We start from the raw sequence: 119,194 nt of genomic DNA on the forward strand, positions 1-119,194 counted from the left end.
GGTTGCGCTCGGCCTCTCTTGTCTCCATGCGACCCTCCGGCTCTCCCGGCTCCGGTCACCTATTGCCCTCCGCTCTCTTGTCGCGCTATGCATGCTCTAGCGGGAGGAAGTCAAGGGAGGTGCGCAAATGAAACGCGGGTCGAGATATTGCGCAGGACTGCGAGAAGAAAGAGAGGGGATATGCAAATGACCCTCGTCGTTTCGTACGATCTCCTAACCCTCATTCTGCGGTCACGAGGTAGAGTAAGCGAAGGGAGCCGGTCATTTGCGCCTCGGCTCGCAAATGAGCCTCTGCGGATATAGGAGGAGGGTGGCGGTCTCCTTCGTAGAGACCGCAAATCGCCAGACGTGCGGGGGAGCGTCTCTCGCGCCGGGGGGCTGTGCCGCTCTATACAAATCTCGCAGCGTCGAGACCAGAGGGCGCGCGTCGGGCCGGGCTGGAGGGACGAGACTCGAATAGGTAAGACATCTCGCGATCGGGCAGTGCAGTAATGAACTGCACGTCGGAGAGAGGCGCGGAGAATCGATCTGATCTCAGTACGCACCGGCCTGACGAGGTCATACCGTCTATTAGGCGAGACCTCGCGAGGCTGCTGGTATCTCTCTGCGCAGGACCGAGCTAACGTGGGCTCGTGTCATGTTGCACGCAACGTCACGATCATCGATTGTCATGAGAGAAGTCAGATGTCCCGCATCTCACGAGAGCATACAGGGTTGGAGGCGTGAATAGTGACGGGATGACGCCACGTACGCTATGTGACGCGGTCCCAAGCGGTCCCCCACTCGTGCTCGGCCTGCTCTCGTTCCGCGGACGTCTACTCTCAAGCCCCGTCTCCCGCACTGTGCTCGTTACGCCTCCTCTCTCTATTTCTACTTTTCTTCTGTCTCTTACTGTATCTCCTCTCTTCCCTCTCTATCCTTTCTTCCTCTCCCCTCTGCTCTCTGTCCTCTCTCTGAATTCTATATCTCTCATCTCTTACCCTTCTCCTTCTCTCACCTTCCCTATCCCATCTCGTTTTCCTCCTCCTCTTCCTCTCTCTCTCTCTCTCTATCTATCTATCTTAATCCTATCCTGTCTCTTTTCTCTCTTTCTCCTCCCTGCCTCCTGGTTCCTCTTTGTATATTTATATGAAGAGCAGAGAGAGAAGAGATGGAGAGGAGAGAGTGGGACAGAGAGGAAGGAGAGAGGAAAGAAAGTGAGATGTGAGGGGGAAGAAGAGAGAAGGGGGGCCAGTGAGAACGGAAAAAGAGTGGAAGAAATGAGAGAGTGAGAGAGGAGAAAGATACTGTGGGGAGAGGGGGAGAGAGGAGAAATGGGTGGGGGAGAAAGAGGGAGGAGATGAGCAAAAGAGAATGACTGATGGAAGAGAGAATCGGAGAAGGGAGAGGGAAGAGTTAGAGGAGAAGGACAGAGGGAGGGAGGGGAGAAGGGCGGAGGGGAAGAGCAGGAAGAGAGGGAGGGCTCTGAGAGAAAGGAGAGATGACTGAGAAAGGGGAGAGGCTGAGAAGAGAAGACACTGGGAGAAAGAGGGGAGAGAAATGGAATGTGGGAAAGAGTGAGAGGCACTGTGAGGAGAGAGGGGAGGGATGGGAGAGACATGGGAGGCAAACAGAAGAGGGGAAGGAAGAAAGGGAAAAAGAAAAGGGAGATGAGGAAGAAATGTAGAGAGAAGAGACAGAGAAAGGAGAGAGGGTACAGAGGGGAGACTGGAGAAAGAGGAGAGACCAGGGAGTGAGAGGTTGAGGACAGTGACGAGAGTGGATGGGGTGAGGGAAAGACAATGGAGAGAGTGAAGGAGGGGAGGGAGAGGAGAGCGGGATAGAGAGAGGAGGGAAAGGAGAGGAGAGGAGGGAGAGGAGAGCGGGATAGAGAGAGGAGAGGAGGGAGAGGAGAGGAGAGCGGGATAGAGAGAGGGAGAGGAGGGAGAGGAGAGGAGAGGAGAGCGGGATAGAGAGAGGAGGGAGAGGAGAGAGGAGAGCGGATAGAGAGAGGAGAGGAGAGGAGAGCGGGATAGAGAGAGGAGGGAGAGGAGAGGAGAGCGGGATAGAGAGAGGAGAGGAGGGAGAGGAGAGGAGAGCGGGATAGAGAGAGGAGGGAGAGGAGAGGAGAGGAGAGCGGGATAGAGAGAGGAGGAGAGGAGAGGAGAGGAGAGCGGGATAGAGAGAGGAGGGAGAGGGAGAGGAGAGCGGGATAGAGAGAGGAGGGAGAGGAGAGGAGAGCGGGATAGAGAGAGGAGAGGAGGGAGAGGAGAGGAGAGCGGGATAGAGAGAGGAGGGAGAGGAGGGAGAGGCACAAAGTTGCAGAGTGGTGCGAGAACATTGAAGAGGAAGAGCACAGAGAGGAGAGATTGCTAGAAGAGTTGAGAGAGGGAAGAAAGAATGGAGACGGGAAAGAGAAAAAGGGAGAGTAGAGAGATGATGCAGAGGAACAAATGTGAGGAGAAGAAGGAAGAAACGACAGAGCAGTGAGAGGGAGAGAAAGAGGAGTGAGGAGAGAAAGGGGAGAGGAGAGGGGCAGAGATGGGGAGAGGAAGGGAGAGCAAGGAGAGAGACAGGGGGAGGAGAGAAAGCAGAAGAAGAAGGAAGGAGGGGGAAGGGAGGATGAGAGGAGGGAGGGACGTGGAGAGAAAAGAGACAGTGGGGAAGGGCAAGGGGAGAAGACGGGAAGCTGCAAAGCTGTGAGAGGAAAGGGTGAGAGGGGAGAGCAAAGAGCCAGAGGAAGAAGGACAGGCCAGAGAGGAGAGAGAGAGGAGAGGGTGTGAGACCAAGAAGAGAAAGACAATGGGGTGAAGCAACAGTGAGAGAAAGCGGAGGCAGGGGGATATCTAAAGATAGGGGAGAAGAGACAGAAATGCAGAAGAGAGACAAAGCTGAGGAGGAGAGGAGAGTGGTGCAGGAGACAGACACCAGAGGGAGAGGAGACGGGAAGGACGAGAGACGGAGAGGAGAGAGAGAAGAAGTAGAGAGAAGCAGAGGTAAAGAGAGGAGAGGGGGAAGTAAGAGAGAGGAGGACGACAGGAAGGCGTTACACTCAGAGAAAGGGAGAGACATATACGCGCGGTGTACACAGTAGGCCTCTTACGAGAAGTTAGTACGCGCAGATTGAGGGAGAGAAGTGAGGAAATAGAGTTAAGAGAGAAAGGAAGATGGAGTACGTAGAGGAAGGTTACGGATATCAGCAGAGTATCAAGGTTGTGGACCGAGACACGGACGAGCAGAAAAGAAGAGACTAAACGAGAGGAGGACTAAACAGAACACGACCAGTCAGGGAGGAGGGAGGCTGGAGAACAGTTACATGGGAGTACTGGAAGAACAGCAGCTAAATGGGCCAGATTTGAGGAGAGAGATGTGAAGTAGAGTTTATTGTGAGCGCGGCGACATGAGGGCAAACGAGAAGTGAATGGAAATGAACATTCCACAAGAAGAGAAAAACACGTATGTGGGAACTTGACGGAGAGAATGGAGGCCACTCGCACCAGGGCACGGAGGGAGGATTGCGCGACGTCAAGGGCAGTATGTAGGAAGCCTACCGGAGTCGGGGGTGGATGTCACGACGGGACACGAACACTCAGTGTCGACTTCCACCCTCGCGACGCACACATCGATGACATGTTAGACAAAGGCGGACCAGCGTCAGCAGGAGAGGGAATTGGGTGAGACAGCATGTAGCATAGACGCGACACGAGACGCGAGGAAAGGCGTGAGATGAGATGCGGTGTAGAGGTTCTGTAGAAGTCGAGCGGTTAAGGGCAGTTAGGATGGCTAGTGCACACGGGCAATACGTGAGGCGAGGCTCGAGAGTAGGAAGGGGTAAAGAGCAGGACGCGAGGAGCAGGTAGAGGCAGAGAGGGATCAGATGCATGAGTTGGCATCAGAGGAGGGGCAAGGTTGGACACAACATGAGAAAGAGGAAGACTACGAGAGGAACCCAAACGTGAGGACGGCGAGGACCGAGGGACGTCGTGTCGTTTCACAACTTTCTCCATCAGCTCTTCGGGCCCACATGTTCTATAGATCCGATTCGTCCAGTGCACCCCCATGGCTACGCTGGCCACAGCCTCCTAGGCCATTTGTATGATGATCTCATATGCTGTGTCATTGGCTCCTACCGAAGGGCCCTCTGACTTCCGGGCGTCTCTTCGCACCACTCACTTTGGCTCCTAATCACACCTTCTTACTGACCACTACATGGTCTGCTAGAGCTCACGTCAGCCTAGAGTCTGGCTCAGACGGGATACCTTGTGGCATACCGTTATCTATCCCTTCATTCTAGGGCTGAATATAATCCCACGAAGCGCGTCTCATTCTAATCACTCATGCTTGCATAGTTCGCTACATGAGCTGCCGGTTGCGTTTGGATTTGTTTTCACATCATCTCGCTTGCTAGAGGAGGTAGAGGCTCAGCTGCGTTGAAAGAATGTGGTGTACCTGCGATAGGAGGCACTATAATAACATAATGAGTACTCAGATGAGCAAATACAGGTCCAGCAGATTATTGTCATTTAGACTTGAATTGTTGATTCTTGCCGTATCTCACATTACCGGCAGTAGGCAGTGGTTTTGGTGCGCATTCACCCCATATGATCTCTTGGTCTACATCTCACATCGCAGGTTCTAATGGCGACCCAAGAAGCGTTGGGCATAGGGGCATCTACTACCAGGATGGACACATCATACACACTTAACGCACTACGTACTCGTTATCGGTAATACTACCAACAAACTGCGCCACTGCTGCACCAGTGTCCTGCAAGGCGCCATTGTAGATGGAAGAGTTTGTAGCTTGACAGTAGACTCACAGACGGAGAGCGCACAGGAGCAAGCTAGAGGCGGCGTGGCCGCGCCCAGGTAATGGCGGAACGCGAGCCGGGAGGGAGGGGAGGAGTCGAGGGGGCGGGACTGCATGGCCAGTCCCGGTGCTCGTCCCCGGGGAAGGACAGAGCTGTACACAGCTTTTGCAGCCCTGCTTCCAGCTCTCTACCGAGCTGGGCAGAGCTGTGGAGTCGGCGGCAGGGCCCCCGTTGCTCGGTGCGAGGAAGGGCTAGAAACCCCGAGGGGTGGGCAGTCCCGGGCATGGGGGCGTGGCGGACGCGGGCCTCAGTCGGGAAGTCCGCGGGTGGGAGGACGGCCTAGGGAGTTTGGCTGCTAGAGCAGTTTAAAGTGACTCTCCACATCCGGGCCCTGCGCCCGCCGCTTTCAGACCCCTGCCGGGGCGGGGCCTCCCGGATCCCCGCCCTTCTTGCCGGGGGATCGCCTAGCTTTCCCTTCTATTGGCCCAGCCGAGGGGTTCGGGCTGCTCCCCGCCCCCTGCCAGACTGGCGCCTCATTGGCTGGCGGCCGGCGGGAGGGTGGGGCGGGCCCAGAACGCGCAGGCAGCTGCGGATTGGTGCCGGGCCCAGTGACGCGCCCGGTGTCCGGCCAATGGGCGGGCGGGGCAGGCAGGGGTAGGTTGGGTGGTAAGAAGACTGGGAGCGGAGCGGCGGCTGGCCGTGGGGGTGAGTGTGGCGGGCGGGCTGAACTGAGGCGGGCCGGGGACGCGTTCCGAATCGCGTTCCCTCTGTGCTTGCGGAGCCCCTCGAGCCCTTCGTGGAGGCCACAGATAAAAAGGCACACTGCTTATCTTGACGAGAGGGCTCCGTAGCACATTTTCACGGGGAGGCAGAACCTCGACACTCGGAGTGTCTGGAAGCGTGTGTCCTAGGATCTCGGAGGAGGAATGGGGTTAACTGGGGTAGAGGGGAGATCGGCGAAGCCTGACGCGGAAGGAAAAAGTGGAAGACGATTTTAGAGACTGTGGAAAAGGTCTCTAATCCTACCCGTGTCTCGCTTTGTGGGGTGGGGGTTGTCCGTGATGAGGAAGAAAGGGAATCCTTAAATGGAGGCCTTTACGGAAAAGCGTTTGAGGATTCCGCAAACATCGGGGCTTAATGTAAGATTTCCGATCCTTTCTTGGGGCTGGGCATTATGACATACTAATTACGGTTCTGATTGTCTTGGTGTGAGGCTTGAGTCTTTAAAAGAGCCATGCTATTTCCCATAAAATTTTACACAGATAGCCTATGGTTATGGTAATAACTAGCATTTGGCGGGTATATAACATTCAGTATCTTTTTTTTTTTTTTTTTTTTTTTTTTACTACAGCGATCCATTAGTGGTTTTGGAAGGTTATAGTATCCTCCAACACTTGTATAAAGACTGTCATTATTAATTTAGCCTTAGTACATAAAGAGTCTTCAATTAGATGTCTGCACTATTGATCATAACTCACTGTTAGAAAAATGAAGCTGCATTTGTGTTTCTGAGAGATGTTGTGATTACTAAAGATGTTTTGATCTCTCAATGTTGGTTCTAATTTCGGGATCCCGTAGTAATGGAATGACTTGTTTTGCAGGTGGAAATGAGTTCTCAGCAGTTCCCTCGGTTGGGAACCCCTTCCCCTGGGCTCAGCCAGGCACCTTCACAGATTGCAAACAGTGGTTCCACAGGCTTGATAAACCAAGTTGCCACAGGTGAGATGTGTTACATTTCTTTCATATTGCTTAGTTTCAAGAATGTTATTAACTTCAAATTAGCAAATTCCTTCTCATAACTACTAGTCTACTGACTTTGAGGAAAGGATATATTGATACACTTTTAAATAAGGCTAATTACCTTACTAGTCTACTGACTTTGAGGAAAGGATATATTGATACACTTTTAAAATAAGGCATATTTCCTTTTTTTAGTCATTTGTATATTCTGTGGTAAGTATACAACTTTAGTAAATCATGCTTATAAGAATCATTTTTAATTGTATTAATATGTTACCATTTTAATTAACTCTCGGGGTATAGATATGGTGATAGTGCCACTAGAGAAACCAACAGTGAGTGGGACAGAAGTCTTACTTCTTAGGACCTTAAGGTCTAGGAAAAGAGAAGTAGATAGCATGTGTCTGGGTCTGTCTTCATGCATGTGTGTTTGAAGGCCAGAGGTCAACCTCACATATGCTTCCCCAGGAACTATTCACCTTGTTTTTTGATACAGGGTCCCTCGCTGAGTCTGGGGCTCTGAGCAGGCTAGGCTAACAAGTACTTCTTTGACTGAGCTATTTCCCCAACCCTGGAAAAGATGGTTGAAAAGTATATATTCACATGTTTGCACTTGGATTTTTATTTGTAATATATCCTTTTGGTGCTGTAGATTAGTTGATTCTCATTGGTGAACGATATTGCCTATAACAATATTTGGCTATGTGTAGAGACATTTGTGGTTGTCACAGCTGAGAGGTACTGAACATCTTCTTTACGGCAAACACTACTGTTCATTCATCGCTCAAGCCAAAGGCTGAGGCATCTTTGGTTGTGATTGATTGTGTTCTAGCTACTCTTTCCTCTTCCTCTCCCAGTCCTAGCATTGACTCATAATGTAGCCCAGGCTGGCCTCAAACTCTTAATTCTCCTACTTCAGGAGAGTTCTGGAATCACAAGTTAGTTTCACCAGGCCTGGCTGATTTTATCTGCCAGTGAGCTGTGGCCCTACTATTTTAAGCTTGTTTCTATTGCTTTGACTACTTCCTGTTGACTCTGTTTTTTGCTGTTGTTGTTGTTTTTATTTGTTTGTTTATTTATTTATTTTAGTTTTCCCAGACAGGGTTTCTCTGTAGCTTTGGAGCCTGTCCTGGAACTCACTTTGTAGACCAGGCTGGCCTCGAACTCACAGAGATCCGCCTGCCTCTGCATCCTGAGTGCTGGGGGGATTACAGGCGTGTGCCACCACCACCCGGCTTTTTTTTTTTTTTTTTTTTTTGACTTTGTTTTTAATTACAGATTTGTTTTCGTTACTTTAAACTGCTCTATGCCTGCCATTAGACAGTATGTACTCATTTTTCTGCATATAACATGTCCAGTTTCCATGGCGCGGGGCTTTCTTCCTTTCTAGGTTCAGTATTAGTTGATTGTTCTTCCTTGAGGATTCATCTTAGATGCCATTTTCTGGATGTCTTTGCTGACTTTATTTTCTACTACATTTCAGATCCTGTGTTCCATGAGCCTTTGTATGCACATACTTGCTATAATGGATAGCACAAGCTGTAGTCAACAACTTATCATAGAACCATCTAACGTGCTTTATTTCTTGTTAGGCATAGTGATGCACATCTGAGTCCAAGCACTTGAGTAGTTGAAGAAAGCTCATCAGTTTAAAGCAATGTAGCTGAAGTTTGGCTGCAAAGCAAGTCCAAGACCATGGGCTCCGTGAGACAACCCCTACCCCCAAAAAAGTTCTAACAACATGTTGCCTTTGGCATAAGTTCATTACAGTGATTTAAAGAGCTGAAGATAAAAACATTTGTTTATGAAGGGAAAGAAATGAGAGCTGTACTTATGGAAAAAAGAAAGGCAGATTGTCTCTGGAGCTTTGCAATGTGATCCCTGATGCTAATCATACCTAATACTTCCTTCCTACACTGTCCTCGTGGTTCACCCTCACGCTCCTGTACTCTCCACACATTTCAAGACCCAGGTCAAAACTTAATAGTTGTTTTTAATTTTTCATAAACAGTCTACCTGTATGTAACTTCTTTTCATTTTCCAAATCAATATTTTTTGTCTTATTTTTCCTTTTAAGTAAATCAAATTTATTTTCCAAAAAAACATTAAATCCGGGATTAACCCGTCCAACATGATGTGATAGCTTCATGATCATCATCCAGTTTCCTTCGTCAGAAGCTGTCAATGTAGCGCTCTTGACAGAGTGCTTGTTAGCAGATGGAAGCTCTGGGCTCCATCCCTAGTCCCACATAAATGGGATATAGTGGTCTGTGCTTATAGTCCCAACTCTTAGAAGGCAGAGAGGAAAGAGGATCAGGAGTTCAAGACCAACCCTGGCTGCATAGTGTATCCAAAGCTATCATGGACTACATGAGACCCTAGTCACAACAGAAAAGGAGGATGGAGGGAAAGGAAATTTTCACCTAAGTAGTTACATATTTCTCTGTTTCGTGAGAGATGATGTGGTGTCCTAAGCGTGCCAGGAATTAAAGTATATGTTCAAAGTTAAGAAGTACAAATAGCTAATGCTTCAAGATTCTGTTGAAGATGAATAGAAACATGGTTGAGGATATAACTCAGTGGCACAGTGCTTATCTTGAATGTTTCAGATCTCTTGAGTTTGATCCTCAACAACCCGACCCCTCCCCCAAAATAAATAAGTCCAAATGTGTGGAGGAACCAGATAAATGAATTCCCAAAGAGCCTAGTGGGAAATGATCAATATATTCTAATTTAATAAAGTTGTTAAAACAAATCAGTCTGCCTGAACCAAATAGGCTTTGGGAAAGCTTAGGAAATGGTCCATTTTAATTTTTTTTTTTTTTAACTAGGGAAAAAATTGGTTTTCATAACCAGGAAAGTAAATAATCATAAACATTATGGTCATATATATAGAAAATCTTAATCTTTTTTTTAAAACTGTCAGAATAAGTGGCATTAGTAAAATAATAGGCTACAAGATCAATGTGTGCAAGTTCATTATATGTCTGAATACTGGCAATAGACAATTTTTTCATGTGTCTGTAGTTTATGTATGTGTCTGTGTGGATGTGTGTGCCAAAAAATCATGTCAGGTGTCTTTGGTCACTCTCCATCTTTAGTGTTTAAGGCAGGGTCCTTTACATGGAACATGGAATGCATGGATTTAGCTAGGTTGGCCAGCCACTGACCTTCAGGGATCTGCCTTTGCAACCCCCACCAAGTGCTGGGTGACAGATGTATGCCACCATGCTCAGCTCTTCTGTGGGCACTGGGCATCCACACTCAGGTCCTGTGCTTGCATGGCAAGTACATAGTGACTGACCCATCTCCCTAGCTTAGACATGAGGTGGGTGTTTGTTGTTAATGTTCGTTTACAATAGCTCCAAAAAAATGATAGTAGAAGGTAAATTGAAGAAAATACATGTAAGACTGGGTAAGGTGACACACACTTTTGATCCCAGTACTCCAGAGGCCGAGACAGACAGATCTCAGTGAGTTCGAGGCCAGCCTAATCTACATAGCAAGTTCCAGGCCAGCCATGACTACATGGTGAGACCCTGTCTCCACATAAATATATTTAAGACCTGAAGTCGAGCACATTGAGACAGTGGCATGAGACATTGCTGAGCAATATTAAAGAACTAGATAAATGAAAAACTTGGTCACAATTGAAGTACTTAACATTTAACATTTTCAACACCATTGTTTCTTCCCTAAGTGCATATGTGTGTGTGTGTGTGTGTGTGTGTGTGTATGTGTGTGTATGTATGTATAAAGATATCATAATAATACCCTTGTGTACTTTTTGTTTTGTTTTTCAAGACAAGGTTTCTCTGTGTAATTTTAATGCCTGTCCTGGATCTTGCTTTGTAGACCAGGCTGGCCTCGAAGTCACAGAGATCCACCTGACTCTGCCTCCCAAAAGCTGGGTCCTTGTGTACTTTTTTGTAGAATCTTCACATCCTGGCTCTAAGATTTATGTGGAAATCCAAAGGGTTTAAGGGTTTCTAAAGCAATTATGACTACAGAGAAAGGAAAATCATTATTGCCTTACTTCACAACTTATTACAAAACTTCATTATCCAAGATGGTATAGTATTGGCATAATATAGGTGAATAAATTACACTATCCAGAAAGTCATTTATAGATAGATAGGAAGTCATTCATAGGTAGGTAGGTAGACAAACAGCCAGTTTGTTTTGTTTTTTAACAGAAGTGTGTAATAAACAGGGAAATGAACTTGAATAAATATACCAGTGTTGGGGAAGAAAACAACTTTGTAGGGTATGTTTTCTTCTTCTACCCTGGAAGCTGGAGATCAAACTCAGGGCATCAGACTTACATGGCAAGTGCTTTTACCCTCGGAGTTCATCTCACTTGCCCCAAAATACCAGAATGTAGGGGAGAATAGACCTTGACCATTACTTTCCTCTTACATAAAAATTAATTTACTTTAGACCATTGATCTAAATGTAAACTTTTTAATTTCTAAAAGAACATAGGAGAAACAGTTTGCAACTTTTCAGTAAGCAAAAATTTCTTAGGTCACAAAATAATACAAAGTGTGACAAACAGTTGATGTAAGTTAAAAATAACTTCATTTCAAAAGACATCACTAACGATATCAAGTGGGATGCCCTCAAACAAACAGTATAAGGGTATTTTTTAATAATGTATCTGTAATGACTCATATCCTGAATGTAGAAAGAATTCCTATAACCGAATAATAAAAAGATAAAGAGCTTAACTTTTTTAAGTGTAAGAAAAAAATTTTATTGTCTACTTAATAGATACCCAACAATAATGATGAGTGCCAAAGAAGTACATGAAAAGATGCATGTCATTTCTCATCCTCGGAACAGTAAAAGTGAAAACCGCAGTAAGCTAGCATATATCTGCTTGAATATCAGTTGAAGTGACTGAATGCTGTGAATTGGTATGACTGAGGCAGTAGAACTCAGTGTTGGCATGGCCCCTGGTCGGGGGGGGGGGGGGGGGCTACCAAATGGTCAGGCAACTTAACAGTTTGGCAGAATCTTAAAAAAAATTAAACATATACTAACTTACAACTGACCAGTCCTATTCCTTCAGTATTTAACCAAGTTAAGTGAAAGTGTATGCTTATTCAAAGATTTATACTTAGGTGTTTATAGCATTTTTGCTCCTAATGGCCAAAACCTGGTAAAATTCAAAGGTTTATCAAATGGTGACTAGATAAGCAAATTGTGCTATATCTTCTTGATGGACTGCTCTCTCCCAGTACCAAAGCCCAGCATCAGTACACATGCACACAAGAGCGTGGATGAATTTCCCTGCAGTGTGGTATGCTTAGGAAAAGCAGCCAGACTCACGGAACCACACGTTGTATGGTTGTGTCTGTGGAATCGGACGTGACAGCTGTAATGACAGCAAGTCAGTAATGTCTAGGGAGTAGGAGAGCAGGAGAGCAGGACTTGATAGCAGAGGGGCAGGAGTGAACTAGTTAACAGTGATGGTCAGGGTTCTGTGTAGTGATTGAGTTATGGTTACAGCATTACAGACTTCGGTGAAAGTTTTACACAAAGAATTGGTGGATGTTTTTAATTTTATATATTAGTGGATTTTTATCTGTAGATTATATATCAGTAAAGGTGACTAATTACGAAATGCACATATACTTCACTAAAGAAGACAAATGGTCATTAAAAAACAAAACTGTTCAGCATTGCTGGTCATGGTGGCGATCCTAGTTCAAGCCCTAACTCTCCACTAGAATGGCTGTAAGTGTATCAAGGATTTGTGAGGATGGCGAGTGCCTGGAACCCCAGAGCTGCTGGTGGAAACATAGAATGGTACAGCTGCTTTGGAAACTGCCTTGACAGTCCTTTAGAGAGTAAAACGTTAACAATTTACATCGCCATTCTGCTCGCAAGAGCGCTGATGAAATTTCTATAATTCATTGTGGACATTAGAGCAGCGGCTCTCCACCTTCCCAACGCTGCGACCCTCTAACACAGCTCCTCACGGTGTGGGGACCCCACCATAACATGATTTTTGTTGCTATTTCATAACTGTAATTTTGCTACTGTTACAAATCCTAATGTATATGTCTGTTTTCCATAGGGGTCACAGCCCACATGTTGAGAACCAGTGCACTATTGTGTGTAAGTTGTAATTCAGTGAAGTGATTATACAAATCCCAAATGTAAAATTTTTGAGTGCCCTGGAGAATCAAGTCAGTTATGTGTAAAGTAGAAATTACAACTGGAGAGATGACCCGGCTGTTAAGGATATTTCCTACTTTAGTAGTGGACCTAGTTGAGTTCCTAGCACCTACATCAGGCGACGTACAGTCACCTGTAACTAACTCCGCTCCAGGGAATCTGGTACCCTCTTCAGGACTCTGAGGGCACCTGCACTCAACATGAATGAATATATACACAGACACACATGTATACATAATTTTAAAATAATTTTTAAAACCCTCAAAAAAGAAAATAAACAAAAATCATTTCATCCAGGTCTTGTGCTTTCAGAACCAGTTTCCTGAAGAATTTATTAGGGCTTTTGGAAAAGCCTAAAATAATCCTAAGTAATACAATAATTGTAAAACCTGCAGTAGAATCTCACCTAACATTTTACAAATGATGTAGTAAGTTGGGACTTGGTGTAAAGTGTTTGGTGTGCAAGCATGACCTGAGTTTAGACTCTCCACACTCATGTCAAACAATGGGTTTGTGGACACACATTTCTGTAACTCCAGTTGGGTGTGGGGGGGCACCGAGACAGGCAGATCCCAGGGGCTATACCAAAACATAAGGAGGAGGGAAGAAGAAGAAGACACCCACTGTCAACCTTTGGCCTCCAGAGGGCATGAAACAGATGAGTGCATATACCATGCACCCCCCCCCCCAAGCTGCTCTATGTTCTCATTATTCATTACATGGCATATAATAGGTTTATAGCCAGTTGAGTATTCACATTAGCATTTATAATAGCAAAGCTTGAAGACTGTCCTAAATGTCTCTCAGCAGTAAGATAGATAGATACCTGGTAACTTATCCGAATAGTGGCTGTCACACTGAGACACGCTGAGAATGACAATGTTCTGGCTATGTGCAGTAATATGCATCGGTCATATCTGTAAGAGAAAGAAGCAAGAAAGTAGGTTTGGCAGGTATGTTTTCCCACTGAGCTATCACTCAGTTTGGCACTAACCTCAGGTTAGAAAGTAGAAAGGTAGATATCTTGGGCAGGATGATGACTTCAGTAGAGCTGAATGGAGGGTGTCTAGGACCAGTGGTGTTTTGGCTTTTACTGGGTGTTGGTATGTTGGGTTGAGTTCAGTTTGTAACATTGTTCATGAGGAAACATGGATAAACATCTACTCACCACACCTAGGGAATCGTTGGAAGGCCAAAGTAAGAATATCACCAAGGTCCACTTGTATCAATGAGGTTTTATTTTGTTTTTGTTGTTTTAGTTTTGGTTTTTTGGTTGGTTGGTTGGTGGGTCGGTTGGTTGGCTTTTTTGTTTTGGGGTGGGGTTTTTTTGTTTGTTTGTTTTTGTTTTGTTTTGTTTTTTGTTTTTTCAAGGCATGGTTTTTCTGTGTAGCCTTGGCTGTCCTGGAACTTGCTAGGCTGGCTTCGAACTCATAGATCCTCCTGCCCCTCCCTGAGTGCTGGGATTAAAGGTGTGTGCTGCCACTGACCAGCGAACCAATGAGTTTTATTGGGTTTAGTTATAGAAACATAGGTGAGAAGTTACTTAGAGGAGCAGAAATGACTCAAAGACAGCTGTATCACCAAAGCCCACCTCAGCATGGATGACAGCTCACAAAAGCTGGAAAGTGGACAGTTCAGCAGGCTGGAGAGTGTCCTTTATAAAGGCAGCCTGGCCGCTCTGCCTGTTTCAGGCTGCTCAGCTACTGAGTGCCTCTCAGCGGTCCTTGCAGTTCATATGTGCTTGAGGAGGAGGGACTTCTGAAGCATTTGGGTTGTGTGCTTCCTGGGGGTGATAAGATGCAGGTGGAATGTTTCACCTCCCCTTAGAGCATCCCGTGTCTTAAGAGCTTTTTTTTAAGATGGAAAGGTTTGTTTAGAGGAAATTACTACACAGCCCTGACTTAAGCATTTTTTTTAACAAATCTAGTTTATCATTGACATATAATATTGAATTTATCAATCCTGTTAACAGAATAAATTTATATTTAATAGAGATTTTTTAAAAACAGATTTAACAGGCTTTTGTAGAAAAATATTCATGTTTGTCAATGCCAGTATTCTTCAGAGTTCACAGGTTGTTTTTCCCCTTTTATTGAAAATACGTATTTTTCATACACAATTCTGATTACTGTTTCCTCCCCCTACTCCTCCCACTTCCTCCCCACCTCCCCTTCCATCCAGATCCACACCCCTCTGTCTCTCCTCAGAAAACAGAGAGACATCTGAGGAATAATGATAAAGTAAGATCACTCAAAACCAATCGGAAGATGGCAGAACAACCAAAAACAGGGAAAGAGCCAAAGAAAAGCACGAGAAATGCACGTAGATGCAGAGACAAATCCCATAAAAATCAGAACCTGAAGACGGAATGTGTATATGCATGCACAAAGGACCTGTGAAGTAGTAAGGGGCGGGGAGCCCTGGCTTAATTTTATAAGACAAAGAGCCTCCAAAGAGGCCATTGAATTCATTTTGTGTTGGCCATCTGCTGCTGGCCATGGTTTGTTTCCCCAGTGAAGAAAGTTAATTTTTTATCTGCAAGTGGCAATCAGTTGGAAATAGCTTCTAGATTAGGGATGGGGGCGTGTGTCCACTTCTCTCAGCGGTAGGACCCCATCTGGTGCAGACCCATGTGGGCCTGTGCATGCTGCCTCACTATGTGAGTTCACATGTGCACCACCCCTGCTGTGTCTAGAAGGCCTTGATTCCTTGGTGTCCTCCATCCCTTCTGGCTCTTAACTCTTTCTGCCTCTTCTGCAGGGTTCCCTCAGCCTTGAGGGGAGGGATTTGATGGATTCATCCATTTAGGACTGAGTGTTCCATGGTCTCTCACTCTGCATATTATTTGACTGTGGGTCTCTCTATTTGTTCCCATCTCCTGCAGGAGGAAACTTCTGTGATGGTGCCTGAGAAGGCACTGATCTATGAGTACAGCAGATGTCATTAGGAGTCATTTTATTGCTGTGTTCCTTTAGCAGAACAGTAGTATTTGGTTTTCCCCTGGGACCGTGGTCTATCTAGTCTCAGGTTCTTGGCCACCCAAGCAGTATTGGGCATGACTTCCATCTCATGAAATGGGCTTTAACTCAAATCAGATAGTGACTAGCTACTCCCCCGAGCTTTGTGCCACTGCTGCACCAGCGTATCTTGAAGGCAGGGCACTCTTGTAGATTGAAGATTAAACATATCCTTTTAACGCCCAGTTTTTAAAATTTTTGCCAGACATGGTAGTGCATGCTTGTGATCTCAACACTTGGACTGACACAGAAGGATCACAAGGTAGAGGCCCACCTGGGCTGCAAAATGAGACATCCTCTCTGAACAAGCAAGTCATTTTAAATGAGGTTGTACTATATCCTGTAGTATACTTTCAAGTACTTGAAGGGTTTTTGTTTTAATTTTGTTTGTGTGTCTGTGCATGCATGTGTGCAAGTCAGGTATTGCCTCTCTCCTTCCACTCTGTAGGTTCTAGAGATCAAACTCAGGAGGTCGTGCTTGGCAGGGGGTTTGTTTTCTCACTGAGCTCTCTCCAGCTACTATCTGAGCTTGTTTTCAGTGACTGTCCGGACCCTGTGTTCACATTCAGAGGAACTCTTACATCCCAGAGGTCTGACTCTTGGTGCCACTGTCCTTCAGAACAGGCTTCTAAGGGGCTGGAGAGATGGCTCGGCTGTTGAGTGTACTTGCTGCTTCAGCAAGTTCCTGGGTTTGATTCCCAGCACCATGTGATGGCTCACAACCATCTTTAACTCCAGTGCAATAATATCTGATGTCCTTTTCTGGCTTCCACAAGCATACATGTAGACAAACACTTATTAAAAAAAAGAAAGGAAGGAAGGAAGGAAGAGAGCAAGCCTTACATGTCTTAGACATGGGACACACTCATAATCCCAGAAGTTGGAAGGCAGAGGCAAAAGGATTGCTGAAAGTATGGGGTTAGCTGGCTGTACATAATGAGTTCCAGGTCAGCCAGGACTATATAACAAAGCTCTCTAAAAAGCCCCAAAGGTAGAAAATCAAGAGAATTGGTAATGGCATATATATATTTATATATTTATATTTATATATAACCCCAGCACTCTATAGGCAGACAAGAGAGTCACAAATTAGAGGCCTGTTGGACTGTAATAGTAAGGCCTCTTCTCCATAAAGAAAAGAAGCATCACAAAAAATTGGTCACTCTTTCAGTCCTCAGCAGCAAGGGCTGCTCTGTGTTACCTTGATTAACCTTAGGAAATTGTAATGATTCCCTTTCCACCTTAACATCTTCACTAGTGAACGATGAATCTGGCCGAGAGTCTGATGTTGGCACCAGGGAGCACGTGGGTGCTAGCAGCTCCCTGCCACCCCGGGAAGAGAAGCAGGAGCCAGTCGTGGTAAGGCCTTACCCGCAGGTACAGATGCTCCCTGCACACCATGCCGCCGTCGCCGCTTCAGCCGCTCCTGTCGCCGTGACAGCCCCGCCGGCACACCTGACACCAGCAGTGCCCCTCTTTTCTTCAGAAGGACTCATGAAGGTAACCGTCTCCAGGTCCCTCTGCACCACAGCTGAAGGCAGCAGGCACTGTAGTAACGCTAACAGAATCGTAGGGGGTGGCCTGGGGTGCGCCTTCAGCTTTTCTTTTTTGGCTGTCCATTCATCTTCCCTGTCATTGGTCCTCTAGTTTGCTGTGCTGCCCTGATTAGACTGTGCTGGGCAGTTGGAATCACAGGACCTTTTCTTACCCGTGGTTGTTTTATGGGGTCGATTTTTTTTTGGTTTTTCGAGACAGGGTTTCTCTGTAACATTGGAGCCTGTCCTGGATGAGCTCTGTAGACCAGGCTGGCCTTGAACTCACAGAGACCCACCTGCCTCTGCCTCTGCCTCTGCCTCCCGAATGCTGGGAATTACAGGCATGTGTCACCACCACCCGGCTGGGGGTTGATTGTTTTAAAACACAGTATTATACTATAGCCCAGGCTAACTCCCTTTGTAGACCAAGCTAGCCTAAAACTTCTGACAGTCATCTTGATTCTGCCTCCCAGTTGCTGGGATTGCAGGTTTCTTCCACCATATCTTAACTGTTACATAATTTGATGTTGATACTTTTTCACCATATAGACCTGCTGAGTTTCATCTTGGTGCTCTTTTCCATGATTTGCTTTAGTAGCTGATTAATTTGGAGGTATCTGAGCATGTTGCTCTGTGCGTTACTTAAGTTAATGTTTTAGTTCTGAGAGTGAGTTCTGTTTGCTTCTGCCCAAACGTGAGAGGCAGGATTGTACAGAAGACAAGTCACAGAGTGTGAGCAATACAGATCTGGGCTTCAGTTCCAGTTCTACCTTGTACTTGATGTGTGGCTCTGAGTAAGGCGTTTGGTCTTGTTTGTGCATTTCTTCCTCTGAACTTTGAAAATGCCATTAGTTCTGCAGAAAAGCTAGGATGCTGACAGGTCTCATCTCGTGTGCCACTGTCCAAATTGGATTTATGTGCGTAAAATGCGTCACAAGAGCAAAGCTATTGACATGTCTCATGGTTTTCTGTTTGCAGCCACCCCCGAAGCCCACCATGCCTAGCCGCCCCATTGCTCCTGCTCCCCCTTCTACCATGCCGCTTCCGCCGAAAGTTCCAGGACAGGTTACTGTCACCATGGAAAACAGCATCCCTCAAGCTTCAGCCATTCCCGTGGCAACAATCAGTGGACAACAGGTTATTCCTCTTCCTAATTTGTTATTTTCTAACTGCAGTTCCAAGCAGTTGATCATGACATGATGTGTGTAACTGCAGGGATACAGTAGGCACTGTCCTAAATAATTAAAGGGTTTCTGATACCCACGGAGAAACCCAGGCTGCGCTGCTTAGTAGGTAGGCTCTATCTGCTGAGCGTATACTGTGCTGGGCACTACCTTCATTGTAAATCACAAGTCAGTCTTGAGCAGTCCATGCCCGAGAGGCGGTATGGTCCCCATGTGCTTGATTAGAAGGGAACAGTACTGAGCAGTGAGAACACCTCCCAGCGGTGTTGTCGGGAGTGTCCGAGGTTTTCTTGGAGGATAGTAGATGTGCATCTGGGGCTGGCAGGTTCCCTCAGGTAGCCTTCTAATTGTGAACATTTATGTTAAAGACTCCTGTTTTAACTTGAAGTTTTAATGGCATTCCATTATGTATAGTTGGCTTATTAAATTGAATTATAACACTTATCTGTGAAGAAACTAAATCTCAAAATTCTTTTCTTTGTGTTTTCAAGAAGATTAATATTACAAAAAGATGCCCTGTATTGTTTTCAGTTTAACGTCTTACTAAGTAATCTCAGAGATCTAGGAATGACACCTGAGTTGTGTTCGTATCTGTGTGGTGGAATGCTTAAGGGGTAAGCTGGAAACTTAAAGGCAGTATCTGCTGGATACTAACTGACATGTATTTAGAAATCTTCAATAACATAAAGAATAATGGATGTAAAGACCTATATAAATAAATAAATAAAAATAGAAAGATGGGCATAGTGGTGCACGCCTTTAATCTAGCATTCAGGAGACAGAGATGTGGATCTCTGTGAGTTCAAGGCCAGCTTGGTCTGCAGAGCGAGTTCCAGGACAGCCAGAACTACTAGTGAGGACCGCCCCCCCCCCCCAAAAAAAAAATAGAGTAGAAGGTGAATCAGCCTGTGACCAGGAAAAAGAAAACAAGTATGAAGGAATGCTGTTGCAGAGATGAGTAGCTCCAGGTAGACAGTCAGATAGCTGATCTAGTCCTGGGGTCTAGTAACTAGTTGGGCCGCTGTTGGCAGGGTAATTCTTATAATGAAGTAGGTGAAAAGGTCGTAGTAGCTAAGTGCTCTCAGAGCCCGTTTCCCATGGGGTACATACTTCTGATAGTTGAATTGGGTCTGCTCAGAGTGGAATAGCTGGAGACGATACTCGCTATCCAAAAGGAATGACCTGCTTCAAGAGGTAGTTCAGTATACATCCCTTGACTCATATATGCTTTTACCCTTGAAATCCCCAAAACAGCAAAGTGGGGGGATTTTAGAGAAACCCTGACCCATCTTGAAGGACACTGATTTCTGTAGATAATGGCTAAGACCACTCTTGTGAAAACTGCATTCTATTCTGTTTCTTCCAGGGGCATCCCAGTAACCTGCATCACATTATGACTACAAATGTTCAGATGTCCATTATCCGAAGCAATGCTCCTGGGCCCCCTCTTCACATTGGAGCTTCCCACTTACCTCGAGGTAAGAAACACACATTTTGTTCAAATTCTGGAAATACTGTAGCAGATGCACATTTGATAAAAGACAGGTGACAGAGTGTGTACACAGTCAACCTAAAGTTACAGAGCAATAGAGAGAAACCTAAAACGGTACAGATCTGAACATGGTCTGTTGTGCGTTTCTTAGAACAAGTCTGTGTGTGGAAATCTAAAGGAAAAGAAATTTTGTTGTCATTTTGAGACAGTCTTCCTAAGTAACCCTGGTTGGTCTCAGACTTGTGGTCCTTCTAAGGCTTCCTCCTAAATGCTGATTACAGGCACACACCACCACTCCTGGCTGTTTGTGTTGTGTTTGTGACAGGGTCTTGCTGTGTAGCCCTGTTGGGCTTGGAACTTAGATAGCATGCTGGTCTCGAACTCACAGTAATTGTCCTACCTCTACCCTCCGATTACTGTGATTACAGGTTTGAACCCACACCTGGCTTCTAATGTTTTTTTAAGTTTACTGAAAATATTAAATTTTTTGATATTCATTGCAACAAGATTGATTTATTCTTACAAGTATGTTAGAATAAGTTGTAATAAATTTAAGGTATTTTAACCTTCTATTAGAAAGTAAAACAGTTGGAGATTGTTGAGGAAAACCAAGCTAACAAAACCAGGTTTACTCGATCCTAGCATAACCCAGCAATTTCCAGCATGTTGTTCACTGATCCTTGAGGTCTGTGGTATCAAAGCTACTTTAATGGAAATGCCTTTTGACAATGTTGATGTCTGCGCTAAGGGAACAAAGGCAGCATGAGGAGGTGATGTGTTACTAGTGACTAAAGCGTTGAAGACTTAATCAAAATCTAGACAGTGGCACCATACCTAACGGCACCAAACAAGATTGTCAATTGTGTCCTTCCGAATTGCAAATACACAATAAACAGTTCTTTTTTTTAAAAGCTCAACTTTTGAATATATATTTTCCTTGTGATAAATAAGAAGTGTACATAGGCCAGGCAGTGGCCTTTAATCCCAGCACTTGGGAGACAGAGACAGGTGGATCTCTGTGAGTTCCAGGCCAGCCTGGTCTACACAGCGAGTTCCAGGACAGGCTCCAAAGCTACAGAGAAACCCTGTCTCGAAAAAACCAAACAAACAAAAAAAGAAGTGTACATAGTATACTGGAGCTGAAAATCCATATGCTGTCTAGGTTTTAGCAATTATGCCTTCCTATAGAATATACTTGGCTTTATTAAGTAATGTCTGTAGGCTATACTGATAATTTTTTTTTCTTTTCAGGTGCAGCTGCTGCTGCTGTGATGTCCAGCTCTAAAGTAACCACAGTCTTGAGGCCAACTTCACAGTTGCCAAATGCTGCTACGGCCCAGCCAGCAGTACAGCACCTCATACACCAGCCAATCCAGGCATGTTGGGGTCAGGGGTACTTGGCCAGCATAGCCACAGTGCCTTACCATAGCTGTGCACTCTGCCAGACACTGAGGGAGTCCATAGCCTCATAGCTGAGTTACTGCTCTCAGTGGAGTTTCCAAGGCTTGAAGAGTTTGGAGGATGATGCCCTTTGAGCAGTGCAAGCATAGAGCAGGGATGATTAGAATTGGTAGGAAGTAGCAAGCGAGGCAGCTGGTGCTAGAAAAGGGAAGAGGGACATGCACAGTAGCAAAGACAATGGTGGTGGGCTGTAAGTTAGTGTTTAGTGAGGGCTAGCCAAAATGGAGGAGGATTGTCATTTGGAAAGAGCTCTGTGAAAGCCTAAAATGTATATGTACCTTTTTTTTTTAAGCCTAGGATCGAACCCAGGGTCTTGCGCTTGCTAGGCAAACGCTCTACCACTGAGCTAAATCCCCAACCCAGTTTATGTACCTTTTATCCATATAAAGAAATACTTGCCTTTTCAGCCAGTTCCACTACTCAATGCATCTCTGGTAGTACACCCCCTCCCCGCTTTTCATATTGAGAATCAAACCCAAGGCCTCCTGCATGCCAGGCAAGCACTAGTAGCTAAGCTACACTTGAGCCTCTTTAATTCCCACTTTTATTCAAGGAATTCTGTAGTGTCGGTACTAATAGAATAACTCTGTATCAGAAGGGGATGCAGGTGCAGAAAAGACAGCTCAGCAGTTAGGAGCACTCGCTGCTCTTCCAGAGGACCCAGGTCCATTCTCAGTACCCCCATGGTGGCCAACATCCATCTGGAACTCGAGTTCCAGGGGATCCAATGCCTTCTTCTGACCTCTACATGCCCTGTGTGCATGTAGTGCACAGAGATTCATGCAGGAAGACACCCACACACATCAAATAAAAGTTGGTCTCAACACATTGGTGGTAAGGCAGACACCCCAGTCACAGAGCTCACCCCTGGGGGAGAGAAGCAGCAGTAGCTAGTGTGAGGAGGGCAGCTGTCCACAGTGGGGGCCACGGATAAGGGCAGACGGTAAAGTAGGGTAAAATGGGCAGGGAGCTGGCTCAGCCAGTAAAAGCACTTGCTGCCAACCTGACGACCTGAGTTTACTTTGGACCTACGTGCTGAAGAGAGCATAAGTTACCTCCTCACACCACACTCAGGTGTGCAGTGGCACATGCATGAGGTGTCCATACACACACACACACACACACACACACACACACACACACACAAATAACTAGAAAGTGTAAAAAATACTTTTTTTAAAGGATGGTCAGGATTTGGTGATTTAATTGCATCTATGAAAGTCAGGTAAAGGGTGAATCAGGACTTGGGTGATAAGAGTCAGGACAGCAGACAAATGATGGATGCCATGATTGATGGCTTCCTTTTCAGACTTTACACCAGAAAGAGTAGTAAGGGTGAGGACCAGACGTTTGTATGGAAATGTAGAAGGCGTCAGAACACCGAGACTCCCTGCTTGGAGCACCTTGACTCTTTCACACATAGCCTGTCATCCTGTTTGCCCTTTGCATCCTAATTTGACCTGAGAGCCAACAGCTCCAGCCAGTGGCCTCATGGGCCCTCTGTAGAAAGCACTTGGATGTGTGACATTTTAAATGTCCACTTAGCATCATAGTAAACTAGAGGAATGCTGTGCCAAACAGTTAAATCCCAGTTTATACTTTTACTATAGTTTTATTAAAAAGTTCATGGGCTCCAGGTGGTGGTGGTGGCACACCAAGTGAGTTCCAGGAAAGGCGCAAAGCTACACAGAGAAACTCTGTCTCGGAAAAAAAAAAAAATGTCATGGGCTACAAACAAGATGGGAGTGTTTGTTTGTATTGTCTCACTGTGTGTTCCTGGCTGGCCTGAGACTCACAAAGATCCACCTGCCTATGCTTTGGGAGTACTAAGAATAGTGACTTGTACAAGCGCACCCAGTGTAAAATAGGAAATTTCCCTGCCTTCTTAGCAGTGCTGGGAATTGAACCCAGAACTTTGTATTTGCTGGTCTTCCACTCTGCTGCATGTGTCCTGCTCTGACATGTGCTGTTATTTCCCCACCCCCACCCCCACCCCTTTGTTTCTTGGGGTTTTTTTGTGATAGTTTAGGTAGCCCAGGCTTAGCTCAAACTCACAGCCTCCTGTCTCAGCCTGCTAGGATTACAGGCAGGCACCAGAGTTTCTGCAAATTTGTTTTTGTAATTCTGACCCTTGTCTTGGAATAACACACCTAGAACAGATGTTATGGTGGTGAGGACTTAGTTCCATCTGGGCACATACTCATCTGGAGGCCTAAGTTTCAAAACTGAGTTTCAGTGTTTGGTTTGCTGTTTTTATTTTGTTTTTTGCTCTAAGTGAAATATTTTTTTTCTCCTCTCTAGTCTCGTCCACCTGTGACCACCTCCAGTACGATCCCTCCTGCTGTGGTAGCCACGGTCTCAGCCACCAGAGCTCAGTCTCCAGTCATCACTACGACAGCAGCACACGCTGCTGACTCAGCACTAAGGTACAGGGCCGTCCTGTCACTTCATTTAACTCCCTAATTAAAACACTTCTTTTCTAAAGTGTACTCTAGATCTGGGCTTCTTAAACGCTTTTCACCCAAGAAATTTTCACATGACCCTGGATATATAGGTATATAAAATAAGTACAGAAACCAAACATTGACTGATAATAAATCCTAACAAAATGTATTTTAAGGTGCTGGAGAGGTAGTTCAGCAGTTAGAGTTCTTGTTGCAAATGAATGAATGCTTGCTGCTCTTCAGAAGACCTGTTTAGTTCCCAGTACCCACGTTGGACAGTTCACAACCACCTGTAACTCCATCTCTCCAGAACATAATGCCTTCTTCTGGCCTTCAAGGGCACACATGCTAAAAATAAATCTTTTGTTTTCTTTTTTGGTTTTTCAAGACAGGGTTTCTCTGGCTGTCCTGACACTCACTCTAGACCAAACTCAGAGATCTGCCTGCCTCTCCCTCCCTGAGTGCTGGGATTAAAGGTGTGCACCACTACCGCCTGGCAATAAAAATAAATCTTAAAAAAGTAAAATTTATTTTGAAACATTTCTTTAGTATATACATAATTTCACCATTTATTGATGAATGTAAGCTTCGATACTCAGGAAGTGGATGTGCTTATTTATTTTTACATAAGGAATTAAATCTTGGCTCAGTACTTTTTTAGCTGTCAGAGCATCTTCAACATTTTACAGAGTTGGTGGATACTTTGATTTTATAATTGTCAATGGTGAGAGTACCATAGAAATATATAGAATGACAAGTATATTTGGGGCCATTTGCAAGATTGTTGGAAATTCTATTCTAATCCCATAATTTATAGCCATAATTCATTTTGGTTTTGTTTTTTTTGTTTCATGAGTATGAATGTTTTGCCTACATGTATGTATGTGTACCACATGTATGCCTGGTGCATGTGGTGGTCAGAAGAGGGTATTGGGTCCCCTGGAACCGGAGTTATGGACAGTTGTGAGCCACCATGTGAGTGCTGGGAACCGAACCTTGGTCTTTTACAAGAGCAGGCAGTGCTGTCAACGGCTGAGCCATATTGCCAGCACCTTTATTTGTTTCTTGCTTGTTTTTGTTTTTGTTTTTTGTTTGTTTGTTTTGTTTTTTTGAGCTGAGGATCGAACCCAGGGCCTTGCACTTGCTAGGCAAGCGCTCTACCACTGAGCTAAATCCCCAACCCCCTTTATTTGTTTCTTAATGTACAGGGTAATAGCTTTCCTTACGGCTGTACACTCACCAATGCATGTGTACATGTGCACATGTGCATTTGTGAATGAACGGTGAGCATGCTTGCACCACCGCGTATGTGGAGATAGAGTCTGTTCTGACTTTCTGCCTTGCTTGGAACTAGGTCTCTTACTTTTTTCTCAGCATATACCAGACTAGCTGGCCCATGATCTTCCAGCAATTCTCCTGCCTCTGTCTCCCATCTCTCCGTAGGAGCACTGAGTTACAGACGGTCAAGCTACATCTGATTTTTTGTGAGTTGTGGAGATTCAAACTCGGCTTCTCATGCTTGCACAGTATGTGCTTTTCCACAGAATTCTTCCCTGGCCCCTGGATTTGGTTTTGATGATCTTCCTCATTCTTCTCCCTGCCCCCCTCCCCCACCACATCTTGTACTCTTCCATCCCTATAGTTTCCTTCCCACATTCAGTCCCGTGTATGCTTGTCCTTTCTCACTCTAGCTTCGAGACCTGTGCTCCTACACCCACATATGTACACACCTCAAAATTAAAAACTAATTGAGAAAGTACCTGCTGTCGTTTGAATCTGGGTTGCCTCACTTAATAATTTCTAGATGCATCCAGTGTCTTACAAATTTCATTCTTCATTACCAAATAAAACTCCATGTGTATTGTATACTGCCTTTTTGTTATCTATTTATCTGTTGATGGCAACTAAGCTGACTCTAATTCCTTACAATTGTGAATAGAGCAGTAATAAACATGATTATACACATATCGGTGGTAGAATAGGGGTCTTGGGAGCATGCCCAGGAGGGTTTAGCTGGGTCTCATGGTGGTTATATTTTTTAGTTTTGAGAACCCTCTACCCTCTATTATTTCAGTTTACACATCCATCAGCAGTAAGTCTCCCCTCCCCCACATCCCCATCGGCATTTCTTACTTGTTTCTCTTCTATATATCTATTATATTTCATTTACGTATTTGTGTAGCTGTGTGCATGCCAAGGTGCACATAGTGAGGTCAGAAGACAGCTCCATGTAGGTCCCAGAAATGGCACTGAGGTCATAAGGCTTGGCAGCAAGCACATTTACTCTGAGCTATCTTGCTGGCCCATTTGTTTTCTTTTGTTGTTGGTGGTGGTTTTTTTGGGTTTTTTTGTTTTGCTTTTCAAGACAGGGTTTCTCTGTAGCTTTGGAGCCTGCCCTGGGCTAGCTCTGTAGACCAGGCTGGCCTTGAACTCACAGGGATCCACCTGCCTCTGCCTCCCGAGTGCTGGGATTAGAGGCGTGCGCCACCACCGCCCGGCTTTGCTTTCTTGATGATAGTGATTTTGACCGGCATGAAACGGAATCTCCAAGTTTTAATTTGTATTTCCCTGATAGTCATTTGAGAACTGTCTGTTCAAACCATCAACCCATTTATATATTGGAAGTTTCCTTTTGGCTGCTGTTTGCTATTTGTAGTTCCTTATATGTTCTATATATTAACACCATGTCTAAAGTATAGCTGGCAGACACCTCCCCCCACTCCTATACGGCAAATGTTTCCTGTGCTGTATAGAAGCTTTTTAATATTATGTAATCCCGTTTGTCAAGACTTGAGGTTATCAAATTATAAATTTCCAAGTCAAGCAATCTAACACAATATACTTTAGAGACATCCTAATTTGATAGGAGTGATAAGAAAGTACTTAAAAATCTTCATTTTTCCATAATTAAACCAACATGTGTCTGTAAGAGCAGAAAACTTTGCAGACAGTAAAGTAGTGCAGATCTCAACATACTTTCTTGAACATGACGCAAGCTGTTTGGGGCCTTGATCGTTGTTGTTGCCTGGTATTAGCACATAGTAGGGCAAAGTGCAAGTGTTGTGTGTTCAGAGGACTGAAGAGGAGTGTGTCCTTGAGAGAAGTCCTCTAGACGGAAGGGAATGTCAGTTCCAAAAAGGGTTGAAGATACAAGGTGTATCTCTTGCTGCAGACAAATACAAATTGCATAGGTCCAGTGGGATGATTGGGTGTTTGAAAAGGGATGCTAATAGAGTGGAGAGATTGGCAGGAGCCAGGTGCTGTGGTGTACCCCTGTTGTCTTAGATACTCAGAAAGTTAAGGGAAGGAATCACTTGAGTCTAACCTGGGTGACATAGGAACCTGTTTTTAAGAAAAACTACAGAGCCATAGACATTAAGTCTGGCTAATGAGGAATGATTGTAGAAGCTCTTTGTTAGTGAATTTGAGTTACTTTAGATTTAGTTTTACTATTGCTGATCATGTGATTCTGTGTAGGTATGTGCATGTGAGTTGGGGTGCCTGCAGAGGTTTCAATACCACTGGAGATGGAGTTACAGCAGGTGTGATCCACCTGACATGCCTATTAATAATCCTCTGGAAGAGCCATGGTCATGGTGTGAGCCACCATGTCTCGCTTTGTTTGAACCATTTGTGGTTTGTTCTTCTCATAGCCATGGCAATACACTTGAGCTAAGAGTAAACTTGAAAAAGACCCAGTGTCCTGTGTTCATTTTCTTGGCCACTGCTTTAGTCTTCCCGTTGAAGACGGACCACTCCAGTGAAAAAGCATCTCTCTTCCCTGGGTCGTCGCGTGTTCCCTGTGGTGCTCCACTGACCTGGTTACCATTCCTGGTCGAGCCCTAGAGCCTTTGCTTCCAACCCTTGGACCAGTCCAGGCGCTGATTCACTGCCACCTGATGTCACCAGCACAAAGTCAGGAGGCTGAGGCAGGAGGATAGTCATTTCAAAGCTAGTTTAGGTTATATAACATGTTGGAAGCCACCTGAGCTGCATAGTTAGACCCAGGTTTAATACAAACAAAGGAAATTTTACTTTCCTATGCCACTTGGTGGGGGGTAGGTTGACCACTTTATTATTTAATAATAAAATATTAGAGAACTTGGCAAGTTCTCGAGCAGTTTCTACCTGATGGCCTCACTTGATGACTCTGAATGCTTTTGGTAGAGGAGTTTTCACCAAGGACTTAAATGTTTATTTATTTACTGTCTTAAAATCCCAACACATCTTTTCCCGATTTGTCCCAGAAGTTGGCTAGTGAATCTCCTCTGAGCTACCTTATTTTTCTGTCTTGTTTTTCCCACTGTTCTTTGGATAGCCATTAGTCATTAGTCTTTGAGGGCTTCTTTTTGATATGTGATATCACAAGCTCACTCATTTTCCCTGTTCTGTGGTTTTGAAAATAGCAGATTCTCCAAACATGCTGTGATCCAGTAAAAGTAGTATTTAGGGTCTACGGTCTAAGTCGTAAGGGGGCTCATTGCTTCTAGGGTAGCATTCCTTTGAGGCTTTTTCTGTGAACTGAGATTTTCAAGTGAATAATATTAGAAATTTTTCCTTTCTGAGGTGGAAAAAAAATATGTGTGTGCCTATGGGTGTAGGTGGCCACCTATAAGAGTAGAAGACAATAGAAAATGGCCTTGGCTGTCCGTCAGTCCTCAGGTACCACACATCTTTGTTTGAGATAGGCTCTCTCATTAGCCTAGAACTTCGTGTAGGCCAGGCTAGCTGGCCTTTTGTGCTTTCAGGGATCTACCTGCCTCCAAGCACCACTTGGGCCCTGGGGACCTGAACGCAAGTCCTCATGTTTGGAAGACAACACTTTATCGGCTGAGCCATTTCCTGGCTTGCTTTCTTAGATTTCATATATTTATTTTCCTTACACTGAAAATGTTGTTTCCTTAAAACGTTAACATGAGTACTTGCTCTTCATCATATGATATACAAAAGCTTCCGAGTAGTAAATCAAAGCTGTAAGTCTACTTGTAACTTAGTGCTTTACTTTGTGGATTATTGTTGCTAATAAGGCCATTGAATTAGCTCACTGAAGAATTCTCTCTGTTCTCAGACTGGGTCCCACTAGCCAGAGTAAAGTGTTCAGAAGTCACTTAAAAGTGGTTCTCCCTTTTATGAGATATAGTATCAGGGCTTTTTAAGATTATTACATTTTATTTATGTGTTCATGCATGGGTGCTCACATGCATGTCTAGGCACATGTGGATGTTAGAAGACAACTTATAGGAGGAGTTGTTGGTTCTCTGTCTACCGTGTGTATCCTGTGTATCTAATTCAGATAGCTCCTCAGGCTTGTTGGCAAGTGCCTCAACCTCCTGAGCCATCCCCCACTCCACAGGCTTTTTATTCTAATTCATATTCACACTTCCAAAACACAAAGGTTAGAAAGGTATACAGGGGGTAGTACCACTCTCTTTGTCTAATGTATGTTTGCAGGTTCTTCACGTTTCTTCTCCTTTGCAATATAAGGCAACCTAATTTTTAATATATTCTTCCACTGTTTTTTTTTTCTTTTCTTTCCTTTTCTTTTCTTTTTCAAGACAGGATTTCTCTGTGTAGTTTGGTGCCTATCCTGGATCTCACTCTGTAGACCAGTCTGGCCTTGAACTCAGAGATCCTCCTGGCTCTACCTCCCAACTGCCTACCCACCTTTTCTTTTTTTTTTTTTTTTTCCAAGACAGGGTTTCTCTGTGTTGTTCTGGCTGTCCTGGAATTTACTCTAGACCAGACTGTCCTTTAACTCAAGAGATCTGCTTCCTGAGTGCTAGGATTAAAGGCATGTGCCACTGCTGCCAGGCAACTGTTTCATGGTGACCCTAACTATAAAATTATTTTCATTACTACTTAAAAACTATAACTTTGATACTGAGCAGTGTCTCGGTTCCTAAGACCACTGGAAATATATGTTTTCCAGTGATTGGGACCCACAGATTAAGAACTACCATTTATATATAGCTAGGAATTGTTTGTTTGAAGTTGTTGTTCAGAGACCAAGCTACATAAAATGATACCCTTGTAAATCTCCTGTTCCCTCCACGGTGCCATCTGCTCTTGGTATGTTAACCCTGACCCCCTTCGTACTTGATATTCACATGTCCAAATATAAAAGCACAAAAGGGTATCTAAGAAGCATCTACTTTGCTTGGTCCTTGTTCACCAACTCTGTGTTTTGTTTGTTTGTTTTCAATGAATTCCATCTTAGTTTATTTTTTCCCTGGTGCGTAAAGAATGGGGCATAACCATCGTGTCTAAATTGTGACATGACTGTTTATATTTGGAGCTTCATAAAACTAACTCCTGACCACCTGGTATTGTCTGTTCATACAGCTACCGAAGCTCATGGCATTGCAGATGTTCATTTTGGAAATGTTACTGGCACCAAACACTGCTATTTTCTCTTTCTTTTTTATCTTGGAAGTGAGTTGTCTGTGGATCCGTCCATCTCCCACCCACCCATCCCCACACACCCACCCTGTCTCTCCCTCCCTCTCGAAGATTTGTTTATATTTCTGGCCTCTGCCTAGCACTGCATGGATGTGGTGCACAGAAACACATGTAGCACCAATACACATAAAGTCTTAAAACACACACACAAACAAACAAAAAAAAAAATCAAAACCCAACAAAAACACCTACTCTGTCCTAGCACTTGGGAGGAAGAAGCAGATGGATCTCTAAATTAGAGGCCAGTCTGGAGTCTGTTCCAGAACAGCAAGGGCTATGTAGAGAGACCCTGTCTCAAAGAGAGAGAGAGAAAGAAAAAGAGAGAGACAGACAGAGAGAGAGAGAGAGAAGAGAAGAGAAGAGAGTAGAGAGGTAGATGAATAGACAGAAGCTTTGTTTATTTTGGGGGTGGAGAGGATGGTACAAGTTAAGAGCTCTACTCTTCCAGGTGACACAGTTTCAGTTATTTTTACTTTATATATCTGAGTATTTTTAATGTAGAATGCTTTATAAATCTGAATGTCATCCTTCTCTGTATTGTTTAAATTTAGTACATGTGCTGCAGAAGCAAGCATGTGTATGAGTGTTGTGCCTGCATATATTCATATGTATGTATGTGCTCCACATGGTGGAGACTAGAAAAGGGTGTTGGATCCTCTGGAACTGCAATTGGAGACCATTGTGCGCTGCCATGTAGGTGCTAGAACCAAACTAGAGTCCTCTGCAAGAGCAGCCAGTGCTCTTAACCACTGAGCCATCTCTCTAGCCCCACCTTTTGGGGATTTGGTTTGTCTTCTGAAGATGGGGACTCACAGCCAAAGTTGGCCTACACATATAGCCAAGGATGACCTTGGACTTGAGATTCTTCTGTCTCCACCTTCTGCGTGTTGGTACTACAGACATGCACCACCATGCCTGGTTTGTACAGTGCTTGTTACTGGACCCAGGGCTTTGGACATGCTAAGCAAACACTTCAACTAAGCTGAGTCTCCAGCGGCACTGTCTTCCTAAGGCAACCTGACACAGCTTTTAAAATACCATTCCAGCATTTGTATATGCAGACACATGCAAATTCAAGTTCTTATTTTATCCTCTTTACTCCTAAAGAATGTTTAATTCTTTATCCTGCTTCACTTTGTGGTTTTTTTTTTTTAATATAACACATTGAAAGCTTTGTTTCAAAAATAAAATTCTGTCACATTTAGTAGAACCACAGCAATCCTTTATCAATAGATTCAAAGTGTGTCTAGTCCCATACTATCATAGCTAATGTCATAGTAGATGTGTATTCATATTTTATTTTACTTTATTTTTGTTTTTTCCAAGACAGGGTGTCTGTGTAGTTTTGGTGCCTGTCCTGTATCCCGCTCTGTAAACCAGGCTGGCCTCAAACTCAGAGATCTGCCTGTCTCTGCCTCCTGAGTGCTGGGATCAAAGGCATGCGTCACCACCGCCCAGCTATGTATGCACATTTTAAACTGTGTTGTTTTTCATATGTGTAAAACCATCTGTAACATAAATTGCAAGAATTGATCGGGGACTGGGTAATTAGAACTCTCCATAGCTAACCTCTGATGACATGCCTTAGTTTATACCAGTTTACACTCCCTCATATTTTTAAAAATCTGATAAATGAACAATAATATTTCTGTTGCTGAGATAGAATCTCCCGTTCTGTAGCTGCAGCTGGCCTGGGATGCTATGTTCCTTTCTCTCAGCCTCCCGAGTGCGAGGATTATAACCATGAGCCATCACTTTCAACTTTGTTTGTTACATATTGTTTCAGTACAGTGCAGGGCTAACTTCAAACACTGTCCTCCTGCTCTTGGCCCCTAAGTTACTGGGGTTGTAAATATTCCTAACCATAGTCATGTATTTTGTTGTATTTGTGTGTTAACTCAAATGACCACGTTCCCAAAACGGCTTGTAATCCTTATCTTCATGCCTCTACCTTCTAAGTGCCAGAGTTGCAGATGCGAGCTATCATACCCCGCTTCACTTGTTTAGAAGCAAAGTGTGCTGAAGCTGGTGGTATGCGTCTGAGATCTCAGCACTTGGGAAGCTGAGGTAGGAGCCTAGGAATTTGAGTCTTACATGGGCTGCATAGTGAGACATCATCTCAGAATGATGTCAATGAGAGAAGGAGAATAGGTATTCTTTATAATTATCTATTATCTGTGTGCAGAGTGGGCATGTGTGCCACAGTGCATGTCTAGAGACCAGAGGACAGCTTGTAGGAGTTGGTTCTCTCCTTCGACTATGTGGGTCCCTCCACTGCAACTTCGTAAAAGAATTCTCCCATCTTTTCTTCATGGACATTTTTAGATGCCAAAAGTCTTTGATTCTTTTAGCATTTATCTGGTTAGATTATGAAGTATTAGTCCAGTTTTTTCTTTTCCAATAGCTACATAGTCTCCTGATATGCTTTGTTTGTTCCTTTGTTTGTGAAAGGGGATCTTAATGTGTTTCTCAGCCTGGTCTGGAACTCCTGAGCACAAATGATCCTAATGAACCTTGTGCCTCAGTTCTTGGGACATAGCATTAACGCCCCACCCCACCGGGCTCCCATATACCCCCTTTTCTCTAAGAAGCCTTCTCTAGTCTTTGGCTTTGTTGCAGTTTTAGTAGCTTGCTACCAATGAAAAGTGCTTGTATCTCTTTCATTTGTTAGTCAGTGGTAACTGCAAGTTTGCATTTCCACCTATACAGATGTTACATAACTAGGGGAAAGGTCAGTACTTCAAGTCTCTGCACAGACCAGTCATGGTTATCCTGTCAAACGGGCTGGGGAGATGGCACAGTAGTTAGAGCACTGACTGCTCTTCCAGAGGTCCTGAGTTCAGTTCCCAGCAACCACATGGTGGCTAACTGCCCTCTTCTGGCATAAAGTTGTACATGCAGATAGAGTACTCATATACATAAAATAAATAAAGTAATTAATTAAAAAAAAAAAAAAACTTGTCAAACTTCCATAATATGAGAACTTCACTGTCTGTCTTTGAATTTTTCCACAGTGAAATGTGATTGTGATAAGCCTGTTCACTCAAATATCACTAAATAGGATAGAATACATCCAAAGTCCTGGAACTTAGAGGGCAGAGATCTCAAGTTCAAGGCCAGTCTGGGTTACAAAGTAAACCCTGTCTCAAAAGAGCAAGGACCTCAGACCTAGGTAGTGGTAGAGCCTTCCCAGCATATTCAAGAGCCCCTCGGGTTCCTTCTTCAGCACTGGGGGGGGGGGGGGGGGGGATGGGGCCAGAAAGGTGGCTCAGGTGAAGTTGCTTTCCTCTAAGCCTGATAACCTTAGCTCAGTCCCGGAACCCACCTAACAGAAGGAAAAAAACAACTTCATGGTGTCTTCTGACCTCCACACATGATCTGTAGCATGTGTGTGCCTACATATGCAAATAAATGCTTGTGTGAAAAATGGTCAAAAGTGTAAACGGCATCATGGACTAAGAACTAATTTATAAATTTTTTGGTATGTATTGCTACTTTTTGAAGCAAGATGGCAGCCACAAGAGAGAAACCCTTCCAGGGCCTTTTATTTCATTGGTAAAATTGAAGACTGGGCATTGTTTTAACTGTAAATTCCACAGAACTATGAAGAGAGTAAAATTTATATGATCAGAAGGACAGGATACCTTGACTACCTTCCTTGTGTCTGTGGAGAACTTGTAAGTCACGTACTACCCTCTCTCCCCACAGTCGGCCCACTTTATCTATTCAGCATCCACCATCGGCAGCCATTAGTATCCAGCGTCCTGCGCAGTCTCGCGATGTGACGACGAGAATCACACTACCTTCTCATCCTGCGTTAGGGACACCGAAACAGCAGCTCCATACAATGGCTCAGGTAAAAACAGGGTGAAGAACCACCAGGGGGTTCTTTGGGATAGACTAGAATCATGCCGACTTGTTAAAAAGCCTGGCATGTGAAATCAGTCATCATTCTTAGACTGGATAGCGTGGGAAGTGTTCTTGTGTGTAACTGTGTTCTCGGGTCCCCCACAGAAAACCATCTTTAGTACTGGCACCCCAGTGGCTGCAGCTACAGTAGCACCTATTTTGGCAACCAACACCCTTCCTTCAACAACCACAGCCGGTAAGTCAGCGATCTTGCTCTTTGAGCCAGACAGACAGGAAGTGGTGAGTTCGCATTTCACTTTTCACCTTCAGAGGAAAATTCTCAGCTTCCCGAGAGCTTTCCCAAGGTTGAAGAGTCTGTGCTGTGTACCGAGACTGCTGTTAGAGAATTCCTTCCCTCCCTTCTACCCTCTTTCCAGGATCTGTGTCGCACACACAAGCTCCCACGAGTACAATTGTTACCATGACAATGCCCTCCCATTCATCCCATGCCACCGCTGTGACCACCTCCAACATCCCAGTTGGTAAGTGTTGTTCGTTTTCACACAAACGTCTATGAGGAATTTTCAGCCCATATGACCAGGCCTTCGTGTCAAAGGTGGTAGGAGTGTCTTCATGTTGTTGATTTTCAAAACAACTGTGAACTTGACTTTTATTTATTTATTTATTTATTTATTTATTTTTCTTTTTTTGTTTTTCGAGACAGGGTTTCTCTGTAGCTTTGGAGCCTGTCCTGGACTACCTCTGTAGACCACGATAGCCTCAAACTCACAGAGATCCACCTGCCTCTGCCTCCCAAGTGCTGGGATTACAGGCGTGCGCCACCACCGCCCGGCTGAATTTGACTTTTATTTGTTTACTTAGGGTGTGTGTGTGTGTGTGTGTGTGTATTCATGTATGTTCAGTATATGTGCGTACCACCTCATTTTTCTGAGGCAGTGTCTACCTCAGAACCTGGAACTCTCTAACTTGGCTAACTGGCCAGTGAGCCCAGGAATTTGCCTGCCCCTTGTCTTTCCAGGGCTGGAATTACAGGCACCCGGTGCTACACACAACTGTTTACCCAGTCTCTGGAGATGTAAACTCAGGCCCGTGCGTCATAGCGAGTCCTTTACCAACTGAGCTGTCTCCCCGCCTCCAAGCGTAGCTTCCAAACGTAGATTTCTATTCTAATTTATTTTTTTATTCTAGTTGACTTTACTGAAATCACTGATAACAGTTAGTCCTTCTTTTCTATAGTATCATAACCAGTTTAGTTTGCTTCTGCATCATCTACTGTTTTTTTTTAATAGTAGATTATTTATTTAACTTTATTTTATGTGCATTTTTATCAGAGTCCCAGGGACTGGAGTTATAGACAGTTGTGAGCTGCCATGTGAGTGCTGGGAATCGAACCTAGGTCCTCTGGAAGAGCTGAGCCATCTCTCCAGCCCCCATCTATTTCCTTTTAATAATTTTTTTTGTTTTGAAATTAAAATTACATCATTTTCTCCTTCCCTTTCCTCCTTCCGGCCCCTCCCATGCACCACCACCCCCTTACTCTCTTTGAAATTCATGGCCTCTTTTTTTTTTTAATAATTGTTAAGTGTGTGTGTGTGTGTGTGTGTGTGTGTGTGTACATACAGACAGTCTGCTCTGTCCATATAATGTTACCTATGTGTACACAGTCTCAGGACCGACTGACCACTTGGTACTGGATAACAGTGGTGGGTGAGGAGCTCTTCCCTGGGGAAGACCATTTCTCCTACTCAGCATCCCCAGTTACCAGTAATTTTCCTGTCTAGGGTTGCTACCGCACGCGTTCCCCCCCCCCCACACACACACACACATGAGCACGTGCACTGGTGTCGTCATTGTTTAGTCATTGGGTTGGACAGACTTCATAGTGCAGCCTCACAGTTTTAGGAGACAGACTCGCACAGCAGGCTCACAGTGCCTCTGGCTCTTAGACTCTTTCTACCATCTTTTCCACAATGACCCCTGAGCCTTAGTGCAGGCGCTGTGTTGTCCAGTTATGTTAGGACTGAGCTCCACGCCATCTCTTGTTCTCTGTATTTTGATTGGTTCTGGATTGTGGTTTTCTGTGATGGTCTGTTGTAAAGAGAACTTTCTTTGACGAGGGGTGAGGACTGTACTTACCTGGATATAAGCATAAATATTTAGTTGGGGGTTATCATATCACTGGTTTAATAGAGTGGCGGTTGTAGGTTTTCCTCCAGGATCCATGACTTCACTAGCCCAGATAATAGGCTAGATGTATAGTACCAGGCATGATTTCCCTCCTGTGGAGTGGGCTTTAAATCCAGTTAGAGTGCTTTTGGCTGTCTCCAATGTATGTGCGCCATGATTGCACCCTTGGGCTGCCGGGCCATGCTAGCCGTAGGTGAGGTTCATAGCTGTCATGTCTGGGTAGTCTTTGCACTTCTCTATGGAAGTTTGCATGGAAACTTCTGGTACCATGAGAGCTATCCCTCATGGAGGAAGCTTTCAGTTCAGACCCAGCTTGGGTCCTCTGGGCCCTGTGTCTCAAGTGCATGGAGGTTACCACAATAGCTTATATTTCAGGAGTCTCTTAGACAACCCTGACCAACCACTCAAAGGTGGGCTTCTCGTGCCTGATGTTGGGGTTTCTGTTAGATAATCTGTGGTCATTTGGGGAGAGCATTGTCAGCCCAGATGGGAAATTTTCATTTAAATTCTCTCTCTGTCTCTGTCTCTCTCTTTCCCTCTGGAGAGCCCCCCCCCCCCCCCCCGTGTGTGTGTGTGTGTGTGTGTGTGTGTGTGTGTGTGTGCGTGTGTGTGCGCGCGCACGCGCGCGCCCAAGAGGTGGTGGGGACCAGAGTGTGTGTGTACACCCAGGAGCCCAGGAGGTTGTGGGGACCAGAGTGTGTGTGTGTGTGTGTGTACATATGTGTGTACACCCAGGAGGTTGTGGGGACCAGAGTGTGTGTGTGTGTGCGTGTACATATGTGTGTACACCCAGGAGGTTGTGGGGACCAGAGTGTGTGTGTGTGTGTACATATGTGTGTACACCCAGGAGGTTGTGGGGACCAGAGTGTGTGTATGTGTGCGTGTACATATGTGTGTACACCAGGAGGTTGTGGGGACCAGAGTGTGTGTGTGTGTGCGTGTACATATGTGTGTACACCCAGGAGGTTGTGGGGACCAGAGTGTGTGTGTGTGTGTGTGTGTGTGTGTGTGTACATATGTGTGTACACCCAGGAGGTGGTGGGGACCAGAGTGTGTGTGTGCGTGTACATATGTGTGTACACCCAGGAGGTGGTGGGGACCAGAGTGTGTGTATGTGTGCGTGTACATATGTGTGTACACCCAGGAGGTGGTGGGGACCAGAGTGTGTGTGTGCGTGTACATATGTGTGTACACCCAGGAGGTTGTGGGGACCAGAGTGTGTGTGTGTGTGTGCGTGTGTGTATACATATGTGTGTACACCCAGGAGGTTGTGGGGACCAGAGTGTGTGTGTGTGCGTGTACATATGTGTGTACACCCAGGAGGTTGTGGGGACCAGAAGTCAACATTAGTTGTTTCACAGGAACCATCCACCTTATATTTTGAGACAGGTCTCTTTTTTGTTGTTGTTTTGTTTTGTTTTCCGAGACAGGGTTTCTCTGTGTAGCTTTGCGCCTTTCCTGGAACTCACTCTGTAGCCCAGGTTGGCCTGGAACTCACAGGGATCCGCCTGCCTCTGCCTCCCGAGTGCTGGGATTAAAGGCATGCGCCACCACCGCCCGGCTGAGGCAGGTCTCTTACTGGCCTGGAGCTTGCCAAGTAGGCTGGCTGGCCAGTGAGCCCGGGCATCCTCCCACTTCTCTTCGAGGTCTGTCTCCATCTCCAAGCTCACACCACCGTGCTCATTTTTTTATACCAGCTCTAGAGATCCTCTTGCTCACAGCAACATTAGTGAATCTCCTGAACTTCTGATGTTTGCCTTATTAGGTAGTATTGGGATCCATGAAAGGCCAGGCTGAAAGAAAAAGGCCTGCTCACTGGATTTTTGTTTTAACTCCCCATTGACAAATAACAGTGAGTGCATTGAAATTATTCACTTGAGCTCTTTTGTTGTTGTTGTTGTTATGGGTTTAAGAGTTTGTTTTGTTTTGTCTTTTGAGATAGGGTCTTTGTAAACCTGACTGGCTTTGAACTCACAATCCTCTGGCTTCTGCCTCCCTAGTGCCAAGTTATACAGTGCGCCACTGCCAACTGTTGGCATTTGAGGTTGGCAAGATGACTCAACTGTAATGGCACTTGCCACACAAGCCTGATGACTGGAATTTTATCCCTGGAACCTACATAAAGATGGAAAGAAAGAACCAACTTCACAAAATTGTCCTATGACCTCCACATGGGTGCCATGGTACATAGGCCCACACATACAATGATGTGCAGGCTCTCTCCCCCTTTCTCCCTCCCTTGTACACACAATAATAATAATAAATGGTTGGCATTTTTAGAGCACTGCTAATCATGTTTGGCTTGCTGGTGAGTAGTGATGGAATTGATGTTTTACTGTCTGCAGCTAAGGTGGTGCCCCAGCAGATCACACACACTTCCCCTCGGATCCAGCCTGATTACCCCTCGGAGAGGAGCAGCCTGATTCCCATCTCCGGCCATCGTGCCTCTCCCAATCCTGTGGCCATGGAAACCCGAAATGACAACAGGTAGGAGGCAGTGTCTCAGTTACTCTCCTCTCTCATGTCATTATTTGCTTTTTCAGATTTTCACCTCTGAGAATAATTTCGTTTTTAGTATTATGAAATCGTCCTATTTTTATTAAGCTTTTTTCCTTGTGGTGAATGTTCTCCTAGTATCCATTTCTTTTTTTTGTTTGTTTGTTTGTTTTGTTTTGTTTTTGTTTTGTTTTTCGAGACAGGGTTTCTCTGTGTAGCTTTGTGCCTTTCCTGGAACTCACTTGGTAGCCCAGGCTGGCCTCGAACTCACAAAGATCCGCCTGGCTCTGCCTCCCAAATGCTGGGATTAAAGGCGTGCGCCACCACCACCCGGCCATTTCTTTGTTTTGCTGAGTTCTGTTTTGTTTCTGGGTTTGCTTGTGCTGTTTTTATTTTTTTATTTATTTATTTTTAAAGATTTATTTTATTTATTACGTATACAGAAGAGGGTGCCATCTCATTGCAGATGGTTGTGAGCCACCATGTGGGTGCTGGGAATTGAACTCAGGACCTCTGGAAGAGCATTCAGTGCTCTTAACCTCTGAGCCATCTCTCCAGCCCCTTGTTTTGTTTTTTTAACCTTTTTTTTTTTTGGAGCTGAGGATTGAACTCAGGGCCTTGCACTGTTTTTTAACCATTTTTTAAGAGTGTAAAGTTATAAATTTACAAACTCAAGTTCCATTTGCTCTCAGGATACCATCATACAAGGTCTCCAATTTGCAGTAAGGCTCGTTAAGGAAGGGAATGGCTCAGTTGCCTTTAGCCTACCGGCTTTGGGTGGGTTAGGACTTCTGTTGGCTTTTTCTGTGTTGAACACACAGATTGCAAGCCCAGCACCACTTAGAGATCTTTGGCAACAGTTAACTCTGCAGCTCACACGATTGAGCCTGTATGGTAATGAGTATTCAGAGACAGGTAATATCTGGGGGGGCACTCACCAACCTAAGACAGAGCACCTGTGTGTCCTGGACAGGTGTCTCCATGATGGGTAAGGTGACCTGCTGACGTCCCATAAAACCTAAGTCAGAAGCTCATTTTTTAGTCAAAGAGGGGGACCTATAGGGCCCTGTACCCCCCCCCCCCCATTTGGGTAACTGTTGCCTTGCTTGCTGACCTTGACCTTGATATCCTCCCTATGCTAATTCCCTGTGAGATTCCACCCTCCTGAATGCTTAAGGGAAGTTCCTTGTCTGTGTACCCTGTATTTTGGGCGTTAACAGTTTAGATGCAAGATTGTTCTGCCATCCAGGGTTCTCCCATTGTGCTGTAAGCCTGTATTTAAGACTTCCTCCCTCCTTCAATAAACGGCATTCGGCATTCAAAATAAATAAATAAATAATAAAAAGGGAAGTTATAACTGAAACAAAGAAAGATTAAGATTGAGTGGTTAGTTGAGGTGAAAATTTGAATGCAAGTATCCCTTACTGGAAAAGCTGCTATCAGCAGCCTGTGTCAAAAGAAATAAAAATCTGATAAATAAAAAAAAAAAAGAGTTTACATTACAGTGTCATAACCTTTATTCATAAGTACTTACATTTGTTCATCCTAAAAACAATGCATTCTTGTAAACAGTTATGGATAACTGAAACCGTAGTGTGGCTTTCCACCCTCCTTTCTAGGTTTCCAGCACTGGTATTTTGGAGTTATTTTGGAGAATAGCAGTTTGGTTTTCTCGTATTGTTTCTTCATAATTAGATTGAGGTTGTACATTTTTGGAGTTGTGTGATCTCACCATCAGAGAGTACATGCTGGCTATCAGTCCTGTGGTTGGTTAAGTTAACATTAATTAGTTAATGAAGGTGCTGTTGTTCATCACCCATATTCTATAAAGAAACTTTTCGTTTGTGAACACTATGAGGAAATACTTTGGTTTTGTTGTTGTTTTGTTTTAATAGCAAGGAACTTTATTCAGAATTGGGTGGGTATGTAAAGTCAGTACACTGCAAGAAAACGGAGAACTCAGGCAAGATGCTTTAGAGCCTGTATGAGATACCGAGACTGGCAGGTGTGGTGGCGCACACCTTTGATCCCAGCATTTGGGTGCTAAAGGCAGGCGGATCTCTGTGACTTTGAGGCCAGCCTGGTCTACAGAGTGAGTTCTAGGACAGCCAGGGCAACACAGTGAAACCCTGTGTCAATATTTATTATAATAATAGTTGTAATACTTTGAGACTATGAATAATTTTCATTCATTGTAGTATTTTTATAATTTGTGCTGAATTAATTATATTTGCAAAGTAATAACTTTTCTGTTGCTCCTCCGTACTTTGTAGTTGGCTTCTGAAGTGAAGAAGCTTTCCTACATACAACAATTATTTACTTGAGTTCTGTTTGTTTGAGATTTAGTCAGCCTGAGCCTGTGAATTTAGATTTATTAATTAGCAGGATAGGGATTTGGTTTTATTCATTATTGTCATTTGTTTGGCGTTCATATGGCCTCCTTTTTGAGGTACTCTTAAGACCATATCTATGGGTTTCACATCTTGCTGTGTGCTAGCCCTTCCTCTATTTGCCACCTCATGTATATCCATTGAGCCAGGAAGCAGTGTTTGCCAAGGGCCTTTGGATCCTTTGGAAGCCTGCATTTCAGCCTCAGCGTGTCCTTGCTATAGATTGTTGTTCTTTCCTGCTTTTGCAGTAGGCAATGGTCAGCAGTGAGTGTCATACAAAGGGAAGTATTTGAAAACATGCTGATACCCCAGTTCAACCCCATTCCATATATTACTTTTATGTCTATCTACCTTGCTAAATGCTCTTAGTAGCTCTAAAAGTTTATAGGTTCTCTTGGATTTCCGATGTAAACATTTATATTCCATCTACAATTGTTTATTTGCTTGTTGTATATAGGCAATAGATATCTGTTTAAGGGATAGCTAGAGCTTTCAGTATAATGTTAGTGTTTGGCTCAGCCGTTAGTGTCTGCTGTTCTTGTAGAAGACTGGGTTCAGTTCCCAGCACTCATGGCAGCTCACAACCATCTGTAACTCCAGTTCTAAGGAACTATGTGCACACAGTGCACATATATACATGCAGAACCAAACGTATGAAGTAAATAATGATAAAATTAAGATACAGTGTTAGTGGAGATGGTGAGCGCTCTGTCTTATTCCTGCCATTAATGGGACTCTTCTGATAGATGTCATTCTGTACTGTCTTCAATAGGATGAACAAGATTTCTATTCCTATTTTAAGCCTTTATTTCATGAAGTGTGTGCCAGTAGAGTTTGGTTTTGTTTTTACACTTTTTACACATGTTTTAAATCACTTCAAGTGATTGCTTTCCTTGGACTTTTAAAGATATAAAAAGTGAGTAGAAATTGTCCCTGAATCATTCTTTTCTTTCTATGGTTGTGGTGAACTTGACACTGTACTTACTTCGGTTTTATGTAGTTTTTGTTTGTTTGTTGTTTTTGTTTTTGGGGGGGTTGTTCTAATTTTAGAGAATAAGGTTTGTCATCTTTTCTCATACTTTCCCTGTCCATTTTTGGTATCAAGACATTATTAAGTTCCAAAAACAAAGTAAATGTCATTTCATATTTTCTTGTCTCTGAATCAGTATCTATAAATTAGGTTTTTTTGTTTTATTTATGTTTGATTAAATTTTCCAATATACTGTGTGTTTCAAGTGGAATTAATCAAGTGGATACTGAGTAAATTGGTTGGTTGATTGGTTAGAGATGGAATCTTGCTATGTTTCCCAGGGTCATGTCAAACTTCCCATCTCCTGGGGTTTTGTCATTTGTTTTGGTAGTTATCTTTCTCAGAAAATATCAGTACATTTTTTAAAAGTCATCCATTAGATATTATTTCCTCACATTGACATGGGTACTAACAGTAGTCATTTGCTTGTTTACAGTTTCCTGGTTGTGTCCTTTGATGTAAGGTTGGGACAGTTTGGGAGATGATGTATGGTGGTGTGAGGGTGTCAAGAGAGTCTGGGAGTTAGGATCCTTTGAATAGAGGAAAATAACTTTTGTTTTGTTTAATCTGTGCTGTATTTCTAGACCTTCGGTTCCTGTTCAGTTCCAGTACTTTTTGCCGACTTACCCGCCCTCTGCATACCCTCTGGCTGCACACACCTATACCCCCATCACCAGTTCTGTGTCCACTATCCGACAGTACCCAGGTATGAGCACCATTTTGAAGAAGTCTGTCATTTTTGTCACAAATGAGAGGGAAGTTGATCAGAATATTTCAGTAAGAGAGAAATTATTCCAGCTAATTTCTAGATTCAGGTAAGACTTACAAGTAAAACATTAAGCATTTTAATCACCATTTTTATGATCTGTAAAAAAGGTTGTTACATATTTGTAATATTTGAATGGTTTTATTCTACCCTGAAAGTAATCATGCTAATAAATTTTGCTATGCCTTAAAATGGTATCATAATTCCTACGAATAACGTTGTATTATACAGGGATTTGCTTTGTTTCCTTTGTATTTTTTATTTTAGTCTTGGTATGTTTAACTTGACAACCTGATTTGCAAATACTGATTTTTCGGCTAATCCAGAAAAATGAAGTCTTTTTGGCGAGGTTTATATTATTGATATATAAGCCTGTGTGCAGTTCCGAGAAGTCGGAGTGTGTCAGACCCTTCGAGCTGGAGTTGCCAGCATTTGGAAGCTGCCCGGCATGAGTTTGATAAGCACTCTTAACTGCTAAGCCATCTCTCCAGCCCTAAAAGAAATGCTTAGCTTTGCGTTTGTGTAACTTTTTTCCCCCGGACCTCAGAAAGCCTTGTGCAGACTGAGCCAGGTGTAGGGTTATACTATATATGACAGAATGCTAGCACTCAGGAAACTGAGGGAGGAGGGTAACAAATTCAAGATTAACCTGGCTTACACAGCAACTTCCAGGCCTACCTGGGTTACTTTGCATGACCCAGTCCAAAAAGTAAGTTCAGGGCTGAGGATGTGGCTCAGTTGGTAGAGCATTTACCTAGTGTGCAGAAGGCTCTGGGTTTGACCCACAGCAGCATAAACTGAGCTTGGTGATCCACACCAACATTCCCAACACTGAAGAGGGGCATGGGGAATCAAAATTCAAGGTCATCTTCCACTACATAGCAAGTTTGAGGCCAGCCTGGGATATGTAAGAGCCTGCCTTTAAAAACCAAAACCTTGGGCAGGTGAGATGGCTCAGTGGTTAAGAGAACCTGTGCCAAGTTTCATGACCTGAGTTTAATCCCAGGATCTGCTTAGGGTGGGAGAGAACTCCCACAAGATACTCATGCATATGTGTGTGTGGGCCCCAGAGTAGGGGTTGGGGCCAGAGAGTAACTGTGGGAGCTGCTTCTTCCCTTCTTTCTACCCTGTGGATTCTGGGGTTAGAGCTATGTAATCAAGCAGGACCATGGGTGCCCTAACTGCTGAGCCATCTCATGACCCCATTTTTGAAACAAGATCCCCTGTATTTTGGGCTGACATGCAATGTAGAGGAGATGGTGACCTTGAAGTTGCAGGCATGGTTTCTGATCTATTTTGTCATTCTGAGATGGTATTTTTTAATGTTTCTTTAATTGTGTGTGTCCGTGTGTGGACATTATGTATATGTGAGCACAGGTGCCCATGGAGGCCAGAAGCTGGCTCCGTCTCTTCTAAAGCTGCAGTTACAGATGGTTTTGAGTAACCAAACATGGTGCTGAGACCAAACTGCCATCTCTCCAGCCCTCTCTTTACTTATTTTTTGTTTTTATTTTTAGTGGTGTGTGGATGTGGGGGTGGCATGTACATGTGTGAGTGCTGGCACCCAAGGAGTCCAGATCAGGGCAGAGTCAGATCCCCTGGAGCTGTGTTGCAGGTAGTTGTGAGCCAAATCTCATGGATGCTGGGAACGCAGCTCAGGTCCTCTTCAAGAGCCATGTGAGCTTTCAGCCTCTGAGCCATCCCTCCAGCTCCCACTTTGTACTTTTTCATTGTGGCTACTGGAAAACTGAAAGTTGTATGTGATTTTGTATTCCTGTTTGAACAGTGCTGGTTTAAAATTTCAAGCACTCTAAAATATTGAACAGCCTTGGAACGCTTTCTTGATTATTCTGATAACTGATAAGAATTGCCTTGTGGGGCTGGAGCAGTGGCTGAATGGTTAAGAGTGGACTGCTCTTAGGACCCAAATTTGATTCCCAAAGCCACGTGAGGCAGGCAGCTACATCTGCCTGTAACTCCAGCTCCATGGACTCCAGTGCTTCTGGCCACCAGGAGTACCCACACATGTGTGCACATACCCACACAAAGAAACACGTAATTAAAAATAATTTCTTAAATTCTTTTTATTTCAAATTGTGCCTGCGTATATATGTGTGTGTTGCTAAGAGTCTAACACACAGCCTTAAATGTACTAGACAGGTGCTCTATTATTGAAATGTATCCTTAAACCCAAGAATAATCTTTTGTATTTTTTTTTCCTCAACTAATAAGGAATTTACTTTTTATTTGGGGTTTTAAGAAACTTAGTAGATTACATTTGCATTGTAGGGAAAAGGATCCTGCCATTCTCTATCTCTAGTAGGTACAAGCTGTTGGAAATTTGTATCAACTATCTGTTTTTGAAGTGCATTGGATAGTGGTTCTATCAGTTAAAATGAAGATTCTTTACCTGGTACCCATTGGTTACTTCAGAAGTTTATTTTACTTTTTTAACACTGTTGTCTGGCTAATGTGCAATTTGATAGATTAATTTCTTTTTTAAAACAGATTTTGTTTTTTCCAAGATAGGGTTTCTCTGTGTAGTTTTTGTTCCTGTCCTGGAACTCGCTCTGTAGCCCGGATGGGCCTCGACCTCACAGAGATCTGCCTGGCTCTGCTGGGATTAAAGGCGTGCACCACCACCACTGCCCAGCTTAAAACAGATTCTTTTTTTTTTTTTTTTTAATTGGTTTTTCGAGACGGTTTCTCTGTGTAGATTTGCGCCTTTCCTGGATCTCACTTTGTAGCCCAGGCTGGCCTTGAACTCACAGAGATCCGCCTGCCTCTGCCTCCCGAGTGCTGGGATTAAAGGTGTGTGCCACCACTGCCCGGTTTAAAACAGATTCTTAAACTGTAGCCAAAGATGGCCTAGAACTCACAGCAATCTTCCTGCCTCATCCTCCTGAAAACTAGGATTATAGGTGTTACAGGATTGTAAACTTGATTTTATTGTATTCCTGATAATTTGCAGTAAGACTGTCAGATGGGTACTTAATGAAAAGAAAAACAATTCCTAGTACATAGTTTTAAGTAGCAAGTACAATAGCAGCTGAGGATTGAACCCTGAGCCTTGTACATGCTAGATAAAAATGCTTTGCTCAGATCCATGCCTTAGCCCTGTGCTTTGTTTCTTGAAACAAGGATTTAGCCCTTACACTTTAATGTTATCTTTGTGTGTAGATGGTCTTAATTAAAGCTAACCTTCTGCATTATCTCCAGTTTCAGCCCAGGCCCCAAACTCCACCATCACAGCTCAGACTGGTGTTGGTGTAGCATCTACAGTGCACTTGAACCCCATGCAGCTGATGACAGTAGATGCTTCGCATGCGCGACATATCCAGGGCATCCAGCCAGCACCCATCAGTACACAGGGGATCCAGCCAGCCCCCATCGGGACATCAGGGATCCAGCCAGCACCAATTGGCACACAAGGAATCCACTCAGCAGCCCCAATCAATACTCAGGGGCTTCAGCCAGCAACAATGGGTAATCAGCAGCCACAGCCTGAAGGAAAAACCTCAGGTAAATTTTACTCTTTAGGAAAAGGGGAGAGCAGGCTGGCTCAGCAGATACAGGAACTAATCACAAAGCCAGCACACCTGGGATCGATCCTCACTACCCACATAGTGGAAAGAGAGAACCCAGTCAAAGTTGTCTTTGTATATGCACACACAAGAGGAAGAAGTGGGTTGTAAAAAAAATCCATTAATAAACTTCTCTCTCAGCATGGAAGAAAAGAAGTACACCTGGGTTTTAATAGTGGCACTGCCACTTTCAGGCTCTGTGGTCTCAGATAATTTCTCCAGTGTTTGGTCTCATCATTGTAAGATAAGCTGCTTAGAATTTGCCCATAACTTCACATTAAAAATAGTATGTCTGAGCCCAGAGAGGCGGCACACACCCTTAATCCCAGCACTCTGGAGGCAGAAGCAGGTGGATCTCTGTAACTTCGAGGTCAGCCTGGTCTGCAGAGTGAGTTCCTGGACAGCCAGGGCTACATAGTGCAACACTGTCTCAAATAAATAGCATGAGTGGGGCTTGAGAGATGGCTCAGAAATTAAGAGCACTGCTTGTGTGTCCAGAGGACCAGGTTTGATACCTAGCACCTGTATAGCAACTAACAACTCTGTGTAACTCCAGTTCCAGGGGATCCACCCCCATCTCTTGGCCTCCTCAGGCAATTCACACACACAGTACACAGACATACATGCAGTCAAAACACCTATACACATAAGATGAAAATAGAAATAAATCTTAGAAATAGCATGTGGTAGAACGCTTGCCTAGCAAGCACAAGACCCTGGGTTCAGTCCTCAGCTCTGAAAAAAGAAATAGCGTGTACAAATACCCTAATCTGCATTTGCACTCAGGCAGAAGAGTTCTAGGAAAGCTCAAAGTTAAAAGAGCAAAATTACCTTATAGTGTGCTCATCCAGGTTTCCATTTCTTCAGAGTTGTATATAAAGTAGTAAAATCTTAATGCTACCTTAATACTGCTAATGTTCACAACAAAAATCTAGTAGAATAATCATTATATAAAATGTAATGATTCATTGTGCTTAAAATAATTGATGAGCTGTTTTTCTGATGTATTTTCAAAAAGGTAAGAGAGAAGTACTACTTACTCATAATACCAGTACTTGGGATACACAAGCATTCATACCTGCCAGCAAAACATCCATACACAAAGTAAAAATAACAAAATATGTATATTTTTTTCTTAAAAAAGATAAATGGTATTGTAATCTGTATTGGTGACTTTTCCCAATGTGCTTTTAGGACAAATGAGCCTTGTACTATTTCTTCTGTTTCTTACCTTTTGAGGACAGGAGTTTCCTAGGAATCAAACCCAAGACTTCAAATACGCTAGGCACATGCCAGAAAAGTGAGCCACGTCTCTAGCTCCTGTTATCCTCTTTAATTGGGGCGTTTATCTCGTGGCTACTTAATGCCAGGGTCTACATGTTTTTTCTGTCTTAGATGGCATTTCAGTAAAGCTGTCCTGTTTCTCTTGTCCTTGCTTCTCTTTCAACAGTGGTGTTGGCAGATGGAGCTACAATTGTTGCCAACCCTATCAGCAATCCATTCAGTGCTGCTCCGGCAGCAACAACTGTGGTCCAGACTCACAGTCAGAGTGCTGGCACGAACACACCAGCCCAGGGCTCGTCTCCCCGGCCAAGCATACTACGGAAGAAGCCTGCCACAGATGGGTGAGTATTCAGAAGAGCATTGGCATAGAGAATAGATTCCTGCATCCAGTGCAGGAAACAACTTACTTCTATCTGTTACGCTTTAGATTTTTCTCCAGGGGCTAGAGAAGACTGTGCAGTCACAGCACTGACTACCCTTGCAGAGGACCTGGGGTTGGTTCCCAGAACCCATGTAGCATGCACAGACGGCCATCAGTAACCACAGTTCCAGATCTGATGCCCTCTTCTAGACACCAGGCATGCACGTGGTACACAGGCAGGCAGAACACTCATACACATACATTTTTTTAATAAATAAAAATTCCTCCAAAACACAGGATCGCTCAGGAGGCTACATCCTGCTCAGACTACGGCATTAGGACTCTTCCGGCCAGTGGATGACAGTTTCAATTGCGTGTTGTGTAACTGTACGCTTTAGGAGTTCTTTCTAGCTTTAGTAGTCTTAGTCTGCCTCTGTTGCTGTGGTAAAGACCAACAAACGCAACCTGGGAAGGAAAGGGTTTCTTTGGCTTACACATCACAGTCCATCAGGAAGGAAGTCAGGGCAGGAGCCTGGAAGCAGGAACTGAAGCAGAGGCCATAGAGAAATATGCTTTCTGGCTTGCTCTGTGGCTTGCTCAGCTTGCTCTTAAACAGCCCAGGATCACCTGCCCAGGGATGGCACCACCCATGGTGAATTGGGCCCTTCCATAACAATCATTGATCAAGAAAATGCAGACTTAGCTACAAGTCAGTATTATGGCAGTGTTTTCTCAGTTGAGGTTCCGTCTTCTTAAATGACTCTAACTTTTACCAAGTTGACAAAAGTGGAAAAACACACAAAGTCTAATCCTGGAACTGTTACTTAGCCTTGTAATTAAGTCTTTGGGGTATGTCTTACGTTTTTTTTTGTTTTTGTTTTTTGTTTTGAGCTGAGGATTGAACCCAGGGCCTTGCACTTGCTAGGCAAGCGCTCTACCACTGAGCTAAATCCCCAACCTGGGGTTTTCTTAATGGACCTTATATATTTTTTTCTCATCAAACATGAAATGTTGCTCAGGACTAGCAGTTTTTCAGGCATATTAAGACTCATCTTTAGTGACAGGACAGTGTTTTTGTGTGCCCTAGCTGCCTTCCAGCGTAGGGAAGCCTCGTACTGTTGAAATATAGTGGGGTGTGAGCACTCCTGTTTGAGAGCAAGTGTCCGGCTGAGCTGAGGTGATGGTGTCCGCGCTGGAAAAGTGAAGTGGGGTCAGATGGCTGCAGTGGGGTTGGTGCCGTCTTCAGGTACACCACAGTGGACATTGGGCCAGTTCGGGCCTTTCAGATGTGGAGTTCTCTGTAAAAAAGTTCTTTTTAAAAGCTCCATTGAGCCCATGATAAAATAACCTCAATAAAACAGAAGACAGAGCTAGGGAGATGGCTCAGCAGTTAAAAGGGCACACTCACTGGGCGGTGGTGGCACACGCTTTTAATCCCAGGACTTGGGAGGCAGAGGCAGGTGGATCTCTGTGAGTTGGAGGCCAGCCTTGTCTAACGAGTAAGTTCCAGGACAGCCAGGGCTGCACAGAGAAACCCTGTCTGGAAACACACACACACACACACACACACACACACACGCACACACACACACACACGCACGCTCACTACTCCTCAGAGTTTGGCTCCCAGCACCCATACATAACAGTCCGCAGCTGCCTGTCATTCCAGCTCCAGGGGATCCCTGGGCACCTGAAGTCATACACACATAGCCCCCCACACAGACACACATGTACACATTATTTAAAGAGAAGGTGACAGAGTTTGCAAGATAGAGTGATCATGCACATGTCAATTTCTCTTCAAAATCATGTAGAACTTAGTGTCTTGTTTTTAGAAAGAAAAAGACTACAGTGGCAGAGAGATGCTCAACGGTTGGGAGCGTTTGTTAACTCTTGCACAGGTCACAGGTTCAGTTCCCAGTACTAACATGGTGACTAACAGCCTTCTTGTAACTGTAGTTCAGAGAATCGGATGCCTTCTGATCTCCTTGGATAGTAAGCATTTATATGGTGCACATACCTGCAGGCAGAGCAGTCATACACACAGAAGAAAATGAGTAAATCCAAAAATACAGTTTTTAAAGATTGCAAGTACACAGGATATGAACGCAGGAGAGGTCTCAGCCACAGCAAACTTGGAAGATGAAAAGCAGTGATCTGTGGTCACAACCTTGGTTGAGGAGACCAGATGTTTGTAGAAAGTGGAGAGGCATCCTTATTGAAGCTGCATGGTTTGGGAGAGGTATTTATTATGTATACAGTGTTCTGTTTGCACATATCCCTGCAGGCCAGAAGAGGGCACCAGATCTCATTACAGATAGTTGTGAGCCACCATGTGGTTGCTGGGAATTGAACTCAGGACCTTTGGAAGAGCAAGCAGTGCTTTTAACCTCTGAGCCATCTCTCCAGCCCGGAGTCTGTTCTTTTAAGGAGAGTAGGCTAAAATTTGGAGCACAGGCAAAGCCTAGAGTCCTATGGAGCACACTGCCTTCAGCCTGAGAAAAAGTTCTCAGGACAGGAGCCACAATGAAACTCACTGTAGACAAGCCCTTCCCACATGCTCAGAAGATCCACTGGCCCATATATTATCTGACATTTTTTTGCATGTGAGTTCTGACTAATGCATGAATATACCTTGGTAAATACTAAAGCAGGATTGCTAGGTCATGGATATGGTCTACACTCACCTCCTCTGTGTACATCTGCCTATGATTTTTCCAAGTGGCCAGACCTGCTGTTTATACTCTTAGCAGCAGAAAAGACTTTTTTTTTTGTCCTTGCCAACTCTTGTTATTAGACGTTAGGTTATTTCATGAGGTTTTGTTTTGGTTGGTTTAATTTTGATGTTTTCTTGCCAGTGTTTGGTAGATAGTTTGGTTTAGCTTGTTTTGTTTTATACTTTTTCTTTTGGAAAAGTTTCGTTTCTTTTTTTTGAGCTGAGGATCGAACCCAGGGCCTTGCGCTTGCTAGGCAAGCACTCTACCACTGAGCTAAATTAAATCCCCAACCCCGGAAAAGTTTATAATGGTATAATAAAGTGTTGACTGTAGGGCCGGGTGTGGTGGTGCATGTCTTTCATTCCAGGCGGAATCTCTGTAAACTTGAGGCCAACCTGGTCTTATAAAGCATGTTTTAATATACAGTCTTGAGTATTCAAGGCTAGCTTCAAACTAGCAAAGGATAACCTTGCACTTCTGATCCTCCTGTTTCCATGGCTGGAGTGCTGGAAGATTGGCGTGCACCACCACACTTGATTTATGATTGCTAGAGATCAAGCTGTCTAGTTCCCCAGTTCCTTGTGTAAAGCTAGCCAGGCTAACCTCGGAGTTTCTGTGTAGCCAAGGACGGCCTTGGATCCCCAGGCCTGCTTTCACTTACCGTGTGCTAGGATAGGATCCCAGGTCTGTGTCCCATGCCCAGCTGTTTGGGTTTTTTGCTTGTTTATTTGGTTGATTGCATTGATTATTGTGGTCTGAGTATTGCCTTGTGTATGCTAGGCAAGGGCTATACCATTAAGCTATCTTACCAGGTATCTTCTACCATATTACTTTGAAGCAAATTTTGAGCGTGTTATTTAATTTGTGTGTATTTTACATGTGTCTTTTAGAATATACATACTTAAAAATCGGGGGAGACAACTTAATGACATCAACTATCCAGTCATTGTTCAAATTTCTACAGGTTTGGGTGTATCACAGATTCTGTTTTATTTTGTATTATTTAAATCACTCTCAGCTTTTCTTGGATTTTTTTTTTTTTTTTTTTTTTTTTTTGTATAGTATAGTGGTTGGGGGTTTTTTGTTTTTTAGAGAGTCTCTGTAGCTCTGGTCTGGCCTTGAACTCATGACTGTCCTGCCTTAGTCTCCCCAGTGCTCGAGTCATGGATATATTCTACCGCACCCAGATTTCTTGAAGTTGGCTTATTAGAGGAATTTGGTCTTTTGATCCTCACTGTGGATTTTTCTCAGAGCCCATACTATTTTATAATGGCCATAAATTTGTTGACTTAACACAAGTGATGTGTATTATCAAACAGTTCTAATCTCCCCGCAGGACATTGACAGTGTTGGTTCCTTCTGGTGTGTGTGTCGTCCCTCTGTCCTGGCTTCTGGTGGCACTTGTTTGCATTTCTTGACTAGTCTCTCTCTCCGTATTGAATGCCCTAATCTTTGTGTCTGTCTCAATTCCCATTCTCCTTTCTTTTCTAAGGTACTAGTGATTTAGAAAAGACCCTGAACTTACAATGATCTTACTCAAGATGTTTAGTTAATCGCACTTTTGAAGAACTGCTTGCCCTGAGTTGGAGAGATGGCTCAGTGGCTAAGAGCACTGATTGCTCTTCCAAAGGACCCAGGTTCAGTTCCTAGCACTGACCTGTTCTCACAGCCATCTGTAAATCCAGTTCCAGAGGATCCAATGCCCTCTTGAGGGCATCAGGCCTGTGTGTTGTACTCAGACATTCATGCAAGCAAAACAACCATGCACAAAAAAATAACAAAGACACTATTCTTAAGTAAAGTTAAATTTACATGTACAAAGATTAAGCCTTATGTATATATAGTCTTCATTAGTTCAGCTGAACACACCTAATCGTGCTATTTCATTTGTTCTAGCCTGTGCATTTCATGGAAGTTGTTACGTGTATCTATAAGGTTAATAAGGGTCAGAGAGATGACTCATCAGTTAAAGGCACGTCCTATGACGTTACACATACACATGGAACATACATGTATGTACACATAGTGTAATTTTTTTAAACCATAATAGTAAATAAAAGTTTGATTAGATTCAGTTTTTGTATGTATTTATTGCCTCTTCCGGGATGAGTGCTTCGTAAGGAGATAATTAGTCTCTTATCAGGAGACAAGATGGCTGGTGGTTACCCTTTGAGATGTTAGTGGCTCAGTGAAGGGCACTGGTGTGATAGACTAATTCTAGCCGTTCTTTCTCAAGCCCGTTCTCAGCTGGTACTTGGTCCAACCACTGTTTTAAAACTAAATATACTGAAGTCACTTCTGGCATCCATTCCACTAAAGCCAAGGATACATTCTCAACCAGAACCTTATGTGACCTCTGTCATACAACAAACACAGTTGCTCTTTGGTTTTTTTCTGTGGTCGTTCTTTTCACTAGATTTCCAAGCGTTTGCTCTTATCTCTCTCAGTGTATAATTATATAATAATGATTGTGAACAGGTTAAAATGGGTTTTAATAATAACAAGAGATAGAAGGTGTCATATGCTAGAAGCAGCTCATAGTCATGATGTGGTTACCCCTGAGAGTTTATAGCAGGAAGTGAATAGGGATGGGGAACGACCTTGCTGCATTTTGTTAAAAGCCATTTAAAGCTGGTGCAGTAACACACATTTGTGACCCCACTCCCCAGAAGGTTAAGACATAACAAGACAGTATCAAGAGAAGAGAAAAAAACAGTACTTGATGGATATGCTGATATATACATGTAATCCCGTCATTCAGAAAGACAGCAGGGGTATCAAAGCACATTTGGGGTCACCAGGTCTACACAGTGATTCCTAGACCAGCCGGGCTTACATAAGGAGACCTTGTCTCAAATCTAAACAAAGAAATGACCAACGCCTTGGCATTGTAATTGTTTCTTTTCAGCAGATGTGCCTGGCAAATGTATCTTGCACTGCTATTTTCTGGGTTTATCTCATTTCTTTCAGAATGGCAGTTCGGAAAACTCTCCTCCCTCCTCAGCCTCCTGAAGTGGCTAGTCCTCGAGTAGAGAGCTCTATGCGGAGTGCGTCTGGGTCACCTAGGCCTGCAGGGTGAGTTCATATATTATCATCATTCTTACTTTAAGTTCCATACGTATCATCGTGTAGCAGTTTAATATGACCAACTTCACATGATTTTTTGGGGGGTGGGAGAGGTTGGCGGCACCTCTTTCCATATGATGGCTTTTCCACCTTCATGACCTGAGCACCTTCTCAACGTCGCCAATTTACCATTTGTAATATTTATAGAGTGAACACACTCCTAATAGCTAGCAACTACCTTATAGCATTCTAGTGTATTTAAATCATATGTTCAAAGCACAGAACACAGAGCCTGCCTCATAGTGAGCACCCACTTGTTACTTTTTTATGGCATCATGGGATGGGAGAGATGGCTGTCAGTAAACTGCCTGCTTCACCAATATGAACACCTGAGTTCTGATCATCAGCAGCCATGTAAAAGCCAGGCACTGGGCGCTAAGTAACAGAGGCAGCTGGATCCCCAGAGCTTCCCAGCCAGCCAGGCTAGCCACGAGTGAGCTTCGGGTTCAGTGAAAAATCTTGTCTCCAAAAAACAAAGGGTTGCCGGGCGGTGGTGGCGCATGCCTTTAATCCCAGCACTTGGGAGGCAGAGCCAGGCGGATCTCTGTGAGTTCAAGGTCAGCCTGGGCTACAGAGTGATCCAAGAAAAGCACAAAGCTGCACAGAGAAATCCTGTCTCAAAAACCAAGGGGAAAGAAAAGGTAGGGCTAGAGAGATTGCTCAGAATTCATACTGCTCTTGCAAAGGACCCAAGTTTGGCTCTCATGACCCACATAAGGTGGCTAACACCTACCTCTAACTTCCTGAATAATTAAAATTACAAAGTATAGCTGAGCTTTGTGGTGCACCCCTTTAACCCCAGAATTTAAGAGGGAGAGGCAGATGGATCTCTGTGAGTTCGAAACAAGTTGGTCTAGATGCAAGTTCCAGACCAGGCCAGCCAAGACTACACAGTGAGACCCTGCCTCAAAAAACAACACCAGCAAACGGGGAATGGTGTGGCTGGTTGTCTCAGCAGTTAAAAGCACTTGCTGCTCTTGCAGAGGGTCCAAGTTCAGTTCCCAGCACCCACATGGCGGTTCTTGTCCATCTGTTAATAAAACTTTAAAGATAAAAAGGTAGGGTCAGTGAGGAGGCTCTGTGCATAAAGATGACCTGTCAAGCCTGATGATCCACGTAGTAGAGAGAGAATTGATTCCTGCAAGTTTTCCTTTGCTTCCACATGGGCACCATGACACTCGTGTGTGCCCCTGTAATAATCAGTGAAATTTTTAAAAATATATAGGTTCTGGAGTGTTGACTCAGGAGTCCTTGCTACTGTTCTATTAATCTGAGTTTGCTTCCCAGCGCCCACATCAGCAGCTTACAAACACCTATAACTCCAGTTCCAGGGAAACTGACACCTTCTGACATGCAAATGGAAAATAGATGTATCTTTTAAAAAATAAAATTAATTAAAATAAAACTAAATTAATTAAAATTTAAAAATGAAAAGTTGGAGGTAATGTACGTGTGTGTGTGCATATGTGTGCACATATTTAAATATAAAGTCAAAATCCTCCTGTTCCCCATCCTGAGTGCTGGGATTAAAGGTGTGTGTCACTACCTGACCCTACACACTCTTTTCGGATCCTGAAAATCACTTTGTACAGTTTTACCGTGCATGGTAGACATTTTAGACAACTGTTAGCATCCCTCCACCGGTCTTGGTCCTTACTTTCTCTTCTTCCTGAAATATGTGGTTTTAGTTATTTAAAAATCTCTGTTCTAGAATTAATACTCCTGTAAATCACTACCTGTTCATCCTGCCGCTTTTGTCTACATTTTAACACTGGCGATTTGGGGGGAGGGGGAAGGAGGAAGGTGCCTCATGTCTCTCACATGCCAAAGAAATAAGGCTAAGAGAATGTAAACATACCTGTTTTTTGTTAGTAGACTATGTCTCCAGATTCTAAAATGATATTTGACACAGACGTCTATAAATGTTTGGGAGCTGTGTCAGTCATTGTAATGCTTGTCACACAAGCGTGAATACCTGAGCTCAATCTTTTTCAAGGATTGCACTAACTCGGGGAGTATAGTTAAGTGGCTGACACTAGACTGGCATGTGTGAGATCCTAGGTTTAACCCCAGCACTGTACACAGAGCACAATAAATGAGTAAACCTGGTATTCCGGCACTGTCTTTTTAATTGTAAGAGAGCAAGGGTGGAAGTGGGCCCACCAAAGAAGGGATAACAGACTCACACTATTTCAGTGACTTAAGAGTACCTTGAAAGTAAAGAAGGTCTTAAAGTGAGCATGGAGCCACGCGTCTTTAATCAGAACACTGAGGTAGGAATCAGTGGATTTCTTGTGAGTTTGAGGCCAGCCTGGTCTATATGGCAAGTTCTAAGCCAGCCAGAGTTAACAGTGCTAAGTAAGACTTTGTCTCAAAACTAAACAAAAAAAAGTCTTTTTGGTGGTGGGTTTTTTTGTTTGTTTTTTCCTGTGTTAGAAACTGAACCCAGGGCCTTTTGAATGATAGACAGTTGCTCTGCTGTGAACTATATACCAAACCAGATATTACAATTTTACAAGAAATATTCATTTTGTTATGATTTATGTTTATGTGTGTTTGTCTTCGTGTATGCTTATACACCATAGATATGCCTGGAACATTTGGAGGCCAGAAGAGGGGGTCACATCCCCTAGAACTGGAATTATAGACAGCTGTGTGCTATCTGTGGGTGTTGGGAACAGAACCCAGATCCTCTTTAAGAACAGCAAGCACTCGTTAAATACTAAGACATCTCTCCACACCCTTTTTCCATTTTTAAACACATTTTTAATTGTCTAAAATACATTATTTTTTTCACAGTAATATGGATATTAGTTTTTTGTTGTTGGGGTTTTTGTGAGTTTTTTTTGTTTTTGTTTTTGTATGGTTGTTTTGTTGTTGTTGTTATTTTTCCCTTTATTTTGTGGCTGGATTAGGGACTGAACCTATAGCCTCAAACATCCTAGAACCTACATATAGTGGTTCACCACCATATAAACCTCCAGTTCCAGGGGATCCTGCAACCTCTTCTGGCCACCAAGGGCACCAAGCACACAAGTGGTACACAGACAGAACACTCATACACTTAAAATAAAATTTAAAAAAATAAACTGGGGGTTGGGGATTTAGCTCAGTGGTAAAGCACTTGCCTAGCAAACGCAAGGCCCTGAGTTCGATCCTCAGCTCCATAAATAAATAAACAAATAAATAAACAAACAAACTGACCACAAATTGCAATATTGTTATAAAATTGAAGATTAGGACACACACACACACACACACACACACACACACACTTGTTTATGTGTGTGAGGGCAGGCACAGGCAAGTGTCTCTCTGTCTTTGCCTTCCACAGCATTCGAAGCAGCGCTTCTTCCTTGTCCCCCACGTGCCTGGGTTAGGTGACTGTGAGGTTCCAGGAACTCTGCTGTCCCTACTTCTCATCCCATTGTCGGGGCGCTGAGGTGACGGGTGGATGTTAACTGCATCCAGCTTTATACAGATTCTGGGGATCTGAAGTCGGATTCTCAAGCTTGAACAGCCAGTGCTCTGTATCTGCGCATCCCCCCTCCTCCGTTTTTTTCCCTCTCATTTTAAAATAGGGTCTCGCTGTGTAGCCCAGGCCAACCTGAACTCCGAGTTTCCTGCCTCGGCCTCACGTGTGCTTTGATTACACATCAGTGCAACAGTGGCCAGCAGGACATACACTTTGGGGTTTATCTGCAACTAATAATTGATCCTAGGGCCTCGAGCACTCTGTCTTTTCTCTTTTGGAACTTTGCCACTTGCAAAATTCCCACTCTATGAAAAATAGGCATATAAGGAAATTCATATGAGGGCTTGAGAGATAGCCTGGTGGTCAAAAGCACTTGCTGCCCTTGTGAACAACCCAAGTTTCATTCCCAGAACCCAGGTTAGGTGACTGACACTGCCTGAACGCCAGCTCCAAGGGATCCAGTGCCCCTTCTGCAAGTGCTTGTACACATGTGCACAAACATATAGACAGACACATGTACCTAAATAAATCTTTGTAAATATCTGGTATGCAAGAAATGTGAATATCATTATGGTTTAAAAGGAAAAAGCTCCTTTTTTGATAGCACATACCTTTAATTCCAAAACTTGGGAATAGAGTCCTTGTTCGGTGATGTGACGCCAAGTGATTTCTTTTTGAATGTCCACTGTTTTCTAATTGAATTGAATTACTGCATATGAAACTTGCCACCCAAAGCTACGCAGAGAAACCCCATCCAGTAAAAACAAAAAAACACTGACTTCTGAGCTGGAGGAGAGCTCAGTGCTAGAATATATACTTAGCATACTTAAGGCCCTAAATGCAATCCCTGATGCTATAGGTAAAGAGCTATTTTCTTTCTAAATTAACTTAAAGGTGAGCATCTACAATTAAAGTTGTGTGCGTTCTATAAAAAGAATTAAACATTCCTCTTTCACGATGCTTCAAGGTAAGACAGTTTTGTCTCAATTGCTACGTAACGTTCTCTTTTTGTGTTTCAGTGCCAAACCTAAGTCCGAAGTGCACGTGTCTATAGCCACTCCAGTCACAATGTCGTCCTTGGAGACCATATCCAATCAGAATGCCGAGCAGCCTACCATTGCAGTCCCACCAACTGCCCAGCAGCCTCCACCAGCCATTCCAAGCATGATTGCAGCAGCCAGTCCTCCATCCCAGGCAGCCATTGCTCTTTCAACCATTCCTGGAGCAGTCCCAGTCACTCCACCCGTCACTACCGTTGCTACCGCACCAACACCATCAGCCCCTGTCGGGGGCAGTCTCGCCACCGTTCTGGGACCTCCTGTTCCCGAGATCAAAGTAAAAGAAGAAGTAGAACCAATGGACATCACGAGGCCTGTTTCCAGTAAGTTCATCCACAGGTCACTATTAGTCTGTCTCCCAGTTCTCACCTGTAACTATCAGCCAGGAAACCCATCTCAGGCCAGGGCCACTTGGGAACATCCCAGTGTGTGCTGCCAGTCTGTCTGCCTTCATTCCTAAGAAATGAAAAACTGTTGAGAAACTACTTTTCTATGACTTGTTTTTACATTTGGGGGGGTGGGGCACACACGTCCCACGGCACTCTTGGAACGTTAGAACAACAGTCAGTTCTCTCCACCATGTGGACCCAGCGATCAAACTCAGGTCATCAGGCTTGACTTTACCTATTGACTCATCACAGACCCCTTGGAAGATAGGGCATTTTGCTGGGGGTTTTTTGTTTGGTTTTTTTTGTTTGTTTGTTTTGTTTTGTTTTTTGTAAAAAATTTTTTGGTTTTCCGAGATAGGGTTTCCCTGTGTAACAGTCCTGGCTGTCCTGGATCTCTCTCTGTAGATCAGGCTGGCCTTGAACTCACAGAGGTCCTTCTACTTATGCCTCCTGAGTGCTGGGATTGAAGGTGCACACCACCACTGCCTGGCTGCTCTTTTGCAATTTTATTCCTGAGCTATAATCATAAAAGAAAACTCCCCGTGCATATCTTTTAATATAACTTCCTGTGCTGATTCAGAAAATATTATTTTAAATGATTTTAAAGTGATCCTAGATGAGTACTGTTAATTTATAATATACTCCGTATCAGGTTTGGTTGTTTTATTATGTTTGTTTAGTTTGGTTTTCCGAGACAGAGTTTCTCTGTGTAGTTTTGGTGCCTGTCCTGGAGCTCGCTCTGTAGACCAGGCTGGCCTTGAACTCATAGAGATCCGACTGGCTCTGTCTCCCAAGTGCTGGGATTAAAGGCGTGTCCTGCCACCGCCACCAATTTGTAGTTTTAAAAATACTCTCTTCATAAAAAACATGATTAGTAAAATCTTAAAATTGTTACGCCTTTTCCTCTTCCTCTCAACTCAGTTTCCAGTCTGTGAGAGTCTGTCCGGTCACTTTTTCATTTCCTCCATGTTTATTTTGTGTGGATGGATGTTTTGCATGCATGTATGTTTGCACACCATGTGCTTACCTGGTGCCCTCAGAGGCCAAGAGAGGGCATCAGATCCTCTGGAAATGTTGTGAGTTGCCATGTGGGTATTGGGAATTGAATCCCAGGTCCTCTGAAGTGCTTAACCTCTGAGTCAATTCCCAGCCCTAAAACTTCAGTCTTTAAAGGGTGGTGGTGGTGGTGGTTGTTTTTTAGGTGTGTGTGTGTGTGTGTGTGTGTTTTAAATAATTTAGTATGGGATCGTGTGTTTTCTGACTAAAAGTAACTTAATCACTGTGTGATGTTTATTAAATAGAAAATCTGGTGTGGAAGTCACTTTGTGCTCACTCTGTTACTGCCTGTGTGTGAAAAAAAGGCCTCTGTTTGCCATGCCATATTGAGTAAAGCCTATGGTTGTGCCGTCTGTAATAGCTTTTCAAACTTGCTGTTTATCCAGGTAACTTAACACCTAGAATCTCAGGACTTGCAGGCTAAAGCAGGAGGATGGTCATGAGTTCAGGGCTAGCCTAGAGTAACAGTGTTCCAGGATACCCTGAGCTACTCATCTCAAAAAATAAAAACACCTGCTATTTCTTGACTTTAGCTTCTTTTATCATTATTCCGTGGATGTACTTGGACAGGTGGCTTCAGTGGGTTCATCCATAATAGTAGGGAGGTGTGGCGCAGCTTATGCCCTGGCAGCAGGAAACAAAATGCTGCCCTAATGAGTGTGTTCCTTCCCCTCTTCCCCCTTTCCTGTCCTGGCCCGCCAGCTGGTGTGGGATAGTGCCATTTATATCTAGGCAGATCTTAACCTCTTAGTCACCCCTCTCTTCCTGGCTTCTAGGAGGTGAGCAAGTCTATATCACCATACTTCTGGGCTCTAGCCTAGAAGCAGTAGAGTCAGCTATAAGCTAAATTATGAGTCAGCATAAGATTTGTGGGGTGAAAGCATGGCTTAAAGGTGGAGCATTTTGCCTAGAGTGCACAAGGCCTAGGTTCTTAGCACACTGCCAGTAATAATAGTCACAACAACACTAAAGTACGCTTCCTTTTTTCCCCTGGGTGTTCTCTCGTCACAGTGAAAGTGTGACAGGGAAGCTTTGAAGGGGTTAAGAGGCTCACTGTAGAGCTGGTGAGGTGGCTCAGCTGGGACAGCTGCTTTCTGTCTGTCCTGATGACCTGAATTCACTTCCCCCAGACCCTCTGATCTCCACCTACACCCTGGCACTTGTGTATACACACAAATAAATAAATGTAAATTAAAACTGGAAAGAAAAAAAAAGAGCCTAATTCTGGAAGTGATCCTTGAATCACATGAAAGGGCTAAGTGCTGTTCCTGATGATTTCTGGCAAAAGGACACTCCAGACATAGAAAGCAGTAAGTGTAAAAGCCTGTGACAGAAGTGTGCCAGATATATGCTTGAATTTAGGAAAGAGACATGAGTTGCAGCCAAGTATACAGTGAGTGATGGATCTTGAACTCTGTAGCCCATACTGGCTCTGCAGCCTGACCCTCCCTCCTTCAGTTCTCAGATGCTGTAATTACACATCTATATCACCATATCCAGCTTAGCTGCCCTGGCTAACTGGATGACTTGGAACTTGGAATTTAGTGTTCAAATGATAGCTATACTGCTGACTGGCCCTGTGGTTGGCAGAGCCTCTGTCTTAGATTAAAACTCTCTTGGGAACTCCTTACACAATTGGTTATTGATTGACTCCTTGGTCCTGGGATTAGTTTTGCTAAGAGGAGAATTGGAAGCTTGGGTGAAAGGTATGGCCAGTTGAACTTGCATACCAGTCAGGTGGCAGGCTTATGTACAAGGTTCCCCTGTTCACAACATTCTTAGTGCAGAGTAATCACTACCTCCCTCTTTTCTGCTTGATACATTAAGGATGTGGGTGCAGACTATCAGGATCCTCCACTGGGCAAGAGGATCCATCACGGGAGTAGTTTCATCTTCCCTAGAGATAAGAAGCGCTTCCTGGCCAGGAACCGCATAAGCACACTCTTGCAGGTCCTGTTTCTCCACGCCTCTTCACTCTGTAGGGCTTTAATACAGCTTGTTCTGCTGGAAGCAGTGTCCCATCCAAGGCAGTGGTACACTTGATTCTAGGGATGCCCTGCCATGCAAGTATATTGTAAATTTAACCCTTTTACTCAAGCATTGAATTACCATTTTTTAATGTACCTGATTTTGAATATTATATTAAACAAACAAGTTTACTTTTAAACTTGTTTTGAGTTGCCTGCTTTAGGCTAAACTTTGAATATATATATATATATAAAAGATGCCTTGATCACCTTTTTTTTTTTTTTTAACAATTTACAATAAACTAGTAAATCTCACAAGATTAGGATTTTATAAACTAGGATAATTTATTCCTGTGAAGATTTTGAGCCTTAAAAATTACAGTTACTGAATTGAAACTATTAGTACCAAAGTAAACTTATTTTTTAAATGATTTATTTATTTTATTTTATGTGCATTGGTGTTTTGCCTGCATGTCTCTCTGTGTAAGAGTATTGGATTCCCTGGAGCTGGAGTTAGAGACAATTGTGAGCTGCCATGTGGGTGCTGGGAATGAAACCCAGGTCCTCTGGAAGAACTGCCAGTGGCCATCTCTCCAGCCCCCAAACTAAATTTTAAAATATAAATACAATCCATTGAAAATTTGGGAACCTCTCTCTCCTGAGCCTTATATAGTTAGTGTACATAGACAAAATCGAAATCAGTTTGACAGATTGTTTTTTGTTTTTAATGACAGGGTTTCTCTGTGTAGTCTTGGCTGTCCTGGAACTCACTCTGTAGACCAGGCTGGCCTTGAACTCATATAGATCTGCCTACCTCTGCCTTCCAAATGCTGAGATTAAAGGCGTGCACCACCACTACCTGACTGACAGATTTTTTTTTTAATAACAAGTAGCTCATTTTATCACAAAGAACATAATTACAGAAGAGAAGAATAAACTTAGTTTTTTGTTTTTTTGGTTTTTTTGGTTGGAGCTGAGGACCGAACCCAGGCAAGCGCTCTACCACTGAGCTAAATCCCCAACCCCAAACTTAGTTTTTATAAGGAGACGCATAGACCAAAATAGTGTACAATTAATTCTTACCACAGTTCTGGTATGACTCAACATCTCCAAGTGGTTAAAACTTAACAAAGTTAGCAAAGATGTAAGTGACTAGATAAACATCTTTAAGTTACCTAATATGAGTAGGGACATTAACAAATTTTAACAATTGAGTATGTTGTCTTTAGTCTCACCCCCATAGTCCTGTATAGTCAGGCTTTCTGTGACTTGGCTGCAAGCGTTAATGCAAGCGTTTTGTTTTTATTTTTATTTGTATAATTCATCCTACCTAAATAAAATTTTAAAAAACCCTCCAGTATTACCACTGAGTTAGTTTGGTGCTGGCCATCTATGCTGTGCATAGGGCCTTGTCCCTAAGAATGGTTTGTATACCAGTGAGACTCATTGGAGAAAAGATTGTTCTTCGCCAGTGGCAGTAGCTTCTGGGTTAGGAAGGGGGGGTTGTGTCCATTTGGCCTCAGTGCTGGGACCCTATCTGGCCTCAACATGTGCATGCTGCCTCAGTGGCAATCTTTGTAGTGAGTTCATATGGGTGTCAGTCCTGTTGTGTCTAGAGGGCATTGATTCCTTGATGTCCTCCATCCCCATTGGCTCTTACACTCTTTCCACTTCCTCTTCCCCAGAGTTCCCTGAGCCCTGACTGGAGAGACTTGAGGGAGACTTCCCATTTAGGACTGTTTCAAGGTCTCTCACTCTCAGGCTACTGTGTAGCTGTGGGTCTCCATTTGTTCCATCTGCTTCAGGAGGAAGTATCTTTGATGGTTGAGCAAGACACTGATCTATGAATATTGCAAAATATCATTAGGAGGCGTTTTATTGCTATGTTACCTTACCAAGTATGATAGCTTTCCCATAGCTGCATAGATGAACACACACCCCTAGCCCCTTATCCCGGTTCTTAATTTTTCTAGCCTGTGTACACTAATTTCTACAGAAAATCTTGAGACCTCATACAGCTAATTGCATACAACTACCTGGGAGGTGTACCTGGATACCCAAGTTACGGGCCAATGAGCTTGATTAAGAGGTTTCAGACAGAGGGGCCCTTATATCCTTATCATGTATGAGCATCTCATTAGTTGTTTTGTTTTGTTTGTTCTTGTTTCTTTTTTCGAGACAGGGTTTATCTGTGTAGCTTTGGAGCCTGTCCTAGAACTCACTCTGTAGCCCAGGCTGGCCTCGAACTCACAGAGCTCCGTCTGGCTCTGCATCCCGAGTGCTGGGATTAAAGGTGTGTGTCACCACCACCCGGCTAGTTATTTTAATTCTAAATACCTTGATACCATAAGATAAACAATAGTAGCCACTACTGGAAAGAGTTTACTCACAGTTGTTCTCAACTGCACGGTGCCTTCTTCCTGGACTATTCGGTTGTTCTCCTTCTCACACAGTCCAGGGCCTGCCTGACCTAGGACGGGCTTTGCAGGAAACTGAGACCCTCGTGCTTAGGTCTGAAGTGTGGTTATTTATTTACTTTGTAAACAAAGGCAGAGTATTCAGGCTGGTGGGACAGAAGCGAAGGCACACCACAGGCACAGGGCACGTGATCCCAAGATCAGAGAGAATGACCCGCGTCAGTAGAGGAGGCGGCAGGCCTGGAATTCAGTAGGAAGAACCAGCACGGCTCCGGTCACCAGTCCCGCCCAAGCAGCGCGGTGAAAGACTCTCCAGCACACCCTTGGCCACTCTGAGGTGGGGACCTGAACTCACCGGTTCAGTTCAGTTGGTGAGGCTGGTGGGACACCTGGGGTCTCCGCTTGGGTAAAGGAGGGAAGGACTGATCCCCTCCTGTCTACACTGCAGCTCCTGTGGTGGCCAGACAAGAAGATTAGAACCTCCCTCCTAGGAGGACAAGAAGGAATCAGTCAGATTTGGTGTTGGGAAACACAGCAGCAGTCTTTCCAGGACTGTGACCCCACTGTGAGAGGGATGGGGCCCCAGAATGTCTCGGGAAGCACCTCACCTGCCACAATCCACCGATCTGGAGAGACCCAGAGCAAGCCTGAGCCCCTTGAGGGGTAGAAATTTCACTGGAACCTCCAAGTATTGGTCCTACTCGAGACAGAGTATGCCACTCAGTGAAGGTCAGATTAGGAGCTGTATTTGCTTGGAGTAGATAGAGAGCAGGCTAATGCCAGGATGGACTCTCAACTCTAGGAAAGGCAGGGTAGGGTTTATAAAGCCAGAAACAACGATTATACCCCACCAGGATCAGACAAGGGTTTGAAACAGAAGTTTCAAAAGTGTCTATTCAGTTGATTAAAAGTGTTTCTTGTTGTAAAACTGGACCTCCGGAAGCTACAGGTTCAGGAACAAGTGTGCTGCTCGGAGAGGTGTGCTTATTATTATTAGCAGGGCCTTGGGGACAGTTGGGTGGAACATGAGATGGAGTTATCTAAAACTAGACAAAATGGAGTGATGTCAAGAAGGAAGGTTGGGGGTTTGTGGGGCTAAAAATTAGCTTCAGGGCCAGGCATGTATGTGATAGGCAAGCGCACTCCAGTCTGCCATTCCTTCATCCTAAGTTGTGTGTTTTTGATGAAGTGATATTTGAGGTTACTTGGACTCATTTCTTTGTGCTTATAACGGGGCAGTAAATTACGGCAGGAAGATGTAGTAGAGGAAATGGTTGAATTCCTTGGCCATGAAGCAGAGAGGCAGGGCAGGGTTGGGAGACAAAATACATTCTTTAGTAGAATGGCTACCAATTTTGGGCTATGGTTATGGGAGCCTCAAAATGCCTGGATGCCTGGGGGTGAATCGAACTTTCATTCTAGAAGCAAAGCCTTTTCAGTGTGTTTATATTTTGGAGCCTGCTGTGGGTGGGGCTGGGTGATTCCTGAGATGCTGACACAACATTTTCTGTAGGCCTTAGGCAGTTTTTTTTGCCTTCAGATTTGTAACAATAAAACTTATTTTTTTTATGAAACAGTATTGGAGTTTATTAAAAGATTTCAACATAGTCTTAAATATCAGATTAATAGAGGAAAAAAATGTTGTATGCACCATGATTCGGGTGTGGGATTCTGAAGAGAGTGTTATGCTTGAGTGACTTTACCATAACTTTATATGTATGACTTTGGAGCCAAAGTTATGTCAGTAGGCTGCTAAGGAACCTGAGTGATCATAGGGTAGTTAGTTCCTGGTGTGCCTTAAATGGGATACAGCTAATAGGTAAAAACCCTTGATCTGGAAAGTTAAACTAGGTTTGGTTTGGTTTCATTTGGTTTTTGTTTTTTAAAGAGAAGATCTTACATGTAGCTCTGGCTGTCCTGGAACTCACTGTGTAAATGAGGCTACTTTTGAACTCTGGCGTGACACCACTCTCTGCAAAAGGCCATTCTCTATAACTTCTTTGCTGATGAACAAGGAGGGACAGAGACCAAACCTATCCAGAGGACACTATCAACCTGTCTGATCTAAGAGATAGATGAGAAGGTCTTCAGCTTGGAGAATGGAGGGTCTTTCAGTACTAATGTGAACATCTAACCACATCAACAGTATGGCAGATTGCTGTGGCTGATCCTAACATTAACCTGGGATAAGATAGAACAAAGCTCTTTAATCATGAGTCTTGAGAACAATGATGTTAATAATTATCCAAATCACTAAAGCTTAAGACTGTGGAGACACCCTTAATCCCAGCACTCAGGAGGCAAAGGCCTCTGAATTTGAGCTAGCCTGGTCTATATAGTAACTTAACTAGCCAGCCAGTGCTACATGGTGTAAGACCTTGTTTGCTTTTTGGTTGCCTTTTGTTTTTGTTTTGTTTTGTTTTTTATTTGGTTTGGTTTGTTTTTTTTGAGATAGGGTTTGTGTAGCCTTGGCTGTCCTAGAACCAGATTTATAGACCAGACTGGCCTCCAACTCAGGGATCTGCCTGCCTCTGCCTCCCAAGTGCTGAGATTAAAGGCAGGTACCATCACTGCCCAGCTTAAGACCCTGGTGTTTGTTTTTTAATTTTATATATAAACATATATATGCATGTGTAGTTATATATAGTTGTCTTGTATATATACAGTTTTATTTGTATATATTATATATATATGATATATGAAGAGAGAGAGAATGAATGAATGGATTGGGGGAAAACACCAAAGAACAGTTTTAAGAAGGAATCCAGTGGTGAAGTAAATTAAAAGGAAAACAATGTAAAGTTGTATTTCATTGACTATGTACCCTAGCAGCATTGCCTAAGGAAACCAGTGAAGCAAGCCAAAATATAGTAAGATTACAAGTGCTGTTAGATGTATAGATAGAAGAAATTCTTCAGAGAGAAAGAAAGATCTAGTCTGGTGGCTCACTGTCTGTAGTGCCAGCTAATCTTTAAAAAAAGAAAAATACGGGGTTGGGGATTTAGCTCAGTGGTAGAGCGCTTGCCTAGCAAGCACAAGGCCCTGGGTCCGATCCTCAGCTCCACATAGAGAGAGAGAGAGAGAGAGAGAGAGAGAGAGAGAGAGAGAGAGAGAGAGAGAGAGACACACACAGAGAGACACATGCTGGGCGGTGGTGGTGCACGCCTGTAATCCCAGCACTGGGGAGGCAGAGGCAGGTGGATCTCTGAGTTCGAGGCCAGCCTGGTCTGTGAAACGAGTTCCAGGACAGCCAGGGCTACACAGAGAAGCCTTGTCTTGAAAAGCCAAAAAAAAGAAAGAAATGAAAAATGAAATTTGTCTTTTAATAGTTTGCAGGTATAAATGACTTTGTTCTGACGATCTACTTGAGGCTGTAGAAAAGCTAAGGGTTTTTATTCTAGGAAATCACTTCTTAAGGTCTTTTGGTCTGGGCAGAGAGGGCCTCTCCATCCAACAGTGCATCAGAAATGACTGAAGCAGTCAGCCTTTGTTAGAAGAATAAGAGAAAATATATGGTCATAGGGAAACAAAAAGTTGGGATCTTAAACTGGGCAGTGGTGGTGCAGGCCTTTAATCAATCCCAGCACTCAGGAGACAGAAGCAGGCGGTTCTAATGTAACTTGGTCAAAGCTTATATAACTTGGTCAAAACAAGGACTGTTATGGTTGTGATGCCGGCAATGGAGCCCCCAAGTGAGTATATTTTCTTCACAGGATTGTGGGGCCATGTCTGCAGTAATCTGTGTGGTATAATAACCAGTCTTGAAGCCGGGCGGTGGTGGCGCACGCCTTTAATCCCAGCACTCGGGAGGCAGAGCCAGGCGGTTCTCTGTGAGTTCGAGGCCGGCCTGGGCTACCAAGTGAGTGAGTTCCAGGAAAGGCACAAAGCTACACAGAGAAACCCTGTCTCGAAAAAACAATTAAAAAAAAAAAAAAAGAAATGAGTAACAGGTTGGCTACAAGAAACATGTTCATGGCTGACAGAATAAAATTGAAAATTCAGGTGAATATGTGTGGTTGGTAAGCCATAGCTGTATGATCCACACTAGTTGAGACTAATGTTAACTTTCTTACTCCATTTTATCTGCATACAGTGTCTGGTGGGGTGTAGGAAGCAGTTCACAGCTCCTGCCTCAAGAGTATTTTACATACCGTCAGGCCCATAAGAAACCTCGGTACTTGTTAGCCAGCCAGCTCTCTTCATAATTGTTATTCTGGAAACTGAGTGAAGCATTCCAGTGTTTGGTGCTGATTGACATGTGTGCTCCACCCCTGACAGCAGTCCCTCCTCTGGCGACCAACACTGTGTCTCCATCTCTTGCTCTGCTGGCAAGCAACCTGTCCATGCCAACAAGTGACCTACCACCTGGTGCCTCCCCAAGGAAAAAGCCTCGGAAGCAGCAGCATGTGATCTCAACAGAAGAAGGGGATATGATGGAGACAAACAGCACTGATGATGAGAAGTCCACTGCCAAAAGTCTTCTGGTGAAGGCTGAGAAACGAAAGTCTCCTCCCAAAGAGTATATTGGTAAGACCACTTGGGCTGATTGCCTCCTGCCTCCTGCTTACCAGAGCATCAGTCTCACTTGCATCCTTACCTCCTGGAATTGAACTTGGAGGATGATTAAAATCATTTATGGGGGTGGGGATTTAGCTCAGTGGTAGAGCACTTGCCTAGCAAGCACAAGGCCTTGGGTTTGGTCCTCAGCTCCACAAAAAAACACAAAACAAAAAAAAGAAAAAAAATCATTTATGTAATATGCCATTTAATGTCCTCTTGTTTCTCATCTGACTAGATGAAGAAGGTGTGAGATATGTCCCAGTGCGACCAAGACCTCCCATCACTTTGCTTCGTCACTATCGGAACCCCTGGAAAGCTGCTTACCACCACTTTCAGAGGTACAGTGACGTCCGGGTCAAAGGTTAGTTTCCTCAGAAACGTCTAGTATTAATCATGAAATGGCATAACATATAAGCTATATTGTAGTCACAATAAAATTTGGTTCTGATTTCCAACCAAAATATGCAATACCCAGTTGAGTATAACAGTGGAAATTACTCTTTGCTCCCAGAAAGCTGTGGGATCCCAGTGAAATAAATAAGGAGAAGCCTTAGTTATAATAAATTGTGTGTGATAACACATCCCCAAGTACTGATACATTAACCTCCTTGGTTCCACAAGTACTCATAGGAGAGCCTGTAATTGTATCGCAGTTTAACATAGTCAGAAGTGCATTAATAGTTTCTAGGATTCTAAAATGATTACATACACTATAGGTAGTATTTTCCAAAAGATCTTCATTCCACACGTATGTGAAACACTTCATGACCTAGGGAGAGACTGGAGAGATGACTCAGTGGTTAGAGCACTGGTTGCTTTTGTAGAAGACCCCAGTTCAGTTCTTAGCACCTGCACAGTGGCTCACAACTAGTTAGATGACTCCAGTTCCAGGGAATCAACCAGGAACAAATGTGGTCAATAAAGAAAATAAAAATTAGCCTGGCGGTGGTGGTGCACACCTTTAATCCCAGCACTCGGGAGGCAGAGCCAGGAGGATCTCTGTGAGTTCAAGGCCAGCCTGGTTTACCAAGTAAGTTCCAGGAAAGGTGCAAAGCTACACAGAGAAACCCTGTCTTTAAAAAAAAAAACTGCTCCATGGTAAACCCTTGGTATTTTGTTTTGTTGTTGAACTTTAATATGATTGGGGGGGAGGGGTGTTGTTTTTGATTTGATTTCTCGAGACAGGGTTTCTCTTGTGTAGCTCTGGCTGCCCTGGAACTTGCTTTGTAGACCAGGCTGCCCTCGAACTCTCAGAGATCTGCCTGCCTCTGCCTCCCTTAATATGATTTTTTTAATGACTTAATTATTTTATGTGCATTGCTTGTGGTTTGTTTTTCGTGTGTGTGTGTGTGTGTGTGTGTGTGTGTGTGTGTGTGTGTGTGTGTGTGTGTGTGTCTGATCCCCTGGAACTGAGTTCAGGCAGTTGTGAGCTGCCATGTGGGAATTGGACCTTTGTCTTCTGGGAGAGCAGCCAGTCCTTCCAGCCACTGAACCATCACTCCAGTATGAAATTTTAATAAGCCCACATTTAATGAAAATGGTTGATAACTTTGAAATATTGCTACTGGATGGTCCTTTAAATTTCATTTCATCTCTAATATAATATGGAAAATTGTGCATTACCAAAAATTGGCCGCATTGTTCTTTGTTTTCATAAACTCAACTTGGAAACTTTTATAATAGTTTTCTTGGCCTCACAGTGAGTTTTATTTGAGTAAGTTACTAACTTATGTCAAAGATCAGGGGTGTCTCAAAAAAAAAAAAAAGCCAAGTCTAGTGTTGAATTAAGTTTGTGGTTTTGTATCAGGTCATATTCATAGCTAATGTAGCCCACATGCCATCCATCATCTGGATACATTTGTAAGGTTCCACAACCTCCCAGAGCAGTGCCACACTAGCTGGGGATCAAGGACTGGTTGGGTGCTTGTGCAACATGCACTGGACCCTGGAATGTAGCATGCATTCAGTCTCCAACACTGCAGAAAGCCTAGTGTGCTACGTGACTCACTCATGCCTGTAATCCCAGTACAGAAAGAGGCTGAGACAAATGGATTTGTGTGGTGGAGGCTAGCCTGGGATACACGAGACCCTGTCTCAAAAACAAACAAATGTGAGTCTATAGGGAATAGTTCACATTGAAACCATAAGAAAAATGTATAAATAGTTGATAAACTATGGTATTTAGGGACTAATGACAAGAAAAAACAAATCTGTACATGCTTAATACAGTCACGGGGTTTTTCTTTTTTAAATGTTGATATGCGAATGTGGAGCCCACATTCAGAGGGCCAGTTGTACTGTGAAATCATCAGAGAAGCATGTTGATCCTCAGTGGAAAAGGGCATCTGCTCACACCTCAAGAATTGGGTGGTGTAAATGTTTAGAGATGAGCCTGGGAACAGTTTAACCCTTACTAAGTAGAGACTTAACTGCTGGTTGAGCCTTGCTTTTTAAAAGCTGCCCCATGGAAAGTACCTTGGCAGATGACTCAAGCTCCCAAGCGTCTGTGTTTGGGTATAAACATGCAGTCACCACATCTCTTTCCTGCTACTTTTTGAACTCCTTGGCCAGAGCTTGGAGACCCAATTCCCATGTAAACAGATGAATACGGAGTACCAGAGCTGTGCACCCAGAGGGAAGGGGAGTGGGTGGGGGTTGGGAAGAACACAGGAAATAAGCACATGACATGGATGGAAGTCTAAGGACTGAAGATACAACTCATCTGGTGGAGTACTGCCTGGCCTACACAAGGCCTAGTGTCTGGTTGCCAGCACTCTGCAAACACAGCACTAAATGGGAAGCTTTGTGTTGGTTTTTTGTTTGTTTAGACAAGATCTCTGGATGGCCTAGAATTCAGTATGTAATCCAAGCTGACCTTGAACTCACAGAGACCCACCTGCTTTTGTTGTGATTGAAGTTGTATACTACCACACCTGGCTTTAAAAAAAAAAAAAAAATTAAAGAATAGACAAAATAACCTAGATTCTATCTCATAATTTGACTTTAAAAATAAAAGAAAATAAATTCAAATGAAGTACAAAGGAAAAATAGTAAAGATAAGAGCAGAAGACAGTAAAGTTGAAAACTAAAGAAAAATTCCTGAAACAAGGCTTTGCAGACCCTGTCCCCTGTGTCCGCTTGCTGTTCTTCTTGTTCCTTGACATGGCCAAAGCTTGGGGCCAAAGACAGTGGAACACTCTGAGCACTAGAGAAGTTTTGCAGGATTGATGTACCCGGGGAGGATCAGAGGATGAGGACTTAATCCTGAGAACACAGGGCCTGGCACATTGTCCATGGCAAATACTGCACTGTGCCCAGATGGTTCCGAGTTTTTCATCAGCACACCAAAACGGGATGGCTAGGTGGCAAAACCCGTCTTTGGGAAAAATCAAAGAAGGCATGAACATTATGGAAGCCCTGGAGCAGTTGGGTCCAAGAGCAGTGAAACCATCAAGATCACATTGCCATCTGGTCAGTTCTAATGCTTTCAACTTGAGTGTACCATACCCACCAGGCCATTCCTCCTGTGGCTCCGGATAACACTCCATCCCATTTGCTCACAATACCTTGTAATCTCTGCTCTCAACTGCAGTTCTTTGGGTTCCAGAGTTTCTTCATTCCCTCCAAGTCTAGCTGGATTACAGAGTTAAGTCTATGGTTGTGAATAAAACCTAAAACCAATGACACGCACACACACACAAAATCGTTCTTTGGAGAAGTTCTTAGCAAAACTGGAAAGAATAAAGGGAAGACACAAAGCAAGAATGGAATGGTACAAATTGTGTAGCCATTGAAAGCGTAGAGACCTTCATGGTATGATCCAGAAAGGAGGAAGGTAGCTTGCCAGTGCAGACACCTGCTGAGAAATGCCTCAGCACCAAGTGTGGTAGGTGCAGATTAATGGTCAGTTGTATAGTATGTACAAGGCCCTGGCTAATAACAAAACCTTACTGTTTGAAACACTACCTTGCTGTATATCCCAGACTAGCCTTGAACTTGTGACTTTCTGCCTCAGCCTTTCTAGTATTGGGGTTATAGGTACATACCACTGCAGGTGGAAAGACAACGCATGGTGGCATATGCCTAATCCAGTGCTCAGGAAGCTGAGAAAGATTGTGAATTGGAAGCGAGCCTAGGCTTCTAGTAAGTTCTAGACCTGTAGCTCAGTTGGTAGAATACTTGCCTAGCCTGCAAGAATCCCTAGGTTCAGTTCCTAGTACTACATAAAAGCAGACAGTAGCACACATCTGCAATCCCAGGACTCAGGAAATAGAGGCAAGATGATCAAAAGTTCACGATCAGCCTTAACTACACAGCATTTCAAGGCCTGCTGAGGGACACTGGTGTTTTAATATTTGGCAGTTAAATATTTGTTTTCATTACTTGTAGAACAAAGTAGGTTCACCTGATAGAAATACAGAAAAGAAGCTGGTATAGTGGTGCTGAAGCATGAACCTAATTAGTCTTATCAATAAAAAACAGGAGTCAAATATCTAGGTAATAACCTGAAAGATCAGAGGAGCCACCACCAGTGACTTCTTACCTTTCTGAATCCTCAGACCAAAAGGACCAAGATCCTGTCTCCACCTCCCAGATGCTGCAATTAAAGGCATGAGCCTCCCAAGTGCTGAGGTTAAAGGTGTGAGCCACCACCGCCCAACTTCTATGGTTAACTAGTGGCTAGCTCTGCCCTGTGATCTCCAAACAACCTTTATTTGTCAGAACACAAACAAAATAATGTACAACAGGTGCCTCCTTTAGTTCCAGGCCAGACAGAGCCACATAGGGAAATCCTATCTCAGAAAAAAATCACTATTGGTGAAATTATTAAGGCCACTCCACATAGTTAAAAGGGAGGTTTATTTTGTGGGGTAACTTACAAATGAAGGGATAGGTTGTAGGGTCTGGCAAATGTATGGCTCAGTCCGGAGGTGTTCTCTGGAGAACTCTGCTTGGTCTTCCTCCAGCGTCCAGGGTCCCAGAACCAAGAGAGAGCTCTCCTCTCCATCCTGGGTCTTCAGCTTCCTCCCTCAGCCCCGCATTGTGGGGGTGACCATTAGTGAAGCCTCATGGGGGTTCCAGGCCAAGGCTGGGATGGCTACCCACTACATCTCTCCCTTTTGTCTAAATAAGAAGGTTCTAACCTAATACAAAACTATATACAAAGAAATGGTTATCAAATATTGTCCAGGAGTAATGAGGGATAATGACCTAGATAAGTTGGAATTACAATAAGTGCAAACAATATCAAGCAAAAAACACATAGTAAAATCCAGGGAAGTCTAGGGCATGGGTAGGTGGCGTGTTACAAAGATCATTCCAAAAGGTGTCCTATCCTAAAGAACCTGAGTCTAATACTTCATATAGTCTATCTAAGATAATATATACTAAGTTGTAACTATAACTGCTAATCTTCAACCTCATCAACGACCTGAGAAGGAATATAATATTACCTGAGGAATGGGAGAAGGACGCAAGCAACTTTCCGGAGTCTTGCAAGAGCAGATAAGAGACAGTTGGCAGCCTGGACAGTCACCTAATGTTTCTCAGCATCATTGGTGCATTCAGATTGGCTACAGGCCTAGAGTATCTGACAGACCATTTTCAGAAGCAGGAATTCTGGAAGACCATCTTACCCTGTCTTGGCAAAGTATAGTGGTCTCTTTCCTTGTGTCCCGCTTGTCCAGAAAGGACAGCATTCGTACTGTCAGCAGTTGAGGTAAGGGCAGTTCTTTGCCCAGTAGGCCATTTTGTGCCAAGAAGACAAACTTCCAAATGGAAATGTCTTAGAAGCCCAACATTCTCTCGGGATCAAATTGGTGCTGCCAGGAGCAATTGTGTCTCACGTCAACAGAGTTCTAAGTTATTTAAATGCCATATTCTCTGGGTCCATGAAGTGTTTGAAGATTACCTGTCCATCTGACCTATGTATTTATAAATCTGGATAACCTAACTAACATAATTATAGAGATGACAAGCATAGGTGACAATAACTCTAAGTCTTATCTACCTAAACAACCTAAGGACTAAAGCTTCATGTAAACAAGGCAAACAGTCTGTAAGCAAATGTACAGTAAAAGGACAATGACTTTAAAATTGTGACAATACACAAAATATCTTTAACAGGGGTAGGAATGTATAGTGCAATATGCAACATAGTAATAATCCTAAATATATATCGGTATACATAATATCTTAAACAGAAGTAGAACATACATACAGTATGACAGAAATTTACATTTGTATCAATATACAAATATTTAAAATAAGAGTAAAAATATGTGTATATTATAACATAGTTCTGTATTTGTATCAATATATAAATTATCTTAAATAGGAATATAAAAAGTTTATATTTGTATCAACAAATCACAGAAAGTTTGTTCATATCATTGACCCCATTCCCCCTGATGTAAATGCAGAAGATTTATTTGTAAAGATGTTGGGGGAAAGAAATTTTGTTAAAATATTGACACTTAAGCTGCTTGAACACAATGGTTTTGCTTTTATAACAAAGGGAATAACACTTCATTTTATCTGTGTGTGGTTCCAGAAGAGAAGAAAGCTATGCTACAAGAAATAGCTAATCAGAAGGGAGTGTCCTGCCGTGCCCAAGGCTGGAAAGTCCACCTCTGTGCTGCCCAGTTACTGCAACTGGTAGGTGCAGTTCTGTTGTCTTGTGCCAAAGAGGTAACCCAGTAGGTAGCCAGCCTGATGTACCGTAGGCCCTGGGTTTGATCCCCAGAGCTGCCTGAAGTGGGGTGATAAAGGCACACAGGCCTGTGGTCCCACACTTAAAGCAAGTACATCTGTTGCATGGAGATTATGATTATTTATTTATTTGATGGAGGTGAGTCAGAGGACAGCCTTTAGAAGTAGTCTCTTCTACCATATGAGTCGTAGGGGATCAAACTGAGATCACGATGCTTGGGAGAAGTGTCTTTACTCACTTGAGCCATCTCTCCAAGCCTGAATTTTAGTTCTGATTACCTGGATCCAAAATACATGAAGGTGCTGTAGTGTAAGACCTGGAGTTAAAGTTGAACATTATGTCCTGTCAGGACATGTGAAAAGAGGGAAGCTAAGTGGTCTTCCCAGGAGCCTTTTCCACCAACCACTATGCTTCCTCGGGAAGGTTCTGTAGCCAAGCAACCCCTTCACCATGGGCCACACACGTTTGCCTCTCACCAAGTAAACAAGCTTCAGTGACCTCCCAGCTCCTGGTAGGATGCAGGCCTGTGCCATCTTGTTTTAGAGAACAGGCAGGGTCTTCTCTACAAAGCCTGCCTCCCACAGTGCCTGCACATTCATTCTGTTCTGAGAGGAGCCCGTGTTGGCCCCATGTGCGCTGTGCCCTCTTCTCTTGACTCATGAGTGGAACCATGAGTATAAACTGCAACCTCTGTCATCTGTCCAGTGCTAGAGCTTACATGAACCACCAGTCCTAGAAACCTAGGACAAAACCTCTTCCCATCCAAGTTAAGGCAAAGCAGCCAGAGTATCCTCGCAAAGTATTCCCATCTTTGGAGTAACAATGATCTCAAGACCATTTTCTACTGAGTATCAAAACACAGTAGTGTTAGGTGTGGTAGCATCTGTGTCGCTGAAGTAGAAGGGATATTGTGATAGAGGCCAGCCTGAGCTACCTAGAAAGGCCTTGTCTTTAAAAGGGGTAAGGAGAGAGCTTACCAGCATATACAGAGGCTTGAGTTTGATCCCTAGTACTATATAAACTGGATGTAATGGCACATGTCTGTAATTCAGTATGATCAAAGTTCAGGGGCATACTTGGCTACATGGTAGGTTTGAGGTCAGCCTGAAATACATGAAACTAAAAAAAAAAAAAACATTGTACTGTTGCTAGGGTTAAATTAAATTAATATAAAATATTTCTGTGAAAATTATAGTTATTTTTCAGGGGAATTATGGATGTGGTATAGTATTCCAAAGTTATCTTTGAAGAAGGACTCTGAAGTATGCCAAATTGTAACATAATACAAAGTATTTATTAGTTCATTCCTTCACTGTTTGTTAACGTTAGTACCTTGGTCTGTCCAAGCAAGGCGTTTATCATCCAAGCACTCTTAGAACAGTTCACAGAATGAACTTCCTTTCCTTTGCTTGAGACTGACACAGAAAGATGTCTCTGTAGTCACAGTGTGCTCCTCTTGTGTGTTGCAGACAAATCTAGAACATGATGTTTATGAAAGACTTACCAACCTACAGGAAGGGATTATCCCAAAGAAGAAAGCAGCAACTGATGATGATCTACATCGAATAAATGAGCTAATCCAGGTTTGCTGAGTCCTCACCCTTCTGGGGGTCCACCTGGCCACCAAAGCTGCTGCTGCTTCTTTCCCCTTCGTTTGTTTGTTTGTTTGGTTGGTTGGTTGGTTGGTTGGTTGTTTAGTTAGATTATATATATATATATATTTTTTTTTGTTTGTTTGTTAGATTATATTTTAATGGCAACATTTCTGTCTTCCTTTTTCTCTCTCCAAACCCTCCCGTACACCTTTCCCCACTACAAGAGTGTTTTTGTACAAACTTACTTGCTTCAATGAGCATTACTAGGAGGTGCTCAGCCGTTTTTTTTTATTTACTTTAATTTTTCTACTTTATATATATATATACACACACACATATACACATGCATATATATATATAATGCCACATGCATGCAGGTTTCTGCAAAGACCAGAAGAGGCGTTGGATCCCCTGGAATTGAAATTACAAACAGTTGTGAGCACCAGCATGACTGGGAACCAAATTCAGTTCCTCTTAACGAACAGCAGCACTGGTAGCTGCTAAGCAATCTCTCCCACCATGTTTCTCTTTTTTGGGGGGGATTGTTTTTTTTTTTGTTTGTTTTTGTTTTTGTTTTTTTTTTTTTAGACAGGGTTTCTCTGTATATAGTTTTGATGCCTGTCTTGGATCTCACTCTGTAGACCAGGCTGGCCTCACAAACTCATGTTATCTTCTTTTGTCTCCCTCCCACTGATCCCTTCTTCCTATTTAGTCTTCTTTCTACATTAATGTCTTTTTTTTTTTTCCAATGAGCCCTTGAGTTTAATTTAGTGTTGTTTAAAAGGCACATGGGTGGGTGTTTACAAAAGTATGTATATGCCCCATACCAGTGAGCCACACATAGGCTCCTACTTGGTGTCAGAAATGGATTCCCTCCTATGGAGCCACCACAAATCCAATCAGAAGCAGTTCTTTACCCCTAGAAAAGACTGGCCTCTATTGCACCAGTAAGTTCATTTTGCCTGGCCAGTTGGTAGTGTTGCACACAGGCTCCTCAAGATGAGCAAGACTTAAGGAATTAACTATTGAGAGCAGTTCCCAGCACAGGAAGGGCTAGCCAGCAAGAAGAAAATCCACTTCCAGTCTGGTTTCCCTTTATCCTTTTAATAAGTCTACAGCATCTTTAGCAACGAGGTCTTACAAAGTAGTTCTAGTGGGGGCCTTGGGCCTCCCTGGCCAAGAAAGGGGTGATCTAGTCAGTCTTGCTCTCTGTGGAATGCCTCTGCCTGAGTGAACAGATCTCTAAAAGCCGTCTCATCCCTGTGACATCTAGGTAACGGTGTGCCTTCTGTTCCAGGGAAACATGCAGAGATGTAAACTAGTGATGGACCAAATCAGTGAGGCCAGAGACTCTATGCTTAAGGTTTTGGATCACAAAGATCGGGTCCTGAAGCTCCTCAACAAGAACGGGACTGTCAAGAAAGTGTCAAAATTGAAGCGGAAGGAAAAGGTGTAGACCCAGAAGAATCAGGACTTGGAAACAATTTATGAAGAATGGTGATTGGGGGAGGGGAAGAGGGCTTCTTTCACAATGGAGCGTTGAAGTACAGGAGTTTTCCTCATTCCGCTGAGGAAGCAGAGCTGGTGGCACAGAAGGATCGGAGCTGGACTGACATGAGGAGTCTTCCTTCCTCCAGGTACATGCCTGTTACACCTCTGTCCTCAGCAACTCCTGGTACTCCGTGACAGATGGCCAGCTGCGTTTTCAGCCTCCCAGTCCATAGACTGTATTTATCTGGTGGGTTCCTACAGGGCCTGACCTGAGCCTGGACTGAAGGTATCCACTTGGACAATCTTATCTCTAGACTAAACAGAAAACCTCTTCTCGCTCCAGTCAGTTCTTCTCTTTGACCGTCCTGTGCCCAAATTGGCCTTCTACGGTGGTGCCACAACACCCGGAGAGCTGCTGCATCTCACACAGAAGGGTCCAGTGATCAGTTCTCATTTCTTTTCAAAAGAACCACTTCCAAGTGATGTTATTACATTGTCTGAGCTGCCTGTGTCAGAGCTGGATTCCTGTGGAGGTCGAGAGCAGGCAACACTGAACTGCTCTGGGATCCTGTTCTGGAGAACATTTTCGGTTATCTGTACTTCCCTCCTGGTGTGATGCTGTTAATCATATGTACCACGCATCCCCAAATGGTAATAAAGACTAGAAGAGGTTTTTGTAGATGAGCAGTTGGCCTCTTTCTAATGTGCATCTCCAAGGTGTTCATCTTGATGCACTCAGTGTTCAGTTCCTCATTGAGTTCTACTTATCCCAGCAATCTGATGATGTTTTCATTGGTCAAGTCATTGACTCTTGTCTTAAATTAAAATAAGCCTGATATAAAGCCATGCAGTAATGTTGCACACTTTTAATCCCAGCACTGGGGAGGCAGAGACAGGTGGATCTCTATTTGAGGCTAGCCTGGTCTACAGAATGAGTTCCTGGACAGCCAGCGCTACACAGAGAAAATCCTGTCTCAAAAAACAAAAATAATAATAATAAGCCTAATGTAACTTGGTCAAAACAAGAACTGTTATGGTTGTGATGCCGGCAATGGAGCCCCCAAGTGAGCATATTTTCTTCACAGGATTATGGGGGCATGTCTGCAGTAATCTGTGTGGTATAATAAATAACCAGTCTTGAAGCCGGGCGGTGGTGGTACACGCCTTTAATCCCAGCACTCTAGAGTCAGAGGCAGGTGGATCTCTGTGAGTTCAAGGCTAGTCTGGGCTACCAAATGAGTTCCAGGAAAGGTGCAGACCTACACAGAGAAACTCTGTCTCAAAAAACCAAAAAAGGAAGAAAAAAAAAAAGTAAATAACCAGTCTTGAGTTCTTCATTGTATGTGTGTATGTATTTAGGGAGGGTGGCATGCACAATTGTGTGTGTGTTCATGGACTTCCCGTGTATGTAGAGGTGTAAACCAGAAATCAGTGTCACATCAGGTATCATCTTGTTTCATTCTCCACTTTATTTTATTTTATTTTGGTTTTTCAAGACGGGATTTCTCTGTGTAGTTCTGACTGTCCTAGAACTTGCTCTATAGACCAGAATGGCCTCAACTCAGGGATCTGCCTGCCTTTGCCTCCGAGTGCTGGGATTAAAGGTATGTGCCACTATGCTTGGCCACATACATGTACTTGTTTGTGTATATATACATATATATGTATATGTATACATTCCTAAATATAAGCTGTCAAGTCCATACAATGTTACTTGTATGTTTGTTTTCATAGATGGTGTTTGGCACTGGACAGCCAGTTGGTGTGCTCTGGGAAGAACCCACCCCCACTCAGCTTTAATCAGTTGCCTGTGTTATTTGTGTAGGGTTGAGGCCTCCTGGGCTGTTGGCCATGCAGTCTGGCATGTTCTTTAGTGTCGTTCATGCTCCATTCACACCTATTGGTCCAAGTTGCATACTCTTAGAGACAAATAATCAGAAAGCAACTTAGTGCCCTTTGTGGTGGCTCTCACCTGTGATTCCAGCATTTGGGAAACAAAGGCAGAAGGGTTGGGATTTTTAAGTCACCCTCCACAACACAGGAAGTTTGGGGCCAGCACAGGCTACATGACATGGCATGCAGGCAAAACACTAAAAACAAAATTAATAAATCTAATGGTTCTACTAGGTGTGGCGGCCTCGTGTACAGCGGCCTACAGCTCTCTCAGGTCCTGCCCCCAGACATGCTTCCCAGCATGCCAGCTCTGAACAGCGAGGTATCCAAAGTGAAGACTGGTTCATTTTCGGAACTATCTCCTCTAGAGACTTCCGTGGTCCGTGCGGCTTCCTGAGCCATGCTGATGTCCATGATCTGAGCTGCTGCCATGGACAGTGTCGACGCCCACAATCTCTACTGTGACCAGAAGTCATGTCAATGTCTGAGGTCCATGCTACCACTGGGACCAGGTTGATGTATGTGACCTGAGCTGACAGGAAACTGTATTGAAGTCCATACACAACCCATGCTGCCACCTGAAACCATGAATGTAAGAGAGGATGCCCCCCCCCCAAGTTGGTACAGGATAGACCCAGGCAAATTCTCCACACAAAGGAGATTTATTAGTTGGGGGGGGGGGGCGGTTTTGCCTCTAGTTCAGACAGAGGCAGACAGCAAGCAGTGGCAGTGTTTTGCAGGAGTGTCTAAGAAGAAAAAGGGAGAGTGTCTGTTAGGGTGAGTTGCTAAATCCTGACTGGACATGTTAGCCAAATAATGAGTTTTGATTGTTGGACCTTAGGAATGAGTCAGTGGCCAAATAAAGGAGTGGAACTTGGGGGCTAGCTGTAAGAATGTAATCTAAGGGTTTTTAGCAAGAGAGGGCAAGTTGGAAAACGACCAGATCTGCTGTTGCCCTGTTTGCCATGCTGGGCCTGTTAGAAAGCCCTTCATTGTGGAAGTCTGTGGTCTGTACTGCAGCTGCCTGCCACAGGCAAGGAAGCTTCTTTTGCAGCAGTCTCAATGACTGCTGACTCATAACTGAGAATAAGAGACACTGAAGGCTTCTGTGACAACCTCCACCCCACCCCCACACACACCTAAGAAGAAACAGTCCAGACCGGAAGCTACCAAAGAAAGCCCTTAAAAATAGAACTGATGAAGGTGCTGAAGTGTAGCTCTTCATCACTGATGGCTTCTGGTGAGGACGGGAGGAGTCGGTTTTCAGGGCTAGTCCCTGGGAGTTTGACCATGCTGCAGTTAATACTTGGGCAACACAAATTGGACTTGGGGGCTTGGGAGGGGGTGCACGGGAGGCAGGTGCCAGGGTGGAAGGGTGGACCTGGAAGGAATGGGGAGTGAGTGTGATGGGTTGCACTGTACAAAATTCCCAAATAATAAAAATACTACGTTGGGGGGTGGAGTGTGGAGTGTTCTTGCAGAGTGCCCAGGCTCGATTCCTAGAGCCCACGTCGATTGGCTCACAGTGGCCTGCAATTCCCAGTCCAGGGGGATATAAATGCCTCTGACCTCCCAGGGCATTCTCATTATGCTAAGTGAAACAGGCACAAAGCAGCAAATATTGTGCAATTCTACTCATAAGCACTCTCTCAAAGAGATAGATACATAGAGACAAAAAGAACATGAAAGTGTACTAAGGACTATTAGGAAAAGCCAAGCGGTGGTGGTGCATGCTTTTTTTTTTTTTTTTTTTTTTTTTTTTTTTCCTGTGGAGCTGAGGAGCGAACCCAGGACCTTGCACTTGCTTGGCAAGCACTCTACCACTGAGCTAAATCCCCAACCCCAGTAGTGCACACTTTTATTCCCAGCACAGAGGCAAGTGGATCTCTGAGTTCCAGGCTAGCCTGGTCTACAAAACAAGTTCCAGGACAGCCAGAACTATTGTACAGAGAAACCTTATCTCAAAAAATCAAAAAAAGAAAAGACGAAAGAGTGGAAAATATGGAAATAGGTAAGAGATACATTGGGAATTAATTTTACTGAACTGGAAAAGTAAAATAGTGCCTTAGGGTTTCTATTACTGTGATGAACACCATGACCAAAGGCAAACCGGGAAGGAAATGCTTTACTGTGCCTACCGTTCCAGGTAACAGTCCATCCATCACTAAGGCAAGTTAGGGCAGGGGTCTGGAGGCAGGGTTTGTTGCAGCAGCCATGGAGGAGTGCTGCTTACTGACTTGCTCCCCATAGTTTGCTCAGCCTGCCTTATAGCACCAAGGACCACCATTGTGGAACGTTTGATTCCACTGTGAGCCCCACGATTATGCTAATTAAATAAAAACCTGAGGTCAGGAGGCAGAGCCAGTGGCCAGTTGACAGGAAGTCGCCATAGAGGGGTTCTGGGAGACAGAAACACAAAGGAAATAGGTGGGAGAGTATGAGACACTGGCTGTCTTAGGGTTTTTATTGCTGTGAAAAGACACCATGACCACAGCAACTCTTATAAAGAAGGCATTTAACTGAAGTGGCTTGCTTACACTTTCAGAGATTCAGTCCATTATGGTGGGGAGTATGGCAGCATGCAGGCAGATATGGTGCTGGAGAAATAGCTGAGAATACTACATCTTGCAGACAACAGGAAGTCAAATGACTCAGTTGGTGGTATCTTGAGAATAGGAAACCTCAAAGCCCACCCTCACAGTGATACACTTCCCCCAACAAGGCCATACCCACTCCAATGAAGTCTCACCTAATAGTGCCACTCCCTATGAGATTATGAGGGCCAATACACCAGCTAAGGAGGACGGTCAGCTAGTTGCTCCTCAACCTCTGAGCTAGCAAGTTTTCACCCCAGCCTCTGACTCCTGAGAATTTATTGGTAAAATCTTAAGATATAATTTTAGGGCTGGAGAGATGGCTCAGAGGTTAAGAGCACCAACTCCTCTTCCAGAGGTCCTGAGTTCAATTCCCAGCAACCTCATGGTGACTCACAACCATCTGTAAGGAGATCTGGCGCCCTCTTCTGTATATATAATAAATCTAAAAAAAAAAAAAGATATAAATTTAGATAAAAACAACAGAGCACCTACCTAGAAGTGGTGCTGTCCTCAGTGAGCTGGGACCTTCCACATCGTGTGTGTGTGTGTGTGTGTGTGTGTGTGTGTGTGTGTGTGTGTGTGTGTGTCTATACATATATATATATATATATATACATACATACAAACATGCATGTAATAACAAGTAACAGAAAAGATGCCATGAATTTGAAGGAGAGCAGGCAGGAGTATGTGATTAAACTACAATCTCAAAATTTTAAAAAATATTAAGAAATTAATAATAATGAAAAGAGTATACAATTTTGCCGGGCATAATGGCACATGCTTTTAATTCAAGCACTTAGGAGACAGATGCAGGCAGGTGGATTTCTGTGAGTTCAAGGCCAGCCTACCTAGTAGTCTACCTAGTGAGACTGACTAAAAAAGTATTATATAGCTTATCTTTGCATATTTTCATCTAAAGATTTGATTTGTGCTTATTTTAATAGTTGTGTGGAATTCAGTTTATCTGCGTTCAAGGTCATGTCATCAGCATACAAACTTTCTTCTCCCATTTGTTTTTTCTTTGTTTCTGTTAGAACTCTTATCCTGAATAGAAACTACAGAAGTGGGCATTGTTACCTCAAACCTGACCGAGATGGAAAAGCTTCCAGTGTTTGCCATTGATGATCATGTTAGCTGTAGATCTGTATTTCTGTTTAGAGGTTTTCACAAGAACTCAGCTGGTTATGGCAAAGTCACTACCTGGAGGGATCATGGAATTCCTCCAGCGGAAGCCAAATTCCAAGGAGCTTTTGGTGTTACTTGGCTTGTTGTATATCAACTGTCTTCTGTTATGACAATCATGTGTGCTTTCATAGTTTTCCCAATTGACTTTTCCCTTAGAAGGGCTAATAGTGTGGACTGATCACTCTCTGGACACACACATTCCAGGTATTTGGAGAACAGCCTCAGGAAAGGCTTTCTCTGAAATTAGATATCTCCCTTGGCCACTTTCAAGGACTAGCAGTAATAACAGTCCACATGCAAGTCTCCTGATTTAAGATAAATTCCACAAGGAGTCACCGCCTAGATCAAGTGGATGTTAAGTAATAGCTTTACACAATTTAGCTCAGACCCTCCTTTCTTATAGCCTTACTAACTTTATAGACTTTTAACTCCTTACCTAACTACTTCTAGGAATATTTAGATAACCTTGTGCACTGACAGCTATGCACAACCAGAACCCCAGTTCAAGCCTCCTTGTAATTATCATCATTGGCAACATCTGGCCAGGTACATCCCCAGATGGAGGAAAGTACCTTATCAGAGATACCTCTGTATTCTCTAAGAAACAGACTTACCCATCCAGGCTACCTGTTTGAGAAGGCCTGGCGGATGTGCCAATTAAGCTTAACTTCCTCCTTTCCCAAACCTTACCTCTAGCTCCAGATCTCCCTTTAGCTATCACCAGAGGCATCTAGCTGTACACAGGTTGCCTAGCGACTGAGGACACTTTCCCCTACCCTGCAGAAAAATGGCAGATAGCTTGGACAGATAGGGGGGGGGGCAGTTTTGTTTTCTCCCATTGTCCTAGCAACTTATAGATTCTTAACATTTTCTACTAATCACGTTTAAGACTATCGTGGAGCACATAAGATCCCTCTTAGTTATTACCCGAATTTAGCCTTTAGTTAATTCATTTCCCCATTGGTCACTTCCCTTTGGGGTTGCAAATGATAATTAACCATTATTGCCCCTCTATGTGACTGTTATCACCCCTCCGTTTGACCCTGGAAGCCTGGCTTTCCACTACCAAGGGATTACTGCTTGTAAGTGTATATATACCAGGACTCCCAGGGCACAGGGACACAGAGAAAAGAGAATGGAAGAACTAGATGGGTAAGAACTTGAGAGGAACAAACTGAGATGAGAACTAGATTGAAGGACCAGAAGAGAGTACTAGAGGAACAAGATGGAAGATGAGGAAGAGCCAGATGAGAGAGAAGGAGATGGGAGAGGAGCTGATATGGGAAAGAACAAGATGGATGAGAACCTAGAAGGGGCAGAACTAGATGAAGGAATTAAGATAGAACCTAGAGGGGACCTCAGATAAGTGTAGAGAGAAATCAGGTAAGAAAGGAGCTAAGTATGAGAGCAGAATAGAAGCTTGTAACTGACACAAAATAATAAAGTGTATGGACTAAGGAGTTTTGTGTACACAGATTCTTTCAAGATTTATTAAGTTTACAGTGTTCTGCCTGCATGTATCCCCACAGGCCAGAAGAGGGCAGCAGATCTTATTACAGATGGTTATGAGCCAGCACGTGGTTGCTGGGAATTGAACTCAGGACCTCTGGAAGAACAGTCAGTGCTCTTAACCTCTGAACCATCTCTCCAGCCCCATAGATTCATTTCTTTTCATCATTATCAGCTGGTTATAGATTCTTCCTGGACCCTGGGAGGGGACTGTTGAGGGACTGGACCCCCATATTTGGCTAATTCACATGTCTTTTTGGGTGTGTCAGTAATGGCTATATGTCACCAGGCATCTTCAGCACCATGCATCTTTCTAGTTGGACACTGCAGCTTGGGTCCATAAACAGGTGAGCATTTAGAAGTAGGCAGCATCTTGTAAAATGGACGTGTGGGCCCTGATGATGCCACAGTCCAAGTATGTGTTGTCTTACAAGATTGATACCAGTTTGAAGCTAGTCATCGCAGAAATAGAATAGCCAAAATTTCAAGTCACTGGGACTGCCTTGGTGGGTAAGGACACTGGCTGCTCCTTCAGAGGACCCAGGTTCAATTCCCAGCACTCACATGGGGCACAGAACCATCTGTGACTACAGTTCCAGGGCATCTGACTCTCCTATGGTCTCCATGAGCACCAGGAACACATGCGGTACATAGACATGAAGGCGAAACATTCAGAGAAAATTAAAAAACATTTTTTTTTAATTACAAGTTACTTGAAAGATGTTTTGTGGAGCCTCCTTTGTTTTTTTCAGATCATGAGACAAATATCTGGCACAGGGTCACAGTATTGTAATCTCAACACATGCCTGGCACAGGGTCACAGTATTGTAATCTCAACACTGGGAGGCAGACACAAGAGAATCACGAGTTCAGAGCCAACCTGGGTTCCACAATAAGACCCTGTATCCAAAGTAGAGCAGGTGTAGGGATGGATGGAACGTAACTCAGTTGGTAGAGTTCTTGCCTAGCACACAGGAGGGCCCACATGTGATCCCTGGTACTCAATAAAATCCATTGTGTTGGTGCACATCTGTAACACCAATAATGAGGTGGCGTTAAAAGGTTCAGAAGTTCAAGGTCATCCTTGACTATATAATAAATTTGAAGCCAAGCCAGCCTAAACTATGTGAAAAAAAAAAAAAGAGGAAGAGGAGGAGGAGGAAACAAAAGAAAATTAAAAATTCAGGCACAGTAAGGCACATCTGTAATCCCAGAACTCAGGAGGCTGAGGCAAGAGAATTGCCTGGAATCAAGTCCAGCCTAGGCCTCAGAGTAAAACCATCTCAAAAAAGAGAAAAAGGGAGATGGAGAGATGGCTCAGAGAGCAAAGTGATTGTTGTGATGCGTGGGGACCTGAGTTTAGATTTTCAGTCAAGTGTGGGTCACCTCTGTAGTCCCAGCACTTGGATGTAGAGACAAAGAGCCCTCCTGGGGCTGGCCAGCCAGTCTAAACAACGGTGAGCTGTAGGTTCAGAGAAGAACAGATCGAGGAGGATATCCTAACCTCTGGCCTCCACCACATCCACCAGGCTGCCTTGAATTCACAGAGGGCCACCTGCCTCTGCCTCTCAAGTGCTGGAATTAAAGTATGTGCACCCCGCGGGGCTACAAAATCTGTGTGTGTGTGTGTGTGTGTGTGTGTGTGTGTGTGTGTGTGTGTGTGTAGCTTTGCGCATTTCCTGGAACTCACTGTAGACAGTAGCCCAGGCTGTCCTCGAACTCACAGAGATCTGCCTGCCTCTGCCTCCCAACCACCACCACCCAGCTCTACAAAACCTCTTATACCCAGCTAAGGTGCTCTCTACCTAGGAGACTGCTGGGTAGAGAGCAGTCACTCCCCTATAATGTAGATGGTATCTTCAGTTTCTTTGCTGAAAGAAAAAAAAAAAAAAAAAAAAAAAAGACTTGAGGATCTCTCCTGTATGAGGTTCAAGTTTTTATGCATTTTCTTTTCTTGATAATTCATATGTGTATACAACAAAATTTGATATCTGTTACCCATTTCTCACCTCCAGTTCCCTTCTGTCCCCACTGTGAGTTCTGAGAATCAAAACTCAGGTTATCAGACTGGGTTACAACCCCCCACCCTCCTCTCTCTCTCTCTCTCTCTCTCTCTCTCTCTCTCTCTTTCTCTCTCTCTCTCTCTCAAGATTCATCAGAGTTGGTGTTTAGTTCAGTTTTTTTGACTGCTTGGCTAGCAACCATGATGCTCTGGATTTGTTGGTCCTCAGCTCCAGAGAGAAGAAAAAAAAATGGAACTTTTAAAATTTTGTCCATTTTGTTCACTTCCCAAAACAATATCTTATTAGTTTTCCCTATTGATTTAATTGCGGTATTTGTATATTTATTAAATATTTTAGAGCTATGTGATTGTAGTGGATAGCCATCCCAGCATTGGCCTGGAAGTTCCAACCTCCATTGAGGCTTCAGTAATGATCACACCCACAAGGCGGGGCAGAGGAGGGAGCGGAAGACCGAGGAGCAGGAGGAGGTGGCTCTCTTGGTTCCGGGACGCTGGACGCAGGAGGTAGACCGAGCAGAGTTCTTCAGAGAACACCGCCGGACTACCCTATACCTTTGCCAGACCCTGTAACCTACCCCTTCATTTGTAAGTTACCCCACAAAATAAACCTCCCTTTTAACTACGTGGAGTGGCCTTAATAATTTCACCAATAATGCGATCACTTTTTATTATTCACTGATTTACTTTGATTTTTCAAGGTATCATTTCTCTGTGTAGCTCTGACTGTCCTAAATGGAGTCACTTTTTAAAAATTTTATTATGGGGTTGGGGGTTTAGCACAGTGGTAGAGTGCTTGCCTAGCAAGCAATAGGCCCTGGGTTCAGTCCTCAGCTCTGGGAAAAAAAAAAAAAATTATTTCTAGGGCTGGAGAGATGGCTCAGAGTTTAAGAGCACTGGCTGCTCTTCCAGAAGTCCTGAGTTCAATTTCCAGCAACCACATGGAGGCTCACGACCATCTATAAGGAGATCTGGTGCCCTCTTCTGGTGTGCAGGCATGCATGGAGGCAGAACACTGTATATGTAATAAATATTAAAATATTTTTTAAAAATTTACATGTACATATTTGTGCCTGAGTATATATATATATATATATATGTATACTATGTGTGTGCAGGTGACTGTTGACTCCAGAAAATTGTTTTGGGGCTCCTGAAACTGGAGTTACAAGTGACTGTGAGCCACCCAACATGGTGCTAGGAACCAAATCGTGGTCCCCAGCAAGAGCAACAGTGCTCTTAATTTTTATTTGTTTTTTGTTTTTTGAGACAGGGTTTCTCTGTGTAGCTTTGCATCTTTCCTAGAACTCACTTTGTAGACCAGGCTGACCTCGAACTCACAGAGATCCGCCTGCCTCTGCCTCCCCAGTGCTGGGATTAAAGGCGAGCGCTACCTCTGCCTGGTCAGTGCTCTTAATCTTTGAGCTATCTCTCAGTCCTAATGTATTTATTTTTCTAAAAGGATTGTGCGATATAGCCCAGCCAGTGGTATCAACTCATGTCCAGTCTCCCTTCCCATAGTGCTGACATTATAGGCATACACCATTGTACCAGACAGATCTCTTTGTTTTGTTTTGTTTTGACTTCTCTCTCTCTCTCTCTCTCTCTCTCTCTCTCTCTCTCTCTCTCTCTCTCTCTCTCTCTCTCTCTCTCTGTGTGTGTGAGAGAGAGAGAGAGAGAGGTAAGTACCATTGAACCATCTCATCTTATTGTCCCTAACCACCAGCCTTGGTGACATAGCAAGTTCAAAGCCAGCTTGGTCTGCAGGAGACATTCTCAAGAGCTGAAGAGGGGCTGCACACAGCTCAGTTCATAGCTCACTTGGTAGTGCTTGCCTAGTGTGCACACCGTGTTGAGTTGCACTTCAGAAGGCAAGAATGCAGAGCTCAGTTCATGATACAAGACTCGATGTCAGGACCATGACTTTCAGCAGGGAGACTGGGGATCCAGGATAACATGGGAGGCTTCAAGGACCTGGGATGCCTCCTGGGCTGTGCTTTATTAGCACAAATACTACACCATTATTAAACTATGTTTACACGAAATAGAAAGTTCTGCTTGATGGTCAACCAGGAAGAACAGAGACAGGGAAGTATGAATAAGAAATATACAGGAGCATAATTACAAGCTTTTACATCTAAAAAAGAAAAAACCTACAGCTCTTTGAGATGGAAATGGCTGTTGTACAGATCATTTTCTTCTGTCTTTAGTGTGCTAAGGGTCAGGGTGCTCTTAGATACAGACTCAGCCAAAGCTGCTGGCAATATTGCACAAATGTACAGACTTTAAGATAAGTTTAAGGTCATTTTTGGCTTCATAGTGAGTTTGAGGCCAGCCTTGACCCTGTCTGAAAAATATATATGTAGGACAGGCTGGAGAAATAGTTCTGCAGATGTTCAGTTGTTGCTCTTGCATAGGACACAGGTTTGATTCCCAGCACCCGCCTGACAGCTCACAGCCATCTGTAACTCCAATTCCAGGGGATCCAGGGCCTTGTTCCTGCCTTTACAGGCACCAGGCACACACATGGTATACACACATACATGCAGGTAAAACACACATAGACAAAAATATTAGTAAGCTGGGCATGACAAGCCAGGCATGGATGCACACACCTTAATTCAAGCACTCAGAAACAGACAGAAAGAACTCTGTGAGTTTGAGGCCAAGCTAGTCTATGTAAGTTTCAGGACAGCCAGACCTATGTACAGAGACACTGTCTCAAATAATAATGATAAGCTGAGTGGCAGTGGCACGCCTTTAATCCCAGCACTTGAGAGGCAGAGCCAGGCAGATCTCTGTGAGTTCAAGGTCAGCCTGGTCTACAGAGCGAGATCCAGGACGGGCACTAAAACTACACAGAGAAACTCTGTCTTGAAAAGCAAATTTTTTTTTTCAAATTTTTTTTTTTTAAATTCGTATGTTCTTTACATGAAACACATGTCAGGTGTAAAGAAACAAGGAGGTTAGAAGTACAATACGATTCCTTGATGCTTTATCAGTCAACCTTAATCTTACTTGTCCTTGTCCTTGCTTCTGCTTCTGTGTTGACCTCCCTCCATCTTGCCCAGTTGGAGTCCATCCCCATTGTTCCATTTCTGACTTTGTATCACCTGTATCCTGCTGATCCCCTCGCAGGTTCCCACCCCACCTCTGGTCCCTCTATACTTTCCTGGTTTCTGTGGTTGCCCATGTTGTATCCTCACATCTGAGAATTCGGATCTGGGAACTGCAGATGAGAGACCATTCGGCATTAGTCTTCCTGAGTTACCTCACTCGATATAATTTTTGGCTCACAAGGGAATTAGACACCATAACTTGGCCTCTTCAGGCACCCAAACACACACACACACATACACGTTCATCACTCAGAGTGGCACACACGTATAAACAATAAAAATTAAATTAGCCGGGTGATGGTGGTGCACACCTTTAATCCCAGCACTAGGGAGGCAGAGCCAGGAGGATCTCTGTGAGTTCAAGGCCAGCCTGGGCTACCAAGTGAGTTCCAGGAAAGGCGCAAAGCTACACAGAGAGACCCTGTCTCCAAAAACAAAAACAAAAACAAAATTAAATTAAATAAATCTTTGGGTCAGATATGGTGATATACATCTTTAATCCCAGCTCTTAGGAGGCAAAGTCAGGCAAATCTCTATGAGTTTGATACCAACCTGGTCTTTCTGTCTCTGTCTTTCCCTCTCTCTGTCTCTCTGTCTCTCCCTCTGTCTCTGTCTCTGTCTCTCTTTCTCTCTCTCTCTCACACACACATATCACAATAATTAATAATAAAATATGTTTGGTTTTTGAGACAGGGTCTCACCATATAGCTCTGGCTAGCCTGGCTGGCCTAGAACTCACAGAGATCTGCCTACCTCTGCCTCCTGAGTGCTGGCATTAAAGGTGTGTACCACCACACTCAACTAATAGTACACTTTTAAAGATCAATAAGGAAATAGAGAACTTGAACAATAAGCCAACCTGAGCTAACTGACATACATAACAGACTCAGCAAGAGCAGACTATACATTATCCTTATGTGTGGGTGGAACATTATCCAAGAAAGTCACAGAATAAGTCTCAATAGTGTGTGTGTGTGTGTGTGTGTGTGTGTGTGTGTGTGTGTGTGGTGTTGGGGATTGAATGCCTCATGAATCCAAGGTATATTAAACAGGATTCTCTAGAGGAACAGAACCAATAGAATATGCATTGCATTTAGTGTAAAGGGGAATTTATTAGATTGGCTTCCATGATAGTGACTGGGTAGTCCAATGATGGCTGTTGGGGAGGCTGACAGCTTAGCAGCTGCGCATTCAGAACTGGTACCTCAGCAGTCACAATCAGGTGTTGAAAGCCTGGAAGCTCAGTGACTGGTCTTCACTGGACATTGAAAGCCCAAAGCCAATGGACTGTGACATCAGTGGAGGATGGCGGGATAAACACACTCACCAGCAAGAAGCGAAGGCAAGCAGACAGGGGACCCTGCTCTTCCCACAGCTCTCTGTCTGCCCAGTGGTGCTACTTGCTCTTAGTGCAGGTCTGCATCCTCTCTGGAAACAGCCTCACAGGCATACCTGGAGGTGTGTCTCCTAGGTGATTCCAGCCTGTCCTTGTCACCATTCTACTGCTGTGCAGAGATGTCGTGACCAAGGCAACTCTTACAAAGAAAGCATTTCACTGGGGTCTTGCTTACAGTTCAGAGGTTTAGTCCATAGTCATCATGGCAGCACACACTGGAGCACTTGCTGAGAACTAATGCTGATCTGCAGGCCAAAGGGGAGAGGTGGAGAGGGAGAGAAAGTCAGAGACAGAGACAGAAAGAGAGAGCCCGGGCCTGGTGTAGGAATTTTGTTGTTTGTGTTTCTCAGAGCAGAGGATCGCACCCAGGGCCTTGCGCTTGCCAGGCAAGCGCTCTACCACTGAGCTAAATCCGCAATCCCAAGGGCTTTTGAAACCTCAAAGCCCACTCCCAATGACACATTTCCTCCAACAAGGCCACACCTCCTAATCCTTGTCATCCTTTCAAACAATTCCACTGGTGACTAAGCAAGCAAATATATGAGTGTAGTAAAATATTATTTCACGATGTGTTACTTTGGTTCACATTGCGTTTGTTTAACTCTGTGAAGCTGTGTCATTGTGCTTGTCTAACACACCTGATGGTCCAATAAAAAGCTGAGTGGCCAATATCCAGGTGGGAGAAAGGACAGGTGGGGCTGGCAGGCAAAGAGTATAAATAGAAGGAGAAATCTGGGAAGAGAGAATTGAAAAGAAGGAGCCAAAGAAGGAGGAGGACATCAAGGGCTAGCCACCCAGCTACACAACCAGCAACGGAGTAAGAGTAAGATTTACAGAAGTAAGAGAATGGGAAAAGCTCAGAGCAAAAGACAGATCGGTTAATTTTAAGTTAAGGAAAGCTGGCTAGAAACTAGGCCAAGCTAAGGCCAGGCATTCATAAGTAAGACTTCGTCTCCGAAAGATTTATTTGGGAGCTGAGTGTTGGGCATCCCAAAAGAGAAAAACAACAACTTACGAGCCTGTGGCAGCTATTCTCATTCAGACCACCTCCAGATCCTTTCAAGTTGACAAGCAAGATAAACTGTCACATTAGGCAGGCACTCTACCGCAGCGCTACATCTCTAGCCCTCAAGATATATACAAAGACAGAAATCATAAATGAGATTTTACCCATCACAATGGAATGAATCTAGAAAACGGAAATGCAAGTGAAGCTAGAAAATTTACAAGTACATGGAAATGTAATTCCTAATTAACATGAAATAATCCCAATGGAATTTAGAGAGTACATCAAGACAATATAGAGAAACAGAGAATAATGGAGACCAATGCTCAAAGGGAAATTTACAGCTGTAAGATATCAGTGTTGATAAAAGAAAGTGCATGTCAAATCAATAGCCTAGGAGACTAGGGATAAAAGAACCAATAAAGCTCACACGAGGAAGGACATATTGATGATAAACTATAGGTTTGATTTCCCTATCATCAACTCACAGGGCAGAGCCAAGCTTGGAGGAACACATCAGTCATCCCAGCACTTAAGATCCACTCAGGCCAGGATGGGCTGCACAGTAGGCTCATGTCTCATAAAAGGAAGCCAGATACTTCAGTCCTAGGAACCCAGGATGGAAGGAGAGAACTGGCTTCCCAAAGTTGGCCTCTGATCTGTACGTAGGCACTGTTAACATGAGTATGCACATGTTGCCCACCCTCCACATTCATGCATACATGCATGCACAGAGGCAGGCAGACCCAAAACAAATCATGTTAGGCTACTGAGATGGTTCAGCACAAAAAGTACTTGCTGACATGTTGCCTGACATCATGAGTTCAATCCCTGAATCCCACATAAAGGTGAAGGTAGAGAACTCACTCCAAAAAGTTGTCCCCATACCTCTACATGTGCACACTGACACACACACTGACACAAACACACACACCAGTAATAATAATAATAATAATAATTTAAAAATCAATTGTATTAGATGAGCTCTTTTTTTAGATTTATTTATTTACTATGTATACATAGTAAATAAATAAATATATTTTATTTATACATTACAGATGGTTGTGAGCCACCATGTAGTTGTTGGGAATTGAACTCAAGACCTCTAGAAGAGCAGCTGGTGCTCTTAACCTCTGAGCCATCTCTCCAGCCCTAGATGAGCTCTTTTATTTTCTGTGTTGGAGACCAAACCTACAGCCCTGAACTTGCCAGGCAGGTTCAGCTAAGTTCACCATCCTTCTAGGTTTGATGTTTTTGTTCAAAGCTTTATTTTTATTTTATGTGCATGTATATTCTACCTGCATATTTGAAAGCTTACCACATACATGCAATGGGTATAGAAGTTACAAGAAGAACAGGAATTCCTAGTAACAGGAATTGCAGGAAGGAACCACCGTATGGGGACCAGGAACCAAAACCGAGACCTCTGCAAGCTCAGCATGTGCTCTTAACCAAGAAGCCAGCTCCCGGTCCCCACGAGTGTTTCCAAGACACGGTCTCACACTCTAAGCAAGTTAGCCTCAACTCACTACAAAGCCAGGCTGGCTTCAAACCGGCTACCCTCAATCTCCCAAATTCTGAGATGATAGTCATGAGCTGACTTCATATGAATGAGCTGTTTTCATATGAGCAGTATTAAATTCCATTTTCCTTACATTTCAACAGACAACGCCAGAAAACTAAAATGTTATGGGGGGGGGGGGGTTACTGAATGTTTCTGAGAACTATTAGTTCTTTTTTAAAACTACTACAACCAAATTGTGATGAGACCTGTAACCCCAGCTTTCAGGAGATGGAGGCACAAGGGTCAAGAATTCAAGGCCTGTAGGTCGGTGGTGGTGCACACCTTTAATCCCAGCGCTTGGGAGGCAGAGGGAGGTGGATCTCTGTGAGTTTGAGGCCAGCCTTGTCTCCACACGTAGGCACTGTTACATGAGTATGCACATGTTGGAGATCCAGGACAGTCTTGAAAAACCAAAAAAAAAAGAAGTTCAAGACCTTCCTGGCTACAAAATGAAAATCAAGTTCAGTGCAGCGGCATGCCCCTGCAATCACAGCACTTAGAAAATGGGAGCAGGAAGAGTGAGACAAATTTGAGGTTACATAGGAGTTCAAGTCTAACCTGTGCTAGAGGGATTCAAAAATAAACAAACATGAAAAGGCTGAGTGTGTAGCACACAGCTCAAACTCTGGCACTTCCATGTGGAGGCTGGAGGTCAAAGCCAATCTCATCTACACAGCAAGTTTGAGATCAGCCTGGGCTGTAGGAAAAGCAGAATGGAGAAGAGGGAGGAGGAGAAGACAACAGCCTCAGGAGAGTGTAGCTTAGAGATCCAGCACTTCCTAGCATTGCAGAAGCCCTGAGTTCAGTCCCAGCACCGAGAAGGGTTGGACTGGGGTGAAATGTGAAGACTTTACTGCTGTAAAAGTTTTGTTCAGTTTCACCCTTTAGCACTTTTACCACGTCCTTCTCACCCCCCTCATGATTACTAATGCTTTGCCGTGTCATGCTCACTTCATGAAAGAGCAGAGAGCAGGGAAGCGGAGATGACTCCACGGGTTATTCAACTGTGGTCCCAGCACCCATGTCAGGTGGCTTGCAACCATTAATTCCTGCTCCAGGAGATCTGACACCTTCTCCTGGCCTCTGAGAGGGCACCTGAACACACATGGCACACACACACACACACACACACACACACACACACACACACACACACCTTAAAAAAAAAAACAAAAAAAACTCTGAGTTTTTATTTTTGTGTGTGCTTGTTTAGTTTTGTTTTAGACAGAATTTCATGTGCTCCAGAATAACCTCAAATTCACTGTGTAGCACAGGCTGTCAATGAACACAGAACCTCCTGTCTCCATCTCCAAGTGCTGAGATTATAAGCACATACAACACCTGGATTTTTCTTCATTTTTTGACACCAGGTTCTCTAATGTAAGCATGTGGGACATTCATGTAAGTTTAGCATGGGCTTGAATTGAAGTTAACAAAAGGATGTATGATAGAGATTCACAATACGCTCCCATGGTTGTGCATGCCTGGCCAACCTAGACACTTCCACCCAGCCATTTCCGGGTCAAAATAGCCATTTCACGGCCAAACCGTCCACCAGGATCCCGTGGCTTTGAGTGGTTGCATAAAGCGCACAGCACAACCATATGATCTACGTGCTTGTGTGGAGTAGCCACATGTGCCTTTATAAGCTGGTGCCATATTCCCTGGCTTCTCTCTCTTTATTCACATGTCTTTCCGCAGACCTGTTCACATCTGTCTCTCTCTTATCTTAATAAAACTCTTGTTTGTGGATTCTGTCCTGTTTCATGACATTTCCTCGCAGGGTAAGAGCACCGCCAAATAACTAACAATGTACCCCAGCAAGTAAATTCACAGAGTTTCTCTGTTTTCTTTTATGGCAGGATCTCATGAATTCCAGGCTAGGACTGAACTTTATTATATAGCAGAAGATGACCTTCAGCTCCTGATCCTCCTTTGCCATGCTGAGATTACAGGCTGGCACTGCTTTGCATGGACTGAACCCAGAGTTCCATGTATCCCAGGCAACTACTCTACCAACTGAGCCCCAGCCTAACATAAGGGGAATTTTTTTAACTTAGCCATTACCCAACACAATGTCTTATTGGAACACCTGCTTTCCTCTTTGTGCTCAGGAAACATAGATTCTTCCAATGGCCTCCCCAAAAGCCCTCGTTTCTGGGAAAGACCATACAGGCACAGGCTGGATGCAAACACTGGATCTGCAACACACTGGAATGTTCCTTCCTGCAGCTCCTGCTAGAGCATGGTATGTGAAGGACTGGAGAGAGGGACTGTCAGGTAGTAGTGTGTTTTGAACTCAGGGTTAGGACCAGAGTTTGGATCTCATCACATACATGACAAGCCAGGGATCCCTTGAAAGTTCACGACCCCAATTCTAAGGGCACAGAAACAGGAGGATTGCTGGGACTTGCTGGCTGTTGGCCTAACTGGGGAAATGGGAGTGCCAGATTCAAAGATAAACTCTGCCTTAAAGGACTAGGTAGAGAGTGATAGAGGGGAACACCAGATGCCTTCTGCTGGCTTCCATGCATGCTCATGTCATACACACATGCATACATGCATACATACATGCATGCATGCATACATGCATGCATACATACATGCATACATGCATACATACATACATGCATACATACATGCATACATACATGCATACATACATACATACATGCATACATACATACATACATGCATACATACATGCATATCTAGCAGGCTGGTGAGATGACTCAATGTTTGCCTCACAAACCCAACTACCAGAGTTTGATCCCAAGACACCCAACATGGAAGTAGAGAACTGAATTCACAAAGTTGTCCTTTGATCTCTATACATGTACCATGGCACAAGAGCCCTCCAAACACTCACATCATGCACACACAAATACATACATGCATTCAAATGTGTGTGTACATGAGCACACACACATAACAGATTTCTGGGTTTTTGTTTGTTTTTTGGTTTTCTGAGACAAGGTTTCTCTTCTATATAACAGCCCTGGCTGTCCTGGAACTCACTCTGTAAACCAGGCTGGCCTTGAACTCACAGAGATCCAACTACCTCTGCCTCCCAAGTGCTGGGATCAAAAAGTGGGTGCATGCGCCACCGCCACCACCACCACCTGGCCACATGACAGTCTTTTAAAATACTGTCTATGTCCTCTTCGACCTGGCAGAAACAGTGACATGAGATGGGCAGGATGATCCTCCTCTGGCAGCTAGGGAGTAGAAACTGCTGACTTTTTGGTTTTTGAGACAGAGTCTTATACAGTGTAGCCTTAGCTGGCCTAGAACTTGTTATGTAGATCAGGCTGGCCTTGAACACATAGAAATCCACCTACCTCTACTTCCTAAGGGCTGGGATTAAAGCTGTGTGTCACTAATCCTAGATTCCAGAAACAGTTGAAATAATACATGGAAAGTACCTGCTGTTGTGTCTTGCTGTAAATATTATTTTAAGATGTGTTTATGCTATGGAACATTTGTTTTAATGATGCAAAGATGTCTTACATTCTTTTATGTTGCATTTGTTTAACTCTGTGAAGCTGTTACTGGGCCTGTCTAAAACACCTGATTGGTCTAATAAAGAGCTGAATGGCCAAGAGCGAGGCATGAGGAAGTGCCCCGGCCAGCGGGGTTTCAACGGGGGTGACCCACCTGTGGGAGCGAATGAAAGAGACAGGGGACACAAGAGACTGACAGCAAGACAAGATTCTGATCAAGCTGCAATATTTATTTCTCTCTGCAAGGCTTATATAGCATAGGAGGGGAGGGGGCAGGAAGGAGGGAAGGGGAAGAGATGTGGAAGGGAAGGCGTGCAGAATGTGGAAGACGTGCAGGTTGTGCAACTGCAAGAAGTCTGCTAAGGTCACTGGTCAGGGGCCATTTGTTCTGTTGCTAGGCTACCTGACCATGGAATGCCCTTAAATTCGGTTGCCACGGCACCTGACTATGGAATGTCTTATCTTTGGGAGCCTCCGGTTAGTAAACAGGTGTTACTGCTCTAAGGAAGGGCAGTGGGCTTATGACTTGTTCTCTGGCCTAGCTAGTACTTTCCATGGTTCATGTTTGGTTCCTGACATCTTGGTCCCTAACAAGGAAGGATAGGAGGGGCTGGCAGGCAGAGAGAATAAATAGAAGGAGAAAAAGAGGGATCAGAAAGCAAAAGAGATTAAGGAACAAGAAAAGGGGCCAGCCACACAGCCAGTCACGGAGTAAGAGTGGAAGTAAGATTACAGAAGTTAAAAAAAAGGAAAATCCCAGAGGAAAATTTAAGAAAAGCTGGCTAGAGGCTGGGCGGTGGTGGCACATGCCTTTAATCCCAGCACTTGTGAGTTCAAGGCCAGCCTGGTCTCCAAAGCAAGTTCCAGGAAAGGCGCAAAGCTACATAGAGAAACCCTGTCTCAGAAAAAAAAAAAAAGAAAAGAAAAGAAAAGAAAAGAAAAGCTGGCTAGAAATAAGCCAAGGTAAGGCCAGGCCTTTATAAGAAATAAGCCTCCATGTGTGATGGGGGGGGGGTGTGCTGGATAGTGGGCCCTCAAAAAGCCAAAGAGTAAAAAACAACCAACATCTGTTGTATAGAAAGGCCTGCTAAGGAGGCTGGGGATTTAGCTCAGTGGTAGAGTGCTTGCCTAGCAAGTACAAGGCCCTGGGTTCGGTCCTCAGCTCCAAGAAAGAAAAAAAAGGGGGGACTGCTAAGTACTGACAGTTTGTGTGTCATATGTGTGCACACATGTACTTGTAATACATGCACTCGTGTACTGGAGGACTAAAGTTGTCTTCCTCAGTGGCTCTCCATCTCATTTCTGAGAGCCTAGAGATCATTCACTGGCTGGGTCACCTGGCCAATGAACTCCTGAGAGCCTCTTGTCTCTTCTCTCCCAGACACTGTGGTTACAGGGACACGCCACTGCATTCCACTTTTTAATGTGGAGACTAGAGATCTGAACTCAGCTCCCCATGCTTGAACAACAAGCACCCATAACAGTAAGTGCCTCCACAGGGCCAGTGTCTGCCATCACTACACACATGGACATGCGTTTGAAGTCCGCTTCCTTGGGAACTTAGTTGCACAACTGTGCCTGCCGAATGAACGAACAGGATGGGCAGGAGGCAACAGAATCTGCACAGACACACTTCCCTGCCAAGTTTCCTGGATGACGCAGAGGCCCATGCAGCCAGGACCAACTCCTGTTGGCAGGTCAGAGACAGGAACGGCTTCCATGAGACATCAAGTCACCATTAGCTTAATTTTTTAAGGTCATTTGAGAAGACTGTATTTGGCACAACTGTCTTGGCACAGTCATGACAAGCAATAGGTTTAATGTAAGTTCATAGCTGTTGGAACTGTGAGGCGTTTCCTTGTAGTCAATGTAAAGACTTTTCTTGGAGAGTTGACATTCCAGAACAACCCTGGAAGTAGTAGCCAATTAATGCTCTGGGGTCTGGAAAGTCTTCAAGGCAATCTGCCGACTGGCCCAGCCTGATCCTCCCTGTCACGTTCAATTCTTTGTCTAGCCAAGGGAACTAGCTAGGCAATTGGTTAGATGACTACCAGTACCCTGTTATGTTTCTTGGGAGGTTGTTCTCCTCTGGAACTTGAGAAGACCCCACATATACGTTACTGAAAATCCCTGAGGACGTAGAAGTGACCTTCACAGTGCTGCATTCCAAGGGCTCCATCCAATTGAGGGAACACCCCAACAATGTCTAGCACAGCCTGGATCCCCAGTCAACCCCAACTTCCATGGGAGTGAGCAGAATAGAACATTTGGCTTCTGTAGAGCAAGCAGCACACTTCGATCTCAGCCAGCTAGGCGGCTGGACAGAGATTCCACCTGTGAGAACCAATCCTGCCACTCCTAAGCCAAGAAACACAGCAAACTGGATCCCAAGGAACCGATAGTCTTCTCAGGGCAGAAGGGTGAGGGAGGACAGATTGCCTGGAGACAGTTGGTCATCTGCTCAGTTACTTCCCATGCTCATGGTCTTGACCATGAATAGCTAAAGTGTAGGCACCTGAGTGTAGGTTGACACGGTGAAGGGGAGATGTATAAATCCTTACCTTAATATTATAATTTTTCATTGAGGGTTGCTCAGTTATTGAGTAAAACCAGATCTTATTATGAGCAACAGTCATCCTAAAGTCCTCCATGTCATATATATATAGCCCTATGGTTCTGTGGGTTGCAGTCTTTGTTTTCTATCTAGAATCCACTTATGAGTGAATACATACCATGTTTGTCCTTCTGGGTTTGGGTTACCTCACTCAGGATGTTATTTTCTAGGTCCATCCATTTGCCTGCAAATTTCATGCTGTCATTGTTTTTCTCTGCTGAGTAGTACTCCATTGTGTATATGTACCACATTTCTTAACCCATTCTTCAGTTGACAGGCATCTAGGTTGTTTCCAGGTTCTGGCTATTACAAATAATGCTGCCATGAACATAGTTGAGCATGTATCTTTGTGGTACGATTGAGCATTCCTTGGGTATATGCCCAAGAGTGGTATGGCTGGGTCTTGAGGTAGTTCGATTCTCAATTTTCTGAGAAACCACCATACTGACTTCCACAGTGGTTGTACAAGTTGCATTCCCACCAACAGTGGAGGAGTGTTCCCTTTGCTCTGCATCTTCTCCAGCATAGATTGTCATTAGTGTTTTTAATCATAGCCATTCTGACAGGTGTAAGGTAGTATCTCAGAGTCATTTTGATTTGCATTTCTCTGATGATTAAGGATGTTGAGCAATTCTTTAAATGTCTTTCAGCCATTTGTGGTTCTTCTTTTGTGAATTCTCTGTTTAGCTCTTTAGCCCATTTTTTAATTGGATTGTTCAGTATTTTGATGTCTATTTTCTTGAGTTCTTTATATAATTTGGAGATCAATCCTCTGTCAGATGTGGAGTTGGTGAAGATCTTTTCCCATTCTGTAGGCTGTCTTTTTGTCTTATTGACTGTGTCTTTTGCCTTGCAAAAGCTTCTCAGTTTCAAGAGGTCCTGTTTATTAATTGTTGTGCTCAGTGTCTGTGCTGTTGGTGTTATATTTAGGAAGTGATTTCTGGTGCCAATGCGTTCAAGAGTACTTCCTACTTTCTCTTCTATTAAGTTTAGTGTAACAGGATTTATGTTGAGGTCTTTGATCCACTTGGACTTGAGTTTTGTGCATGGTGACAGATATGGATCTATTTGTAATCTTTTACATTTGATAATCCAGTTATGCCAGCACCATTTGTTGAATATACTTTATTTTTTCCATTGTATAGTTTTGGCTTCTTTGTAAAAAAAAATCAGGTGTTCATATGTGCGTGGAAGAATGTCAGAGTCTTCAATTTGATTCCATTGGCCCATATGTCGGTTTTTATACCTGTACCAAGCAAGCTGTTTTTATTACTATAACTCTATATTAGAGCTTGAGGTCAGAGATGGTGATGCCTCCAGAGGTTGCTTTATTATACAGGATTCTTTTAGACATCCTGGGTCTTTTGTTTTTCCATATGAAGTTGAATATTTTTCTTTCCAAGTCTGTGAAGAATTGTGTTGGTAATTTGATGGGGATTGCATTGAATCTGTAGATTGCTTTTGGTAAGATTGCCATTTTTACTATGTTAATCCCACCTATCCATGAGCATGGGAGATCCTTCCATTTTTTGATATCTTCTTCAATTTCTTTCATTAGAGATTTAAAGTTCTTATCAAAAAGGTCCTTCACTTTTTTAGTTAGTGTTATCCCAAGGTATTTTATATTATTTGTGGCTATTGTAAAGGGTGATATTTCTCTGACTTCTTTCTCAGCCCTTTTATCATTTGTGTATAGGAGGGCTACTAATTTTTTTTGAGTTGATCTTGCATCCTGCCACTTTACTAAAGGAGTTTATCAGCTGTAGGAGTTCCTTGGTAGAATTTTTGGGGTCACTTATGTATACTATCATATCGTCTGCAAATAGTGAAAGTCTGACTTCTTCCTTTCCAATTTGTATCCCTTTGATCTCCTTTTGTTGAATTATTGCTCTAGCTAGAACTTCAAGTATTATATTGAATAAATATGGGGAGAGGGGACAGCCTTGTCTTGTTGCTGATTTTAGTGGTATCGCTTTGAGTTTCTCTCCGTTTAATTTGATGTTGGCTGTTGGCTTGCTGTAAATTGCCTTTATTATGTTTAGGAATTTTCCTTGTATTTCTCATCTCTCTAAGACCTTTATCATGAAGGGGTGTTGGATTTTGTCAAAGGCTTTTTCAGCATCTAATGAGATGATCATGTGTTCTTTTTCTTTCAGATTGTTTATATGGTGTATTACATTGACAGATTTTTGTATGTTGAACCGTTCTTGCATCCCTGGGATGAAACCTACTTGGTCATGGTGGATATTTTTTTTATGTGTTCTTGGATTCGGTTTGCCAGTATTTTATTGAGTATTTTTGCATTAATGTTCATGAAGGAGATTGGTCTGCAATTCTCTTTCTTTGTTGCATCTTTGTGTGGTTTGGGTATCAGGGTAATTGTAGCCTCATAAAAAGAGTTTGGTAGTGTTTCTTCTGTTTCTATTGTGTGGAACAATTTGAAGAGTATTGGAATTAGTTCTTCTTTGAAAATCTGGTAGAATTTTTTTTTTAATGCCCTGATTTAACATTATGAGACAAAGAATCTCCAAAGACACCGGTGAGCTCATTTTCTGTTGGCCATCTACTGCTGCACATAGAGCTTACCCTTAAGAGTGGTTTGTTTTCTCCCTGGAAGAAAACTACTTTTTCATTTGCAAATGGCTATTAACTGGAGATAGCTCATGGATTAGGGATGGGAGCGTATGTCCACTACTCTCAGCGGTAGGACCCCATCTGGTGCAGACCCATGCAGGCCCTGTGCATGCTGCCTCAGTCTTTGTGAGTTCACATGTGCACCAGCCCTGCTGTGTCTAGAAGGCCTTGATTCCTTAGTGTCCTCCATCTCCTCTGGCTCTTACACTCTTTCTGCTTCCTCTGCCAGAGTTCCCTGAGTCCTGAGGGGAGGGTTTTGATGGAGACATCCCATTTAGGACTGAGTGTTCCAAGGTCTCCCACTCTCTGCACATTGTCCAGTTGTGAGTCTCTGTATTTGTTCCCATCTACTGTAGAAGGAAGTTTCTCTGATGAGGGCTGAGCAAAGCGTCTCTGAGTGTAGCAGGAAGTTGTTAGGAGTCATTTTATTGCTATGTTCCTTTAGCAGAGCAATAGTATTTATTTTTTTCCTTATTCCCTGAACTATCTATTCTCAGGTTCTTGGCCACTCAAGTGGTGTCAGGTATGGGTTCCACCTCATGGAGTGGCCTTAACTCACATCAGACATTGGTTGGTTACTGTAGGAACTGGTAGCATCTCAGAACATCCCAAGACCAAGGTTTCAGCACAAAGGTGATTTATTTGCCCGAGAGGGACAAAGGGCTGGGAATAAGAGACAAAGACAGTAGACAGAGGACAGGGAGAAGGAGATGGGAACTAGGGAGAGGGGGCGGGGGTATTTGTCCTGGGGGGGCAGCGGACAAAGAACTGCTTCTGGATACAGAGGAGACAGGTGTGGTCAACAGACAAAGGACAGTTTATAAATGTAAAAAACGGAAACCCCATGTTAGGATGAGGTGTTTTATTTAAATTGAGCATTCAACTAGGTAGCCAAAAGGGGACTTTTGATTGCTGGACTTTAATACTTTGACAGCTGGACTCTGGTAGACAGCCTGAGGAGGAGGTAGTGGCCAAATAAGGGAATAGACCTTGGTGGCTAGCTTTAGGAATGTAATCTAACTGTTTTTAGCAAGGCTGAGGGGATGGGGAAGAAGAGCAAGGCCTGCCAGAGCCATGTTTGCCATGCTCTGGCTGGCTAGAATCCCTTCAGTTACCCCCACAGGCTTCCTGCCATTATTGAACCAGCATATTTTGCAGGCGGGTCACTTTTGTAGACTGAAGCATTTGTAGCTGGGTTGGTGTTTACCTTGGTAGCATGCAGGCTACCTTTCAGTACCACAAATACTAGTCCATAGGGATGAAGGCTCTGGGGAGGCATCAGCTCTACTTTGGCCTTACTGTCAGTCTGTGGAAAGTGAACAGTAGCCTTAGCAATAACAGGGTTGTTGGGGGTTTCCACCAACGTCTTGATTTTATGTACCCCATCCCCAGTACTGGAGGCTTCAATTAGTGACGAGAGATGTGCAGTCGGTGCTCTGTCTCCCCTTCTATTTGGCTGTTTCATTTAGATCACCTTAAATATATGTATGTGTGTGTGTGTAAGCTTCTGCTATATTAGGTATATATAGGTTCCCATATGACCCTTCAAATGGTCCTTAGCTTAGCTGTCCCTCTCTGTACGCTCTCCCTTGCTACCCTCTCCCTCCAGCTCCCTGTTTGATAGTCCCCATCTGACCCCATCCATCCATAAGTATCTATTCTTTTTCTCCTTTCTAGGAAAATCTGTCTCTTCTCCGTAGTCCCTTACCCTCTACCTGGCCTCTGTGGTTCTATGGATTGTAGCTTGCTTACCTCTTTACCAACTTTTGTCTTACGTAAGAGCTAACATCCATGTAAAAATGAGCACATACCATATTTGTCTTTCTGAGTGAGTTACCTCACTTGGGATTTTTTTTTTTTATCCATTTGCCTGCAAATTTCACGATTTCATTTTTTTATTTAAGAAATTTTTTTATTCATTTTACATACCAGCCACAGATTCCCCCTTTTATTCCTCCTCCCGCTACCCCCAAGCCTTCCCTCCTGACTCTCCACCCCCCATCCCCTTCTCCAAAAGGGTAAGATCTCCCATGAGGAGTCAGCAAAACCTGGTACATTCAGTTGAGGCAGGACCCTCCCCCCTGCATCAAGGCTGAGCAAGGCGTCCCACCATAGGTAATGGGATCCAAAAAGCCAGCTCATGCACTAGGGATAGATCCTGATCCTAACTGTCAGGGGCACCCAAACAGACCAAGCTATACAAATGTCTCACTTATGCAGAGGGCCTAATCCAGTCCCCCTGTAGGCTCCACAGCTGTCGGTCTAGAGTTCCTGAGTTCCCACAAGCTTGGTTCAGTCATCTCTGTAGATTTCCCCGTCATGATCTGGATGCCCCTTGCTCATAGACTCCCTCTTCCCTCTATTCAGCTGGACTTCCGGAGCTCGGTCTGGTGTTTGGTTGTGGATCTCTGCATCTGCTTCCATCAGTTACTGGATGAAGGCTCTATGATGACAGTCAGGGAATTCACCAAATCTGATTACTGGAGTAGGCCAGTTCAGGCACCCTCTCTGCTATTGCTAGTAGTCTAAATTGGGTCATCTTTGTGGATTCCTGGGAATTTCCCTAGCACCAGGTTTCTCCCTAACCCCATAATGTCTCCCTCTATCAAGGTATCTTTCATTGCTCTCCCACTCTGTCCGTCCCCCAGCTCAACCATCCCATTCCTTCATGTTCGCATCCCCCAAATGGGAGATGATTTCATTTTTTAATGGCTGATTAATATTCCACTCTGTAAATGTACTACATTTTTTAGGTCCATTCATCTGTTGACAGACATCTAGGCTGTTTCCAGTTTCTGGTTATTATGAATAGAGCCAAAATGAACAAGGATGAGCAAGTGTCTCTGTAGTAGGATGTAGATTCTTTTGGGTAGATCCCCAAGAATGGTACATCTAGATCTTGAGGTAGATCTATTCTCAGCTTCGTGAGGAACAGCCACACTGATTTCCATAGTGACTGTACAAGTCCGCACTCCCACCAGCAATGGATGAGTGTTCTATTTACCCCACATCCTTGCCAGTGTGAGCTGGCATTTGTTTGATTGATCTTGGCCATGCTGACTAGTGTAGGAGGAAATTTCAAAGTAGTTTTGATTTGTATTTCCCTCCTGACTAAGAATGTTGAACATTTCTATATGTGCTTCTCAGCCTCTTGAGTTTCCTCTTTAGAGGATTCTCTGTTTAGATCTGTACCCCATTTTTAATTGGGTTACTTACTTACTTGCTGTCCAGGTTTGTTTATTTGTTTGTTTTTAGGTATTTATATATTTTGGATATTAGCCCTGTAGCCCTCTATCAGATGTGTAGTTGGTAAAAAAAATATTTTCCCATTCTGTAGCCTGATGTTTTTCCTAAATGATGGTGTCCTTTGCCATACAGTAGATTTTCAGCTTCATGATGTCCCATTTTTAAATTGTTGTTCATAATGCCTGTGCTATTGGTGTCCCGTTCAGGAAGTCTTTTCATGTGCCAGCAATTTAAAGAATGTCTCACTTTTTCTTCATTCAGATTCAGTGTATCTGGCCTTAGGTTGAGGTCTTTGGTCCATTTGGAAGTGAGGTTTTTTTCAGGGTGATAGGTATGGATATATATATATATATATATATATATATATATGTATATACATATACATATATATATATGTGTGTGTGTATATATATATATATACACACACACATATATATATATGTATATGTATATGTATATGTATATATTTGAGCTGAGGATTGAACTCAGGGCCTTGTGCTTGCTAGGCAAACATTCTACCACTGAGCTAAATCCCCAACCCTATTTACATTCTTCTATACAGTTGTTCAATCTGACCATCACCATTTGTTGAAGATGCTGTCTTTTTTTCAGTGTGCATTTCTGGCTTCTTTATAAAAAATCAAATGGCCATAGGTGGATGAACTTATTCATGGATCTGCAATTTGATTTCACAGATCAATATCTCTGGTCATGTGCCAATACCATGCTGTTTTTACTGCTATAGCTCTGAATTACAGTTTGAGATCAGGAATGTTGACACCGCCAGCAGGTCGTTTTACCATTCAGGATTGTTTTAACTATCCTGCGTGTGTGTGTGTGTGTGTGTGTGTGTGTGTGTGTGTGTGTGTGTGTTTCCATATGGAGCTGAAAATTGTCCTTTCAAGTTTTGTGAGGAATCGTGTTGGAATTCTGATGGGAATTGCATTGAATCTGTAGATTGCTTTTGGTATCATGGCCATTTTTACTGTATTAATTCTACTGATCCATGAGCATGGGAGATCTTTCCATCTTCTGACATCTTCTTCAATTTTTCTGTTCAGTGTTTCTATCATACAAGTCTTTCAGTCTGTTTACATGGTAGATTACATTTATCAATTAATGTATGTTGAACCTCACTGCATCTTTGGGATGAAGCCTACATAGGAGATGATCTTTTTTTTTTTTTAAGATTTATTTATTTATTACTTATACAATGTTATGCCTGCATGTGTGCCTGCAGGCCAGAAGAGGGCACCAGATCTCATTATAGATGGTTGTGAGTCACCATGTGATTGTTGGGAATTGAACTCAGACAGAACCTTTGGAAGAGCAGCCAGTGCTCTTAACCTCTGAGCCATCTCTCCAGCCCCAAAATAATTTTTTTAATTACTTAAATTTTTACTAAATTCTTTAAATAGTATCATATTTTATTTAATCTTTTTATGTGTATGATGAGTATTATATTAGGATTGAAGGAGGTGATATAGAAATAAAACATTCAGGTATCTTCAGAAACATAATTGTTCTTTAATCAGAGCAACTGAAGGGCCGCAGTCTCTCCACAGAAGTGGAGACTGTATACACATGGTGTGTGATCTTGCGGTTTTATAGGATAGCATGGGTGTGACTTTGGGAATGGAAGAGTCCATCTGCAGGCCCCAGTTTCCCTGCAGTCTGGAGGTGGTAGGTGTCAGTGCATGTGGTGTGTGGCGTGTGGCGTGTGGCGTGTGGCGTGTGGTGTGTGGTGTGTGGGTCTCCTCATCAGATGCTTCCACAGGTGTTATTAGCCAAGTCAACTTTCCCGTCCAGTTCTCAGTCCACCTGAGGTTTGTAGGTCATTAACCCTTGAGTGAGGGCCATGTCCACATGACAGGGACAGTACTTACAGGTGATAGAGGTCAGAGGACAATTTTATGTGACGTCTGTTCTTTCCTTCCAAGTACATCTCACTGGTTCACCATCTCCTCCTCCTCCTCCTCCTCCTCCTCCTCCTCCTCCTCCTCCTCCTCCTCCTTCTGCTCTTATTGTTTTAATGTTTGGCTTTTGAAATGTTGCCCAGGCTGTTCTCAGACTCCAGACATCCTTCTGCCTCATCCTTCCAGGTGTCTAAGAACCATTTAGTAGTGGGCACCACTACATCCAGCTTTAGCACATTTCTGTTTTATTTTAATTTTATTTTTAATTATGTGTGCCTGGGTATTTTTATTTGGTTTATTAGTTGGACCTTTTGCTATTGCCTGCCTGCTTGCTTATTTTGAGACAGGGTCTTACTATGTAGCTCTGGCTAGTCTAGAGCTCACCAAGAGCTGATTGTCTCTTACTCCTGAGTGCTGGAGGAGGAGGGTCAGCACCCTTCTATGCTCTGTCAGGAAGCCCAGTAAACTTATTGGTTCTCCAGAGTGAACTTCAATGGAACTATACCTTGGTTTGTCATTGGGTCCTTAGGATAGTTAAATGTGGCTTATGTCTGCTCCTAGGAAGGATTTTCTTTCTCTCTCTTTTCTTTTCTTTTCTTTCTTTTCTTTCCTTCCTTCCTTCCTTCCTTCCTTCCTTCCTTCCTTCTTCTTCTTCTTCTTGTCTGAGGGTTTCTAAGTGTAGCCCTGGCTGTCCTGGAATTTACCTTGTAGACCAGACTGGCCTCGAACTCACAGAGATCCACCTTCCTCTGTCTTCCGAGTGCTGGGATTAAAGGCATGTGCCACCTTGCTTGATTCCTAGGAAGGAATGTGAATATGAATGTAGGTGCCCTAAGAAGCTAGATATGAAGGACTGTCCTCGAGATGGTCTTACAGTAAGTGGGTTTTTTTTGGTTTTTTGAGACAGGGTTTCTCTGTGTAGCTTTGCACCTTTTCTGGAGCTCACTTGGTAGCCCAGGTTGGCCTCGAACTCCCAAGTGCTGGGATTAAAGGCGTGGACCACCACTGCCCGACTAAGGGCAGTAACAATTTTAAGCACTGGAAGAGCCATATACAATCTTAAAACACTGAGCCATTTCTTCAGCCTCCTCTTAAAAGCATTCTTTGATAATTTCATTCATGTATACATTGATCATAATTGCACCCAACTCTCTTTTCAGTATTTCCATGCACTTCCCCATAGGGGGTAGGGAGTGGGGTCTCTACAAATGCCACAGTTGGCAGAACAATGATTTGTGTAAGGCAGGAAGGAAATCCCGATCAACAGGAAGTTAGTTAGCTGGTGTTGGTTCAAATGTCTAGAGCTGATGCCAGGGAGTTCATTTTTTTTTTCTTTTTCTTTCTTTCTTTCTTTCTTTCTTTCTTTCTTTTTTTTTTTTTTCTCTGAGACAGGGTTTCTCTGTAACTTTGGAGGTTGTCCTGGAACTCACTCTGTAGACCAGGCTGGCCTTGAACTCACAGAGATCCACCTGCCTCTGCCTCCCGAGTGCTGGGATTACAGGCATGTGCCACCACTGCCCAGATGGGAATTCATTTTTGATATATTTAAATACAGTACAACTTTGGGGAAAAAGTTTTCTGGTGACAGTTACCATAATAAAGATGAAGACATGACTATATCAAAACTCTTTTGCCGGGGCTGGGGACATGGCTCAGAGGTTAAGACCACTGGCTGTTCTTCCAGAGGTCCTGAGTTCAATTCCCAGCAACCACATGGTGACTCACAACCATCTGTAATGAGATCTGGCGCCCTCTTCTGGCTTGAAGGGATACATGCAGGCAGAACACTGTATACACAATAAATAAATAAATCTTTAAAAAATAAATACATAAATACATAAAAAGCAAAACTCTTTTGCCAAGTAAATGTGACCTCTCCCCTAAGAGTGGAGATGGACTGAGAAACGATGCTCAGGATAAAGGTCTAGGGAATAAGAGTCTGCGATAACTGTCTAGGGGATTCAGATGTGGCCCTACAGATAGCACACAGATCACCAGGCTGCTAACTAATCCAGTCAAAGCTTTCTGGGCAGAAACAAGTATACATCCCCTCCATTGAGGAGACAAGACTGGCTGTTCACATTCCGGGTTTCCCTAGCGCTTAGCTGTGAACATAAGGGCCTTGTGCCCTCTATACTCCCCAGTACATCTTCTTCTCATTTCATGTCTTCTTCTTTTTACAACCCCGAGTCCAGTTAGGGCTGTCTATTGTGACTCTTTCTGATCTTGTCCACTTGATCTTGTGCATGGCACTATAGCTGCAGAGTGCATGCATGTGAGGACCACGCCATGCAGCATTTCATGGCTCCCTTCCTCATCCTCCAGCTCTTACATCCTTTCTACTCCCCTCTTCAGCAATGTTCCCTGAGCACAGGCTGTTCTTCCAAAGGACCAGGGTTCAATCCCCAGCACCCACATGACATCTCAAAACTGCTGTAACTCCAGTTCCAGGGGATTTGATGCCTGCTTCCGGCCTCCATGGAGACCAGGCACACAAATGATGTGTAGACTTGGCATGCAGGTAAAACAACCAAACACACACACACACACACACACACACACACACACACACACACACACACACACACACGCCAATAAGACAACAGTAGAAGTAGATTCCCTGCTAAGGTACCCTTTGGACCTGACACTTATCCCATTTGTTTGTTTTTTGAGATAGGGTCTCTAATGTTGACCAGGTTGGTCTTGAACAGGTCTCAAATGACCCTCCCACTTCAGCCTCCTGAGTAAGTGAAACTATAGTACGCACCAAGGTACCGTGCTATGTGCTCACGCCATTTGCTCTTTGGGTGAAAGTTCTGTATGGCCAGTCGGTAGCTTTCCCACTAGCCTGTTCTACATGCCAGCTGCATTGTTCCGGGGGGACAAGGTGAAGGCTTTGAAGCCGTTTTGCAGAGAATCCTCCCGCTGTCTGGCAAAGTCCCTTCTTTGCCTTGATGTCACCCTCAGGTCTGATCACTCCTGTTGCTTAGCATCTGTTTGGTGATAGCCATTCAAGCTGCTTCCTTCTGTCCACGAGAAGCCAATCCTGTTACCCTGGCTGGGATCTGCATTAACGCTTTCCAGGTTCTTGGCCTCTCATTGAAAGAACTGGAAAGGAGCATTCACACAGATCTTCAAAAGCAGCAAGCTAACTTTATTTGGATCAAGCTGATCTTACTAAGTAAAGAGGAGATACTATCAAGACTGACAGTGGGCAACCTAAGTAAGAGTACTCAGGGGGCCCTGATTATTGTTCAAGGCCTCCTTTTCTGGGCTTCCTTGTACTAAGGGGCATAATGGAGGTGGTTCTCTATTTTGATTGACAGATTAGGTCATGTATTTATTTTTCTTATTGTGCATGTACCTTCTCAAAATGCATCTGATATAAATCATATGCACACCCAATTATGTTTAGACATAAGATGCTAAATAGGGAATTCTCCCTAAAAATTCACTTGAAGGAAAGAGTTTGCCTTGAATGGAATTAGGCAAAACTAGGCGTAGGGAAACATGCCACTGGTAGAGATGGCATGTGGTTAGAGGTCAGTTGTTTGCTTAGCTTCACAGCTGCCCATCTTCTTTGCCAGCCAACATCTAGAAGAACAGTGCGGGAGGAGGGACAAGAGTTTGTTCCCTTGGGCTGTCCTCTCTGAGAAATGTAACCTCACTGTCCTGAGTGTCCTCGCAACAGCTGTGAAGCATTAACTCTTGGCCTGTAGCCCGCCAATCTCAGAGGCCAAGCAAAAATTAGCTGACCCCAGATCTTTTCTTCCCCTGGCATGTCTGGATGGCTATAGCATTAGGAACCAGAAATCCAGAAGCTCAGTAAGCACCAAGCTGCCAGACAGTTCAGGGATGATGACAGCTTTCAGTATTCTTGGGAGAAAGCCCAGAACTTCTAAGGTTTCTACCAGGTCCAGAAGGAATTGTGCCTAGCCTGTTTCCAGCAGAGCAGAGGCAAGCTCACCTCCTTAGACCTTTCAGTTATGGCTGTGTCCTTATTTACCTATCCATGCAGGCCAAGTCCAGCTTTCTCAACTTGGCACTGGAAGCCTGGGAAAGAACCCACAGCTGCAAATTCCAAGATGTCCCTCCCATCATCCCATTTCCTTTCAGAAAGAGTAGAAGGTGGGAAGAGAGAAACAGGGCATCCCTTCCTGTTTTCTGTAGTGATGGTGCAGTGACAACCAGCAGTGACAGCCTCTCATCTGGAAGCCTCCCCACCCCCCTCTTCCCCCACCCACCCACTCACCCCCTGAGGACCAGGCACTCCCCAGGGGTCTGGGCACCTGCCCCATGGTTGTTTACTGGAGTTGTTCATTTGAAGAGGTTACTGTAATAGGGCCCCAGACCTTAGCACAACTGACTCCATGATGGAAGTACCATTCAGGCCATAAAACTCAGCATGTAGACAGCACCACCTGCCAAAAATGAAAACAAAGACCTCATCCATCAAAGTCCAGAGTTCTGGGAAAGTCTCTAAATACTCTAACTTGGCTTTTTTGGCTTCTATAATTGTACTTTTGGCTAACTTTTCTTGTTAACCTAAGTGTGTCAACCCAGGATATGGTTTTGGGGCTTAAAAGCTCACCCTGAGAAAGGCTTGGGGCTGCACTGGGGTCCGGAACCCCCAGTGTAGTTGCCTACTAGATAATAAAGACTTCCTAATGGCTTAAACTACTCTGTCAGAGCAGTCTTTGCTGGTGGATATCCCACAACAGTTACCTCCACATCTGCTTTATGCTTTTACATTTCCCTGATGGGTTTTTTAAAATTTATTTTAATTTTTTTGTGTGCATTGGTGTTTTCCCTGCATGTATGTCTGTATAAGGGTGTTGGGTGCCCTGGAACTGGAGTTACAGACAGTTGTGAGCTGCCATGAGGGTGCTGGGAACTGAACCCAGGTCCCCTGCAAGAGCAGCAAGCGCTCTTAACTGCTGAACAGTCTCTCCATCTCTCCATCTGATGGTTTTTTGTTTTTTTTTTTCCAAGACAGGGTTTCCCTGTGCAGCTTTTGGAGCCTGTCCTGAAACTCACTCTGTAGACCAGGCTGGCCTCGAACTCACAGAGATCTGCCTGCCTCTGCCTCCCAAGTGCTGGGATTAAAGGTATGCTCCACCACCACCCAGCCTGACGGGGTTTTTTGAGGCAGGGTCTCATGTATTCCAGGATAGTCTCAAATTCAATATGTAGCCAAGAATGACCTTGAACTTCTGATCCTCCTACATTCAGCTCCTGGTTGCTCAGATTAAAGGCATGTGCCACTGCTTCTGGTTTAGTCAGTCCTGGGGATAGAACCTGGGGCCTCATCTATAGGGGACAAGCACTCCACCAGCTGAGCTACATCCTTACCTTCCCTACTTTGTTCTTTTGAATACTTTTTTTTAAAAATTATTTTGTGTGTACAAGGTTTTGCCTGCATATGTGTGTGCATATATACATATATGTATATATCACCTGTGCGCCTGATGCCAGGGGCAATCAGAAGACCTCAGGCCCCCTGGAGCCACCATGTGGGTGCTAGAAACTGAACCTGCATCCTCTGCAAGAGCAACAAGGTTCATAATTGTCAGCCTTCTCTCCAGTCACCTCTTGCAGATTGTCCACATCTTTGTGAACAATTCCTGGAATTAAATTCCTTTTTACTCAAAAGTAGTTTATTTTGCCTATCATTCTGAGAAACTTCTGTCGTGGTGGCTGGCCCATAGAATTCCCCCATGCTGAAAAACTTTTATGCAAACATTTGGTTGTTTGTTTTTTGAGACAGGGTCTCTCCGTGTAACATCCCTGGCTGTTCTAGAACTTGCTGTATAGACCAGGCTGGTCTTGAATTCACAGAGACTTGCTTGCATCTGCCTCTCAAGTGTTGGGATTATAGGCATGGACCACTACCACCCAGCCTTAAAAATATTTTAAACTCAGCTGGGCGGTGGTGGCACGCGCCTTTGATCCCAGCACTCAGGAGGCAGAGGCAGATGGATCACTGAGTTTGAGGCCAGCCAGGTCTACAGAGCAAGATCCAGGACAGGCTCCAAAGCTATAGAGAAAGCCTGTCTGGAAAAAAACAATAAACAAATAAATTAATTAATTAAAAAAAAATTTAAACTCTCCCAACCACCGAAATTTCTGTTGCAGAGTAGCTGACCCCTTTCCCTTCACTTCCTTAGTGCCCCTTTCTGAATTAGCCAATAAAAAGGACTCTGTGAGCTTTAACCCGAGCCAGTTAGAGACAGCCTACCTACCCACTGTGTTAGGGATAAAAGACAGAGGTTATCTTGGTCATGTATTTGTACTAGACAGTTTGGTACCTGTAGTGCTTTTTTTTTTTTTTTTTTTTAAACAAAAAAAAAATTGTCTTGTGAGGTTTGTTCAGGTGTTTCTTTGTGTAACACCAAGAATATTCGTTTCCTAAGATACCCTAAGTTGATTGATACCAGATTGAGGGGTCATTCCATCTTTTAAAACATATTTGATCACCCCCAACCCATATCCTGTCCTGGGGATTGAACAAAAGGTCTCATACTTGCTAAGTAGGAGCTCCAATACTAAGACACCCCCTCCCCCCACCACCACCACACACACAACACATTTTAGGCATTTGGTGGTTTGGTTTCCTTGTTTTGTTTTTGGAGTGCTAGTGATCAAACCCAGGGCCTCCAGACTAAATAGACCTCTAGCACTGAGCCCACTCTCAGCCTCTACTTTGTTTTGTTGCACAGGCTGACTTTGAACTCCCAATCTGCCAGTCCCAGCCCCCCCATAGCTGCATGTGATTTTCTTTTTATTTGTTATTTTGGATAGGGTCTCTAGTCCAGGCTGGCCTTGAGCCTTTTATGGAGTCAAGGGTGACCTTGAATTGCTATCCTACTGACTCCCCAGTGTTGAGTTTACAAGCACAGAGCACATGCCACACCCAGTTTCTTCCACAGGAAGGACTGAATCCAGACATACTACTAACTGAGCTACAGCCTCCTCCTTAGCTTTTGTCTTGCTTGCTTGTTTGTTTTGTTTTTGACACAGGGTCTTACTATGCAGCCCAGGCACTCCAATTCGCTCCACAGATCAGACTGGCCTAGAACTCACAGAGGCCTGCCAGCATCTTCCTCTCAAGTCATGGGACAAAAGGTCTGTGCCACCATGTCCAGCCCTTGTTTGTTTTTGTCGTTGGGCTCTTTTTTCCCCAGCTGAGGATCAAACCCAGGGCCTTCTTCATACTAAAAGGAGCCGTACCACACTCTCGGTCTATCTGGTTGCTACTGTTCAACTGTGGCTAATAAACTCATCCCTTTGGCCAGGCATGGTGGTGTGTGCTTATAATGCTAACACTCAGGAGCTGGAGACAAAAGGATCTCAAACTCGAGGCCAACCTGTCTCAAAAAAACCCCACAACAACAATAATAATCATAATCAAAATAATGATTCAACCATTTGGTTGTCTGAAGGTATAGATATCCTTTGTGTTTGCTACATAGGCATACAATTAACTGATTATTATTTTACACATATTGAAATGAATATGGCAAAATGTGTGGGCTCAAATTCCCTCACTCCCTCCATCTCTAATCTGTCCCCCTTTCATAAATAGGGCCTCACTACATTGCCTAGGCTTGCCTCAAGTTCCATCCTCCTCCTCAACCTTCCAAATGGCTAGTCACAGGCCTCTGCCATTGCCTTTGGCTGTCCAGCATTCCTTTATAGCAGCTTTATTCCCTTTTCCAAATCTAGAGATTCAATGGTCGTTCATTGCTTGTTTGATTTTCATTTATTTATCTGTAGTTTTGGTATTTATTTATTTATTTATTTGGAATGGGGTAGAGGTTGAGGCAGGGTCTTTGTAGGCGGCTCTGGCTGGCCTCAAACTTCTTTTCTGGGTGTGTGTGCAGGTACACATATGTGGCGTGTGTGCGTTCACCTGTGGAAAGGTTGTACATGTATGTGCACATTTGTGTGGAGACCAGAGGTCAGCTTCTGATGTCTTTCTCTATCACTCTGTTCTACTGCCATGACAAAGACAACTCACAGGAGAAAGAGCTTATTGGAGGCTTACAGTTTTACAGGATCGGTACCTGACCATCATGGTAGGGAGCATGGCAGCAGGGAGGCATGGTGCTGGAGCAGCAGCTGAGAGCTCACATACTGATCTGCAAGTAGGAGCCAGAGAAAGAGAGAGACCTAACTGGGAATGATGGAGACTTCTGAAACACATCTCCTCTGACAAGGCCACACCTCCTAATCCTTCCCAAACAGTTCCGCGAACCGGGGACCACATATCCAAGTGTAAGCCTATCGGGGTCATTTTCATTCAAACCATCGCACATACTAGTCCTTAGAGTTTTTAAGTTTTCATAACAAGTGGGCATAAGGTACTTACCTATCCCCAGCACTCAGAAAGCTGAGGTAGGAGCTCTGCCTCCTTCAGTTTAGGACAATGAATTGCAAGTCAGCCTGGGCTATAGTGTGAGACACTATAGCCCTGTCTCAAGAAACAACCAACCAACCTAGGCCGGGTGGTGTGTGTCTTTAATCCCAGTATTCTGTAGAAAGAGGCAAGAAGACCTCTATGAGTTTCAGGCCAGCCTAATATACATGGTAAGTTCCAAGCCAGCTAAGAATACAAAGTAAGATCTTATCTCAAAAATAAAATAAAACAAATACGAGTGGCTGGAGAGATAGCTTAGTGGTTAAGAGCAATGACTGCCCTTCCAGAGGATCCAGGTTTGATTCCCAGAACCCATATGGCAGCTAACTACTGTCTCTAGCTCCAGTTCTAAGGGGATCTGATGTTCTCTTCTGGCCTCTGTGGGCACTGCATGCACATGGTGCACAGATATACATGCAGATAAAACACTCATATACACAAAATAAAAATAATGTAAAAATGTTTTTAAAAGCCAAATAAGTAATAAAAAATAAAATAAACCAACAAGAAAACACTAGGGGGGGGGGCTGGAGAGATGGCTCAGCCATTAAAGGCTAGGCTCACAACCAAAAATATAAGAAAACACTAGGGATGGGGATGTAGTTCAGTTGGTAGAGTACATGCATAGAGCCCTAGGAACAGTTCTCAGTACCACATTAAAACTGGGCATGTGTTGCTTAGCTGTAATCTCAGCATGTAAGAGCTGGAGACCAGGGAATCAGGAGTTCAAGGTCATTCTTGACTACGTATGTAGTTTGAGGACAACCTGGGCTCAATGACGGTTGTAAAAACAAAACCAAACAAATATCTCATAATAATCCCTTGAGGTAAGGTACTGCTACAGTCTGTTTTACAAATGTAAGCCTGACTCAATAACATAAGAGCATGTTCACAGACATTCAGAGTCAGGCCTGGGAGTTCATGACTCTCTTAATCATTCAAGGTAAGAAATGATGGAAAGTCAAACATCCGTGTGGTATCTACCACAGGGGACAGCTTTTCTGCTAAGTAGTACAGCCATGTCACAGCAGATGAGGGCACATACAGGATCAGGCAGAATACTGGTATTGCTTAGCTTTGGGGCACTTCCCCTTTTCCATTAGGTTAGATTTAGATTAAATTGGATTCTGTATTACATTACCGGAAGTGTTGGTATACACCTTTAATGCCAACACTTGGGAAGAAGAGACAGGCAGATCTGAGTGGAAGGCCAGCCTGGTCTACAGAGTTGCAGGAGAAACCCTATGTGGGGGAGGTAGGGTTTCTGTATTACACACAGAAAACAAGCAATTCCATAACCCTTGCCACACTGAAGACATCCATTGCCTCCAGTTTCTTCCCCTGCTCATAATTCCATCCTGTTTTTCTTTTTCCCATGGCACCAGTGGAGACTGAACCTTGTACCACACGCATGCCGGGCAAGTGCTGAACTGCACAGAGCTACAGAGCTACAGCCCCACCCCATTTTGTTTCTGTTTTCATCAGTTCTGACCATTACTTGCAGATGACATGACATTGACTTTTTTTTTTTTTCTAAATTCTGTTCCCCTGCCTTTCAGTGCCAGTTAAAGACAGAGGCAGCATCTGGGCCCTACTTCTCAATGAAATGCCTTTGACCAGCTCAAAGCAACAATAGTCTGTGTTTTAATTTGAGAGCATTTCAAGTCCAGCTTAGTTCTAATATTCACCTCCTGGCAGCTTGATAACCAGGGAGCAATATGTCCCCTAGCC

At 43.8% G+C, this 119,194-nt stretch overlaps 1 protein-coding gene across 5 annotated transcripts; it reads left to right on the top strand.

The window, feature by feature from the left end:
* Positions 1 to 4,791: 4,791 nt before the first annotated feature.
* On the top strand, positions 4,792 to 79,523 carry Sap130 (Sin3A associated protein 130). 5 transcript variants are annotated; one of them, XM_036205120.1, is made up of 21 exons: positions 4,792 to 4,848; positions 6,392 to 6,509; positions 16,992 to 17,233; positions 18,247 to 18,405; positions 19,819 to 19,930; positions 21,196 to 21,320; positions 23,707 to 23,831; positions 34,017 to 34,164; positions 34,323 to 34,413; positions 34,595 to 34,699; positions 38,711 to 38,852; positions 42,866 to 42,987; positions 46,267 to 46,569; positions 48,082 to 48,256; positions 53,964 to 54,068; positions 58,614 to 58,975; positions 68,760 to 69,008; positions 69,277 to 69,402; positions 75,595 to 75,698; positions 77,223 to 77,336; positions 78,646 to 79,523. In XM_036205120.1, exons 2-21 carry the CDS (start codon positions 6,398 to 6,400, stop codon positions 78,802 to 78,804), a joined length of 3,180 nt encoding a protein of 1,059 aa, XP_036061013.1. In that variant the 5' UTR covers positions 4,792 to 4,848; positions 6,392 to 6,397; the 3' UTR covers positions 78,805 to 79,523. The 5 variants fall into 5 exon arrangements, with proteins under 5 accessions (XP_036061013.1, XP_036061014.1, XP_036061011.1 ...); XM_036205121.1 differs by lacking the exon at positions 4,792 to 4,848 and adding an exon at positions 5,466 to 5,495; XM_036205118.1 differs by lacking the exon at positions 4,792 to 4,848 and adding an exon at positions 5,494 to 5,929.
* Positions 79,524 to 119,194: the final 39,671 nt, after the last annotated feature.

Source organism: Onychomys torridus, chromosome 13 (assembly GCF_903995425.1).
Source record: "Onychomys torridus chromosome 13, mOncTor1.1, whole genome shotgun sequence".
In the NCBI taxonomy this organism is placed as follows: domain Eukaryota; kingdom Metazoa; phylum Chordata; class Mammalia; order Rodentia; family Cricetidae; genus Onychomys; species Onychomys torridus.

Coding starts and splice junctions, on each gene's coding strand:
- Sap130 (XM_036205118.1), top strand. CDS start 5,876: ATGGAGGCCTTTACGGAAAAGCGTTTGAGGATTCCGCAAACATCGGGG. Junction 34,165..34,322: donor AGCTCCATACAATGGCTCAG/GTAAAAACAGGG, acceptor GGTCCCCCACAG/AAAACCATCTTTAGTACTGG. Junction 42,988..46,266: donor CACTATCCGACAGTACCCAG/GTATGAGCACCA, acceptor CATTATCTCCAG/TTTCAGCCCAGGCCCCAAAC.